The sequence below is a fragment of the Melozone crissalis genome, unplaced genomic scaffold (genome assembly GCF_028551555.1).
Source record: "Melozone crissalis strain CALT ecotype California unplaced genomic scaffold, PUWL_Pcris_2 ptg000035l_1, whole genome shotgun sequence".
Lineage (NCBI taxonomy): Eukaryota > Metazoa > Chordata > Aves > Passeriformes > Passerellidae > Melozone > Melozone crissalis.
In genome coordinates this window covers 10160794-10281518 of record NW_026535813.1, presented here as the reverse complement: position 1 = coordinate 10281518, position 120725 = coordinate 10160794, and the positions used below count along the sequence as shown (strand labels likewise).

The 120725-nt window shown below is 45.9% G+C and overlaps 1 protein-coding gene across 1 annotated transcript; it reads right to left on the bottom strand.

Moving 5' to 3' along the window:
• Positions 1-12463: 12463 nt before the first annotated feature.
• Positions 12464-95787, bottom strand: LOC128941407 (acetyl-coenzyme A thioesterase-like). Its single transcript, XM_054283156.1, has 12 exons — positions 95648-95787; positions 38486-38596; positions 35165-35225; positions 34094-34193; positions 31977-32111; positions 29698-29848; positions 18418-18537; positions 17658-17808; positions 16218-16273; positions 15796-15856; positions 14391-14474; positions 12464-12601 (listed from the first exon to the last, which is right to left on the bottom strand). Exons 1-12 carry the CDS (start codon positions 95785-95787, stop codon positions 12464-12466), a joined length of 1308 nt encoding a protein of 435 aa, XP_054139131.1.
• Between the last annotated feature and the right edge of the window lie 24938 nt (positions 95788-120725).

Genomic DNA, 120725 nt, shown 5'->3' with positions numbered 1-120725 from the left:
TCCTGAGCCCAAAGGCAAGTCACTTCTACAGGCCGTATTAAAGTGAAATTACACCAACAGTCTGATTCACTTAGGCTATCACAAACTTCCTGGTGTTTGTATACACCAGGAGAGGTTGCAACACTAATTTCGTTTGGTCTCTCATTAGCCGACCCATTTATCATCCGGCACCCTACCTCTACCTTGATTTCTTCTCCTCTGATCCCTTGAAGCGTCCACAGTTCCTGTTCCTGCCATTCCTGCTCCTCATATACCTGATCCCCGTGAATTACTACAGTGGATAGGTTTAAATCTTTTATCTCAGAAGGTTTTCCCATGGATCCAGTATACTGATTAAACGCTTGGGACCAAGGCCATTCAGCATTGCTTTGGATAGAGGTACTCTCTAGTTCTAAAACTTCAGTTATAACTACATACAAAACAATTCTGTAAACTAAAGTATGAACTACTCCCAACCGCAATATACTCATTTTGCCCGAATAAGTTTTAGTCTCAGTTCATTCTCTTCTGGTATCACTCTCCAAGGGACTTCTAGGGCTTTCTTCACTCCAGAGTGATGGATCCAGGCATTCTGCTCCTTGATTTTGATTGCAGTGAAGGTGGTGAGAAGTACTTGCAGTGGTCTCTCCCACTGTGGTTCGGAAGTCTTCTCTATAAGAGACTTAACATATACATCATCCCCAGGCTATCTAACTCCCTGCTCCGAGTTCCAGCCACATGTTTCTCAATTTCTCTGAGCTGTTTGCTTAAAGCCACCATGTAGGTGGACATTCTGGACATTCCCTTGGTATTCTATATGGGCTTCTATAAGGCATTTCAAAAGGATTCAGCGTTCCTTTAGCTCAAGGTTTAGTTCGAATTTGCAATAGTGCTAGTGGAAGAGCTTGGGGCTAGGGTAGATTAACTTCCTGCCCCAGTCTTATGATTTGCTGCTTAATCAAATGATTAATTTTCTCTACCTGGCTACTTGATTGGGGCAGTATGGAGTGTGAAGTTCTCGATCTATGCCCAGGTGGCCACTAATCTGTTGCACTGCTTTGGAAATGAAATATGATTCTTTATCTGAGGATATCGTGGCTGGAACTCTGAAGCGTGGTATTATTTCTTGTAAAAATAATCTGGTCACCTCTTGAGCTTTGACAGTTCTGGTGGGGAATGTTTCTGGCCACCCTGAAAATGTATCTATCAATACCAGTAAATGCTGATATCCCCCTTTCCTTGGGAGTTCTGAAAAGTTAATTTGTCACTGCTGTACAGGCCCATGGCCTCTCCCAGTCTGACCGAGTTTCGGCCAGGGGTATTTTGGGGTTAGTCTGGAGGCAAGGATCACATTGTCGGCTTACCTGAGTGATAGTGGCATGTAAATTTCTGACAACGATTCTTTCAATCAGATATATGTTCTAGAAAGCCTCTGGAAATTACTACTTCCAAGTCAACATTCGTTTCAATGCACACTGTATCACTGGCAGCCTTGGTCATTTTGAGAAAGGAGCCACACTCTATAAAAAGCTTTTAAGTAGTTAGGCCCTAGTGTGTTTTCTAGTGCTCTTCCTTCAATAGTAACCACGAAAATGGGAGGAGATTACTAGGTCTCTTTCAATGGTAGCCCACCCCTTGCAGTTGTACGACTCTTTTGATTAGTATTATTGTATTATGGCTTACCTTCAAGGAAAATCTGTCCATAATTACCTCACCCTTTGCTGCTTTCTTTGCCTCTCCATCCGCCAGCTCATTTCTTTCTTCCAATCTTAAGCTCACTCTCTGGCGTGCCTTAATATGCTTTTTCAGGAAGCTGAACTGCTTCCAGCAGCTGGATTGTCTCTTCTTTCCCTGTGAGACCAGCAGTCCCCTCTCCTTCCAGATGGCTCCATGTGCATGCACAACTCTGAATGCCTTTTTCTGTTTCTAAGGCATGGGTCAATGCATTTATCTCAGCCTTCTGTGCAGAGGTACCTATTGGTAAGGGTCAAGACTCTATTACTTCTCTGCAGGTAGTCACTGTTTACTTTTCATGTCGCTTTCCACTGGCAATGTAGCTACTCCTCTCAGTGAACCAGGTCTCCGCATCGTCCAAAGGAGTGTCCTTTAAGTCTGGGCGGCTGGAGTAGGTAGCTTCAATGGTCTCCAGGCAATCATGGTGTACTGCTTCTTCTTGATTCCACTGAGAAAAGAAGCTGGGTTGACAATATTAGTCACCATTATCTCTACATCATCTTGCTCTACCATGATGGCCTGGTATTTCAGAAACCTCTGTGGTGAAAGCCAGTGGCCACCCTTTACTTCTAAGTACTGCGGACACTGTGTGGGACACTAGCACAGTCATTTTTATCCTAAGGTAGACTTGGGTGCCTCTTGAATATTCAGCACAACTGCTGCTACACCTCTGAGGCAACCTGGCCGTCCTTTGGCTGTTGCATCTGGTTGCTTAGAGAAGTAAGCAACTGCCTTTCAGTATGGACCCAAGTCCTGAGCCAATATTCCCAGGGCAATTCCTTGCGTGGAAAAATAGAAAGAATGGTTTACTTACATCTGGAAGTTTCAAAGCTGGAGCCGACATGAGGGCACTCTCGAGCCGGTGCAAGGCCCGTGTGGCGTCTTTTGTCCACTGGAGGTCTCTGTTTCCAGCGGCAATAAGAGCATAGAGGGGTCTGAGGAGCAGTCCATATTATAAACCCACAGCTGGCACTACCCTGCCATGCCTAAGAGGGTTCGGAGTTCCTTCGTTGTCTGGGGTTTCAGGGTTTGGCATAGGGCTTCCCTGCCTTAAAGTCTGCTGCTCAGCACTCACTTCTTACCCCAGGTAGATGACCTTCTGTATCACTATCTGTGCCTTTTTCTTTGAGACTCTGCATCCTTGGAGTCCTAGGAATTTCAAAAGGCTTACCTGTCGGAGAATGACTTAAAGAAAAGGCCATGAGACATAAAATTGAGAGAAAAGTATAAGGGAAAAGTAAGGCAGTTTCTAACAGCTCTCAGCCTTCTGATTAGTGTAAACAATTAGACTCTCTCAGGCATCATTCTATAAACAATAAAGTTCTCAGCTTGTCTTCCCATGGCAAGCAGAACACCATCCTTGGGAAGGCCTGTTATCCTGAGAACAGATGTAGAAGTTTTGGGAATACTGGTTTCTGTTTTAGTTTCTAGTTTCTGGTTTTGGTTTCTGTCTTTAATAAACAATTGTAGGTATTCTAAAACAAAGGGAGTGGTTAGAAATTTCTCTGTTAGCCTATCATGACATTGGATTACAGAATATTCATGGCGTTCGTTAGCACTGTTATTTAAGGTGATTGATTGATCAATAAAGTTGGACTTCGATGCATTACCAGGATGGTCGTTCTCCCCTTCACTTCAATATATGGTGACCCCGACGTGATAGCGAACACCACGGGGAAGCGAACGCCACGCGAAGTGAAGACAGGTTCGGGTTCCGTAAGATCGAAACTGCAGCCGGAACGGCGAAGAAGCGCGGAGGACAAAGCGGAGGGTAACCCGCCGGCCCGCGCCGCGCTGCGAGCGACTATACAGATAGGCTCGTCCGATACATGCGGCCGCGACCTTGATTTGAAGAGCTGCAACGTGCGCACATAGGTATGGAAAGGCAAGCCGCATATGAACTTTTTATTACCCTTTTGCAAAAACGGCAAATTAAGGGAATAGATTTACAGAAAGAGTTACCAGGCCTTTTAGCGTATGGCCTAGAAAAGGGGATCTTTATAAATCCTCACACAGTTCACGAATTGTCTGAGTGGCGTAGATTTGGTGATTTATTGTGGCAGGCTACGTTAGATGATGATAAAACTGCTAAGAAGTGGGGTAAATTATGGCGGGTCGTTAACACCGAACTGTTGCGGATTCAAGCTGAAAAAAGGGCTGCTCACCAGGCTACTGCCGCTTACGATCGTAACAAAGAATGCCATCAAGATAGGGAATTTGATAAGAACGCGGGAATTCCTCTTGGTCCCGCGACGCGGACAGTTTTATTACCTGCTTCACCGCCTCCCTCGGAAAGCCAGGCTATGAGTCATACTATGAGCCAGGCGCAGTCCGCCTCGCTGCCCGCCGCGCAGCCCCCCCTAACGAGCCAAGCTCCGCGGGGTGCCCTGTTGTCTGCTTTGCCGCAGGCTACACAGAGCACCTCTGATTCTCCCGTACCTGCTGCGTCTCAGCAGCTGGGGCCAGATACGTGTACTCCATTCCCGACAAGCAATCAGCCGGTCCCTGGGTCTGAAAACGACTTGGTGGCGGCGGTTGCGAGGGAAAGACGGGACGCGTGGGCTGCCCTGGCCAAAGATGCAATTGACAGGGGAGATCAAGAGCTGATAAGTTCGGCTCGAGAATTGGCTTGTCCGGTTGTCTTTAACCCCCAGCCTGGAGGAGGTTTTCAAGCCACAATTAGCGCTCTTGACTGGAAGCTGTTATCTCAGTTGCGAGCTACTGTTAGTCAGTTTGGCTTTAAAAGTGAACCAGCTAAGCAAATGCTCGATTATATTTTTGACACCAGTATCCTTCTTGTTAATGATTGTCGTGGGATAGTTAAATTAATCTTTACCTACCATCAACAATTGCTGTTTAATGATCATTGGCGGATACTTGTCAGTGAGTGTGTGGTAGTTCAAAGACAGTCGGGTGACCCCTTGCATGGTATCACTATAAATGAGCTTATGGGGCTGGGGCCTTTTCTTCGTACTGATGCACAAGCTTTAATAGGTCAAGAAAAGTGCCGGGAAGCAATGCGGTTAGTCAGACTCGCGATAGATATGGTGAAGGAACCAGGAGGGATACCAGTGTATATGGGAATTAAGCAAGGCAAAGATGAGACATTTGATGCTTTTGTTGGTAGAGCTGCGGCTGCAATTAAGAGAGCAGGCGTGCCAGAATATTTGCGCGAGGTCCAACTCAGGCAGTGTGTCCTTCAAAATTGTAATTCTGCTACTAGAAACATACTTAATGCTTTAGGTGCGGATTGGACTGTAGAGGAAGCATTAAAGGGGATGGCTCTTATACCAACCAGACAACAGGCTCTCGTAGTAGACGCAATAAAACAGTTAGGAGTAGGCTTACAAGAACAAGCAAAGTCCTCTCAGACTCAGGTGTTAGCCGCTTTTGCACCTCTTCAAACGTCCGCTGCGTTTGCAACATCAAATAAAGAGGGCCGCACGAAATGCTGCGAAGGCACGGGCCGCTTGCGCCGGGAATGCCAAGCACCGAAGAAGCCGCCGCCGCAGGAGCCGAGCCGCGCCGCCCCGAGAGCGGAGCCGCCGCCGCAGAAACCAAGCCGTGCCGCGCCGGAAGTGATCAAAGAGCATCGCGGGGGGAGCGACCGGAGCCGCATCGCCCTCATGTGTGAACTGGGGGCCAGATGTCCACGGGCGGCCAGTTGCTGCTTGGGAACAGTGACTGGACATCAGAGAGCAGGTGATGGAGGAGCAATCATGCTGTGCATTGATAGTTTTCGTCCTGCTGTTTAGATCGACCAACATCTTTTCTGGGCTCTGATGAGTGTCCAGCGCCATCCATTTTCAGGGCTAGTTACACACTCCTTAGCGGATTCCGACTTCAGAGTGCTTTTTCGAGCGGGAGCGTTTCTCCCTCTGCCCCGTAGCCGGCAAAAGCTACAGTTTAAGATCTAACAGCCGTAATAACTGTGACTCTTGTCAACAAAAGAAAAGATTCCTATTGCAATTAAAAGACTAGTGAAACTAAACAAGCGACACCAAGGACTATTGCTGTCAGGATGTTTTTCACCTAAGTTAGTAAAGATCTTTTGTTCTCCCCAGCACAGACTGTAAAGCAGAAATCAGCGTAAATGAATGCGAGAGTCAAATTTCGGCCGATTTGGCTCGGCATTGGTTATGCTGTCTTGGAAACACCTGTATTGCCAGAGACTTTGAACATCAGAAGCCCGGATGGCTGGGCCGGTGGAACATTAGACTTTAAAGCTGTGCTTTGAAAAGTTTAAAAATGTTGAGATGTGTTGGATTGATTGGATGAGTGAGATGTTGTGAGTGTGTTTTTTGGTATAAATGCTGCAGCAAAAAACGTGAGAAAGGTTGTTTTGGTTGAGTGTTTTGGAATCGGGCCCGTGAGTGAGTTATAGTGAATGCCATATATTATTTCTATAGTAAGTTTTATCTGTTATTAAGTAGTTTAAGTTGGGTTATCAATTAAGTGCCATTAAATGTTAAGGTTAAGTTTGTTGAGCTTGTTTTCGGTTGGGTTCGAGGTCTTTTAAGTTTAAATTATATATAGGTTTGAGTTGTGTGGGATTTGAAGAAAATTAATTTTTGTTAAGTATTATTAAGTAAGTTAAGTTAGATTCTGTTAAGTTTGAATTAGATTTAAGTGATTTTACATGATTTGCAAATAAGTCTGTTAAGTTAAATATTTTAAGTGCCTTAAATGCATACTATCTTTTCACCACTCCAAATTAACAAAGGACTGAGAATCTCCCAGTTGATGCCATTTGAGCCAAATGACTAAAGGATTACAAACTGAAAACTGACTTTGAACATTTCTGGGAAGCTCATGAAAAAAGGTGGATGTGATAAATTCAAGGACAGAAAGAATCATTTTCAGGCTTGTTTACGTCTCTCCAGGTTGCATGAATGAAAACAGTTAAAAGCTTTCTTTTCTTAGTCCAATTACCACCTGTTGTGCAATGCCTGATAAGGCCTTAACACGCCGTTGCCGGACGACCAGAGAACTGATTGACATTATTGAATCATTATCATCTTTACATATACGAGGACTGGCAAAAGAGGACTGTTTTGAATATCACAGCCTAAATTGTGCTGCTTGGGTTGCACTGTTTTGTGGGAGTTGTGATCAGTTGTTACTTTTTCATTTATGGTGCCACACCTGTAATTATAGGCACATCTGGGAACATAATTGGGAGCAGGCACTACGGAATTAGACAAGGCTAAACACTGCTTCAGCTTCAGACCTTTATAAATCTCATGAGCAAAAATCTTAGCTTATTATCAGTGGGAGGTACAGTATTTTGAAAAGGGGTTAAAGCTCAAAGTACATCATATATAGCCTCAATAAGATGTAGAAAACTGGTGCCTTTAACACAACATTCTCTTGTAGGCCCTATAAGAAGAGATCCCAATCAAGCATTAGATAATTGCAGTTCAGCTTTGATTACTCTAAATTTCCAAAGGATGAGTCAGCATAAACAGACATGGGCTACTCTGAATTCATCTCTAAACCTGGAAATAGTGTCCAAACAGCTTTATAACCAGTGTAAAGGCTCTACTATTATGACACCTAGGAAATTACCCACAGGAATATTTCTAATTTGTGGAGATAGAGCCTGGAATGGAATACCAGCCCAAGTGCAGGGTGGATCTTGTTATTTAAGCAAGTTATCATTATTCCACCTCTGAGCACTGGTTCTGATCCTTCTCCACAGGATCACATTTCTGACACTGAGTGTCCTGTTTATCCTCAGGCCTTTGGTGCAGCTGAGCCCTGGCAGAGTGGGGTCTGCACTTCTCTTGACATCTGGTAATGCCTCCTCCACAAGAGTTTCTATGAGGAAAAACTTCACCATTATCTTACCTTGTTGCATTCAAAAAATAGTAAGATAATAGAAAAAACCTGCAAACTAACCTCCTTTCTTAAAAAGAAAAAACGGGGGAAATGTCGGAGAATGACTTAAAGAAAAGGCCATGAGACATAAAATTGAGAGAAAAGTATAAGGGAAAAGTAAGGCAGTTTCTAACAGCTCTCAGCCTTCTGATTAGTGTAAACAATTAGACTCTCTCAGGCATCATTCTATAAACAATAAAGTTCTCAGCTTGTCTTCCCATGGCAAGCAGAACACCATCCTTGGGAAGGCCTGTTATCCTGAGAACAGATGTAGAAGTTTTGGGAATACTGGTTTCTGTTTTAGTTTCTAGTTTCTGGTTTTGGTTTCTGTCTTTAATAAACAATTGTAGGTATTCTAAAACAAAGGGAGTGGTTAGAAATTTCTCTGTTAGCCTATCATGACATTGGATTACAGAATATTCATGGCGTTCGTTAGCACTGTTATTTAAGGTGATTGATTGATCAATAAAGTTGGACTTCGATGCATTACCAGGATGGTCGTTCTCCCCTTCACTTCAATACTTACCGTCCAGGCTTCTCTCGCTTTCCTCGTTTGAGTTGCTACTAGAAGATCATCCACGTACTGCAACAGCCTCCTTTCCTCTTGTGGAGCTTCCCGGGACTCTGGGTCTTTGCAAGCTGTTCCCCAGTCAGAGTGGGGAATTTAGAAGCCTTCAGGCACATGGACTATGTGAGCTTGTGTTTGAATGCAAAAATTTTCTGGCTGGCTTCGTGGATAGGGAGGCAAAAGAAGGCATCTCTTAGGCCTAAAACAGTGAACCAGGTTAGCTCAGGTGTTAAACAAGTTAGTAAAGTACATGGATTTGCTACCACAGGGTATAAATTCTGTGTTATCTTATTGACAGCCCTTAATCCAGTACTATCAATTATTTGGCTTATTCCTTCCTTATCTTCCTTTTGAGGGTACTATTCAACTCTCACTGGCTGTGTTCTTTCCTTAAGCTTGATAACCATGGGGGGGCATTTTTCACTCTCCCTGGTACAGCAGAGTCCCATACCCTCAAAAACACTTATTTACTTATTCTAATATCTCCTTACTAATGTCTTTCTTAATTTCAGTGTCTGTTAATGCTAAGCATGCTAAGCCTAACATCTTTATATCATTTGCCTCCAGAGTAACCTTTCTCATTTGAGAATGTTTAGCGAATTGAGCGAATTGTACAAAAGCTTCTAAGTACACATAGTACACATGTTACTTTAAAGGTTTGCAAAAGTATGCCTTCTCAGACTGGCCAGTTGTTCAGTTGTTCCCCACACTACAACATAAACATTCTCCACAGGTACTGAAGCTTTATTTAAAACTGAATATGTGGCCCTTGTGTTTACTAAAATTCTTCCCTTTTGGGGAGGTCATCTTTATCCTTCGTCCCTTACCTCGGGAGGAGCCTTTAACAAATCATATGTACTCAATTTGCGAACTGTAATCGCTTTGCATTTCAGCATGATAATCTTTGCTTGACTTCATACGTTTCTATCTTATGCTGTATGCTGAACAACACGTTTCATTTGCTTTCTCTTTGCCCTGCTTTCCTTTTCAAGGGCCAAGACCAGAGGGCGGTCTGATCTCACAGTCTCTTTGCCATTCTGGGTGATTTCTTAAAACAAAAAGCCATATCAGCATACAAAAACCCTATCCCATTTATCTTCCTATTTTAAAACAGTGCTGACTGCAATGAAGTATTATAAATCTTTTTATTTTCTGAGCTGCTCTTACTGGCAACCTTCTCCCAGCGAGCCCCTCCTAAAAGGGGCTAATTTAGGAACCTCTTTGCTCTGGTCAGTTCTCATTATCTCCTTCTCCCTGCCCTATCTCGCTTCCTCCCAAACTTTTTTTAAAGCTTCAGAGTAGTTTCTCAGTCTTCCTCCTACACACACACAGCTCTAGGTGGCAGGTATCAGATGTGATTTCCACACACGAGCCTTAAGATCGTAGGTTCTGAATCAGCTTGATCAGAAACCTTTGATTTACACTCGGGGCATGTGCCCTGACGCTTATTAGAACAGCAATACCAGCGTTTCTCACAAACACCACACTGCAATAATACCTGCACATCCAGCTTTTTCCCACAGGTCATTCCAGTGTTCCCTGGGGAGACAGGGCAGCCAGAGCTGTCCCTGTGCTCAGGGGACAGCCAGTGTCACCTCACGCAGTGTTCCAGCCTCTTGATGCACCAAAGGCTCCCCAAAATTGCCCTCAAAGGCAGGCTATTCTGTTTGTTACAGAGACCTCTAAATCCCTACAGCAGACTGTTCCCAGTCCAGACTTGCTATGGTACCAGCTGAACTCTCATTAACTAATTCATCTCATTCATCTCTTCTATCTAAACTCTTTTTTACAAAATATCAGTCTTTTCTAGTTCTCTTCTTCCACAATCTCATTAAGGACTGTGTCTACTTACACTTGTTTTACTGCCTTGCAAAAAAGGCTGGGCTCGTCACAGCCGAAACTCTGATATGCACACAGACACAGACGCACATGCACCCCCCCGCCCCCCCTTTATCTCAAATTCACTAGAGCCAAGGCTTGAATTGCTGTGAGGGGGAGAATTCTTGGAATTCCTTTAATTCGCTTTATCGTAGTTAAGCATAAATCACCATACCATAGTTCTTCTGTGTAAAATGCTACTCTTGTTGCAACAAAATCTTAAAATCTCCACAAACACTACTACACGATCTGAGAATCAGATTACCATAATGCAATGGAAGAAAATCACCACACAAAATCACTAGGAAAGGGCATATCTCTCAAAGTGCCCACTCTTCTCAACACAAAACAGCATACCATAATTCAGCATTTACTCACATCAGTTTTTCCTCGACGCAATCAAAATAACAGCATACAGTCTAGAGATCAAGTCCAAACATCCTGGGCAAAGGAACTCTCTGAGCTCATACTCACAGTTAAAATGTAGTAAATCTACACAAATCACTACATTTAAACACAATAAATACCATCAATGACATTCCTCCACTCGCTTCTCCGCGAGGCACTTCTCTCCTGCCCCCACAGCCTGCTGCAGCCGGTGCCTCAGGCCTCACTCGGCAGCTTCAAACACAGGCAGTACTCACCACCCCCCCGCACTGTAGAGCACTGTATATCTACTTTCTTTTTTACACCATACACTTAGACACTTGCACGATTAGAAACACAGTGCACTGACCACACAATGCATTGACCATACAGCGACACAGTGTCCGGACACCCCCCCCACAGACACACAAAAGCAAAATACACCCGGGTTCAGCAGTTCTGTTCCATCAGAACAATGAACCCCCAATACACACATACACGGGTTCACCCGACCCACCCCAAGCATCACTAGCGATCTGCCCTATCAGAACGATGAACCCCGTCTCTAATATAGCTGCTCCATCAGCTGGACCCAGATGTCTCTGAGTGATTTACTCCCTAGCTCTCTTTCCCGCCCGGGGGCCCCTCAGTACATACCATGTCTTCCTCCACAGGCCAGCAGGTCCTTGTCTGTCCTCGCAGGAGGCAAGCTGAGACGAGCGGAGCCCCACCAGGAAAAGAAATCCTAGGGTGCTCCTTGGAAGTCCGTCTATCCTCCCTGCCCCTGCAGGGACAGAGAACTCCTGGCTTGGCTCGCCATAATGTTTTGTGGTGAAAAGAAGAAACCTCACAACTTTATAAAAGTTGTAAAGCTCGGTATGTTTATTTACGGCGCCAGACACATGCGGAGAAAAGTCTCCTCAAAAGGCATGCGTACCTCTGAGAACTTCAGATCTCCTTTTATCCCCCTCTGAAATACATGTGCATACAGTTTCACAATAGGTTCATACATCTTCATTTTTATGGGTTTCGTGTGACTTTTACCACTAGTTCCTTTTTATCAGAAAGAATTCCGAGGTCAGGCTGACTTGCCTTAACAGCAGTCCCTGTCTCTCTCTATCATCTTCTGTCTCCTCCCGTTTATCTCTGTCCTTCATTGAAGTAACTTCACTGAGCTTAGGCCTTGCAGTCTGGCTAAATAACTACAATTTCTAACCCCAGACTCAACTCAAAAATGTACATTTCACTTAAAGTAAAATGGATTTCTATCCTGGAAAATTTTCACTTTCCTTCAAAAACCTGCCATGGCCAGGATCATCATTAAGCGAAAAGCCAACAGTACCTTTTGAAAGAGTCCAGCATGCTCTGGCCATCTGCACGGTGGCGAGCTTTCCAGCCATTCTCCTGGAGGCTTTTCAGAAGGTTCTCCTTGTGGTCAGCTTTGGCTGTGAACTCTGTCCAAAACAGGATCTTCAGTTCTTCAGCTCCTGGCTAGAATCCACTTCTGTGGTCACTTGTGAAGCAACCATCAATGCCACACATTCGGGGTTTACCCAGTGCAGCAATTGCTCCTCTGGGGTCTCATCAAGTGATGATTTGCTCTTCAGACAAGGGGTCACCAATTGATGGTTTTTCCTCCTCAGTCACTCGGGGTTCACCAATTGTGACAGTGGTCACAAGGGTTGCAGGTGAAGAGAGGAGACGAGAATGTTGACCTCATGTTCAGAAGTCTTGATTTATTATTTTATGATATATATTACATTATGACTATACTAAAAAGAAATAGAAGGAAAGGTTCTCAGAAGGCTAGCTAAGCTAAGAATAGAAAAGAATGAATAACAAAGGTCTGTGTCTCAGCTGAGAGCGAGACCCAGCTCTGCCGTGAGTGGTCAGTAAATCCAAACATCCACAGGAGACCAATCACGGATCCACCTGTTACATTCCACAGCTGCAGATAGCCATTGTTTACACTTTGTTGCTGAGGCCACAGCTTCTTAGAAGGGAGAAAAATCCCAAGAAGGGATTTTTCACAAAAGATGTCTGTGACAGGGCAGGGTCTCACAGGAAGTGTCTGTCCCAGCGCTGGCGGAGGCTGATGTCGGACAGAAGGGAGAAGGCCACGTGGGATGGAACCTTCACTTGCATCTCCACCTTGAATGACAGCACAGCACCCTCCTCGTGGGTCCAGATTTTCACCTGGGAAAAAATAAAAAAAAATAGGCAGCATGTATTTAAAACAAAGAATTATTAGTGTAAATGTTTAGATGCATAAATGTTACACATTTAGGACTTCAGGCAGATTTTCTCAGGAGTTCCCGGGAAATGCCACACGCCTTTGTCCAGGCAAATCAGCCACACCTTGGCTTAGCCCTCTTGGCCCTAGAGCAACCCAGCACTTCCCTTTCCAAAATATCATTTTTTTTCTCCCTTGCTCTCTTCTGTGAACCAGAGCATCCAGAACTAATGATACTCTGAATAACTACTTAAAATCACAGTTTTGCATCTCTTGTCCCCCACCTGTACTATCTTGCCTTGATTATTTTGGGTCTATTTCTATTCATAGGCCTAAACCCCAAAACAGAGAATTCAAAAGGAATAACCTGTACATAACAATGCACACACAAGAAGGATTTGTCAACTCCACGAAACCCCATAAATGGAAGAGGATGGGTACTGCAGAGTGTTTAGAATTAGCGAATTTTATTCCCCAATTCATGTGCTTTATTGCTTCTCAAATCCTGAGAAGTTCAACAGATTTTCATTTGCAAGTGATGCAAAATTCATAAGGTTCATCATCACTGTTGAGGTTTTGTTGTTTTGGTTTTCTTTTTCTGCATCAAAAAATGAGCAATCTTTTGGTTTTTTCTGCATTTCTGCAACAACACAGATTCTCTGTTTCTCTGTTTTGTACTATCTTGGAAGAGGAAATAAACCCCAACTTAATCCAGCAAGCACTTTGCTGAAGTAAAGTTTGGTGTAAAATTAAATGCTAAAGAGCTTTAAAAATCATCTACATGAGGTCTGCATCAATACTCCTCTATGGCACAGAACAGAAATAATGTTGTTCTAGGAGTCTTCTAGACTTGAGAAATCACAAAACAAAGCAGGAGGTGCAGCTGTCAAAACACCTCTCTGCTAAGTGAACATTGGCAAAGCTGGATTATCTCTGCAGCCTTACAAGCCTTGTGGTTTTGTGTCAAATACATCAAGAATGCCATTTTTTACCTTCAAAAACTGTCAAGTCAGCTTGGGGTCATTACAGTTGCAGGGAAAAGGGAACAAACCTGCACTTTAGGATCATTCCCCCTTGTGCAGTCCCTCTCCAGACTTCTTCTACTTCCCCCTTTAGGTACTGGGAGGTGCTTCAAGGTCTCCCCAAAGCTTTCTCTTCCCCAGGAGGAACAACCCCAGTTGTTGTCTCTGCCTGTTTCCAGGAGCTGGTTCAAGCTTGCTTTTCCCAGCACCTGAGTTGCCTGCTGTATATTTGGCACAGCAGTGTTTACTGAAATATTTAACCACTGGAACAACCTACACATGGCACTGGCAGCTTTGCCATCACTGCAATTCCTTATGATTTGTATCTGCCCTTACTTAAGTATCTTATTGTCTACATGCAGGAGTCACTAAGCAATGTTTCACAGCCTGCGATGCATAGGAGGTCAGACTAAAATACTGAAAAAGTCGTTTATTGTCCCAAAACACCTCTGGATTGACATGATCTGGAAGTAAACTGCCAGTCACTAACCACATTTCAGAAACTCAGCCTTGGCAGATGCCAGATGTCTCTCCATTTTCTGGAAAACATGCACTGCAACAGGGTTAACACCCTGTTTTCCCTTGACTTTCTTCTGCTTTTCCTAGCAGCATCTTCCTCTGCTAGAACTGGTTTACACAGGTGTCCTCACTGATTTTGGGTTTATAACACCACTTCGCAACAAGGAGGTGCTTTGCTTTCAGATATCTGTAATTTCTTTTCTACACTGACATTATCCAGAGTCTTGGTTATGTCCCACCCTGGTTTTCCTGCCAGGTGTGTCAGTGCAGCTATGTTGCTGTAACTCAAATATACCTGAAACACAAGACACGTGTCTGTAAATGGAGGGGTAAGGGTACATTTCACTGAACCTTGCAGAAATGAGGTGTTCTTTTTTCCCATCATTATACTTCAACTGCAAACAAATGTTTATTTTCCTTGTAAGTGAAAACACACTTCAGTAGTTTCTGAATTAAAACACTTCCAGTGGCTTCCTGATGCACTCATATGGCTGTTGGCACAACAATCTTAATTAAAGGACAACAAAACACTATTTTCAGCTTCTCCAGTTATAAAGCTGTGAAGAACAACTTTTACCACCAGGGAGACAGTACAGATAACCTCTCAGACCACTGAATTAATGGTTTTGTCCATCTTCCTCTTAAGCAATTAGATTCTACTCGAAAATTAATCTCTTCTTTGCTACCAAGCTGGGTCCATCTTGGAAATTGTTTTTCACAGTAGGCTCAGAAGCAAAGAAAATGCAAATATAGCCATTCTTTATGCTTGGCTACAGTGGATGGAGTTCTCATTTAACCACTCTATAAAGAGAATACAGCCTTAGAGTCTTTATTGACAGGTTTTGATTTCATAGGAAATAAATCTTAACCAAGCAATTTTTATCATTGTGTGCATATTTACATTTGTTGCTCTGCAGAAAAAAAAAAAAAGGGGAAAAAAAGCTGCTTTAGCCACAAAAACTGGACACAGAAACAACATTTAACTTATCTATAAATCCACCTAAATTCAGATTCAACACCATTCACTGCAGGACATGGACATAGTCAGTGGCCCAGCATGTCCAAACCAGAGACACTTGGCGCAGGGAATCTGGGAATGAACATGATTTCACCTCTCTTTCCGAAGATTTGTGCTATTCCAATGTTCATCTCTCTGGTGCTATCTCTCCTCCCACTTTTAGCACTTACTGAATGGTTTCCTCACTGCAATTTTTCAGACATTCTGTGGCTGGATAAAGACAAAAACCAAAACCCCAAACTACTTCCTCTACAGGAGAATTCAGCTTATTCTGAAGAATAATAAAATGAATTCAGAATTCATTTTATAACAGCTGGGGACATTGAGGGATAAATCTGCAGGAGACCTTAAGGGACCACTTGTATGCACGTGTTTTAAAGACAATTTTCTATCCTTTCTATTGAACTCACTCTTAGATCAGTAGTGAATCATCTACTCCCTCTTTTTAAAAGAGAAATTTCACTGTGTTACACACCCATCCATTCCTCACGACTACCACAAAACTTCAGAGGGTCCACCTGTACTGCCACAGCCTGAACAGCTGCTTCACACACTCAAAAGGTGCACAAATACAGCTTTTTATGCACCTACAGATTACCTGGTTGCTTGTCTCCCAGGCATCAGAAGGCTTATCTCCTTTAGCAGATAGCATGCATTTTCTAAAACATTATTAAAGAGAGACACAGTAGCATAAACTGGTTCTGTACGTGTCTGTGTATGCTAGGAAAAATCACTTTCTATAGGCTTAAGTGTCTTCTAAATACAGGTACTTTATCAATTTTTGGTTTGCAATGACTGCTTTTTCTTTCCAAGAAAGACAGTGAAACACAATAACCTCCAGAGCAAAGTAGTTTTGGGACAAGAAGCCTCTTAACAATTTCAGTGCCACTGAAACAAAATTATTTGTAAATGTAAGCCATATAACAGTCATATATATGTTAAGGGGAGTTCAATTACTTTATTTAGAGGATTATGAAATTAGGTTTTCAAAATCAAGACCTGCCAGTGACCCAGCTATACCTGGTGAGTAGAATCCTCCTCCTGGCAATAGCTCCGTGGTACCTCCTCACAGCATCCTGCATGAAAAGTGAACCAGAGAGCAACAAATCTCATTATTTTAGAACAAAGCCTGAAAAACGACAACTAAAAATTATTTATTCCAGATGGGCAAATGCCAGAGCAGAAATACACGCAAATAAAGAGTAATTGTGCAATGGCCTTTCTACAGGCTAACCCAAGAAAACTAGTGGTTTACTTTTTGCCTTAGCAATATTCTCTGAAATTTGAAAAAAACCAATGTGATAGAAGAGTTGTATTATTGTAGCATCCTCCAGGTGCTCTTTGGTCCTAAAGCAGTTGCAGCTGGGCAGTGCACCACACACATTCTGCTCTTTCTAAATGTGCCACCCACCAAATAAACTATTAACCTAATTTATCATCATCTGGTGTTCAAAGCACAAAGGGAAATTGTATTTTTCAAAGTCAGTTTCTCCTCTTGGGACAGCCTGCAATGGGCAGTAGTGAAACTCACTGCCCCAGTGAGCACATAAGACGTCTTGATTCATTTGTCCACTTCCCATCCTATAAAAAACAAGGTCTCTGATGTTAAAAAAAAAATTCATTTTTGCTTAGACTGGCTCTCTAAAATTCTTGTAACTGGAGCAGGAAGATTAGTGACAGGTGTTAACACAGCAAATAATTCAACAATAGCATTCAAACTGCTTCAAGTGCTTCATGAACCACTTTCAGGGAAACATGAACTGAGATCTCCATGTCAAAGCAACTGAAAAGCCCACCCACGTCATAGGATTCAATTCTCACAGACTTCTTTATGTAGTAGGAGTCCTTGTAAAATATTTGTATTGTGTAAGTGGCTGTGCCCCAATCCTAGTAGTTCTAAATGAGCTACAGCTGTGAAGTCCTTAATTGGGCAGCAGCTGTGGCTCGTGAAGGCAGCTAGGATAAAAGGGGGTGGGTTGAGAGCCCTGACCAAGCAGTCGGAACCACATTGCTGGGAAGAGGTGCTCATGAGAAAACCAGCCAGAAAGGTATGGGACTCTAGAAATATAATAACAACAATATGAATACGAGTACAATATCTTTATTCACTCATCTTATTCTCATCTTTTTAAGGGTTTATAAAAATAATTATTTACTGAATACGTATAAATTTCATCTACAGTCAGTGGAACTTGCACAAGACGCAGGCAAGTGGAAAAATCCCCAAACACAACAGATTTTTCTTCTCTGCCCATCAACCACAGAATCTCCAGTCATGAGGACCCTCCACAGAGCCTCTCACTTTTGGAAGACTAAAGCTAACAATAACAAACCTCTCACTTGAGGGCAAGCACTTCATTTGGAGCTTTTCTCTCCTGCAAGAAGATGCACTGCAGTGCCCTGTTTGGTTCTTGCTTCCCCAGGAAGGCTGTCGTGACCACCCCACTGCTTAGAGCTCACCTGAGTAGTGGGCTTGACCCTGGGAAAGGTGAGCAGCTCCCCTTTGTCATCCAAAGCACTGAAAATGAGGAATGCACTGGTGATGTGCCGCAGCTGGTCCTGGATCCACTCCTCACAATTGTAAGCCTCCACACGGACACCAACCTCTACACTGAAAGGACAGTTTAAATAAATCACTGAACTGCTGCCAGTGGTGCAGAAGCAGCCCTGAGACATTCTAGAGAGGACTGCAGTACCTGCAGGTGCACAGGAAGCCTGACTCAAATACCTCCTGTAGCATAGAAAATCAATTGCTCAATCTGGACAGGCACACCTTTGAAATAAAATAAACTATGTCAGTAGCTAAATAGCGTTACCAAAAATAAGCAATAAATAGAATGCAGTCTGTGAATAAATGCCAAGATGGGAAGATCCTGGCACGAAGCTGCAATCTTCTGAAGAGTCAATTCTCTGGGAGCAACTCAGCCCTTGAAAATCCCTGCATTTCTGAGGAATATTTATAGTCTGAATTTGCAGGAGTGGGATTTGGTGACAAATGATCCTTAAACTTAAAGTCAGAGAATAATTTTTTTAAAAAAACTTCCGGTGATAAAAGTGAAACAAAAAAGTGGACACATATAGGCAGTTACAGATACATGCCTCAAAGTCCCACCTAAAAAATAATTAATTGACTAATGAAATTCCTACTGATGAAACGTGAAACACACAGTGTAGGATAGCGCTGGAGATGCCCAGGGAGACAAGAGAGGAGGAGCTTTACCTGTTGTGGGAAGTGTTGTTGACAATGGCATTGAAGACCAGGCGGTCACCCACAAAGGACGGCCCCCAGAATTTGAACATGTTAATTGCCTTTAGGATGGGGTGTGAACGACACAGGGGGCTGAAACAAAAACACGAGACAGAGTAAAAATCCGTTTTGAATTTGGTAAAATGTCTAGGAGAGGTGAAAAGTCTGTGAGGCCAAAGCAGAAGGGAAAAACTGCTGGCCAGAGATAGTGAGGAGACAGAGAGAAAAAAACAAAAACGACCACGAGGTCGATCGGCCCTGACCTACAAATTCTTTTGATAAAGAGGAACTGGCGATAAATGTCATGCGGAATGAAAATGTATGAACATATTGTGAAACTGTATGCATATGTATTTGGAAGGGGAGATAAAAGGAGACCTGGAATCCTCAGAGGTACGCATGCCTTTTGAGGAGAGTATTCTCCGCATGTGTCTGGCACCGTAATAAACATACCGAGCATTACAACTTTTATAAAGTTGTGAGGTTTTCTTCTTTTCTCCGCAAAACATTATGGCAAGCCTAACCGGAATTTCTCTGTCCCTGCAGGGGCAGGGGGGGATAGAAGAAACTCCAAGGTGCGCCCTAGGATTTTTTTTCCTGGTGGGGCTCTGCTCGTCTCGACTTGCCTCCTGCGAGGACAGAAAAGGACCTGCTGGCTGCGGAGGAAGATACGGTATGTACTGAGGGGCCCCCAGGGGGGAAAGAGAGCTAGTGAGTAAATCACTCAGAGACGTCTGAGTACAGCTGATGGAGCAGCTATATTAGAGACAGGGTTCATCGTTCTGATAGGGCAGACTGCTAGTGATGCTGAGGGTGGGTCGGGTGAACCCATGTATGTGTGTATTGGGGGTTCAATGCTCTGATAGGACAGAACCGCTGAACCCATGTGTATTTTGTTTGTGTGTGTATTTTTGGTGTCCGGACACTGTGTCGCTGTATGGTCAATGCATTGTGTCGTCATGCACTGTGTTTCTAATCATGCAAGTGTATAAGTGTATGGTGTATAAAAGAGAGTAGATCTACAGTGCTCTGAAGCATGGGGGGGTGAGTACTGCCCGTGTTTGAAGCAGCCGGGTGAGGCCTGAGGCGCCGGATGCAGCAGGCTGTGGAGGCAGGGAGAGAAGTGCCCTGCGGAGAAGCGAGTGGAGGAAGATCAGTGATGCTATTTATTGTGCTTAAATGTAGTGATTTGTGTAGATTTGCTACATTTAAACCGTGAGTATGAGCTCAGAGAGTTCCTTTGCCCAGGATGTTTGGACTTGATCTCTAGACTGTGTGCTGTTATTTTGATTGTGTCCAGGAAAAACTGATGTGAGTAAATGCCGAATTATGGTATCCTGTGTTGTGTTGAGGAGAGTAGGCAGTCTGAGATATATGCATTTTCCCAGTGATTTTGTGTGCTTTTGTGTGGTGATTTTCTTCCATTGCATTATGGTAATCTGATTCTCAGATCGTGTAGTAGTGTTTGTGGAGATTTTAAGATTTTGTTGCAACAAGAGTAGCATTTTACACAGAAGAACTATGGTATGGTGATTTATGCTTAACTACGATAAAGCGAATTAAAGGAATTCCAAGAATTCTCCCCCTCACAGCAATTCAAGCCTTGGCTCTAGTGAATTTGAGATAAAGGGGGGGCGGGGGGGTGCATGTGCGTCTGTGTCTGTGTGCATATCAGAGTTTCGGCTGTGACGAGCCCAGCCTTTTTTGCAAGGCAGTAAAACAAGTGTAAGTAGACACAGTCCTTAATGAGATTGTGGAAGAAGAGAACTAGAAAAGACTGATATTTTGTAAAAAAGAGTTTAGATAGAAGAGATGAATGAGATGAATTAGTTAATGAGAGTTCAGCTGGTACCATAGCAAGTCTGGACTGGGAACAGTCTGCTGTAGGGATTTAGAGGTCTCTGTAACAAACAGAATAGCCTGCCTTTGAGGGCAATTTTGGGGAGCCTTTGGTGCATCAAGAGGCTGGAACACTGCGTGAGGTGACACTGGCTGTCCCCTGAGCACAGGGACAGCTCTGGCTGCCCTGTCTCCCCAGGGAACACTGGAATGACCTGTGGGAAAAAGCTGGATGTGCAGGTATTATTGCAGTGTGGTGTTTGTGAGAAACGCTGGTATTGCTGTTCTAATAAGCGTCAGGGCACATGCCCCGAGTGTAAATCAAAGGTTTCTGATCAAGCTGATTCAGAACCTACGATCTTAAGGCTCGTGTGTGGAAATCACATCTGATACCTGCCACCTAGAGCTGTGTGTGTGTAGGAGGAAGACTGAGAAACTACTCTGAAGCTTTAAAAAAAAGTTTGGGAGGAAGCGAGATAGGGCAAGGAGAAGGAGATAATGAGAACTGACCAGAGCAAAGAGGTTCCTAAATTAGCCCCTTTTAGGAGGGGCTCGCTGGGAGAAGGTTTCCAGTAAGAGCAGCTCAGAAAATAAAAAGATTTATAATACTTCATTGCAGTCAGCACTGTTTTAAAATAGGAAGATAAATGGGATAGGGTTTTTGTATGCTGATATGGCTTTTTGTTTTAAGAAATCACCCAGAATGGCAAAGAGACTGTGAGATCAGACCGCCCTCTGGTCTTGGCCCTTGAAAAGGAAAGCAGGGCAAAGAGAAAGCAAATGAAACGTGTTGTTCAGCATACAGCATAAGATAGAAACGTATGAAGTCAAGCAAAGATTATCATGCTGAAATGCAAAGCGATTACAGTTCGCAAATTGAGTACATATGATTTGTTAAAGGCTCCTCCCGAGGTAAGGGACGAAGGATAAAGATGACCTCCCCAAAAGGGAAGAATTTTAGTAAACACAAGGGCCACATATTCAGTTTTAAATAAAGCTTCAGTACCTGTGGAGAATGTTTATGTTGTAGTGTGGGGAACAACTGAACAACTGGCCAGTCTGAGAAGGCATACTTTTGCAAACCTTTAAAGTAACATGTGTACTATGTGTACTTAGAAGCTTTTGTACAATTCGCTCAATTCGCTAAACATTCTCAAATGAGAAAGGTTACTCTGGAGGCAAATGATATAAAGATGTTAGGCTTAGCATGCTTAGCATTAACAGACACTGAAATTAAGAAAGACATTAGTAAGGAGATATTAGAATAAGTAAATAAGTGTTTTTGAGGGTATGGGACTCTGCTGTACCAGGGAGAGTGAAAAATGCCCCCCCATGGTTATCAAGCTTAAGGAAAGAACACAGCCAGTGAGAGTTGAATAGTACCCTCAAAAGGAAGATAAGGAAGGAATAAGCCAAATAATTGATAGTACTGGATTAAGGGCTGTCAATAAGATAACACAGAATTTATACCCTGTGGTAGCAAATCCATGTACTTTACTAACTTGTTTAACACCTGAGCTAACCTGGTTCACTGTTTTAGGCCTAAGAGATGCCTTCTTTTGCCTCCCTATCCACGAAGCCAGCCAGAAAATTTTTGCATTCAAACACAAGCTCACATAGTCCATGTGCCTGAAGGCTTCTAAATTCCCCACTCTGACTGGGGAACAGCTTGCAAAGACCCAGAGTCCCGGGAAGCTCCACAAGAGGAAAGGAGGCTGTTGCAGTACGTGGATGATCTTCTAGTAGCAACTCAAACGAGGAAAGCGAGAGAAGCCTGGACGGTAAGCCTTTTGAAATTCCTAGGACTCCAAGGATGCAGAGTCTCAAAGAAAAAGGCACAGATAGTGATACAGAAGGTCATCTACCTGGGGTAAGAAGTGAGTGCTGAGCAGCAGACTTTAAGGCAGGGAAGCCCTATGCCAAACCCTGAAACCCCAGACAACGAAGGAACTCCGAACCCTCTTAGGCATGGCAGGGTAGTGCCAGCTGTGGGTTTATAATATGGACTGCTCCTCAGACCCCTCTATGCTCTTATTGCCGCTGGAAACAGAGACCTCCAGTGGACAAAAGACGCCACACGGGCCTTGCACCGGCTCGAGAGTGCCCTCATGTCGGCTCCAGCTTTGAAACTTCCAGATGTAAGTAAACCATTCTTTCTATTTTTCCACGCAAGGAATTGCCCTGGGAATATTGGCTCAGGACTTGGGTCCATACTGAAAGGCAGTTGCTTACTTCTCTAAGCAACCAGATGCAACAGCCAAAGGACGGCCAGGTTGCCTCAGAGGTGTAGCAGCAGTTGTGCTGAATATTCAAGAGGCACCCAAGTCTACCTTAGGATAAAAATGACTGTGCTAGTGTCCCACACAGTGTCCGCAGTACTTAGAAGTAAAGGGTGGCCACTGGCTTTCACCACAGAGGTTTCTGAAATACCAGGCCATCATGGTAGAGCAAGATGATGTAGAGATAATGGTGACTAATATTGTCAACCCAGCTTCTTTTCTCAGTGGAATCAAGAAGAAGCAGTACACCATGATTGCCTGGAGACCATTGAAGCTACCTACTCCAGCCGCCCAGACTTAAAGGACACTCCTTTGGACGATGCGGAGACCTGGTTCACTGAGAGGAGTAGCTACATTGCCAGTGGAAAGCGACATGAAAAGTAAACAGTGACTACCTGCAGAGAAGTAATAGAGTCTTGACCCTTACCAATAGGTACCTCTGCACAGAAGGCTGAGATAAATGCATTGACCCATGCCTTAGAAACAGAAAAAGGCATTCAGAGTTGTGCATGCACATGGAGCCATCTGGAAGGAGAGGGGACTGCTGGTCTCACAGGGAAAGAAGAGACAATCCAGCTGCTGGAAGCAGTTCAGCTTCCTGAAAAAGCATATTAAGGCACGCCAGAGAGTGAGCTTAAGATTGGAAGAAAGAAATGAGCTGGCGGATGGAGAGGCAAAGAAAGCAGCAAAGGGTGAGGTAATTATGGACAGATTTTCCTTGAAGGTAAGCCATAATACAATAATACTAATCAAAAGAGTCGTACAACTGCAAGGGGTGGGCTACCATTGAAAGAGACCTAGTAATCTCCTCCCATTTTCGTGGTTACTATTGAAGGAAGAGCACTAGAAAACACACTAGGGCCTAACTACTTAAAAGCTTTTTATAGAGTGTGGCTCCTTTCTCAAAATGACCAAGGCTGCCAGTGATACAGTGTGCATTGAAACGAATGTTGACTTGGAAGTAGTAATTTCCAGAGGCTTTCTAGAACATATATCTGATTGAAAGAATCGTTGTCAGAAATTTACATGCCACTATCACTCAGGTAAGCCGACAATGTGATCCTTGCCTCCAGACTAACCCCAAAATACCCCTGGCCGAAACTCGGTCAGACTGGGAGAGGCCATGGGCCTGTACAGCAGTGACAAATTAACTTTTCAGAACTCCCAAGGAAAGGGGGATATCAGCATTTACTGGTATTGATAGATACATTTTCAGGGTGGCCAGAAACATTCCCCACCAGAACTGTCAAAGCTCAAGAGGTGACCAGATTATTTTTACAAGAAATAATACCACGCTTCAGAGTTCCAGCCACGATATCCTCAGATAAAGAATCATATTTCATTTCCAAAGCAGTGCAACAGATTAGTGGCCACCTGGGCATAGATCGAGAACTTCACACTCCATACTGCCCCAATCAAGTAGCCAGGTAGAGAAAATTAATCATTTGATTAAGCAGCAAATCATAAGACTGGGGCAGGAAGTTAATCTACCCTAGCCCCAAGCTCTTCCACTAGCACTATTGCAAATTCGAACTAAACCTTGAGCTAAAGGAACGCTGAATCCTTTTGAAATGCCTTATAGAAGCCCATATAGAATACCAAGGGAATGTCCAGAATGTCCACCTACATGGTGGCTTTAAGCAAACAGCTCAGAGAAATTGAGAAACATGTGGCTGGAACTCGGAGCAGGGAGTTAGATAGCCTGGGGATGATGTATATGTTAAGTCTCTTATAGAGAAGACTTCCGAACCACAGTGGGAGAGACCACTGCAAGTACTTCTCACCACCTTCACTGCAATCAAAATCAAGGAGCAGAATGCCTGGATCCATCACTCTGGAGTGAAGAAAGCCCTAGAAGTCCCTTGGAGAGTGATACCAGAAGAGAATGAACTGAGACTAAAACTTATTCGGGCAAAATGAGTATATTGCGGTTGGGAGTAGTTCATACTTTAGTTTACAGAATTGTTTTGTATGTAGTTATAACTGAAGTTTTAGAACTAGAGAGTACCTCTATCCAAAGCAATGCTGAATGGCCTTGGTCCCAAGCGTTTAATCAGTATACTGGATCCATGGGAAAACCTTCTGAGATAAAAGATTTAAACCTATCCACTGTAGTAATTCACGGGGATCAGGTATATGAGGAGCAGGAATGGCAGGAACAGGAACTGTGGACGCTTCAAGGGATCAGAGGAGAAGAAATCAAGGTAGAGGTAGGGTGCCGGATGATAAATGGGTCGGCTAATGAGAGACCAAACGAAATTAGTGTTGCAACCTCTCCTGGTGTATACAAACACCAGGAAGTTTGTGATAGCCTAAGTGAATCAGACTGTTGGTGTAATTTCACTTTAATACGGCCTGTAGAAGTGACTTGCCTTTGGGCTCAGGATGCTATTGGACTTTCATTTAAGTTCAAAGTATACACTGCACTCTTTACCACAGCAGGACCTTATGCAACCCATACTAAGACTCAAATAGTTAGTTCAGACTCTACCCAAACTTGAACCTGAGGTGTATGAAATAGGCCCCTACGTAGCGAGGAATGTAGGTGAACAACAACTATTATTCAATCCAGAATGGTCTCTCAAACGTGTGGAGTTGATAATGCAAATTAACATCTCAAAAATCCAACCAGCCTGCTCCTCCTTCCTAAAAACATCCTTTGAGGGCTGGACAACATGGTTACAAAGACAGGCATATCTCAGGAGCAGAATAAGAAAGGATCTAACTGGCATATTAGGGACAGGATTAGGAGTTTTAAATGGAATTGATTCAGAAATACTGATGAATAAACTGGCCACTGCAGCAGGAAGCCTAACAAAATTGAAGCAGCCTTTACAGTCATCTCTATTGGCATCAGGAACTAGCCAGTGGCAGATTTCAAAAGTACTGCCAAAGAGGGAAACGGCCAGGGATCAAGACCACAAGTTAATAGTAGAAGCACTTAGTACAGTTCAAGATAATGTGTCTTTAGCTTTCAGTTGTATACAAGCACAGTTATGGATGCAGGCAACAGCAGCTCTGATCATACGGGAAGGGAGTGAAGGTAATTTTCCATCTTAAATTCGGAAAATTGTGTGGGATAATGCAACTGATTTTGAAAGGAAGTTTCAATCCTGGTGGACGATGGTGAATTTCACCTATGATCCTGCTTCTAATGTGGCCACTGCCTTTGTGATAACCATATGTAATGCCACTGTTTATGTTATCCATCCCATCATTGCCCTAGGACTAAACCATGAAAAAACAATACTCTACCCTTCAGAACATAGAGTGTGGGCACGAAAGATGAATGAAAAGTGGCAAACAGTAAACTTAGAATCCTGCATTACTAGAGAACAGATGGGATTCATTTGTGAAAGCAATACTATTAATGCCCAAGATGTGTATCTAGACACTGAACAGAGTATTTGCCACTTTGAAATTCATCCAGTCACTGACCAGAAAACTGTGCTCGTATATACTGGAAAAGGGTGTGTATGCCTGAGAACTGCTTGTGGTGCTGTAAAAATTGATAGCAATGATGTTATTCTGTCTAGTAGAAATCATTCTAATTTCTGTATTTGTAATTTTGTTAAGGTTATCGGGTGTGATTTTTCGTATTCGGTACCAGTGACATCCCACCAGCTGATCAAAACCAATTACACAATGTATCGCAGACTATCATCTACCCCTATTGGGATGAACCGTACATTAGTAAAACAATTAATTAAGCACCAAGACCTACTGGAGATCTTGAAGGAAATCCAAGCAAGTGGAAAGAAAACCTTAATTAGTGTCCAACATGATACAAAAGAAATAACCAGAGTTCTACAAAGAATAAAACAAAATGTGGATCATCACTGTTGGGATGTGATCTTTGGGTGGTCACCGACTGCAAATGGAATCTTTAATAAGTTGTGTCATCCCACTGTAGTTTTGTTAATATTAGTTGGGATAAGCTTGGGATCATCTATTATATTGTTAATTTGGAACTGGAGAATACTACAATGAATAGCTGTATTGACCTCTTTGTAAAATGTACATGGTAAAGCATTAAGAGACACTTATTGTCATAAGGGTTTGCATTAAGTAAAAGAATTGACTTATTTCCTAGGAAAGGGGGGAATGAGACAGAGCAAAAATCCATTTTGAATTAGGTAAAATGTCTAGGAGAGGTGAAAAGTCTGTGAGGCCAAAGCAGAAGGGAAAAACTGCAGGTCAGAGATAGTGAGGAGACAGAGAGAAAAAAACCAAAACGACCACAAGGTCGATCGGCCCTGACCTACAAATTCTTTTGATAAAGAGGAACTGGCGATAAATGTCATGCGGAATGAAGATGTATGAACCTATTGTGAAACTGTATGCATATGTATTTGGAAGGGGAGATAAAAGGAGACCTGGAATCCTCAGAGGTACGCATGCCTTTTGAGGAGAGTATTCTCCGCATGTGTCCGGCGCCGTAATAAACATACCGAGCTTTACAACTTTTATAAAGTTGTGAGGTTTCTTCTTTTCTCCGCAAAACACTCAGAGAGACAGACCAAAACACACAGTTGTGCTACAAGCACAGCCGCCGTGACTGACCACAGAAACAGGGTTTGCAGGACCTGGAAGGTCACTAAATTACACCGATCTACTCCATGCAACATGGTCAGCTCCAAGAGCATGTAACTCGAGCTTCAACCATCATAACACCACTTATGTCATGCTGTTTCATTTCCAGCACGTTTTACAAACACCAATTAATTCTCACTGCTTGAGACTGCCCTCTCTCAAAGCCAGACCATGAATCCCTTACCTACAGAGTAACCACTTACCTCACAGTTTCATTTATTTCTGTAGGACTGCACGGGGAGCAGGCTCCTGAGCAGCGAAAAAAATACCAGACCTTAAGGCCTTTAAACAATTAAAGGAAACCTGAGCAGAAAGGCTGAGCACCAGGGACAGTGTCCAATCAATGCCATGTCAAGGCCTCTAGTCTTAATATTTGTACTTTTTGCTTGGTTTAGATGGTTTCTGCTAGTATGAGAATTAAAAAACCCTCACATGGCTACCAGATGCAGTCTGAGTGAAAAGAATATTGTTTCCAAGCTCTCTGGAGCAGGCAAAAATCAGGTTTCTTCATCAGTTCTGCATGTATTCAAAGCCCCTCACTTTCTACTGGGATGTCTGTGCATCACAGGAAGAGGGGACAATACACAATATATGACATTTATTTTTAGCAACACACTGCTCTCAGTAAGGAGCCCATGTGCATATCTAGGATAGATTGTTCCATGGTGAAGTTTTCTAAATTTGAAAATACAGCTTTGTAGCACTTCAGGCTTTTAACTCAACTGCACTTTGAAAACTAATGTACCGGTATTTTTAAATGCACACAATTATCTGCAGCTAATTAACTGACTGGTACATCTCTTCAACAGTCTAATACATTTGAATTACTTTGTAATTAAATTAAAATAATTTGCTGCTCCTCTGATTTAAAATGCTAAGCGTTGATTTTATTTACAATGTTCACTCTAAAGATGCCAACACAATAATGATGAGGAGAGGAACAAACCAGAAATCAGGCTTAAATATTCATTTCTTTCCTGGAAAAGTACACCATGAATGCTTTTATTGCAAATGTAAGGAATAAGAAAGTATCCATCAAGTTCAAGCTAATATTACTGATATTCAAATGGTTTTACTGCTATCTGCAGGATTTTTATGTATTGACCAAAAAAAGGTGGTGGGGAAGTGAGAATGAGAGTGAGTAACATTTAAAATGCCCTTAGAAATTTATTTTTTCAGGCTTATCCCTCCTCTCCTGCTCCTCTATCACAGTCTGTGGCCATAGAAACTCTTAGAGGTGGGGTCTAACTCTGGCCTCACAAAAGGTTCATAGTGAGAGTAGTTACTTCTCAAGCAAAAACGACAACATCTCTGCTTTCAACCAGCCTCTGAGACCAGCTTTTATTCCTGAAATTCTCAACATGAGTAATCATGTTTGACATTAATTAGTTTGAAGAAAATTTGTCCAGTACTCTGTTTGCTGATGTCTCCCTTCCTTTTTAAAATCAATATGTGACTCCCACAAGGTAAAATTTATCAGCTGAAGACAGGTAAATATTCTGAGTCATATTATGGCAAAAATCTGCAACAGTCCCTTCAAGCCACTGGAATTGCACATGGGGGTAAGGTCAGTGCACTCTGTTGTTACTAAAACAAGTTGTTTATCCAACCACTACAGAAAATCTGTTGTTATCAGTACAACCACTGTCTACAAATCAAAACCATATGAATAATGAATGGAGAAGTCATTTAATTATTAAAGATAAAAAGAGAAAACATATCTAATGTCCCTGCAGTGAATTAGGTCGCTCGGTATGCAAGGAGAATTTAGACTGAAACTTGAGTGCTGCTTACAAAGAAGCTTTGTGCGGTGTCCAGGAACAGGAAGGGAGATAAACAACGGTTTGACTCCAGGGAAGAGGAAATAAGTGATTAAGTGCCTGGGTCACACTGGCAGGCAGCGTCACAAAACATATTTTGTTCTCTTTACCTGAAGATGCCCGAGCTCTTTAAACTGCTAAAATTGTTGCAAGCCATAGGATGTGCAACTCAGAGGGACTGAAAGGTCAAGTGACTTGCTGAGGGTTATGCATCCATTCTGTGCACACACCAAAAAACAGGGGCTGTTTATGTGGATCCTTTTTCTCTGATTTATTTTTCTTCTGGCATCACGAGGATCTGCAGACTTAAGTTCTAGCAGGCTGTTCCTTTTTGGATGTCACTTGATACAGGGTGAGTATTGGTCTGATCCTGGTTAAACAACTAACTTTGTTTCTAAAACACTGCACCAAGCACAAGGAGAGCAGGTTTCTGTTCCTGTATCCAATGTTAGTTTTCTGCAAAGATTCCCAGGAAGGTAACACAGCCTCTTTTGCCTTAGGCTCTGTATGTGTAACGGAATAATGTCTGAGTCTCAGCGGCATGGCATGCTGTGGGAGATGTACCACTTAAATAGTTCAAAGGCCTCCTGTAATGTGAGGAGGAAGACAAGTCACAAAGGCCTGGGTCTGTATTCTTCATAAAATAAATCCCTTTGAAACCTTTAACATTAAAAGCACATCCACTTAGAACCACATGCCGAGACAATACTGTAGGAAAGTACCTTGCTGAAATGCTTGCCACTGTCTGCATCCAAGGCATGATCTGGCCACCAAAAGTGTTTCCATGATGGTTTGCATGAGGAGGCAGGACAAGCTCAGTGCTCTGTACGTGGGTATGCTCAGTTGAAACTGCATCTTTGTCTTCACAAGTATCTGAAACAGAGCAGCAATGCATCAATGAATGCTTTCAGAAGAAAGCACACCCGGTAAAGAGAGCAGCTTGTTCAGACTCAGCAAAAAGAAGACAAACAGAAAGGCACAGAAGAGCCTTGTGGTTTGCAAGGGAAGCAATAAGAAGCTGAACATTTTCTCTGTTCTCCCAGGAGCTGCTGCTGTCAGCCCTCAGTGCATCCCCACATCCCTGTGGCAAGGGCAGTTCCTGTGTCCCTCTGTCAGGGGCAGTTCCTGTGTCAGGGGCAGTTCTGTGTCCCTGTGTCAGGGGAAGTTCTGTGTCCCTGTGTCAGGGCAGTTCTGTGTCATTTTGTCAGAGGCAATTCCTCTGTCAGGGGCAGTTCTGTGTTCCTGTGTCAGGGGCAGTTCTGTGTCAGGGGACGTTCTGTGTCATTTTGTCAGGGGCAGTTCCTGTCCCTCTGTCAGGATGGTTCTGTGTCACTCTGTTAGGGGCAGTTCTGCGTCATTTTGTCAGGGGCAGTTCTGTGTCCCTGTGGCAGGAGCAGTTTCTGTGGCAGGAGCAGTTTTGTGTCCCTTTGCCAGGGGCAGGTCCTGCAGGGGAGCAGCAGCTGAAGCCCCAGCGTGTGCTGGCTTTCAGGGGCTGTCAGAGCAGTTCAGCACCACCTCAAATGTCTGTCAAAGACTCTGCACTGTGTGTGATGGGCACCTGTACAGGTGTGTTGGATTAAGATTAGAGCAGGACTTGATTATTTCACCTTCTTACAAATTTTGTAATTGCCTGAGACAACACCTGCGTGAAATGACTGAAATGAGGATCTGAACTACCTTGTATTACCTGAGCATTTCTGATGTCATTTTCAAGTGTTTAGCCTTGCATCCTCACTCTAATCTCAATTCTTTTCAGTGGTGTTTTTCAGGAAGATTTATGCATGAGATTACATCAAGCAATTTTAAAAGTGCCTATCTGTGCTAGGAGCTGCTTGACCTGAATTGTACTTTTGACTTGTGGCATAATTAGCTAACTTTGTGATTATGTAAGTGTGTGGAAACATATGACTAACTTGTACTTTGGACCTACTCAAGGTGTTCCCTAAGATCCACTCGTCAAATAAACCTCACTTTCAGGGTATGATTTGTACATATGCTGCTACCTCGCAGCCTTTACACACAATGTTCTCTCCTCTCTTTTCCCACTCTGCTTGTTCTGTCTCCTTAAGGAGGTGAATTAGTGCTACAATAATATCCTTCAAAGAAGTTTCCAGGAAAGGCAGTGGAGACAAAACCCATCGACCTCTGATTTGTCACTCAGGTTATTAAACTGTACCCTGTGAGACAGTTACCATGAAGACAAATAGCTTGTTTTCTTGTACCAAACATGACTCTGCAGTTCTACGAAGTCTTACTACGGTTAGATCTTTGTTTATAACAGGTTTAATCTCTCCTCAGTAAAACCACATAATGCCTGTTATTTATACATGGAGCTACAGCTCAGATTTTCTAAATACCAGCATATTTTCCTAACTGCTCTGAGTAATTTCTTTTGTGAGGGAACACAACAACTTACAAGCACAACTTTCTTTAAGAACAGAAATTACTACCATGAATAAAGAAGAACCTGTGTCTTCATTCAGTTCTTCTAACTTTTTTACCTTTTTTGACCTCCACATAATGAAACTTCTGCTTGTTGGGAATCATCTCAGGGCATAAACACAGTTCTTACTTTCCTTTCTGGCAAAGACATGGCCATAAGCCTGAGTGAATGCCATGCTTCTGTCTACATCACAACTAGTGTCACAGAAGTTTATTGCTGTGTTTATTGCTGAGTTCTGTGTGACCTGTGAAACCCCACACACAGAACCACATGAAGATCTGCATTTCACATCTATTTAATGCACACCTGGCCTTCAACCCTGTGTTTTTACATCTGGAATTTCTGAGAGACAAAGAAACTGAATAATTGCCTAACACACCTCTAGCACCTCTATCCACTAATGTGGCACAGACTCTTCTACCTGACACCCCAACCCCAAGGAGATGTTTTGCCTGCTTTTTTCCTTCCTTCCTTCCTTCCTTCCTTCCTTCCTTCCTTCCTTCCTTCCTTCCGCCCATAAGTGTTTGTTTTACCTTCTGTGCTGAGTAGAAAAATCACCTTCCTTATTGCTCTCCTGCATCAGCTTCTGAAAGACCTGGACATAGCCCAGATGGATTATTCTCCTCTCAATAGCCAGGATGTGCTCCAGGTGGTCTTCTGCAGACAGAAGCTGTACAGGTTTTAACTCAACCTGTGCAAATGGAGAGGGAAAAAAAATACAGCAATTCCGAATTTCACAATCGTAACAAAGCGCACTTTGAACTTAAAATGGCATCAGCATTTTCTACAACTTCTTCCTATCAGCTGTCCAAGATGACAAGTTTAATAATACAACTAACATGGGGTATAAAGTTCAAGAGATTCTGCATTATCCTTTCAGAATCATTCATTAAAACTCAATGACAAAGTGCTTTTAGCTTTTAAATACAAGCATCCATGAGAGTACACAGTGTTTAAGACAGTTCTCGTTTAAGAAAAAAAAAATAAATGAAAAGGACAGGAAAATATGAACTTAATATGAAGGTTTGAGGATAGAAATTTTGAACCAGAAAATAAATTCAGTTGCACCGGTCAGTGGTGTCAGTGCAAATTCCTATGTATTTCAGTTCAATTACAAACTGCATCCAAAACAAATGTAGTAATTTTAAGAAAATTACTACATTTGGATAATTACATCACAGGTGAATAATCTGAACAATCACTTGTGAGATTTGTCTAGAAGGCCTAGCCTCAGAAGCATTAAAATAATGCACAAAGCAGCGCACCACAGACAAATTCAACATTTTGTGTCTTGCAGTGCAGCCACTAATGTTTCTCAGCCTTTGACTCTTGCCTCTAACCCTCTTCCAGATTCATTGCCTCCTTTCCAGCCCTTTTCAAGAGCTTCCTAGATTTTCCCATGTGGCCAAGTTAAAAAATTAAGATGGTGGTTATATTGACATTCTCTCTGTACAACCTTAGAAACAGTTGTTCAGAAAAGTGGATTTGAAAAAAATATTCTTCAATCTCTCTGAGATTTTAGTTTGTCATGGAATTTGAACTGAACTCTCAAACTCCCTCTGGGACATTCCTGTCTTAAGCCTAATCTTAATTAATCATCTCCAATTTAATCCTGAATTAATCTCCCCAGAAATTTGGGCAAAAGGTAAACAGGTTTATGGTTTGAGTACGATATCAAACTAGTAACAAACAATTCTTGATAATATTTTTGTGCTATCAGGGTAGAAATTTAGCCATTAGCCCTTCAGAGAAAAGAGCTGGGCTTTATTTTTAGTAAAACTGCTCTAGTCTGTTTCTTCTCCAAACTGTGGCACATCCTCACAGAAGAGAGAGCTGTAGTGATTGGATGTATTAATTGCTCATGGGATGACTCTGCCAATCTCCAATGGATGTTTAACAGCCAGATGTGCTGTCATAACACATGCAGTGAGACAGGAAAGTCAGATCCATGATGTGACATTCAAGAAAGCAGAATTTTACATGCAAAGGGAGTTTGTTAAGAGAGTCTGAGGAGTGTCTGGCCTTCCCTACAAGAAAATTCTAAAAAGACTGTGCCTGTCTGGCACAGTGATGTGAAGGCAAATGGTACCATGACTGATTTCCAAACACTGAGGAGAAAAACAGCCCTGGCGTGAAAACCAATCAACATAAATGGCAAAGAACCAATTTAGATTGGAAGTGAGCTTAAAAATAATGATGTCTTCTGTCTGAGCAGTGATGTCTGAACAACCTCCCCAAGAGGGGAAGTAAAGGATAAAAAAGCCCACCCTGCAATCAACTTCTGAAAAGGAGAGAGACTCACAAGGATCTCCCTTTCACTGCTTGCCTCTGTCAATACCGTAGCCCTCACAAAGACCTCACTTGTATAATGAACAAATGTGCAAAAGGACGTGGAAATAGAAATGGAAATAATAATAATAATAATAATAATAATAATAATAATAATAATAATAATAGTAGTAGTAGTAGTAGTAATAGCAACAACCTAAGCATTTCAGAGAAGTAAATTAGAAATAAACCCCCAGACTCTATCTTATAAAGTCTGAACTTCATGCTTTTTTCCTATCACTGATCAGAATAAACATTGTTTCTGCTGTGTTTCACAACCAGAAAAGTTGGGTTATTTCACAGAAACTCAGTCGCTCCAAGCTTAGGAGAAAACAGGAAAAATATTTTTCCACCACCAACTGGTTTGGCCTCATATGTTGCATATGCCACACTCACAATCTTTTCAGCATTAGTCAAAACATCCTGTACTGTCACCTTGATGCCAACCTACAAGGAAGAAGGTGATGGAGGAAGGAGACAAAAAAGGTATTTACATCATAGTCAGTTGATTTGAGACAATACAGTGCAGTTTTTATCAGTCCCTTACACCTAAAGCATAAAGGTAAAAAACCTGCTCTAATCACTGATACATCTCTGGTCATCACAATATTCAGTCAGCTCTGAAAGGTTTTTTAGTAGCACAAATTTTATGTTTGCTTAGCATCACTTGTAGGGTAGAATTATAAAAACAGGAAAGACAGTTAGATGTAGTGTTATGGATATTTTCTTCCATTTTCTTCTGTGGCATTTGGAATCCCCATCTGAATGAGTTCCTAAGATCTGTACATGCAAAAAAAGTGTGTTTAGGGGTGCAAAGCAAAATTAAACACTTGAATATGAAACACTGGATTTGATCCTGTGGCATAGGCCTGACACACATCAAAATTAGGTTTTTTCTAATTTTTAGAAACTTTTGGAATACATTACCTGTGAGATGCATCACTCCCATTAATAATAATGGGATTTGGACACAGGCACAATGCACAAAAAGCATCCCCAAAGTTCAGTTCTGATTTGAAGTGATCAGGCAAGGCATTGCACACTGACTGCAGTATGAAGATTAGGATCATGTGTACACCTGACATATGTACATTTGTATCAAAAGTTTCTAAAATGATTTGAACTTCACCTGTTCTGTGGATCTGGCCTGGACCAACACCACCTCTCCCAACCTGCCCACTACACCTGCCAAAGGCTTCAATTCTTCAGGGCCCAGTTGCTACTCTGACATGGATTATTTCACAGGAAACACACAACTGCAACACTCTGAAAGGAGTGCCATTAGGCAGTTGTTATTGTTCAGATATCTGCAAATATCTGGAGCAAATAAACCTGGAGCCACGCTGTGCTCCTCTGCTGCTCCCACCTCTGCTCTATTCCTTCGACACCTTCAGAAGAAAAGTGTGCTGATCTCTTACCTCCATGCTGGTTTTGAATGCTCTGTTCACCTTTGTTCTGATGGCAATAATTTGTCCAACCCTGTTAAGAAGAGTAAGACCTTATAGAAGGCAAGCATGCAGCTTTATAAGGGCTTGAACCTGCCTCTCTGTGTACTCCTAAAAGTGGTAAAGAACATCTCATTAATCAGTCTGTATCTGCCACACTGCACTGAGAATTCACTGAAAAAAAGTGAATTTTCCACTGTGTTCAATTCAACACTGTTATTCTCCAGTCAGACTTGGTCAATAAAATTAGAGCCACTGCACAGCCTTAATGGCAACATTCCTTCTCTCTGCTGGTGTCTGAATGGCAGCAGGTGTGCTCAGGTACACCCAGGAATTCTGGCTTTGCTCACAAGCACATCCTGCAGAAATCACGGAGTACATACAGCTGCAGGAGCACTCAGATACACTCCACAAGCACCTCTGGCACACAGGTATGTGCACACGAGGAGATAACCCCAGGGAAAAAGTGCTCTTGGATGGGGAGAGAGTTTGTGTTCCAAGTCTTGGCCAAGAACAGGACTGCTTGTCCCTTCTGTGCTAACATCATCCCTCTGAAAACCACTCTTCCCCATTTACCTACATAAAACAACTAAACAGAATTTTTACTTTATTATCTGGTAAAAATTCTAGAGATTCTGGATTATTAGACAATTATCAAATGTGATTTCATTATATTATCTATATTTAAATTTTTATTATATTATTTACTTTATTTTATATTACCTGTTAAATTCTCCTTATTATGTCATCAAAAAAAATTTAAATGAGGAGGTATTTTCTTTCCTTCTGGAATTCCTAAAGCACCTGCTCCATGTTGAAAACAGGAGCAAGCCTTTTTTCCGAAGCCCTCAAATCCCAGCCCTAAGCAGTGCTGAGAGGGTGGCAGGAAGGCAGTTTGCCCTCAAGTTTTCCCAGTGAGCAGGAAGTAAAAGGACACAGTGTGCAGGGTAAGCCAGAGCCACGGCCAAAACAGAAGGGTGTCAGGCCACTGCCTCCAGGAAATTCAAACTGAGCTACAAATGCTGAAGAGCAGCCCTGGGGCAGGAAAAGTGGAGCTAATTACAGCCAAGACTGAAGTAAAATGTAACTCAGAGCACTTGGGTACTGACAAAACATTCACAGCAAAGGATTTTGCACATTTGCTACCCCAGTTTATTTAAAAATAATAATAATAACAACAACAATAAAAATAGCTGCTTACTAATTTAAATGAATGAAGTTGGGACATTTAAAGGTAAAGGCTTACTTAAATTGCTTGTTCCACTGCAGAAGTAGAATGGGAAATAGGAAACCTGCTCCTGCAGAGGACCTGACAGGAACAACAAACTACGCAGCAATTTTTTACACAGCAAATTTCTTTCTTGTACTCACCCAAGAACACAGGTGGAATCCTTTGGGTGGATAGGGCAGGGGAAATGGTCAGTGCAAAGAACCAAGACCATCTGCAGGTGCACAGCCCTCATTAGCTTCTGCAGGAGATGCTCAAAATCATCTCAGAAGTTTTTGCATTATTTATTGCAAAGAAAAAGCAGAACTGTTAAGGCAATTGTTCCCAACTGCACAGCTGAGGGAGCCACCAGCTCCCTCCCAGAAAGGAGAGTGGTCAGAGCTACAGATTTGCAGGGGCAGAAGTCACACAGCACCACACTTCCACTTAAAACTGTCAGAAATTTACCAGAATGAAGTGACTATCATTCACAGACAGAAAACTAACAAAATTTAAATAAATGGAATTTAAAATCAGATGTGTCAACTGAACTGCTGTGTATTGCAAGAAAAGGAAGAGGTTATCATGGTATAAGGCTAAGTTTTGAACTATATAGATGTGTGGCAATTTCTCTTTACATAATAAACACAGAAGACTTAATCCCTGCATAAGATTTAGCCACCTGGTTTAGGTAAATAAACCTTACAGTAAGCCACTCTTTTAAAAAACTATCTTATTAATTTACCAGAGAGAGAAGCAAGAACTCTTTTATTTATGCAAAATGTTTGTATAATGAACTAGATCTGGCAAAATTTAGGAAATTGCACAGTAAGCTACAAGAAGGATGTTAGGGATGACCTGGCAGAGAAAAATAATTTCTTAAATAATTTCTTTCACAGTTACAAGATCGGTACCTGAAATTCTTGTTACAAATGGAACATCGGTATTACAAGGGAGAAAAAAAAAGAGAAATATTCAGAAACAAATTTGGAAGGAAACGTATTTTCATCACATTCCAGCAGCTCTGTTCTGATCTCATGAAACAAGACAGAAAAGGGCTCTGAAGCTACCAACCCTGAACTATTACACCTGAAAGGGAAACATTACCCTAACTTTGATCAGTTTTCACAAACAGGATTTTTTCCTAAAGACAAAATTAAAAACACAGAGCAATTCCAGGCAGTACGAACATTTCAATATTGTGAAACAGACCAAGAAATTCTCTCTTGAGTTCCAGAATTGGTATGATTGTGTTGTCTTTTGTCACTGGCGTTAGTTCTTGCTCTAATGGGCACTGCCCTAACAGTCTCAAGTCTGAGTGGATGCTTATTTTACACTTATGAACAGTTTTTAACTGCCATCAGCTGTACCTCTGGCAGCCAGTGTTGCTGTGTTCACAGCCACAAAAACTGCATGTGCACTGCTCTATGCAACCAGGTCTATCCCATCTAACCACTCCCTAATTCCCAGATTGCTCTGTGTGAAACCACACAAAACCCACAAAGAAACCTTTAGGTTTCTGTAAAGGTGTGGTTTAGGAATAAAGGCCCCATTTCCTCTTACAGTGTCTTTTATCCCACTGAAAACCATGAGAAATGGTAAAACAAGTTCAGTCCTGTGTTATCTTGTAGACTCAGTTAATTCAGTGCTCAGTGAATGTAAAACATTTATCTTTTTTATAAAATAGCTGAAAGACAAAGATGTTAAGAAATGAACCGAAAGAGACCTTGCAGCAATAAAAACACTGATAACAGTAAGTTTTATAGGTAATATTGCTTATTCAACAGAGATAAGCAGTGGCCTGCAGCCATTCCCCAGAGCCAGAGACCACTGGGCCATCATTTTCTCACCAGGCATCTCAACTGCCAAGTTAAGTTAACAAGAGTTTATTTCTGCCCTGTGAGATGGATCTGCTCTCTGGATGGGTCAGGCTATCACAGGTAGAAAAGAGCAGTTTTGAGACTCAGCCCTGTGGCTGTGGTGAGTTCACAGGTCTGCTCTCTCCCATTTTATAATGCCTCAGTTTATCTCTGCCAAATAAGAGTCTGCAGAACGGAAACATCTGACTGTTGTCAGTTGGTTTGTACCTGGCAGCCTCTTCAAACTGAATGTCATCCATGGATGCTGTCACGCAGGACACCCCAGCATGTTTCTCAGCTTCAAAAGAGACACAGGGGCACACAGTTACCACTCCGCACCTGCAGGCAGCTACTCACCCGTGGGCTGGTGCCTGACAGGCAGGAACTGCATGCAGCAGGTCCCTCTTCTTCCTGTGAGCACCAAAATGCAACTCTGCAGTGCGCCTCTTAGGAAAAAAGAGAAGCTAAATAAGATTAAAGTCTACATTTTTTGGTAATGATTCTGTTGTAAAGGGTGTTTGTATTTATGGGCAACCTCAGGAGACGAGACTAGATGATAGTGACTAACTTACTCAGTTTGAAAACTTACACCTAAGGTCTTTTTCTAAAAATGAACATTCTGGTAAGAGAGCCTTAACAAGCATTTTGAATGACAGAAAGAGTCACAAAGTATTACCAAGCTCACAGAAAGCTCATCATTCTCCCTCAAAACAATATGTCAAGAGCATCAGCTAGGGCAATCCATGGGATAGTTTTATGTCAGCAGAGGATTCTGAGGTACAGGAGAAAAACCTGCTTATTAGTAGGTAAAAAACGTAGCTTATAAGTGCAGTCACAACAGTGGAAAGCAGCTAAGCACATGTCCTTAGTGCTGCAACAAAAATGCAGGAATTAAATAAAAAACAAAGACAAACAAGATTTAGAAAATTCAAAACCAGAATTCACCTACTGTAAAATATTTTCACCTAAATTTGAACTGTTAGTCATCTCCCTGGGGTACATTTGGCTGTGAAAAAGAGGTAAACATCTTATTTACTGTTAATATTTAATCACCTGGTAGTTAACTTTTTCAGCAAGTTAATGAGATATATTATTTATTTGACCATAGCACCTAGAGCTTCCAGTCAAAAGGTAGATCTGCAATGTACTAGGAGCTGTATAAAGACAGAGAACCTCTGCTCCAAAGTCCTGAGTGTCAGAGGCAAGAGAGGGGACCAGCAGGAAGCCTGGAAAACAGCACTGCACAACAGGCAAGAGCTCTCACTCCCAAGCAGCCCCGTAGGGTTAGAGAGAAAGTGGGGCTAGAGAGAGAGTGGAAAAACCCTGTTTTGACTGCATTTTGGTTGCTATTAGTCTGTGTTCATTTAAATCAGCTAATAGCCATGCTTTTTGAATTCATAATGTCTATTGGGGTGAAGGTTTGCATGCATTTCTGGTCCCTAGGGTTTTTTGAGATTTTAATACCTCTCTGGTCCCTAGGTTTATTTTCTTATCCAGAAATAGCTTTAGTATTGCCCCTAATATGTAGTTTTTACATCAGAGAGGCAGTGACCAGAGTAGCTATCCTGCTGGGCTTGGTGGCAATAATGTGCAAGAAGTTTATAAACATGCTAGGGTCTGCTCCAGGTATGAATGGTTCATGGCTATGGTTATGCATCCAGTTTGTTGCAGGAGGAGCAGGAGGGAATGAGGTTTTTCAGCCTCTGCTTTCCTCCTTCTCCTATGAATCAGTTGCATCACTAGCAAAGGATGTTCAGTTTCCCCTCAATGTTAAAGAAACCATCTTCCTGGTATTCAGTCTGGTAACCTTCCTCTATACAGCCTGCTGCTTCTCTAGAATGAGGGCTGAGATTTCTAGACGGGCTGATGAGACCCCTGACTCAGGAGTTGGCCCAGGTGTGGAAAATCCTAAGTGGTGTGGGAAATGGGAGGATATGGGCCAAATCCTGAAGGAATTCTCTGACCCTATAGTCTGGGATTTTCCCCATGAACAAATTCAGAACCCAGCTGAGGTGGGGAAATATCTGAAAGAGAAGTACCAGGATGAGCCTAAGGAGAGGAAGGTCATTGCAGTGAGCTGGGCCCTGGCATATGCTTATCGCACACTGCTAGATACTGTCGGGCAGCAGACAGAGGCAGGGGGGCAGGGAGATAAATCAATGTCGTGGTTTGACCGGAAATGGGACATCTGGGATATGTTGTTTTTGCTGTGGTTACCAATGGGTGGTCGGATTTTAAGATGAGCACCTGGTTTGACCAGTGGGGCATTTGGATCCGCCTCTTGAGACTACAAACCCAAGGAGTTAAAAGCAGGGCTCTTGTCCTTCAGAGTTCTCTTGGGATTTCCGGCGCGAAGGAGTGTGGCCTCTCCCCCGGCCCAGTTGCTGGCTGGGCTGGGGGAGGGGAAAGCCACGTGGCCCATCTACGGTAGGCCCGGATTCGGCGGAAGGGTGGGGGAGCATCGAGCGACCTGTTTATTCCCCCCCCCCCCCCCCCTTTTTTTGAGACGGAGAGAATGCAGCCTGTGCGTGAACTGTTACCAACTGTTACCTTGAAACTTGATATCATGTGCTGGCAGCACGGCTGAGAGGAGAAGAGGGGGGGCAGCGAGCAGCCCGGCCGCCTGGGAGAGCTTTTAACCCTTGTGGATAGTGAGAACTTCACGGAACATTACCTTTCCTGGGAAAGGGATAAGAGTGGAAGATGAAGGAAGAAACGGGCCAGTAAGGAGGGTCTGGCAAAGGGAAAGAGAGATGTTGAAGGAATGGAGGAAGATGGAGTGGCAATCTTGCTGGACTCTTTTGTTGTAGATCCATGGACTGTTTCCTGGTGATACAGAGGCTGCATTGCAGGGGGAAGCGGAGGCTCGGAGTCAAGAGAGTTTGGTTTTGAGACCCCTCGGCCCCAGGGGGTATAGAAGAAATGGAGGGGACAAAGGTCCCAGAGTGTCGGATTCTCGGCTGTTTAGATGGCCTGGAAAGGCCCGGGGTGGCCTTGGACAGCCCGCGCTTCAAAGGACGAGAAGGGACTTCAGATCTTTTCTCGGTCTCGGTGTTTATTAATTGTTTATCTAAAAGATTTTCTCTTGGCCCGACAGAGGTCTGCTCAGCAGTCAGCCATGAGCACACTGCGAGCCCCTGGGGCGGTCACCTATCTTTATACTCGAAGTTACGTATACAATATTTATCATTTTTCCCCAATACCTTCTATCCTTATTAACCAGTGCACTTTTAGTAATAACCAATCCCAAAGTGCCAACATCACCACAGAAGATGGAGGCCAAGAAGAAGAAGAAGAAGAAGAACAGGACACGCCCCAATTCCTTCATCTTACTTCTTTAGACCCCCCTGTACAGAAATCTTAAACCCTGTGTTTCACTCTAACTAACTTATCCCTTCACCATTCACCCCAGTGAAATCCTCCCATCCTCATACAGATGTCGTCTCCTGTGTAGGATCAAAGTCCAGCCACCAGACACTTCTGGCAACATTCCAGGACTCCCGAGCCCCCCAAGGGCGGTCTCAGCCACTCTGCACCTCAGTCCTGAGGGGCTGAGATCCCACATCTCCCCCTTCTGTTTGCACCAAGAAGACCTCTTTTGCTATCCGATTCATCGCACGTTTTAAACATGCAAATATGCATGGGACGACAAGTATGAGGACTAGGAGAACTATTAAAACATAGAATCCTATCTTTAAAATTCCTCTCCAAATGGGAGAGATGTCAAAGAATTCTACCAGCTGATCGATCCATGATCCTGTGATCTCGCCAAGCTTATTTATGCTGTCCTTTATATTTTTAATACTTTCATGAATTGACTTTGAATGATCTGAGAGATTCATGCAGCGCATCCCTTCAAACTCTTCACACCCATGTCCATGAGTGAGCAATAGATAATCGATCGCCGCTCTGTTTTGAAGAGTCGCCTGTCTTACGCCACTGATGTCTTTTAACATGTCATCCAATGCGACAGACACAGACCGCGCATGTTTGCTCAACCAACAACCCATGCGGTCGATTTGAGTCAAGGCCACCCCTGATGCTGCTTGAGGTGAGAAGATTGCTGTAGCAATTCTCGCTTTCTTGTCCCAAGAAAATATTTCATCATTGCAATCTGCCGCATATTGTTCTATTGATCTTTTTTCTTTGTGCTTTTTCTCTCTTAACATGCTCAAATCAGGCAATAGCATTGAAATTTCCCCAATGCTGCATGGACCTCCCGTGGCATTAGCAGGAATGCCGTGCCAAATTCTGTCCCCGCAAATTAAGAACAAACCCCGTGGCAATTGCACTGGGACTTGGATCGATCCTTTGGTAGTTTTCTCTGTATATTTACACCAAGCTGATGCATTCTTATAGAATTCATGAATGGGAGTCAAATCGATAGTTTTTGCCTTTGTGACACCTGGAGTTTCAAACTGCATGCAGAGTTCCATTGTCATGGACCCAAAAATCTCCAATTCCTGAGGTTCTGTAGAAGCCACAGGAAGTAGACGTGTCCAAGCACACCACTCTTTCACAGGATCTTTAATGACCTGTGAAATATTAACTGCGGAGTGCCCTGGAACTGGCCATTCGTCCACTGGCAATCCAACCATGCATGCTGAAAATGGTTTCCCTGGCCTCAAATATGTCAGGCAAATACTATCTAAATTCGCTGCCTGAGCTAAAATCTCCCATACATTTTGCCTTGGTTGACTAACAGGCAAATTTCCTCCATTGCTTACTGCAATGAATGAAAGAATGATGCACATAAGCATCATGAAACTCATTACTTCGCTTTTAAGTGAAAATCCCCAAAGTCCTTAGTTTCTTTTTATTTCTCTTCTGAATCGTTCTTTCCAGTCTGAGTCTCGACTCCTGTCTGAGTACTCGTCTCTTTGTTTCTTGGATCAGCGTTCTCGTGTTCTCGCGTTCGGAATGGCTTCACGTGCCGCGCCGACACCCACTTCAGACCTCGATGTGTGGAGATACAAGCGAAACCCTTGCCCCAAGTGATTAGTTTGAAAGGACCCTCTATTTGTCCAGTTTCTGGGTTTCTGATCAAAACTAAAGGATTTTCTCTTAGCTTTGCCTGTGTGTTGTTTAGAAAATGCCTCACGATTGGTGGATTGGGTTCTGAGGATGAGCTATTTAAGTAATTCAACACATACAGTGCCTTATTTAATTTCATGTGAGGTGTTGCCTCCGGCTCACCCCTTCTCTGTCTGTCCAGAAGGGATTTCAGGGTGTGATGTGTTCTCTCAATGATCGCCTGACCTGTGGGCGAATGTGGAATACCAAACACGTGTCTGACACCCCATCTTTTCAGGAATCTGTCAAGCACCCTGCCTGTATACGTTGGACCATTATCTGTTTTTATCTCCTGAGGCACACCTAATGCTGCAAATGCCTGCAGAAAATGTCGGCAAGCATGGTCTGCTGTTTCCCCAGCATGTGCTGAAGCAAAGACTGCACCTGAGAATGTATCTACAGAAACATGAGCATTTTTGAGCCTCCCAAAAGATGGATATTTCGTGACATCAGCTTGCCACAACTGAAGACTTTGCAGCCCCCGCGGATTGATGGCTCCGGTAGAAGAAGGTGGCTGCACAAGCTGACAGTCTGGACAAGCACTAATGATCTCCCTCGCCTGACTCTTTGTGAGACGAAAGGACTCCATTAGCGCTTGTGCATTCTGATGAAAGAACGCATGACTTAATCTTGCCTGCTCAAAAATGTCCGGCAGTGTTTGCGAAATGGGCATTGTCAACCTGTCCGCCCGAGCATTCCCTTCCGCTAAAAATCCCGGAAGTGTCGTGTGCGCTCTAATGTGTGTGATAAAATACTCTCTTTCCCTGCTCTCTAGCAGTGTTTTCAAGCTTGTCAGATATGAGTATAAAACCTCATTACGGACTTCTTTCAAGAGAGAACCCTCCAATCTCTTGACCACACCCGCAACGTATGCGGAATCTGTCACCAGATTGAGAGGCTGTTTGAACAACTGAAATGCTCGGACAACGGCTGCCAACTCCACAATTTGTGGAGAGCCCTGAACCATCCTCACGTCTGAATCCCAATCTCCTGTCGTTGAGTTTCTCCACGTGATCACTGACTTGTGTGTCTTCCCTGAGCCATCTGAGAACACTGTGATCCCGTCCAAAGGTTCTTCACTTATTCTTGGTTTTGCTCTATAGCATATTTGCGATTGCAGTATTCTATGCTGTGGAAAGTGGACTGTGCAAGTTCCTGGGAACGCTAACAACGCAATTAACAAGTCTTTCGATTGTTGCATTGCCCAATCGAAATAGTCTCGTTTCAGAGGTAATCTGATGACTGAGAATTCTCTTCCTGCCATTGTCAGCAACCTTGTTCTCGCCTTTATGATGATTTGTGCTGCCATCTCTAAATCTGTGAGAATTGTTTTTGCGGGCCTGTGTGGTAGGAAAATCCACTCTATGATTATCAAAGAGTCCTTTTGTGATTCATCCCATTGGAAGATCAAACCATGGAACTGCGTTTTCTTCCCCAGCACTGCCAACTGAAAAGGCAACGTTGGAACAAATCGATGTGCCTGCCTTTTCTGTATCGCGTTCGTGATTTTCTCCAACTCTTTTCTCGCTTCTGGCGTGAGTGTCCTGGGAGAACGAATGTCTGTGTCCCCTCTCAAAAGATCGAGCAGCGCTGGAATGTCGCTGTTTGTGATTCCCAAAACTGGCCTCATCCAGTTGATTTCTCCCAAAAGCTGTTGTAAATCATGCAAATTGTTGACCTTAGTGCTGATCTCCACTTTTTGAGGCTTTATTGTTTTCTCTGAAATTTTCCACCCCAGATATTTCCAAGGTGCAACCTCCTGAATCTTCGAAATGCTGATTTCCAGACCTGCCTTTCGCACCTCTTCAATCACACAGCCACAAGCTTCTTGCAGCTCCTCTTGTGTTGATGCTGCAATGAGCAAATCATCCATGTAATGAATGATCTTCGCCTTCGGAAATTTCTTCCGTGCTGGTGCCAAAGCTCGTGCCACGTACCATTGACAGATCGTCGGAGAATTTTTTAGGCCTTGTGGAAGAACGACCCAATGGTACCACTGCAGAGGTGTTTCCTTGTTGATACTCGGAACTGAAAAGGCAAATCTCGGAGCATCATCTGGATGGAGTGGAATACTGAAAAAACAGTCCTTGAGGTCAATGACCACAAGTGGCCATTCTCTGAGAATCATTGAGACGGATGGAAGTCCCAGTTGAAGTGGTCCCATGTCTTCTATAACTTCGTTGATCTTCCTGAGATCGTGTAACAACCTCCATTTGCCCGATAGCTTTTTCTTGATGACAAACACTGGAGAATTCCAAGGGCTGTCTGTCGGCTTGATGTGTCCCTTCCGCAATTATTCTTGGACCAGGTCTTTCAAAGCACTCAATTTTTTCCGCTCAAGGGGCCACTGATCCACCCAAACTGGATCATCTGTTTTCCATGTCAGCTTCAGTGTGGCGAGTGCTGCAGTGACCCCTATTAAAAATCCACTTCGATCTTCGCGCCCCATTGTGCCAAAAGGTCTCGACCCCAGACTGTGATCGGCTTTTGGACGGCAAAAGGACGAATGATCGCCGTCTTGTCTCCTGGTCCCGTGACAACGACGGAATTCTCACTTTGCAGACACAGAGATGCTCCCCCGATGCCTGAGAGAGAACCCAATGGCGCGACCAAGCTCCAACTGCGTGGCCAAAAGATGTACGATATTACCGTTCCATCCGCCCCTGTGTCGAGCATACCTCTGATTGCTATTGTCCTGTCCCCACATGTCAATTGGCACGTGAGCGTGGGTCGGTCTCGACCTATGTGCTTCACCCATGTTGTGTGTACTTCAACATGTTCCTTCATAGGGAAACCTTCTTCGTCGAAGATTGACATGACCTCTCCAACTGCGTGTGGCGGCAATGCGAAAGCTCTCGCAACCACAGTATTTTCCGGTACAGTCAATGGTGGACGAAGCGCTCTTGCCAAAACTGTTAACTCTGTATTTTTGTCCGCTGAGACAACTGTTGGATAAACAATGAGTCCAAGAATACTGCACTTGTCTTGTCCAATTATCAAGAAATCTTGTTTCTTGTATGAGTCCCCGCGGATACCCGTTGGTATCTCCGCATGACTTTCATCTAGAAAGCATACTAGTTTTGAAGCTGCCAATGCACACTGTGCCCCTGGTGGGAGGAGGTCTGGGTCACTGTGGAATCGACTAAGGGTTTTGCTGAGGGCATCTGCCTGTCGCTCACTGATGATTGCCCTGTTTGTTCCTGTGACACCGCCAGTACTTGTGTCTGAGCGCGCTGGCGATTTACGGCAGCGCTGCGTTTTCCGTTTCCCGGATGCGGCAATGGATTTCCTTCCACATCAGTCTGGGAATAACATTCTTTCACAGAGTGTCTTCCTCTTCCGCACCGCGCACAAATTGGCCTTTCCGCTTTCTGTGCTGGCGTTGGTGTATGTGTCCGTGGGCAATTCCTTTTCATGTGCCCAAACTCCCCACATTTGTAGCACCGTCCTCCTTGGGGATTGTTCTTTTTCTGCATCGTTGCAAGAACTTTGTTGACGTTCTTGTTCTGTTGATGGAGTAATTTTTCGAACATCTTCTCCAATGTCTTGTCCTCTGATTGCCTTTCTGAGTGTCCCTTTAGCTGTTCTTCCCATTCCTCTCTTAATTCATTCTTCACAATCGCTGCGACATGCTGAGGTGTCCCCACCTTGCTGCATGCCTCCACCATCTCTGCCAAGGATGGTCGTCCTGGCATGGTGCTAATCACCCGTTGACAATCCGGGTTGGCATTGCCGAAAGCTAAGCTCTCCAAGAGAGGCCTCTTCGCTTCTTCTATCGTCACCTGTCGATCCACGGCTTGCGTGAGTCGATCGATGAACGACATGAATGGTTCTGTGGGACCTTGCCTGATGCAAGAGAACGGAAATTCCGGAGCTCCTGTCGGTGTAATTTGCATGATTGCCAATCGCGCTGCTTCTTTGATGTCGTTTAACACTCTTCGTGGAAGCCGCACTGCTTGTTCCCCTGGGTTGTCATCTGGAGGATCCCCTGCTAACTGCCCTTCCGTGAGGTTCGCATTTGGCCCACCTTGATATCTGTTCCGCAACTCAGCAAGATATTTTCTCCACCTTTTTTCCCAGATGAGATTCTGTGTGTCAGTGAGGATCATTGCCACAATACTTCAAATATCATATGGCGTGAGATCATACGTAGTGAATGTCCCTCTTAGTAGCTGTTTGAAGTATTGTGAATTCAGCCCAAAAGTTTGAGCCGCCTTCCCTAAGTCTTTGAGTGTCTCATGACCCATCCTTTCCCACCTTGGATTCTGTCCCTGGGCATCATATGTCACCGGCATTGTCAGATCTCCTGATCCCGGAAATAAATGCTTTTCCTTTGCCAATGCTTTTCTGATTCGCTTCCAATCCATCGTCTTCACCGGCTCTTGAAATTCCTCTTCTTGAGACTCCATTGGGATTTGCATGAATAATGGTGTTGTGCATGTCATCGGTGATTCATCGTGTCTCATTTCTCGCCTTGAGGTTTTTGGCCTCGCTCCTAAATCCGAAAAGGAAACTCGAGGATCCTGTTGATATTTCTTTTTTGCTGTATCAAATGAATGCAAGAAGCTTTTTGCTGCTTCTGCTGCTGACAGCATCCATGTCGGAACACCTTCCGATGCTGTGATCCTTATGACATCTTCTCCTTGTAGCTGTTCTTCATCTGAGCTTTCATCATCTTCATGAAATCCCGAAGTCGATGGATAATCCCTTTGTTGTGTTAACATTGTCTTCTTTAAAATGCTTTTCTTTTTGTATAATGTTGGAAAAAATTGCTGCATTGTTGCAGTCTCGCCACGAGATGGCGCTGTGGCTCCGCCGAACCAATCCGGCCTGTCCTGCACTTCTGTCCTCCTGCCACTAGGTGGCGCTGTCACCGGCCTCCCTGGCTCGGATGACGGAATGAGCTCGACTGCCCCGTTTCCTCTTCCGGTCGACTGCTGTGTCGGCGATCTCATTTGAGACCGTGTTTGCTTGGCTTTTAATTCAGCTGGAAATGGAGCTTGAACACCAGACCGTCTCCCTTGAAGGGAAGGGACTGGAACTCCGAGGGTTTCAACCAAAGGCACCGAGTCTGGAGAGGGTGTGGAGCCTCGAGATGCGGAATCCCTAACACGGCCCCTCCTCACCCGAGACGTCACAGGGGATCGGGCCCGCCCCCGCCCGCGCTCTACTCTCTGCGCATGCGTGCTCTCCGAGCCGCTCCCTGTCTCTCCTGAGCTGACGTCACTCTCTCCCCCTCGTTCCACCTCCGAGGTCTCCTCCCCTCGGTCTGTCCCTGACTCTGTCTCCTCCTCCTCTGACGCTGCGTCCACTCCTCCCACCGGTGTGTACAGCCCGCCTCCCGCCGGCACCCGGGCCCGCTCCGCGATCCGAGCCGACCTCCGCACTAGGTCTGACGTCACAACCGCGCGCCTCCTGCGTCTCCCTACGGTGGCCCTTTGGAGCTCCGCAGCTTCCCCCAATTCGCCGCCCGTGTTTACCGCCCCCGCGCTGGTATGTGACTCCCCCCCCGGGTTCTTGCGAGTTTTGCCCGCCGCGCGCGTCTCTTCTACCCTGCCGGCCGGGGCGGCCGCTGCCCCCGGCCTTGCGCTGACCAAAGCCGCACCGGAACCCGTGTCTCCCGTTATCTCTTCACCCGCGCTCCCTGCCTGCACCGCCGCAGCCTGGCCGCCTTGCCTGCCACGAGTAAGCGCCCCCCCAATCCCTTCTCTCCCCCCTGCTTCCCCCCTTCCGATCCTGACTCCCCTGTACTCTCTGGGGTTTCAGGACGCTTTAGGAGTTTCCTGGGGTTTCTGGGTTTTGGGACCGGGGGTTTTAATATTATTTCCTTCTCTCTTTTCTCGAGAGCCCTTTCCCCCTGGCTTCTTGAGGCCAGAGCTAATTTTTTCCCGGAGCTTTGCTCCCCCCCTCTTTCTGAGGGTGCCGCAGCTTTTCGCTGCTTTTCCCGTCTTTTCGACTGCACCGAAATGCCTTCTAGCATAATTCTTGCCGGCGAGAGCAGCTTTAACGCTGTCTCATCTTTTTTCGTTGCTAAGAAATATAAATGTCTGTTAATTTCCTGCCAAAACCCCACTTCGAATAGCAGGCATGTTTCTGCAAGTGGGTAGTTGAGCCTTGCCCACAACAATAACTGTTTTAATTCTTTCTTTGGGATCCCTTCTGTATATGATTCAGCCACGCCTTGTAAGGCGGATAAAATTTCCCGCTGTTCCTGGGAGAGGGTGCCCCCCATATTCTTATTTTTGACCTTATTACCGAATCTGTCGTCAGAGCGGTCCGAAGGCTCCCGATCTCCGTCCAGCGGGTCACGAGGGATGGATCCAGAGGCGCCTTTCTGGTCCCGGTCCAGGCCGCTCTGCTACGAACTGTCTTCAGCAGAAGCTGAGAGATGGAATTCTCAGTGACTGCTGTTTTTTGCAGACTCTCCTGGCCGTTTTGTTTTTTTTTCCTTCTTCTTTCTTCAGGCTTCTCTCCTCAGGAGTTATCAACGCTGTCCTCTTGGCTCTTTAGCTCTTCAGCTCTTCAGGGCTTATCCCTCCCCCCCGAAAGGTTTGGTGGGGAGTAGCCCACGCAACGAACGCCACTTGTCGGATTCTCGGCTGTTTAGATGGCCTGGAAAGGCCCGGGGTGGCCTTGGACAGCCCACGCTTCAAAGGACGAGAAGGGACTTCAGATCTTTTCTCGGTCTCGGTGTTTATTAATTGTTTATCTAAAAGATTCTAAAAGATTTTCTCTTGGCCCGACAGAGGTCTGCTCAGCAGTCAGCCATGAGCACACTGCGAGCCCCTGGGGCGGTCACCTATCTTTATACTCGAAGTTACGTATACAATATTTATCATTTTTCCCCAATACCTTCTATCCTTATTAACCAGTGCACTTTTAGTAATAACCAATCCCAAAGTGCCAACATCACCACAGAAGATGGAGGCCAAGAAGAAGAAGAAGAAGAAGAACAGGACACGCCCCAATTCCTTCATCTTACTTCTTTAGACCCCCCTGTACAGAAATCTTAAACCCTGTGTTTCACTCTAACTAACTTATCCCTTCACCATTCACCCCAGTGAAATCCTCCCATCCTCATACAGATGTCGTCTCCTGTGTAGGATCAAAGTCCAGCCACCAGACACTTCTGGCAACATTCCAGGACTCCTGAGCCCCCCAAGGGCGGTCTCGGTCACTCTGCACCTCAGTCCTGAGGGGCTGAGATCCCACACCAGAGATGACACTGTGCTCTGCTTGGAACGAGACGAGGCATCCTTAAAAGGCCCTGAAGGCAGGCCCCTGCCCCATCCCATGCCTGGTGGTGAGAGCACCTTGGCATGGAAAGGAGATGTCACGAGATAGCAGGACTCCGGGCGGTTGCTGATTGTGACAAGAAGTCCGTGGTACAAGGAAGGACTCCGTCTACCCCTCATGAGCAACAGCCAAAGGATGGCCAGGTGTCCTCAGAGGTGTAGCAGCAGTTGTGCTGAATATTCAAGAAGCACCCAAGTCTACCCTAAGACAAAAATGACTGTGCTAGTGTCCCACACAGTGTCCGCAGTACTAGAAGTAAAGAGTGGCCCCTGGCTTTCACCACAGAGATTTCTGAAATACCAGGCCATCATAGTAGAGCAAGATAATGTAGAGATAGTGGTGACTAATATTGTCAACCCAGCTTCTTTTCTCAGTGGAATCAAAGAGAAGCAGTACACCATGATTGCCTAGAAACCATTGAAGCTACCTACACCAGCCGCCCAGACTTAAAAGCCACTCCTTTGGACGATGCAGCGACCTAGTTCACTGACAGGAGTAGCTACATTGCCAGTAGAAAGCGACATGCAAAGTACACAGTGACTACCTGCAGAGAAATAATAGAGTCTAGACCCTTACCAACAAGTGCCTCTGCACAAAAGGCTGAGATAAATGCATTGACCCATGCCTTAGAAACAGCAAAAAGCATTCAGAGTCGTGCATACACATAGAGCCATCTGGAAGGAGAGGGGACTGCTAACCTCACAAGAGAAGAAGAGACAATCCAGCTGCTAGAAGCAGTTCAGCTACCTGAAAAAGCATATTAGGGCACGCCAAAAAGTGAGTTTAAAATTGGAACAAAGAAATGAGCTGGCAGATGGAGAAGCAAAGAAAGCAGCAAAGAGTAAGGTACAGATTTTCCTCGAAGGTAAGCCATAATACAATAGTACTAATAAAAAGAGATGTACTACTACAAGGGGTGGCCTACCATTGAAAGAGAGCTAGTATTCCCTTCCTTATTTCGTAGTTACTAGTGAAAGAAGAACTCTAGAAAATACACTAGAGCCTAACTACTTAAAAGCTTTTATAGAGTGTAGCTCCTTTCCAAAAATGACAGTCTGCCAGTGATACAGAGTGCATTGAAATGAAGTGTTGACTTTGAAGTAGTAATTTCCACAAGCTTTCTAAAACATGCATCTGATTGAAATAATCTTTGCCAAAAATTTATATGCCACTATCACTCAGGCAAGCCGACAATGTGATCCTTGCCTCCAAACTAACCCCAAAATACCCCTGGCCGAAACTCGGTCAGACTGGGAGAGGCCATGGGCCTGTACAGCAGTAGCAAATTAACTTTTCAGAACTCCCAAGGAAAGGAGGGTATCAGTATTTACTATTATTAATAAGTACATTTTCAGAGTAGCCTGAAACATTCCCCACCAGAAGTGTCAAAGCTCAAGAAGTAACCCAAGTATTATTACAAGAAATAATACCACGCTTCATAGTTCCAGCCACAATATCCTCAGATAAAGAATCATATTTCATTTCCACAGCAGTACAGCAGATTAGTAGCCACCTGAGCATAAATTAAGAACTTCACACTCCATACTGCCCCAATCAAGTAAAAGAGTGTGTGTGCCTAAGAACTGCTTGTTCTGCTGTAAAAATTTTGTCTAGTAGAAATAATTCTAATTTCTGTGTTTGTAATTTTCTTAAGATTATCGAGTGTGATTTTGCGTACTTAGACTAAATGACATCTCACCAGCTAGTAAAAACCAATTACATAATGTATCACAGACTATCACCTACCCCTATTGAGATGGACCTTACATTAGTAAAACAATTAATAAAGCACCAAGACCTACTAAAGATCTTAAAGAAAAACTCAAAGAAGCAGAAATAACTGTCCAGTGTGATACAAAAAGAAATACCAAGAATTCTGCAAAGATTAGAACGAAATGCAGATCATCACTAGTGAGATGTAATCTTTAAGTAGTCACCAACTGCAAATAGAATCTTTAATAAGTTGTGTCATCCCATTGTAGTTTTGTTAATATTAGTCAAAATAGGCTTAAGATTATCTGTTATGCTGCTAATTTAGAATTAGAGAATACTACAACGAATAGCTCTATTACCCTCTTTATCAAACTTACATAGTAAAGCACTAAAGTACACTTGTTGTCATAAGAATTTGTACGAAGTAAAAGGATTTACTTCCTCCTTTTAAGAAAGGGTGGAATGAGGCAAAGTGAAAATTTTCCAAAATAGAAATCCATGTTAATTTAGGTGAAATGTACATTTTTGAGTTGAGATCTGGTTAGGAACCATAGTTATTTAGCCAGACTGCAAAGCCTAAACTCAGTGAAGTTACTTCAGCGAAGAACAGAGATAAAGGAGGGGAGACAGAAGATGATAGAAAGAGACAGGGACTGCTGTAAGGGTAAGTAAACCTGACCTCAGAATTCGTTCTGATAAAAAGGAACTTGTAGTAAAAGTCACACGAAACCCATAAAAATGAATATGTATGAACCTATTGTGAAACTGTATGCATATGTATTTGGAGGGGGGATAAAAAGAGACCTGAAGTTCTCAGAAGTACGCATACCTTTTTTGAAGAGAGCAATCTCTGCATGCATCGAGCGCTGTAATAAACATACCAAGCTTTAAAATTTTTAAAAAGTTGTGAGGTTTCTTAATTTCTCCGCAAAACAATGGTTCCCAGACCCAAGCTGGCACCAGTGCCAAGTCGGGCTGGTTTCACAGTGCCAAGGGGCTCCTGCAATCTGCCATCAAGAACCAGGGAAGGTGAGTTTTGTTTGACAGGATAAAAGAGGGAGATTTTTATTCGAGGGCTTGTGGCTGTGAGGGGCCGACTGGCTCCTGAAATTCCACAATACGCAGGATGACTCCCAGACCCAAGCTGGCACCAGCACCGATTCTGACCAATTAGACAGTGAAAAGTGGCTCCTGGAATCTGCGATCATGAAATGGGGATGATGAGTTTAGTTTTCCAGGGAAAAGATCAGAGTTTTGTGTTCAGAGCATATGGCTGGAGTGGCCAGGTGGTTCATGAAATTCTGAAATACGCAGGATGGTTCCCAGTCCGCAGCTCGCATGAGTGCCCAGTTAGAAAGATTTGACAGTGCCAAGTGGCTCCTGCAATCTGCCATCAAGAACCGGGGAAGGTGAGTTTGGTTTGCCAGGAAAAACAAGCAAGGTTTTTATTCAGCAGCCAGTGGCCTAGTATGGTGAGCTGGCTCCTGAAATTCCACAATACACAGGAGGGTTCCCAGACCCAAGCTGGAACCAGTGCCAATTCCGGCTGGTTTTACAGTGACAAGTAGCTCCTGCAATGGGCCATCAACAATTGGGGCAGCTGAGTTTAGTTTGAAAGGAATAAGGAGCGAGGTTTTTATTTACGGGCCTGTGGCTGAGAGTGGCCGGCTGGCTCCTGAAATTCCACAATACGCAGGGTGGTTCCCAGACCCAAGCTGGCAACAGTGCCAAGTCAGGCTGCTTTGACACTGCCAAGTGGCTCCTGCAATCTGCCATCATGAAAAGGGGCAGGTGATGTTGGAGATGAGGGGGAGACGACCATCCTTTAATGCATCGAACTCCAACTTTATTGATCAATCAATCACCTTAAATAACAAAGTTAACGAACTTCATGCATATTCTGTAATCCAATCTCATGATAGGCTAACAGAGAAACTTCTAACCACTCCTCTTGTTTTAGAATACCTACAATTGTTTATTAAAAACAGAACCAGAGTTCCCAAAACTTCTTAATCAGTTCTCAGGGTGCCAGCTTTTCCCAGAGACGGTGTTCTTCTTGTTATGGGAAGACAGCCTGAGAACTTTATTGTTTATAAAGAGAGTCTAATTGTTTATACAAATCAGAAGGCTGAGAGCTGTTAGAAACTGCTTTTACTTTTCCCCTATACTTTTCTCTCAATTGTATGTCTCATGGCCTTTTCTTTAAGTCATTCTTGAAAAACTCTCCAACAAGGTGAGTTTAGTTTAAAAGGAGGAAGAGCCGAGGTTTGTGTTCGGGACCTAAGGCTGGAGTGGCCGACTGGCTCCTGAAATTCCGCAATACGCAAAAGGGTTCCCAGACCAAGCTGGTACTTGTGATCCAATTCGGGCTGGTTTGACAGTGCCAAGTGGCTCCTGCAATCTGCCATCATGAAACGGGGCAGGTGAGTTTAATTTTAAAAGGGAAAAGATACGAGGTTTGTTTTCGGGGCCTATGGGTTGGGTGGCTGGCTGACTCCTGAAATTCCACAAGGCGCAGGATGGTTCCCAGACCCAAGCTGGCACGAGTGCCAAGTCAGACTGGTTTGACAGTGCGATGTGGCTCCTGCAATCTGCCATCCTGAAACGGGGAGGGGGAGTTTAGTTTTGAAGCGGAAAGAGCCAAGGTTTGTGTCTGGGCCCTATGGCTGGAGTGGCAGGCTTACTTATGAAAATCCACAATATGCAGGACGGTTCCCAGACCCAAGCTGGCACTTGTGCCAATTAAGGCTGCTTTGACAGTGCCAATTGTCTCCTGCAATCTGCCATTAGAACCGGGGCAATGAGTTTTGTTTGCCAGGGAAAAGAGCCGAGGTTTCCGTATAAGGGTCTGATGCCTGGAGAGGCCGGCTGGCTCCAGAAATTCCACAATACGCAGGAAGGTACCCAGAGCCATGCTGGCACCAGTGCAATTCAGGCTGGTTTCACAGTGCCAGGTGACTCCTGCAATCTGCCATCAAGAACCACGGTAGGTGAGTTTTGTTTGCCAGTAAAAAGGAGGGAGGTTTCTGTTTGCGTCCTATGGCTGGAGTGGCCGGCTGGCTCCTGAAATTCCGCTATACGCAGGATGATTCCGAGACCCAAGGTGGCACCAGTGCCAAGTCGGGCTGGTTTGACAGGGCCAAGTGGCTCCTGCAATCTGCCTTCAAGAAACGGGGCAGGTGAGTTTTGCTTGCCAGGAGAAGGAGCGAGGTTTCTGTTTCAGGGCCTGATGCCTGGAGAGGCTGGCTGGCTCCAGAAATTCCAGTATACGCAGGAAGGTACCCAGAGCCATGCTGGCACCAGTGCAATTCCGGCTGGGTTCACAGGGCCAAGTAGCTCCTGCAATCTGCCATCAAGAACCACGGTAGGTGAGTTTTTTTTGCCAGTAAAAGCGAGCGAGATTTCTGTTTGCGTCCTATGGCAGGAGTTGCCGGCTGGCTCCTGAAATTCCTCAATAGGCAAGATGGATCCCAGACCCAAGCTGGATCCAGTGCCAAGTCGTGCTGCTTTTACAGCGCCAATTGGCTCCTGCAATCTGCCATCATGAAACGGGGATGGTGAGTTTAGTTTTAAAGGGGAATGCACCAAGGTTTGTATTCAGGGCCAGTGGCTGGAGTGGGTGGCTGGCTCCTGAAATTCCGCAAAACGCAGGATGATTCCCAGACCCAAGCTGGCCATCAAGAACCAGAGTAGGTGCGTTTTGCTTGCCCGGAAAAAAAGAAGCGAGGTTTCTGTTCGGGAGCCTGGGCATGGAGTGGCCGGATGGCTCCTGAAATTCCGCTATACGTAGGATGATTCCCAGACCCAAGGTGGCACCAGTGCCAAGTCATACAGGTTTGACAGTGCCCCGTGGCTGCTGCAATCTTCCATCAAGAACCAGGGCAGGTCCGTTTTGTTTGCCAGGAAAAAGGAGCAAGGTTTCTCTTTGGGGGCCTGTTACTGGAGTGGCCGGCTGGCTCCTGAAATTCCACAAGGCGCAGGATGGTTCCCAGACCCAATCTGGCACCAGTGCGAAGTAGGGCTGCTTTTACAGTGCCAAGTGGCTCCTGCAATCTGCCATCAAGAAACAGGGCTGGTCAGTTTTGTTTGAATGGAATGCGGAGCGAGGTTTTTACTCCGGGGCCTGTGGCTGAGAGTTGCCGGCAGGCTCCCGAAATTCCACAATACGCCGGATGGTTACTAGACCCAAGCTGGCACCAGTGCCAAGTCGGGCTGGTTTGGCAGTGCCAAGTGGCTCCTGCAATCTGCTGTTAAGTATCGGGGAAGGTGAATTTTGTTTGCCAGGAAAAAGGAGCGAGGTTTCCGTACTGGGGCCTGTGCCTGACGTTGCCGGCGGCCTCCTGAAATTCCGCAATACCCAGGATGGTTCCCAGACATAAGCTGGATCTGGTGCCAAGGCAGAGAGGTTTGACAGTGCCAAGTGGCTCTTGCAATCTTCCATCAAGAAACGGGGAAGATGAGTTTTGTTTGAAGGGAATAAGGAACAAGGTTTTTATTCGGGGGCTTGTGGCTGAGAGTGGCCAGCAGGCTCCTTAAATTCCACAATACGCAGGAGGGTTCCCAGACCTATGCTGGCACCAGTGCCAAATCAGAGTGGTTTGCCAGTGACAAGTGGCTCCTGCAATCTGCCATCAAGAACAGGGGCAGGGGCGAGTTTTGTTTGCAAGATAAATAGAGCAAGGTTTTTATTCGGGGGCCTGTTACTGGATTGGCCGGCTGGCTCCTGGAATTCTGCAATACGCAGGATGGTTCCACGACGCAAGCTGCCGCCAGTGCCAGATTGGGCTGGTTTGACAGTGCCAAGTGTCCCCTGCAATCTGCCATCAAGAGCCAGGACAGGGAAGCTGGTTTTTCCAGGAAGATAAGCCGAGGTTTGGGTTCAGGCCTATGGCTGGAGTGCCCCGCTGATTCCTGAAATTCCGCAATACCCAGGATAATTCTCAGAGCCAAGCTGGGAATCAAGATCTGGGGCAGGTGAGTTTTGTTTGCCAGGACAAAGGAGCAAGATTTGTATTCGGGGGCCCGTGCCTGGTATGGCTGGCTGGCTCCTGAAATTCCACAATACGCAGGAGGGTTCCCAGACCAAATCTGGAACCAGTACCAAGTGAGAGTGTTTTGAAAGTGTCAAGTGGCTCCTGCAATCTGCCATCATGAAACGGAAAATGGTGAGTTATGTTTTAAAGGGAAAAGGACCGAGGTTTCTCTTTGGGGCCTATGGCTGAGAGTGGCCGGCTGGTTCCTGAAATTCTGCAATACGCAGGATGACTCCCAGACCCAAGCTGGCACCAATGCCATGTCAGGCTGGTTTGACAGGCCCAAGTCGCTCCTGAATTCTGCCATCGAAAACCGGGGTAGGGGAGTTTATTTTTCCAGGGGAAAGAGCCGAGGTTTCTGTTCGGGAGCCTGTACCTGGAGAGGCTGGCTTGATCCTAAAATTCCACAATAAGCAGGATGGTTCCCAGATAAAAGCTGCCACCAGTGCCAAGTCAGAGTGGTTTGACAGAGGCAAGTGACTCCTGCAATCTGCCATCCAGAACCGGGGCAGGTGAGTTTTGTTTGCTAGGAAAAAGGAGCGAGGTTTCTGTTCGGGGGCCTGTGCCTGGAGTGGCGGCATTGCTCCTGAAATTCCACATTATGCAGGAGGGTTCCCAGACCCAAGCTTGCACCAGTGCCAAGTTGGGCTGGTTTACAGTGCCAAGTGAATCCATCAATCTGCCGTCAAGAACCGGGGCTGAGGAGTTTAGTTTTACAGGGGAAAGAGCCGAGGTTCGTGTGGGGGCCTATGGCTGGAGTGGCCGGCTTGCTCCTAAAATTCCACAATACGCAGGATGGTTCCCAGATAAAAGCGGCCTCCAGTGCCAAGTCAGACTGGTTTGACAGTGCCAAGAGGCTCCTGCAATCTGTCATCAAGAACCGGGGCAGGTGAGTTTTGTTTCCCAGGAAGAAGGAGCGAGGTTTTTATTTGGGGGCCTCTGCGTGGAGTGGCCGGCTGCCTCCTGAAATTCCACAATATACAGGAGTGTTCCCAGTCCAAAGCTGGTACCACTGCCAAGTCGTACTGGATTGACAGCGCCAAGTGGCTCCTGCAATCTGCCATCAAGACCCGGGGCAGGAGAGTTTAGTTTTCTCAGGGGAAAGAGCCGAAGTTTGTGTTCGGGGCCAGTGGCTGGAGTGGCTGGCTGCTTCCTCAAATTCCACAATACGCAGGATGATTCCCGTTCCCAAGCTGGCCTTCAAGAACGCGGGCAGGTGAGTTTTGTTTGCCAGGAAAAATGGGCGTGGTTTTTGTTTGGGGGCCTGTGGCAAAAAGTGGCCGGCTTGCTAATTAAATTCCATAATACGCAGGAGGTTTTCCAGACTCAAGCGGGCACCAGCGCCACGTCAGGCTGGTTTCACAGCGCCACGTGGCTCCATTATCTCCCCTCATGAAACGGGCAGAGTGACTTTAATTTTAAAGGGGAAAGAGCCGAGGTTTATATTTGGGGCCAGTGGCTGGAGTGGCCGGCTGGCTCTTGAAATTCCACTATACGCAGGATGATTCCCAGACCCAAGCTGGCACCAGTGCCAAGTCGGGCTGGTTTGACAGGGCCAAGTGGCTCCTGCAATCTGCCTTCAAGAAACGAGGAAGGTGAGTTTTGCTTGCCAGGAGAAGGAGCGAGGTTTCCGTTTAAGGGCCTGATGCCTAGAGAGGCCGGCTGGCTCTGGAAATTCCACAATATGCAGGAGGGTTCCTAGACCCAAGCTGGCACCAGTACCAAGTCAGGCTTTTTTGACAGTGCCAAGTAGCTCCTGCAATCTGCCATCATGAAACAGGGCTGATCAGTTTTGTTTGAATGGAATAAGGAGCGAGGTTTTCACGCGGGGGCCTGTGGCTGAGAGTTGCCGGCAGGCTCCTGAAATTCCACAATATGCAGGATGGTTCCCCGACCCAAGCTGGGCCCAGTGCCAAGTTGGGCTGGTTTGACAATGCCAAGTGGCTGCTGCAATCTGCCATCAAGAAACGGGGATGGTGAGGATTTTTTGCCAGGAAAAAGGAGCGAGGTTTCTATACGGGAGGTATGCCTGGAGTTGCTTGCTGGCTCCTGAAATTCCACAATATGCTGGAGGGTTCCCAGACCCAAGCTTGCACCAGTTCCAAGTCATGCTGGCTTGAAAATGCGAAGTGGCTCCTTCAATCTGCCATCATGAAATGGGGATAGTAAGTTTAGTTTCAAAGGGGAAAGAGCCGAGGATTGTGTTCGGGGACTATGGCTGAAGTGGCCGGGTATCTCCTGAAATTTCACAATATGCAGGATGGTTCCAAGACGCAAGCTGCCACCAGTACCAAGTCAGGCTGGTTTGACTGAGCCAAGTGGCCCCTGCAATCTACCATCACGAACTGGGGCAGGTCCGTTTTGTTTGCCAGGAAAAAGGAGCGAGGTTTCTGTTCGGGGGCCTGTTACTGGAGTGGCCGGCTGGCTCCTGAAATTCTGCTATACGCTGGATAATTTCCAGACCCAAGCTGGCCATGAAGAAACGGGGCAGGTAAGTTTTGCTTGCCAGGAAAAAGGAGCTAGGTTTTTGCATGTCGGCCTGTTGCCAAAAGTGGCCGGATGGCTCCTGAAATTCCGCTATACGTAGGATGATTCCCAGACCAAAGCTGGCACCAGTGCCAACTCAGAATGGTTTGACAATTCTAAGTGGCTCCTGCAATCTGCCATGATGATACGGGGATAGTGAGTTTAGTTTTAAAAAGGAAAAGCTGTGGTTTTTTCAGGGCCTATGGCTGTAGTTGCCGGCTGGCTCGTGGAATTCAGCAATATGCAGGATGGTGCCCAGACCCAAGCTGAAACCAGAGCCAAGTAGGGCTGCTTTGACAGTGCCAAGTGGCTCCTGCAATCTGCCATCAAGAAACAGAGCAAGTGAGTTTTGTTTCCCAGGATAAGGGAGGGAGGTTTTTGTTTTGGGGCCTGTGGCTGAGAGTGTCTGGCTGGCTGCTGAAATTCCACTATATGCAGGATGGTTCCCAGACCCAAGATCAGGCTGGTTTCACAGTGCCAGGTGACTCCTGCAATCTGCAGTCAAGAAACCAGGTAGGTCAGTTTTGTTTGCCAGGAAAAAGGTGCGAGGATTTTATTCGGGGGCCTGTCGCTGGCAGTTGCCCGTTTGCTCCTGAAATTCCACATAACGAATGATGTTTCCCACACTCATGAGGGCACCAGTGCCAAGTCAGGCTGGTTTTACAGTGCCAATTGGCTCCTGCAATCGGCCATCATGAAACGGGGATGGTGCGTTTAGTTTAAAAGGGGACACTGCCGTGGTTTGTGTTCAGGGACGATGGTTGGAGTGGCCGGCCGGCTCCTGGAATTCTGCAATACACAGGATGGTTCCCAGACCCAAGCTGGCACCAGTACCAAGTCAGAGTCGTTTGGCAGTGCCAAGCGGCCCCTGTAAACTTCCATCAAGAAGCAGGGCAGGTGAGTTTTGTTTGCCAGGAAAAAGGAGCAAAGTTTCTTTTTGGGGGCCTGTGGCTGGAGTGGCTGGCGGGCTCCTGAAATTCCGATATACGCAGGATGATTCCCAGACCCAAGCTGGCACCAGTGCCAAGTCATACGGGTTTGACAGTGCCACGTGGCTGCTGCAATCTTCCATCAAGAACCGGGGCAGGTCGGTTTTGTTTGCCAGGAAAAAGGAGCGAGGTTTTTGTTTGGGGGCCTGTGCCTGGAGTAGCCGGCTGACTCCTGAAATTCTGCGATACGCAGGATGGTTCCCAGACCCAAGCTGGCACCAGTACCAAGCCGGCGGGTTTGACAGGGCCAACTGGCTCCTGCAATCTGCCATTAAGAACCGGGACAGGTGAGGTTTTTTTGCCAGGAAAAAGGAGCTAGGTTTTTGCTTGCCGGCCTGTGGCCAAAAATAGCCAGCTAGCTCCTGAAATTCCACAATACACAGGATGGTTTCCTGGCCAAAGCTGGCACCAGTGCCAAGTTGGAATGGTTTGACAGTGCCAAGTGGCTCCTGCAATCTGCCATGATGAAACGGGGAGAGTGAGTTTAGTTTTAAATAGGAAAAGCCATAGTTTTCTTCAGGGCCTATGACTGTAGTTGCCGGCTGGCTCGTGGAATTCAGCAATATGCAGGACGGTGCCCAGACCCAAGCTGAAACCAGTGCCAAGTAGGGCTGCTTTGACAGTGCCAAGTGGCTCCTGCAATCTGCCATCAAGAAACGGGGATGGTGAGTTTTGTTTGCCAGAAAAAAGGAGCGAGATTTCTGTACAGGAGCTATATCTGGAGTTGCTTGCTGGCTCCTGAAATTCCACAATACGCAGGAGGGTTCCCAGACCCAAGCTTGCACCAGTTCCACGTCATGCTGGCTTGAAAATGCAAAGTGGCTCCTTCAATCTGCCATCATGAAATGGGGATAGTAAGTTTAGTTTCAAAGGGGAAAGAGCCAAGGATTGTGTTCGGGGACTATGGCTGAAGTGGCCGGGTATCTCCTGAAATTCCGCAATATGCAGGATGGTTCCAAGACGCAAGCTGCCACCAGTACCAAGTCAGGCTGGTTTGACTGAGCCAAGTGGCCCCTGCAATCTACCATCACGAACCGGGGCAGGTGAGTGTTGATTGCCAGGAAAATAGAGCGAGGTTTTTATTCGGGGGCCTGTGGCTGAGAGTGGCCGGCAGGGTCCTGGAATTCCACATAACGCGAGATGGTTGCCAGACCCAAGCTGGCACCAGTGCTAAGGCGGGCTGCTTTGGCAGTGCCAATTGGCTTCTGCAATCTGCCATGATGAAATGGGGATGGTGAGTTTAGTTTTAAAAAGGAAAGAGCCGAGATTTGTGTTCGGGGGCTATGGCCACATGTGGCCGGCTGGCTCCTGAAATTCCACAATACGCAGGAGGGTTCCCAGACCCAAGCTGGCACCATTACCATGTCAGCTGGTTTGACAGGGCCAACTAGCTCCTTCAATCTGCAATCAGGAAACCAAGTAGGTCAGTTTTGTTTGCCAGGAAAAAAGAAGCGAGGTTTTAATTCGGGGGCCTGTGGCTTTGAGGGGCTGGCTTGCACCTGAAATTCCTCATTACACAGGATGATTCCCAGACCAAAGCTGGAATCAGTGCCAAGTCGGGCGGGTTTGACAGCGCCACGTGGCTCCTACAATCTGCCATAATGAAATGGTGATGGTGAGTTTAGTTTTAAAGGGGAAAGAGCCGAGGTTTGTGTTAGGGGCCTGTGGCTGGAGTGGCCGGCTGGCTCCCGAAATTCCACAATACGCCGGATGGTTACTAGACCAAAGCTGGCACCAGTGCCAAGTCGGGCTGGTTTTACAGTGCCAATTGGCTCCTGCAATCTGACATCAGGAACCAGGGCAGGTGAGTTTTGTTTGCCAGAAAAAAGGAGCGATATTTTTGTTTGGGGGCCTGTGGCCGAGAGTGTCTGGCTGGCTCCTGAAATTCCACAATACACAAGATGGTTCCCAGACCCAAGCAGGCACCAGTGGCAACATCGGGCTGGTTTTACAGTGCCAAGTGGCTCCTGGAATCTGCCATCATGAAACGGGGATACTTAGATTTGTTTTAACGGGTAACGAGCCGAGGTTTGTGTTTGGGGCCTATGGCTGGAGTGGCCAGCTGGCTCCTGAAACTCGGCTATACGCAGGATGATTTCCAGACCCAAGCTGGTCATTAGGAACCGGGGCAGGTGAGTTCTGTTTGCCAGAAAAAAGGAGCTCGTTTTTATTTTTGGGCACCTGTGGCTGAGAGTGGCCTTCTCGCTCCTGAAATTCCTCAATACACAGGAGCATTCCTAGACCCAAGCCGACACCAGTGCCAAGTCAGAGTGGTTTTACTGTGCCAAGTGGCTCCTGCAATCTGCCATCATGAAACGGTGATGGTGAGTATAGTTTTAAAGGGGAAAGAGCCGAGGTTTGTGTTCGAGGCCTAAGGCTGGAGTGGCCGGCTGGCTGCTGAAATTCCACTATACGCAGGATGGTTCCCAGACCCAAGGTGGCACCAGTGGCAAGTCCGGCTGCTTTGATGGTGCCAAGTGGCTCCTGCAATCTGCCATCATGAAACAGGGTGGTGAGTTTAGTTTTTTAAGGGAAAGTGCCGTGGTTTGTGTTCGGGGCCAATGGTTGGGGTGGCCGGCCGGCTCCTGGAATTCTGCAATACGCAGGATGGTTCCCAGACCCAAGCTGGAACCAGTACCAAGTCAGAGTCGTTTGGCAGTGCCAAGCGGCTCCTGTAAACTGCCATCAAGAAGCAGGGAAGGTGAGTTTTGTTTGCCAGGAAAAAGGAGCGAGGTTTCTGTTCGGGGGCCTGATGCCAGAGTGTCCGGCTTGCTACTAAAAGTCGGCAAAACAAAGGATGGTTCCCAGAGTGAAGCTGGCACCAGTGCCAAGTCAGGCTGGTTTTTCATGGCCAAGTGGCTCCTGCAATCTGCCATCAAAACCAGGGAAGGTAAATTTTCTTTGCCAGGAAAAAGGAGCGAGGTTTCTATTCAGGGGCCTGTGGCTGTGAGCAGTCGGCTGGCTCCTGAAATTCCACATTGCGCAGGATGGTTTCCAGACCCAAGCTGTCAAGAGTCCCAAGTCGGGCTAGTTTTGGCAGTGCCAAGTAACTCTTGCAATCTGCAATCAAGAACCGGGGCAGGCGAGTTATGCTTCCCAGGGTAAAGAGCCGCGGTTTTTGTTTGGCGACCTGTGCCTCGAGTGGCCGGCTGTCTCCTGAAAATACGCAATACACAGGATGGTTCCCGGACCCAAGCTGGACACAGTACCAAGTCGGGTGGCTGTTACTGTGCCAAGTAACTATTGCAATCGCCCATCTAAACCGGGCAAGGTGCGGTTTTTTTGCCAGTAAAATGGAGCGAGGTTTTTGTTTTGGGGCCTGTGGCCAAGGTTGGCTGGCTGGTTCCTGAAATTCCACATTACGTGGGATTGTTCCCAGACAAAAGCTGGACAGTGAACAGTCAGACTTGTTTGACAGTGCCAAGTGGCTCCTGGAATCTGCCATCATGAAACGGGGATACTTAGATTTGTTTTAACGGGTAACGAGCCGAGGTTTGTGTTTGGGGCCTATGGCTGGAGTGGCCAGCTGGCTCCTGAAACTCGGCTATACGCAGGATGATTTCCAGACCCAAGCTGGTCATTAGGAACCGGGGCAGGTGAGTTCTGTTTGCCAGAAAAAAGGAGCTCGTTTTTATTTTTGGGCACCTGTGGCTGAGAGTGGCCTTCTCGCTCCTGAAATTCCTCAATACACAGGAGCATTCCTAGACCCAAGCCGACACCAGTGCCAAGTCAGAGTGGTTTTACTGTGCCAAGTGGCTCCTGCAATCTGCCATCATGAAACGGTGATGGTGAGTATAGTTTTAAAGGGGAAAGAGCCGAGGTTTGTGTTCGAGGCCTAAGGCTGGAGTGGCCGGCTGGCTGCTGAAATTCCACTATACGCAGGATGGTTCCCAGACCCAAGGTGGCACCAGTGGCAAGTCCGGCTGCTTTGATGGTGCCAAGTGGCTCCTGCAATCTGCCATCATGAAACAGGGTGGTGAGTTTAGTTTTTTAAGGGAAAGTGCCGTGGTTTGTGTTCGGGGCCAATGGTTGGGGTGGCCGGCCGGCTCCTGGAATTCTGCAATACGCAGGATGGTTCCCAGACCCAAGCTGGAACCAGTACCAAGTCAGAGTCGTTTGGCAGTGCCAAGCGGCTCCTGTAAACTGCCATCAAGAAGCAGGGCAGGTGAGTTTTGTTTGCCAGGAAAAAGGAGCGAGGTTTCTGTTCGGGGGCCTGATGCCAGAGTGTCCGGCTTGCTACTAAAAGTCGGCAAAACAAAGGATGGTTCCCAGAGTGAAGCTGGCACCAGTGCCAAGTCAGGCTGGTTTTTCATGGCCAAGTGGCTCCTGCAATCTGCCATCAAAACCAGGGCAGGTGAATTTTCTTTGCCAGGAAAAAGGAGCGAGGTTTCTATTCAGGGGCCTGTGGCTGTGAGCAGTCGGCTGGCTCCTGAAATTCCACATTGCGCAGGATGGTTTCCAGACCCAAGCTGTCAAGAGTCCCAAGTCGGGCTAGTTTTGGCAGTGCCAAGTAACTCTTGCAATCTGCAATCAAGAACCGGGGCAGGCGAGTTATGCTTCCCAGGGTAAAGAGCCGCGGTTTTTGTTTGGCGACCTGTGCCTCGAGTGGCCGGCTGTCTCCTGAAAATACGCAATACACAGGATGGTTCCCGGACCCAAGCTGGACACAGTACCAAGTCGGGTGGCTGTTACTGTGCCAAGTAACTATTGCAATCGCCCATCTAAACCGGGCAAGGTGCGGTTTTTTTGCCAGTAAAATGGAGCGAGGTTTTTGTTTTGGGGCCTGTGGCCAAGGTTGGCTGGCTGGTTCCTGAAATTCCACATTACGTGGGATTGTTCCCAGACAAAAGCTGGACAGTGAACAGTCAGACTTGTTTGACAGTGCCAAGTGGCTCCTGGAATCTGCCATCATGAAACGGGGATACTTAGATTTGTTTTAACGGGTAACGAGCCGAGGTTTGTGTTTGGGGCCTATGGCTGGAGTGGCCAGCTGGCTCCTGAAACTCGGCTATACGCAGGATGATTTCCAGACCCAAGCTGGTCATTAGGAACCGGGGCAGGTGAGTTCTGTTTGCCAGAAAAAAGGAGCTCGTTTTTATTTTTGGGCACCTGTGGCTGAGAGTGGCCTTCTCGCTCCTGAAATTCCTCAATACACAGGAGCATTCCTAGACCCAAGCCGACACCAGTGCCAAGTCAGAGTGGTTTTACTGTGCCAAGTGGCTCCTGCAATCTGCCATCATGAAACGGTGATGGTGAGTATAGTTTTAAAGGGGAAAGAGCCGAGGTTTGTGTTCGAGGCCTAAGGCTGGAGTGGCCGGCTGGCTGCTGAAATTCCACTATACGCAGGATGGTTCCCAGACCCAAGGTGGCACCAGTGGCAAGTCCGGCTGCTTTGATGGTGCCAAGTGGCTCCTGCAATCTGCCATCATGAAACAGGGTGGTGAGTTTAGTTTTTTAAGGGAAAGTGCCGTGGTTTGTGTTCGGGGCCAATGGTTGGGGTGGCCGGCCGGCTCCTGGAATTCTGCAATACGCAGGATGGTTCCCAGACCCAAGCTGGAACCAGTACCAAGTCAGAGTCGTTTGGCAGTGCCAAGCGGCTCCTGTAAACTGCCATCAAGAAGCAGGGCAGGTGAGTTTTGTTTGCCAGGAAAAAGGAGCGAGGTTTCTGTTCGGGGGCCTGATGCCAGAGTGTCCGGCTTGCTACTAAAAGTCGGCAAAACAAAGGATGGTTCCCAGAGTGAAGCTGGCACCAGTGCCAAGTCAGGCTGGTTTTTCATGGCCAAGTGGCTCCTGCAATCTGCCATCAAAACCAGGGCAGGTGAATTTTCTTTGCCAGGAAAAAGGAGCGAGGTTTCTATTCAGGGGCCTGTGGCTGTGAGCAGTCGGCTGGCTCCTGAAATTCCACATTGCGCAGGATGGTTTCCAGACCCAAGCTGTCAAGAGTCCCAAGTCGGGCTAGTTTTGGCAGTGCCAAGTAACTCTTGCAATCTGCAATCAAGAACCGGGGCAGGCGAGTTATGCTTCCCAGGGTAAAGAGCCGCGGTTTTTGTTTGGCGACCTGTGCCTCGAGTGGCCGGCTGTCTCCTGAAAATACGCAATACACAGGATGGTTCCCGGACCCAAGCTGGACACAGTACCAAGTCGGGTGGCTGTTACTGTGCCAAGTAACTATTGCAATCGCCCATCTAAACCGGGCAAGGTGCGGTTTTTTTGCCAGTAAAATGGAGCGAGGTTTTTGTTTTGGGGCCTGTGGCCAAGGTTGGCTGGCTGGTTCCTGAAATTCCACATTACGTGGGATTGTTCCCAGACAAAAGCTGGACAGTGAACAGTCAGACTTGTTTGACAGTGCCAAGTCACTCCTGGAATCTGCCATCAAGAAACGGGGATACTTAGATTTGTTTTAACGGGTAAAGAGCCGAGGTTTGTGTTTGGGGCCTATGGCTGGAGTGGCCAGCTGGCTCTTGAAATTCCGCTCTACGCAGGATGATTTCCAGACCCAAGCTGGTCATAACGAACCGGGGCAGGTGAGTTCTGTTTGCCAGAAAAAAGGAGCTCGTTTTTTGTTTTGTGCGCCTGTGGCTGAGAGTGGCCTTCTGGCTCCTGAAATTCCTCAATACACAGGAGGGTTCCCAGACCCAAGCCGACACCAGTGCCAAGTCAGAGTGGTTTTACTGTGCCATGTGGCTCCTGCAATCTGCCATCGTGAAACGGTGATGGTGAGTATAGTTTTAAAGGGGAAAGAGCTGAGGTTTGTGTTCGAGGCCTAAGGCTGGAGTGGCCGGCTGGCTGCTGAAATTCCACTATACGCAGGATGGTTCCCAGACCCAAGGTGGAACCAGTACCAAGTCAGAGTTGTTTGGCAGTGCCAAGTGGCCCCTGTAAGCTGCCATCAAGAAGCAGGGCAGGTGAGTTTTGTTTGCCAGGTAAAAGGAGCAAAGTTTCTTTTTGGGGGCCTGTGGCTGGAGTGGCCGGCAGGCTCCTGAAATTCCGCTATACGTAGGATGATTCCCAGACCCAAGGTGGCAACAGTGCCAAGTCAGGCTGCTTTGACACTGCCAAGTGGCTCCTGCAATCTGCCATCATGAAACGGGGCAGGTGAGTTTAGTTTAAAAGGAGGAAGAGCCGAGGTTTGTGTTCGGGACCTAAGGCTGGAGTGGCCGACTGGCTCCTGAAATTCCGCAATACGCAAAAGGGTTCCCAGACCAAGCTGGTACTTGTGATCCACTTCAGGCTGGTTTGATAGTGCCAAGTGGCTCCTGCAATTTTCCATCATGAAACGGGGAAGGTGAGTTTAATTTTAAAAGGGAAAAGATACGAGGTTTGTTTTCGGGGCCTATGGGTTGGGTGGCTGGCTGACTCCTGAAATTCCACAAGGCGCAGGATGGTTCCCAGACCCAAGCTGGCACGAGTGCCAAGTCAGACTGGTTTGACAGTGCCAATTGTCTCCTGCAATCTGCCATTAGAACCGGGGCAATGAGTTTTGTTTTCCAGGGAAAAGAGCCGAGGTTTCCGTATAAGGACCTGATGCCTGGAGAGGCCGGCTGGCTCCAGAAATTCCACAATACGCAGGAAGGTACCCAGAGCCATGCTGGCACCAGAGCAAGTCAGGCTGGTTTCACAGTGCCAGGTGACGCCTGCAATCTGCCATCAAGAACCACGGTAGGTGAGTTTTGTTTGCCAGTAAAAAGGAGGGAGGTTTCTGTTTGCGTCCTATGGCTGGAGTGGCCGGCTGGCTCCTGAAATTCCGCTATACGCAGGATGATTCCGAGACCCAAGGTGGCACCAGTGCCAAGTCGGGCTGGTTTGACAGGGCCAAGTGGCTCCTGCAATCTGCCTTCAAGAAACGGGGCAGGTGAGTTTTGCTTGCCAGGAGAAGGAGCGAGGTTTCTGTTTCAGGGCCTGATGCCTGGAGAGGCTGGCTGGCTCCAGAAATTCCAGTATACGCAGGAAGGTACCCAGAGCCATGCTGGCACCAGTGCAATTCCGGCTGGGTTCACAGGGCCAAGTAGCTCCTGCAATCTGCCATCAAGAACCACGGTAGGTGAGTTTTTTTTGCCAGTAAAAGCGAGCGAGATTTCTGTTTGCGTCCTATGGCAGGAGTTGCCGGCTGGCTCCTGAAATTCCTCAATAGGCAAGATGGATCCCAGACCCAAGCTGGATCCAGTGCCAAGTCGTGCTGCTTTTACAGCGCCAATTGGCTCCTGCAATCTGCCATCATGAAACGGGGATGGTGAGTTTAGTTTTAAAGGGGAATGCACCGAGGTTTGTATTCAGGGCCAGTGGCTGGAGTGGGTGGCTGGCTCCTGAAATTCCGCAAAACGCAGGATGATTCCCAGACCCAAGCTGGCCATCAAGAACCAGAGTAGGTGCGTTTTGCTTGCCCGGAAAAAAAGAAGCGAGGTTTCTGTTCGGGAGCCTGGGCATGGAGTGGCCGGATGGCTCCTGAAATTCCGCTATACGTAGGATGATTCCCAGACCCAAGGTGGCACCAGTGCCAAGTCATACAGGTTTGACAGTGCCCCGTGGCTGCTGCAATCTTCCATCAAGAACCAGGGCAGGTCAGTTTTGTTTGCCAGGAAAAAGGAGCAAGGTTTCTCTTTGGGTGCCTGTTACTGGAGTGGCCGGCTGGCTCCTGGAATTCTGCAATACGCAGGATGGTTTCACGACGCAAGCTGCCGCCAGTGCCAGAATTGGCTGGTTTGACAGTGCCAAGTGTCCCCTGCAATCTGCCATCAAGAAACAGGGCTGGTCAGTTTTGTTTTAATGGAATGAGGAGCGAGGTTTTTACTCCGGGGCCTGTGGCTGAGAGTTGTCGGCAGGCTCCCGAAATTCCACAATACGCCGGATGGTTACTAGACCCAAGCTGGAACCAGTGCCAAGTTGGGCTGGTTTGGCAGTGCCAAGTGGCTGCTGCAATCTGCCATCAGGAACCGGAGAAGGTGAGTTTTGTTTGCCAGAAAATGGGGTGAGGTTTTTGTTTGGCGACCTGTGCCTCGAGTGGCCGGCTGGCTCCTGAAATTCCTCAATACACAGGATGGTTTCCTGGTCAAAGCTGGCACCAGTGCCAAGTCGGGCTGATTTTACAGTGCCAAGTGGGTCTTGCAATCTGCCTCAAGATATGGGGATGCTGTGGTTTTTTGCCAGGAAAAAGGAGAGAGGTTTCTGCTCGGGGCCCTGATGCCGGAGTGTCAGGCTGGCTCCTCAAAGTCCACAATACGCAGGATGGTTCCCAGACCCAAGCTGGTGCCAGTACCAAGTCAGGCTGGTTTGACAGTCCCAAGTGGCTCGTGCAATCTGCCATCAAACCAGGGCAGGTGAGTTTTGTTTTCCAGAAAAAAGGGCGAGGTTTCTGTTCCGAGGCCTGTGGCTCCGAGTGGCTGGCTGGCTCCTGAATTTCCACAATACGCAGGATGGTTCCCAGACCCAAGCTGGAACCAGTACCAAGTCAGAGTCGTTTGGCAGTGCCAAGCAACTCCTGTACACTGCCATTAAGTACCGGGACAGGTGAGGTTTTTTTGCCAGGAAAAAGGAGAAAAGTTTTTTTTGGGGGGCCATTGGTTGGAGTGGCTGGCGGGCTCCTTAAATTCCGCTATACGCAGGATGATTCCAAGACCCAAGCTGGCACCAGTGCCAAGTCGGGCTGGTTTGACAGTGCCACGTGGCTGCTGACATCTTCCATCAAGAACCGAGGTAGGTCAGTTTTTTTGCCAGGAAAAAGGAGCGAGGTTTTTGTTTGGGGGCCTGTGCCTCGAGTGGCCAGCTAGCTCCTGAAATTCCGCAATACACAGGATGGTTTCCTAGTCAAAGCTGGAACCAGTGCCAAGTCGGAATGGTTTGACAGTGACAAGTGGCTCCTGCAATCTGCCATGATGAAACGGGGATCGTGAGTTTAATTTTAAAAAGGAAAAGCCGTGGTTTTTTTCAGGGCCTATGGCTGTAGTTGCCGGCTGGCTCGTGGAATTCAGCAATATGCAGGACGGTGCCCAGACTCAAGCAGGCACCAGTGCCAAGTCAGGCTGGTTTGACAGTGCCAAGTGGCTCCTGCAATCTGCCATCAAGAAACAGGGCTGATCAGTTTTGTTTGAATGGAATAAGGAGCGAGGTTTTTACTCGGGGGCCTGTGGCTGAGAGTTGCCGGCTGGCTCCCGAATTTCCACAATACGCCGGATGGTTACTAGACCCAAGCTGGCACCAGTGCCACGTCGGGCTGGTTTGGCAGTGCCAAGCGGCTCCTGCAATCTGCCATCAGGAACCGGGACAGGTAAGTTTTGTTTGCCAGAAAAAAGGAGCGAGATTTTTGTTTGGGGGCCTGTGGCCAAGAGTTTCCGGCTGGCTCCAGAAATTCCACAATACGCAGGAAGGTGCCCAGTCCCATGCTGGCATCAGTGCAATTCGGGCTGGTTTCACAGTGCCAGGTGACTCCTGCAATCTGCAGTCAAGAAACCAGGTAGGTCAGTTTTGTTTGCCAGGAAAAAGGTGCGAGGATTTTCTTCAGGGGCCTGTCGCTGGCAGTTGCCCGTTTGCTCCTGAAATTCCACATAACGAATGATGTTTCCCAAGCTCATGAGGGCACCAGTGCCAAGTCAGGCTGGTTTTACAGTGCAAATTGGCTCCTGCAATCGGCCATCGTGAAACGGGGATCGTGAGTATAGTTTTAAAGGGGAAAGAGCCGAGGTTTGTGTTTTGTGCCTATGGCTGGACTGGCCGGCTGGCTGCTGAAATTCCACTATACGCAGGATGGTTACTAGTCCCAAGATGGCACCAGTGCAAATTCTGGCTGGTTTGACAGTGCCAAGTGGCTCCTGGAATCTGCCATCATGAAACGGGGATAGTGAGATTTGTTTTAACGGGTAAAGAGGCGAGGTTTGTGTTTGGGGCCTATGGCTGGAGTGGCCAGCTGGCTCCTGAAATTCTGCTATACGCAGGATGATTTCCAGACCCAAGCTGGTCATAACGAACCGGGGCAGGTCGGTTTTGTTTGCCAGAAAAAAGGAGCTCGTTTTTTGTTTTGTGCGCCTGTGGCTGAGAGTGGCCTTCTGGCTCCCGAAATTCCTCAATACACAGGAGGGTTCCCAGACCCAAGCCGACACCAGTGCCAAGTAAGAGTGGTTTTACTGTGCCATGTGGCTCCTGCCATCTGCCATTGTGAAACGGTGATGGTGAGTATAGTTTTAAAGGGGAAAGAGCCGAGGTTTGTGTTCGAGGCCTAAGACTGGAGTGGCCGGCTGGCTGCTGAAATTCCACTATACGCAGGATGGTTCCCAGACCCAAGGTGGCACCAGTGCCCAGTCCAGCTGCTTAGATGGTGCCAAGTGGCTCCTGCAATCTGCCATCATGAAACAGGGGTGGAGAGTTTAGTTTTTTTAAGGAAAGTGCCGTGGTTTGTGTTCGGGGCCGATGGTTGGAGTAGCCGGCTGGCTCCTGGAATTCTGCAATACTCAGGATGGTTCCCAGACCCAAGCTTGCACCAGTGCCAATTCATACGGGTTTGACAGTGCCACGTGGCTGCTGCAATCTTCCATCAAGAACCGGGGCAGGTCAGTTTTTTTTTTCCAGGAAAAAGGAGCAAACTTTCTTTGTGGGGGCCTGTGGCTGGAGTGGCCGGCTGACTCCTGAAATTCCACTATACGCTGGATAGTTTCCAGACCCAAGCTGGCCATGAAGAACCGGGGCAGGTAAGTTTTGCTTGCTAGGAAAAAGGAGCGAGGTCTTTGTTTTGGGGCCTGTGCCTGGAGTGGCCGGCTGGCTCCTGAAATTCCACAAGGCGCAGGATGGTTCCCAGACCCAAGCTACCACCAGTACCAAGCCGGCGGGTTTGACAGGGCCAACTGGCTCCTGCAATCTGCCATTAAGAACCGGGACAGGTGAGTTTTGTTTGCCAGGAACAAGGAGCTAGGTTTTTGCTTGTCGACTTGTGGCCAAAAGTGGATGGCTAGCTCCTGAAATTCCACAATACACAGGATGGTTTACTGATTAAAACTGGCACCAGTGCCAAGTCGGCATGGATTGACAATTCTAAGTGGCTCCTGCAATCTGCCATGATGAAACGGGGATAGTGAGTTTAGTTTTAAAAAGGAAAAGCCGTGGTTTTTTTCAGGGCCTATGGCTGTAGTTGCCGGCTGGCTCGTGGAATTCAGCAATATGCAGGACGGTGCCCAGACCCAAGCTGAAACCAGTGCCAAGTAGGGCTGCTTAGACAGTGACAAGTGGCTCCTGCAATCTGCCATCAAGAACTGGGGCAGGTTAGTTTTGTTTGAATGGAATAAGGAGCGAGGTTTTTACTCGGGGGCCTGTGGCTGAGAGTTGCTGGCAGGCTCCTGAAATTCCACAATACGCCGGATGGTTACTAGACCCAAGCTGGCACCAGTGCCAAGTCGGGCTGGTTTGACAGTGCCAAGTGGCTCCTGCAATCTGCCATCAGGAACCGGGGTAGGTGAATTTTGTTTGCCAGAAAAAAGGAGCGAGATTTCTGTACGGGAGCTATGCCTGGAGTTGCTTGCTGGCTCCTGAAATTCCACAATGAGACTGAGTGAAGATCTATTCTGTATTAAGTGAACTGTCTAAAAGAGGTGAAGAGTCTGTAGAGCCAAAGCTGAAAGAAAAGCCGCATTCCAGAGACAGCAAAGAGACAGAGAAAGAAAAACAGAAATTACCACAAAGTCAATCTGCCCCAGACCTAAGAATTCCTTAGATAAAAAAGAACTAGTGCTAATTGTCTCGCAGAATAAATATGTATGAACTTCTTGTGAAACTGTATGCATATGCATTTGGAAGGGGGATAAAAGAAGACCCGAGGTCTTCAAAAGTACGCTTGCCTATTGGAGAAGCTTGCGTCCAGCGCGCGTCGTAATAAAAGCATACCGAGCTTTACAACTTTTACGAAGTTGTGAAGTTTCTTCTTTTCTCTGCAAAACTTTCTTGGCGAGCCAGGCAGGAGAAGGAGATACTTTCGGTCTCCATCTCTGTCCCCGCAGGGGCAGGGGGGAGACCGACGGACTCCTAGGCGCGCCCCGGGGTTTTCCTGGTGGCGCTCCGCTCTTCTCGGCTTGCCTCCTGCTGGGACAGACAAGAACCTGCTGGCCTGTGGAGGAAGATACGGTATGTACTGAGGGGCCCCCGGGGGGGGAGGAAGGAGAGCAAGAGAGTGAATCACCCAGAGACGTCTGGGTTCAGCTGATAGAGCAGCTGTATTAAAGACAGAATTCATCATTCTGATAGAGCAGAACCGCCAGCAGCTCTGGGGTGAGCTGGGTGAACCCGTGTATGCGTGTATTGGAGTTCATTGTTCTGATAGGGCAGAGCTGAACCCGCGTATGTTTTCTTTTTTTGTGTGTGTGTGAGTGGTGTCCGGACACTGTGTTGCTATATGTTGCATTGAGTGATCAGCACGCTGTATTTGTAATTGTGCAAGTGTATGAAGTGTATGTTGTATAAAAGAGAGTAGTGCCATAGTGCTCTCCTGCGCGGGGGGGGAGGTCCTACCCGCCGCTGGAGAGGCTGAGTAAACACCAGCCGAAACAGGCTGCGCGGGGGGGGAATCCTACCCGCCGCTGGAGAGGCTGAGTAAACACCGGCCGGGGCAAGCTGTGGGGGCGGGGAGCGCCCGACAGAGAAAACAGAGTAAACTGTGGAAAAGTGTAGGTGAAGACGTTTATTGAATAAAGGTGGTAAATTGTAGTGTAGGTTGTGCATGCTTTCACCGTGGCTAGACAAACCCAAGGGGTTCCTCTGCCTCAGTAGTTTAGACTCAACCTCTGGGAGTTTGTTAATCCGGTAGATTATTAGATAGATAGGAGAGACAAACGAGTTCATTTAGAGGGGCTCTACCAGACTTCAGCTGGCACTCTTGTAAGTCTAGACTGAGAACAGCTTGCCGTAGAAGATTTAGAGCTCCCTGTAATAAATAGAATAGCTTGCCTTTGTGAGAAATTTCGAGTAGCCTTTAGTACATCAAAAGGCTGGCACGCTGCGTGAGTATTATTACAGTGCATAGTTTGTGAGAAACGCTAGTATTGCTGTTCTAGCAGGCGGCGGGGCACGTGCCCCAAGTGTAGATTAGAAGTTTCTGATCAAGCTAATTCAGAGTCTAAGATCTTAAAGCTTCTGTGTGAGAAATCGCATCTGGTACCTACCACTTGGAGTGTGTGGGAAGAAGACTGAGAAGCTACTGTGAAGTCCTGTGAAAAGAAGTTTAAGTAGAAGTGAGATAAAGCAAGAAAGAAATAATGGGAACTAACCAGAGCAAGGAAGTTCCACGGGCCAGCCCCTTAGAGTGCATCTTAGCCCACTAGAAAGAAGTCACTAGCCGAGGGGGCTCTGAGAATAAAAAAGATCTAATCCAGTATTGCACACGCTAGTGGCCCTTATACAAGTTAGGGGACAGAGCAAGGTAGCCACCCACTAGAACCCTAGACTATAATACTTTACTGCAGTTAATGTTGTTTTTAAGACAAGAAAGTAAATGAAATGAGGTCTCGTATGCTGATATGTTTTTTGTTTTAAGAAATCACCAAGAGTGGCAAAAAAACTGAGATTAAATCACCCTCAGACCCACTAGTCTTAGCCCTTGAAAAAGGTAACAAAGCAAAGAGAGAGCAAATCAAACGCTGTTGTTCAGCATGCAGTATAAGACAACAGTGTATGAAATCAGATAAAGTCTATCGTTCTGAAGAGCAGGAACGAGACACATTTGAGTGAGTAAAAGCTCCTCCAGCTCCTCCCCGAGGGGGGGAAGCTGGGGAGGTTGAGGCTGAAACTGAAGATGAAAAAAAAGTTAACTTCCCCAAAAAAGAAGAAGACTCAGGTGGAGAAGGCACATCTACTAGAACCCGCCCGCCCTACCCGTGGGAGTCCAGTTGCATCTAGAACTAAGAGTCAAGTAGTGCTACAAGCCCCTCTGCGACAGGCAGTGAGACCAGAAGAGGCCAAATTAATGATTAAAGTGCCATTTACCACCCTTGATTTAGAAGCATGAGAAAAGATTGCGAAGAATTATCGTGTTGACCCAATACTCACTGCCAAACGCCTACAATATGTTATCAAACAACACAATCCAGACTGAGCTGACATCCAGCTACTACTAGATGCTTTCACTGAAACAGAGAAACAGCTGATCTTAAAGACAGCAGAGAATTTAGCAAAAGATTACTGTAAAGCCACACAGCTAGATGTAAAAGAACATTTCCCCCTCCGAGACCCAGAATGAGATCCTAATGTGTCAGCAGAAGTAAAGAAATTAACAGAGTATCGAAAGTAGATAGCAACAAAGGTAGAAAGAGCTATTCCAAAAACCATAAACTAGTCTGCCTTATATTCCCTTAAGCAGGGGCCTTCTGAGACTCCATCTAAATTTCTAGAGCGTTTAAGAGATGCTATGCGTCGTCATACATCATTAGATCCAGAGTCTGAGATAGGGATAAATCAACTAGTTAATTCATTTTTAAAGCAGTCTGCTAAAGATATCAGGCGTAAACTTCAGAAAATTCAGAGACCAGATAAGAAGAATCTTGAAGCCTTGTTAGAAGAAGCCTAGAGAGTATTTAGTAACCGAAAAGAAAAATATAAACAAAAAATGAAAAAGTTAGTGGCAGTAGTACAAGAAGAAAAGCAGAAGAAATGCAACCAAAGACCGCCGAGACAAAGACCACCTCGGCTGGGCAGGAACCAGTGTGCAATCTGCAAAAGAATTGGTCACTAGAAAAGCCAATGCCCAGAACGAAGAAAGAGTGACCAACAGATGGCTGCACACGTACAAGACAACTGAAGCAGATCCACTGGTTATAAGAATGAGGCTGAAAAAAGAAAAGAAAAGTGTAGAATTTTTTGTTGACACAAGATCTACATATTCAGTCTTAAATAAAGCTTTAGTACCTGTAGAAAATGATTATGTTGTAGTGCAGAAGGCAACAGTAAGCCTTTTGAATTTCCTAAGACTCCAAAGATACAGGGTATCAAAGAAAAAGGCACAAGTAGTGAAACAGAAAGTAATCTACCTGAAGTACGAAGTAAGTGCTAAGCAACAGACTCTAAGGCAAGCTCGCAAAGAAGCCATATGCCAAACCCCAAAACCCCAGACCATAAAAGAGCTCCAAGCCTTCTTAGGCATGGCAGGATAGTGCCAGCTATGAGTTTATAATTATAGACTGCTTGTCAGACCCCTCTATACCCTGATTGCCGATAGAAGCAGAGATCTCCAGTAGACAAAAGAAGCAACACGAGCCTTTCACCAGCTGAAGAATGCTCTCATGTCAGCTCCAGCTTTGAGACTTCCAGATGTGAGTAAACCATTCTTCCTATTTTCCCATGAAAAACAAAGAATTGCCCTGAGAATACTAGCTCGAGACTTGAGCCCATACCAGAAAGCAGTTGCTTACCTCTCTAAGCATCTAGATGCAACAGCCAAAGAATAGCCAGGTTGCCTCAGAGCTGTAGCAGCAGTTGTGCTGAACATTCAAGAAGCACACAAGTTTACCCTAGTACAAAAATTGACTGTACTAGTGTCCCACACAGTATCTGCAGTACTAAAAGTAAAGAGTAGCCACTAGCTTTCACCACAGAAATTTCTAAAATACCAAGCCATCATAGTAGAGTAAGATGATGTAGAAATCGTCGTGACTAATATTGTCAACCCAACTTCCTTTCTCAGTAGAAACCAAAGAGAAGCAGTACACCATGACTGCCTAGAGACCATTGAAGCTACCTACTCCAGCTGCCCAGACTTAAAAAATACCCCTCTAGATGATGCAGAGACCTAATTCACTGACAAGAGCAGCTATGTTACCAATGAGAAGCAACATGCTAAGTATGCAGTGACCACCTGCAGAGAAGTAATCGAGTCTAGACCCTTACCAACAAGTACCTCCGCGCGGAAAGCTAAAATAATTGCCCTGACCCAAGCCCTAAAAAGAGCAAAAAAAAAAAAAGAGAATAAACATCTACGCAAACTCAAAGTACGCATTCAAAGTTGTCCATCCACATGAAGCCATCTAAAAAGAGAAGAGACTGCTTACCTCACAAAAAAAGAGCATCAAACATGCACAAGAGATAATCCAGCTACTAAAAGCAGTTCAGCTGCCTGAAAAAGTAACAATTATGTACATTAAAGCACACCAAAAAGTGAGCTCAGAATTAGAAGAAAGAAATGAGCTATCAAATAGAGAGGCAAAAGAAGCAGCAAAAAGTGAAGTAGCTACTGAAAGAGTCCTTATTCCAGATAGACAAATCTCCCTTGAAAGTAAGACAAAATACAACAAAAGAGATAAGAAATTAATTGAAGATCAAAAAAAGACGTATAACCAAAAAGAGTGAGCTACCATTGAAAAGAAACTAGTAATCCCTTCCCATCTATTGTAGGCACTAGTAAGAAAAGAACGCCAAAAAACGCACTAGAGAATAAATGCCCTATACACATACCTAATTGAAAGAATTGTTGCTAAAAATTTATATGCCACTATTACTCAAGTGACCCAACAGTGTGATCTTTGCCTCCAGACTAACCCCAAAAATACCCCCAGACCAAAACTCAGTCAAATTAAGAGAAGCCATAAGCCTAGACAACAGTAGCAAATTGACTTTTCAGAACTCCCAAGGAAAGGGGGGTATCAATATTTGCTAATATTGACAGACACATTTTCAGAGTAGCCAGAAGCGTTCCCCACCAGAACTGTCAAAGCTAGAGAAGTGACCAGAGTATTATTACTAGAAATAATACCACGCTTCAGAGTTCCAGCCACAATATCCTCAGATAGAAGATCACATTTCATTTCCAAAATAGTGCAACAGATTAGTAGCCACCTGAGCATAGACTGAGAACTTCACACCCCATACCGCCCCCAATCAAGCGACCAAGTAAAGAAAATGAATCATTTGATTAAACAGCAAATCATAAGACTAGAGCAAAAAGCTAATCTACCTTAGCCCCAAGCTCTTCCACTAGCACTATTGAGAATTCGAACAAAACCTCGAGCTAAAGAAAAGTTAAGCCCTTTTGAAATACTCTATAGAAGACCATATAGAATACAAAAAAGAGTGTCCACCCATATTAGAGAAGTAACACTAGCCACCTACATAGTGGCCTTAAACAAACAGCTCAAAGAAATTGAGAAACATGTAGCTAAAACTCAGAGCCAAAAATTAGATGAGCCAGTACATAACATACAACCTAAAAATTATGTATATGTTAAGTCTCTTACAGAAAAGACCTTAGAACCACAGTGAGAGAGACCGTTCCAAGTGCTTCTCACCACCTTCACTGCAATCAAAATCAAAGAGCAGAACGCCTAAATTCTTCACTCTCAAGTGAAAAAGACCCAAAACCCCCTTGAAGAGTGACGCCAAGAGACAATGAACTGAGACTAAAACTTACTCAAGCAAAATGAGTATATTGCATTTAATCAGCATACTAAATCCATGAGAAAACCTTCTGAGATAAAAGACTTAAACCTATCCACTGTAGTAATTCATAAAGATCAAGTATATAGAGAACAAAAATAACAAAAACAAAAGCTGTAGACACTTCAAGAGATTAGAAGAAAAGAAATCAGAGTGCCAAATGATAAATAAGACAGCTTATGAGAGACCAAATTAAATTAGTGTCTCAACCTCTCCTAGTGTACATGAACGCCAAAAAATCTGTAATAACCCAAATGAATCAAACTGCTAGTGTAATTTCACCTTAAGACAACCTGTAAAAATAACTTGCCTTTAAGCACAAGAAGATATCAGGCTTTCATTTAAATTCAAAATAGACACTACACCTTTTACCACAGCAAGACCCTATACAGCCCACACCAAGACTCAAATAGTTCAGACTCAACCCAAACTTGAACCTGAAGTGTATAGAGTAAGCCCCTATGTAGTAAAGAATGTGAGTAAGCAACAGCTATTATTCAATCCAGAATAGTCTCTCAAACGTGTAGAGTTGATAATGCAAATTAACATCTCAAAAAATCAACCAGCCTGCTCGCCCTTCCTAAAAACTTCTTTTAAGAGCTAAACAACATAGTTACAAAAACAAGCATACCTCAAAAACAAAACAAGAAAAGATCTAACTAGCATATTAGAGACAAAATTAAGTTTTAAATAAAATTAATTCAAAAATACTAATGAATAAACTAGCCACTGCAACAAGTAGCCTAACAAAATTGAAGCAACCCTTACAGTCATCTCTATTAGCATTAAGAACTAGCCAGTAGCAAATTTCAAAAGTTCTGTCAAAATAAGAAACAGCCAAAGACCAAGACCACAAGCTGATAGTAGAAGCACTTAGTACAGTTCAAGATAATGTATCTTTAACTTTCAGTTGTATACAAGCACAGTTATAGATGCAAGCAACAGCAACTCTGATCGTACAAGAAAAGAGTGAAAGTAATTTTCCAACTAAAATTCAGAAAATTGTGTGAAATAATGCAATTAATTTTAAAAAGAAGTTTCAATCCTAGTAGACTATAATGAATTTCACCTATGATCCTGTTTCTAATGTAACAACTGCCTTTGTGCTTACCATACGTAATGCCACTGTTTATGTTATCCATCCCATCATCGCCCTAAAATTAAACCATAAAAAAACAATACTCTATCCTTCAGAACATAGAGTGTAAACACGAAAGATGAATAGAAAGTAGCAAAGAGTAAACTTAAAATCCTGCATTACTAAAGAACAAATAAAATTCATTTGTGAAAGCAATACTATTAATACTCAAGATGTGTGTTTAAACACTGAACAGAGTACTTGTCACTTTAAAGTTCATCCAGTCACTGACCAGAAAACTGTACTCGTATATACTAAAAAAAAGTGTGTGTATCTGAAGACTGCCTGTACTGCAGTAAATATTAATAGAAATGATGTCATTCTGTCTAGTAGAAATCATTCCAACTTCTGTATTTATAATTTTGTTAAAATTATCGAGTGTAATTTTTCGTACTTAGCCCCAGTGACATCCCACCAGCTAATTAAAACTAATTACACGATGTATCACAGACTATCACCTACCCCTATTGAAATGAACCTTACATTAGTGAAACAATTAATTGAGCACCAAAACTTATTAAAAATCCTGAAAGAAATCCAAAAAAGTAGAAAGAAAACCTTAATTACTGTCCAACACAATACAAAAAAATAACCAAAGTTCTACAAAAAATAAAAAAAAATATAGCTCATCACTAGTGAGATGTAATCTTTGAGTAGTCACCAACTGCGAATAGAATATTTAATAAGTTGTGTCACCCCATTGCAGTTTTACTAATATTAATTGAAATAAGTTTAAAATTATCTATTACCTTATTAATCTAAAACTGTAAAATGCTACAACAAATAGCTGTACTAACCTCTTTGTCAAATGCACATAGTGAAGCATTAAAAAAAACTTACTGTCATAAGAGTTTTCCTTAAGTAAAAGGATTTACTTATTTCCTAAAAAAAGAAAGAATGAGACAGAGTGAAGATCTATTCTGAATTAAGTGAAGTGTCTAAAAGAGGTGAAGAGTTTGTAGAGCCAAAGCTGAAAGAAAAGCCCCATTCCAGAGACAGCAAAGAGACAGAGAAAGAAAAACAGAAATTACCACAAAGCCAATCTGCCCCAGACCTAAGAATTCCTTAGATAAAAAAGAACTAGTGCTAAATGTCATGCAGAATAAATATGTATGAACTTCTTGTGAAACTGTATGCATATGCATTTGGAAGGGGGATAAAAGAAGACCCGAGGTCTTCAAAAGTACGCTTGCCTATTGGAGAAGCTTGCGTCCAGCGCGCGTCGTAATAAAAGCATACCAAGCTTAACAACTCTTACAAAGTTGTAAAGTTTCTTCTTTTCTCCACAAAACAATACGCAGGAGGGTTCCCAGACCCAAGCTTGCACCAGTTCCAAGTCATGCTGGCTTGAAAATGCGAAGTGGCTCCTTCAATCTGCCATCATGAAATGGGGATAGTAAGTTTAAAGGGGAAAGAGGCGAGGATTGTGTTCGGGGACTATGGCTGAAGTGGCCGGGTCTCTCCTGAAATTCCGCAATATGCAGGATGGTTCCAAGACGCAAGCTGCCACCAGTACCAAGTCAGGCTGGTTTGACTGAGCCAAGTGGCCCCTGCAATCTACCATCATGAACCGGGGCAGGTGAGTGTTGATTGCCAGGAAAATAGAGCGAGGTTTTTATTTGGGGGCCTGTGGCTGAGAGTGGCCAGCAGGCTCCTGGAATTCCACATTATGCGAGATGGTTGCCAGCCCCAAGCTGGCACCAGTGCTAAGGCGGGCTGCTTTGACAGTGCCACGTGGCTTCTGCAATCTGCCATCATGAAATGGTGATGGTGAGTTTAGTTTTGAAGGGGAAAGAGCCAAGGTTTGTGTTAGGGGCCTGTGGCTGGAGTGGCCGGCTGGCTCCCAAAATTCCACAATATGCCGGATGGCCACTAGACCCAAGCTGGCACCAGTGCAACGTCGGGCTGGTTTGACAGTGCCAAGTGGCTCCTGGAATCTGCCATCATGAAACGGGGATAGTCAGATTTGTTTTAACGGGTAAAGAGCCGATGTTTGTGTTTGGGGCCTATGGCTGGAGTGGCCAGCTGGCTCCTGAAATTCCGCTATACGCAGGATGATTTCCAGACCCAAGCTGGTCATAACGAACCGGGGCAGGTGAGTTCTGTTTGCCAGAAAAAAAGGAGCTCCTTTTTTGTTTTGGGCGCCTGTGGCTGAGAGTGACCTTCTGGCTCCTGAAATTCCTCAATACACAGGAGGGTTCCCAGACCCAGGCCGACACCAGTGCCAAGTCAGAGTGGTTTTACTGTGCCAAGTGGCTCCTGCAATCTGCCATCGTGAAACGGTGATGGTGAGTATAGTTTTAAAGGGGAAAGAGCCGAGGTTTGTGTTCGAGGCCTAAGGCTGGAGTGGCCGGCTGGCTGCTGAAATTCCACTATACGCAGGATGGTTCCCAGACCCAAGGTGGCACCAGTGCCAAGTCCTACTGCTTTGATGGTGCCAAGTGGCTCCTGCAATCTGCCATCATGAAACAGGGATAGTGAGTTTAGTTTTTTAAAGGAAAGTGCCGTGGTTTGCGTTCGGGACCGATGGTTGGAGTGCCCGACCGGCTCCTGGAATTCGGCGATATGCAGGATGATTTCCAGACCCAAGCTGGCACCAGTACAAAGTCAGAGTCGTTTGGCAGTGCCAAGCGGCTCCTGTAAACTGCCATCAAGAAGCAGGGCAGGTGAGTTTTGTTTGCCAGAAAAAAGGAGCAAAGTTTCTTTTTGGGGGCCTGTGGCTGGAGTGGCCGGCTGACTCCTGAAATTCCACAAGACGCAGGATGGTTTCCAGACCCAAGCTGTCAAGAGTCCCAAGTCGGGCTAGTTTTGGCAGTGCCAAGTAACTCTTGCAATCTGCAATCAAGAACCGGGGCAGGTGAGTTATGCTTCCCAGGGTAAAGAGCCGCGGTTTTTGTTTGGCGACCTGTGCCTCGAGTGGCCGGCTGTCTCCTGAAAATACGCAATACACAGGATGGTTCCCAGACCCAAGCTGGACACAGTACCAAGTCGGGCGGCTGTTACTGTGCCAAGTAACTATTGCAATCACCCATCTAAACCGGGCAAGGTGCGGTTTTTTTGCCAGTAAAATGGAGCGAGGTTTTTGTTTTGGGGCCTGTGGCCAAGGTTGGCTGGCTGGTTCCTGAAATTCCACATTACGTGGGATGGTTCCCAGACAAAAGCTGGACAGTGCACAGTCCGGCTTGTTTGACAGTGCCAAGTCACTCCTGGAATCTGCCATCAAGAAATGGGGCAGGTGAGTTTTGTTTGCCATGAAAAAGGGGCGAGGTTTTTGTTTGGCCACCTGTGCCTCGAGTGGCCGGCTGGCTCCTGAAGTTCCTCAATACGCAGGAGGGTTCCCAGGCCCAAGCTGGCACCAGTGCCAAGTTTTGCTGGTTTGACCAAACAAGTGGTTCCTGCAATCTGCCATAACAAACAAGGGCAGGTCAGCTTTGTTTGCCAGAAAAAAGGGGCAAGGTTTCTATTCAGGGGCTCAGGCTGAGAGTGGCTGGCTGGCTCCTGAAATTCCGCAGTACGCAGGATGGTTCCCACACCCAAGCTGGCACCAGTACCAACTCAGGCTGGTTTGACAGTGCCAATTGTCTCCTGCAATCTGCCATCAAGAAACGGGGATGGTGAGTTTAGTTTTCCGGGGGAAAGAGCCGAAATTTGTGTTCGGGGCCTATGGCTAGTCTGGCTAGTAGACAGTGCCAAGTGGCTCTTGCAATCTGCCATAAAGAACCGCAGAACGTGAGTTTTGTTTGCCAGGAAAAAGGATACAGATTTTTGTTTGGGGGCCTGATGCAAGACTGTCCGGCTGGCTCATGAAAATCCACAATACGCAGGATGGTTCCCAGACCCAAGCTGGTGCCAGTACCAAGTCGGGCTGGTTTGACAGTGCCAAGTGGCTCCAAGAATCTGCCATCAAAACCAGGGCAGGTGAGTTTTCTTTGCCAGAAAAATGGGGTGATATTTCTGTTCAGGGGCCTGTGGCTGAGAGTGGCTGAGCGGCTCCTGAATTTCCGCAATACGTAGGATGGTTCCCAGATCCAAGTTGGCACCAGTGCCAAGTCGGGCTGGTTTTGGCCGTGCCAAGTGGCTCTTGCAATTTGCTATCACGAATCAGGGCAGGTGAGTTTTGTTTGCCAGGAAAAAGGGGTGAGGTTCCTGTTCAGGGGCCTGTGGCTGAGAGTGGCCGGCTGGCTCCTCAAAGTCCACAATACACAGGATGGTTCCCAGAGCGAAGCTGGCACCTGTGCCCAGTTAGGCTGGTTTGACAGGGCCAAGTCGCTCCTGCAATCTGCCATCAAGTACCAAGGCAAGTTAGTTTTGTTTGCCAGGAAAAAGTGGCGAGGTTTCTGTTCAGGGGCCTGTGGCTGAGAGTGGCTGAGTGGCTCCTGAAATTCCGCATTACGCAGGATGGTTTCCAGACCCAAGCTGTCAAGAGTCCCAAGTCGGACTGATTTTGCAGTGCCAAGTGGCTCTTGCAATCTGCCTCAAGAAACGGGGATGGTGAGGTTTTTGTTTCTAGGAAAAAGGAGTGAGGTTTTGTTTGTGGGTCTGTGGCCGAGAGTGGCTGGCTGCCTCCTGAAATTCCACAATATGCAGGATGTTTCCCAGACACAAGCTGGCACCAGTGACAAGTGAGACTTGTTTTACAGTGCCAAGTGGCTCCTTCAATCTGCAATCAAGAAACAAGGCAGGTGAGTTTAGTTTTCCAGGTAAAAAAAGCCGAGGTTTGTGTTCGGGATCTATGGCTGGAGTGGCCGGCTGGCTCCTGAAATTCCGTAAAACGCAGGATGGTTCCCAGACCCAAGCTTGTGCCAGTGCTAAGTCTGGCTAATTTGACAGTGTCAAGTGGCTCCTGCAATCTGCCATCAAGAAATGGGGCAGGTGAGTTTCATTTTCCAGGAAAATGAGTGAGGTTTCTGTTTGTGGGCCTGATGCCAGAGTGTCTGGCTGGCTCCTGAAATTCTGCAATACACAGGATGGTTCCCAGACCCAAGCTGGCAGCCCTGACAACTCAGGCTGGTTTGACTGAGCCAAGTGGCTCCTGCAATCTACCATCACGAACTGGGGAAGGTGAGTGTTGTTTGCCATGAAAAAGGAGCGAGGTTTTTGTTTTTGGGCCTGCGGCTGACAGTGGCCGGAAGATTCCTGAAAATCCACAATACCCAGGACGGTTCCCAGACCTAGGCTGGCACCAGTGCCAGGTCAGGCTGGTTTGACAGTGCCAAGTGGCTCCTGCCATCCGCCATCAAGAACCGCGCCAGGTGAGTTATGTTTGGCAGGATAAAGGAGCGAGGTTTTTATTCAGGGGTCTATGGCTGAGAGTGGCCGGCAGGCTCCTGAAATTCCGCTTTACTCAGGATGGTTCCCGACCCAAGCTGGAACCAGTGCCAAGTCAGGCTTGTTTGACAGTGCCAAGTTGCTCCTGCAGTGTGCCATCAAGAAAGAGGAATGGTGTGTTTAATTTTCCTGGGGAAAGAGCCAAGGTTTGTGTTCGGGGCCTATGGCCGGAGTGGTCGGCAGGCTCCTGAAATTCCACATTACGCAGGATGGTTGCCAGACCCAAGCTATCGCCAGTACCAACTCAGGCTGGTTTGACAGGGCCAATAGGCTCCTGAAATCTGCCATCAAAAACAAGGGCAGGTTAGTTTTGTTTGCCAGAAAAAAGGGAGCGCGGTTTCTCTTAGGGGGCCTGATGCCTGTCGCAGTCAAGGCGGTCACGACATAAAGCAGAGACCACAAGCAGTCTCAGTTGGCAACACTTGGCAGCGGTTTATTAGTGAAAATGGCTGATCTTTTATGCACTTTCCAGTTGTTTACCCTTCTTCTACCTTAGCTATTGGCCGCAATTATTCAATACCATGCCATTGGTGAAAAGTTACTCTGACTCCACCTAACTTTTTAAAAATGCTTCATCCAGCTGAAGAATGCTCTTATCTTCCTTCTCTCGATCTCCTTGGTTACGGCCTTGGAGAAAGCTCCTTATCAGCTTCTTCTTCTTCTTACTTCTCGCTCCTTTAGCTAACAGGCCTGCTGCTAACCACTTCCACAATTCTCCCTTTTTTTTTTTTTTTGAACTGTAAATACAGCTGCTATGGATTTTTGCAGGGCCCTTTGCAAAAACCCAAGCAGAGAGGGGACACACAAAATCACAATCACAACCATCAACAAAATTTCCCATTCTTAATACAATCGTTTCTGTCCTTCATCCATCTTTAAGTTCTGATATATGGTCTTAGCCAGTGTCATCCGCACGTTCTGCTTCAGCTCCGGAACCATCAATCGTGTCCTTTCCCGCACGCTCTAGGTAAGGTTTGATACAGTGAGCAGGAACCCATCGAGGACCATTATCTGTCAAAACACAAGCAGAACCCCTCCCCCAGGTTATTAGTTCCACTGGTCCAGACCATATACCAGTAATGAAATCCTTGACCCATACCTTGACATTTCTATGGAAATTTGGTTGCTTAGAATTCAAAGAAGAAAAATGGCAAAAGATTGGAGGTAACTGTGAGTCAGGTAGGGGACGCAAGAAGTTTAACACATAAACAGCTTTATCTAATCTGACTTGAGGTGACTCCTGTTGCATTTCCCCTTTTTGTTTTTGAACCTGATGTTTAAGAAGTCCGTGAGCTCTTTCAATAATTGCTTGGCCCGTGGGGACATGTGGAATACCTGTTGAATGCTCAATGCCCCAAGCACGAAAGAATGCTTGCATTTTCTGCGAAGCATATGCTGGGCCGTTATCTGTTTTTACGTGACACAGAACACCCAGAATAGAAAAGGCATCATAAAAATGACGAATAGCATCTCGAGTTTTTTCTCCTGTGAATGCTGAAGCAGCCATTGCATGAAAAAAAGTATCAACTGTAACATGAACATACCTAGAGCGACCAAATTCTGGCATTTTTGTAACATCAGTTTGCCATTCTTCCAACGCAGAAAGACCTCTAGGGTTGGTACCATAATACTAAGTGACATGAGTCATATGACAGTCGGGACAAGAGGAAAGAATAGATTTTGCTTTGGCAGTAGATAATTTGAATTGCTGCTGTAGAGCTTGAGCACTCTGATGAAAAAATTGATGGGATAAAATTGCCTGCTGCAACACATTGGGTACAGTTTTGATTGCAGCAGCAGCTACTAAAGAGTCTACATAGGCATTGCCTTCAGCAAAAAATCCTGGCAATGATGTATGGCCTTGATCTAAATGCTTAACCAAATTGGCAACATAAACTGAATCAGTAACTATGTTTACAAAACCAGGAAACAAAGTAAAAGCCAAAAGAACAGCAGAAAGTTCAACCAGTTGAGAAGATCCCTGCTGAATCACTGTCTGATATTCCCAGTGATCATCCTTTCTCCAAGCCACAGCTGCTTTTCTGGTTTTCCCGGACCCATCTGTAAAAACTGTTATACCTTCCACTGGAACAGGAGAACAAATTTGCTTGCCTTCAAAAGGAATCTCTTTAGTCAGTGTTAGAACAGGATAAAAAGGCAAATGATATAAGATTTAGCCTGTAACACCAACAGAGGGATCTATCCTGTTAACAAATTTGTGTGCTAGGGCTAATTCAACTTCTTCTAGGGTCTTTTTTGCCGCTGAGGTCAATTGCCTCTCATCAGTGGAGGAAGTGATGCCTGAGAGCAAATCAAACAATGGCTGCATCTGATGATTAGTTATGCCTAAATATGATCGAATCCAACCTATTAAACCAACCAATTCCTGTACATCAGTAGCAGTTTTAGCATCAATGTCTAACTTTACAGGTTGAGGCATAACTTGAGTGTTGGTCACCAACATACCTAGGTATTTCCAAGGCATGTGTTCCTGCACTTTCTCTGGAGCAATGATCAGACCAAAAGCTTTCAAATTTGTCACAGCACATTGTTTAAGAGCTGACAACTGTTGTTTGTTGTCAGATGCCAACAAGATGTCATCCATGTAATGATAGCCGTAGCAGTTTTTAAATTGCTCCTGGACTTTTGACAAGGCCTGTGCCACAAACCATTGACAAATAGTTGGCGAATTTTTCATGCCTATTGGGAGTACCTTCCATTGATATCTTTTATCAGGTTCAGCATGATTTATAGAAGGCACCGTAAAAGCCAATTTTTCTTTGTCCTGCTCAGCCAATGGAATAGTGAAGAAACAATCTTTCAGATCAATGACAACTATTTGCCATTCCTGTGGAATCATCATAGGTGTAGGAAGGCCTGGTTGCAAAGCTCCCATTGTTGCCATTACAGCATTTATCTGCCGTAAATCATGTAAGAGTCTCCATTTTCCCAATTTCTTTTTTATTACAAAAACAGGGGTGTTCCAGGGACTGAATGATTCCTCAATGTGTCCTGCTTGCAATTGTTCTGTAACTAATTCTTGCAGGGCAGTAAGCTTTTCAGTAGTCAGGGGCCACTGGCGAACCTGGACAGGCTTATCTGTCAACCATGTCAGGGGTACAACTGGACGTTCATTGCCCTGCAACACAGTGGCCCCCATTAAAAATCCGTAGTAATTTTGACACCCCATTAAGATAAACAATCTCGTCCCCACAAACTTTGAGGAACATCGGCAACATGGGGTCTGATGTTAGCTTGTTGGCCATCAGGATGTTTTACATTAATTACAATGGCTGACAGGCCACCTGTTGTAGCACCACCCAACCCCAGGAGTCCAAAACTTGCACGAGTGAGAGGCCACGATTGAGGTCAGCAAAGTCGGGAGAGTATTGTGACATCTGCTCCAGTGTCAATCAAACCTGTTACTGATATAGTTCCTGGATGACATCCACTGGCCATGAGAGTGCATGTCTTTTCTGGACGGCTCTCTGTTACTTTCTCAGTCCAAAATACTTGAGGTACTCCTGTCGATCCAAAACTTCCTGTGCCGCGACTTCGGTCCACTGTATTTGGAACAGAACTCACAAAAGGTACAAGTTGAGCAATGCAAGTTCCTTTCTGAATAGTGACAGGAGGGTCATCCATGGATACCATAGCATGAATCTGCCCTAAATAATCAGCATCAATAAGCCCTAGATGCACATGAATACCTCTAAGTGTAGTACTTGATCTCCCTATCAAAAACGCACTCAATCCCCGTCCTATCGGACCATAGGCATCAAGAGGCACTTTACATATTTCTTTTGTTAAAATGGTTACTGTGTCAGCGGTGGGTATATCAATCCCTGCGGACCCGCTTGCTGCCCCTGAGTATTGTTCGCAAATGGGTAGCTTTGCAGGGCTGGGAAGGCCCGCATTTGCTGTTGTGGTTGTTGGGGTATTTGTTTCCCCACACGCCCCCTCGCACTCCTCTTTGGGTTTCCCGGCAATAGCTGACCATTTGCATGATATTTACTCCTGCATTGCTTAGCATAGTGCCCAGGTTTAGCACAACGATTGCATACAACATCACTGCTTGCACTTGGCCTAAATGTTGTTTTCCAGACAGTACACTGTGACTTTACGTGCCCCTGTTGTCCACAATTATAACACTTCGCTGAAGGTCTTAGCACTGCAGCAAGAGCTGCCATTTTATGTTCAACTGAACCAACTTTCGAGCAAGCAGTAACCATTTCAGACAAGGTGGGTTCCCCAGGCAAAGTGTCAATAATCTTTCTGCAGTCTGGGTTTGCATTTTCTTTAGCCAATTGTACGCACAATTTGTCTCGCAAAGTTTCATCATCTACCTGTTTCTCAATAGCGGCAGCAAGTTTTTCTGCAAACTGCAAAAATGGTTCTCTCGTCCCTTGTTGTATAGTGACATATTTCTGTTTTGGAGCTGCCATTTCCATTGTTTTAGTTAAGGCACTCATGCCAATTTGCTGAGCTTGTGCCAAAATCGAAGGATCCCACCTTGCCTGTAAATCTGGATTAGCAAAAGGCCCAGTGCCCAGTAGGGCATCAACACCCACAGCATGACGAGGGTCGTGTTGAGGCAACTGCATATTTGTTAAAGCGGTGCGCTCAGCCACTCGCCTCCAAGTTTCTTGAAATACACCATATTGTACTGGCTGGAATAGAATTGTAGCAAGATGAGTGATGTCATAAGGTGCAAGCAAATCTGCATTAATCACACATATTAATTGCATTACCTCTGAGGAATTAATACCATACTGAGCTACTTTCGATTGGAGGTCTTGTACCACCCTCCAGGCGTAGACGTGATGACTGTCATTCTGTCCTGTTCCAGGAACTGCTTTGAAAACTGGAAAAGCCATAGGGTTATCACAAGCAACATTTGCAATGGCACTGTTCTCCTGAGGTACTCTTGGAGCACCTAACCTTTCTATGATGTCCCAATTCTTTTCTTCAACTGCTTTCCTCCTAACAAATTCCCAAAACTCCTGAGGGTGTTGAGGAAGCACAGTGACTTGGCATGGAGGCAAAGTCCATGGGGCAGTAAGGCTAGAGCTCTTAGGAGATGAAGGGACCAGAGCTCCTTGCCCCAACTCAGGTGTTACTGCGGGCGACTCATCACTTGATTTGCTGTTGCTGTCACTGTCAGGTAAAGGAGGTTACGGCCTTGCAGGTTGTTCAAGCCGCTCAGAGGGGAGCGGGGGGGCAGATGGGTGGACCAGAGAGGAGGGAAGGGGGGGGGCAGATGGCTGGGTTTCTCTCTCTGCTAGAGACATTTCAGCTAACTGGCGTAGCGGTGTAGTATATACAGGCACCATCGTGAGCTGCTGCACAGGTGTGAGGTAAGGAGGCTTAGGGGTCTGATAAGAAGAGGCTAGGGCAGGTTGCCCAGAAATTTTGGCAGCTTTCCCAGAAGCCTTGGCAGCTTTCCCAGAAGCTTTGGCAGCGTGCCAGGTAACTCCCATGGCATCCGAACTTTCTTCACTAAGTTCCCCATCACAGCCCCCTTCTACCACAGAGGCCCCCCCGTCAGGTTCTGTATCAGCCCTGACTCTTCGTCCGCATCTTGCTCCGTTTCTTTCTCTATTTTACATTCCTTTAAAGCCTCAAAGAGCGAGTTCCAGGTTGCTGCTAAATCAATAGCTGTTTTACCTCCCGCTCGAATGACTTGCCAAAGTCTGTCCCCGACCTTTTGCCATGCCGTAACACTAAATGCTGTGTGGGGATCAGTGCCAAAATTCTGTGATTTAGCCCACAGCAATATATTATGAAGCGCATAGTCTGGCGTATTAATTCCCTTATTTCTTAACAAAACTTTAAAAGCAGAAAGAACATTTTCTTCCTCTTTAGATAAATTTTGTCCCATTATTACTAGTTGGTGGCTCGCCTACTTCCAGGTGTCTTGATTGGAGGGAATCAGGTCCGGACCTCCCTGTGGCTTCCACCTGCCACTCTCAGCTGCACCAACGCCGCCTCCCCCACTACATCCCAGTGAGTCATGGTTGCCAATTGCTAGGACCCCGTATGGGCCCCTACCGACTATGTTCTTATCACGTCAGGGATCACCAAAATGTCGCAGTCGAGGCTGTCACGACATAAAGCAGAGAACACAAGCAGTCTCAGTTGGCAAAACTTGGAAACAGTTTATTAGTGAAAATGGCTGATCTTTTATACACTTTCCAGTTGTTTACCCTTCTTCTACCTTAGCTATTGGCCGCAATTATTCAATACACCATGCCATTGGTGAAAAGTTACTCTGACTCCACCTAACTTTTTAAAAATGCTTCATCCAGCTGAAGAATGCTCTTATCTTCCTTCTCCCTATCTCCTTGGTTACGGCCTTGGAGAAAGCTCCTTATCAGCTTCTTCTTCTTCTTACTTCTCGCTCCTTTAGCTAACAGGTCCTCTGCTAGCCCCTTCCACAGATGCCAAAGCGCCTGGCTGACTCCTGAAATTCCGCAATACCCATGATGGTTCCCACACCCAAGCTGGCACCAGTGCCAAGTCAGACTTGTTTGACCGTGCCAAGTGACTATTGCAATCTGCCATCAAGAAACAGGGCAGGTGAGTATTTTTTCCAGGAAAAAGGAGGGAGGTTTTTGTTTGGGGGCCTGTTGCCGAAAGTGGCCAGCTGGATGCTGAAATTCCACTTTACGCTGGATGGTTCCCAGACCAAAGCCAGCATCAGTGCCAAGTAAGACTTGTTTGATGGTGCCAAGTTGCTCCTGCAATCTGCGATCAAGAACCAGGGCAGGTGAGTTTTGTTTGCCAGGAAAAAGGAGCGAGGTTTTTATTCGGGGGTCTATGGTTGAGAGTGGACGGCAGGCTCCTGAAAATCCAAATTACGCGGGATGGTTCCCAGACCCAAGCTCGGCCCAGTGACAAGTCAGACTTGTTTACAGTCCCAAGTTGCTCCTGCAATCTTCCATCAAGAAACAGGGATGGTGAATTAAGTTTTCCAGGGCAAATAGCCATGGTTTTTGTTCGGGGCCTATGGCTGGAGTGGCCGCCTGGCTCCTAAAATTCCAAAATACGCAGGATGGTTCTCAGACCCAAGCTGGCACCAGTGCCAAGTCGGGCTGGTTTGACAGTGCCAAGTGGGTCTTGCAATCTACCATCAAGAACCGGGACAGGTGAGTTTTTTTTGCCAGCAAAAAGGAGCGAGGTTTTTGTTTGGGGGCCTGTGCCTGGAGTGGCCGGCTGACTCCTAAAATTCCAAAATACGCAGGATGGTTCTCAGACCCAAGCTTGCACCAGTGCCAAGTCGGGCTGGTTTGACAGTGCCAAGTGGCTCTTGCAATCTACCATCAAGAACCGGGACAGGTGAGTTTTGTTTTCCAGCAAAAACGAGCGAAGTTTTGTTTGGGGGCCTGTGGCCTAGAGTAGCCGATTGGCTCCTGAAATTTTCCAATACCCAGGATGGTTCCCGGACCCAAGTGCGCACCAGTGCCAAATCGGGCTGGTTTGACAGTGCCAATTGGCCCCTGCAATCTGCCATTCAGAACCAGGGAAGGTGAGTTTTGTTTGCCAGGAAAAAGGGGCGAGGTTTGTGTTCAGGGGCCTGTTGCTGCGAGTGGTCGGCAGGCTCCTAAAATTCTGCAATACGCAGGATGGTTCCCAGACCCAAGCTGGTACCATTGCCAAGTCGGGCTGATTTGACAGTGCCAAGTGGCTCCTGAAATCTGCCATAAAAACCGGGGCAGGTGAGTTTTGTTTGTAATGGAGAAGGAGCCGAGGATTTTATTAGGGGGCCTGTGGCCCGAGTGGCCGGCTGGCTCCTAAAATTCTGCAATACATAGGATGGTTACTAGACCCAAGCTGAAACCAGTGCCAAGACAGACTGGTTTGACAGTTCCAAGTGGTCCTGCAATCTGCCATCAAGTACCGGGACAGGTCATTTTTGTTTGCCAGGAAAAAGGAGCATGGTTTCTGTTCGGGGGCTTGTGGCCTAGAGTGGGCTTTTGGCTCCTGAAACTCCGAAATACGCAAGATGGTTCCCAGGCCCAAGCCGACACCAGTGCCAAGTCGGGCTAGTTTTACAGTGTGAAGTGGCTCGTGCAATCTGCCATCAAGAGTCGGGGCAGGTGACTTTTGTTTGCCAGGAAAAAGGAACGAGGTTTCTGTTCGGCAGCCTGGGGCTGAAAGTTGCCGTCAGGCTCCTGAAATTCCACTTTACGCAGGGTGGTTTCCAGGCCCAAGCTGGCACCCTTCCCAAGTCAAGCTGCTTTGCCCGTTCCAAGTGGCTCCTGCCATCTGCCATCCAGGTCCCGGGAAGCTGTGTTTTGTTTGCCAGGAAAAAGGAGCGAGGTTTTTGTTCGGGCATCTTTCCATGAAGTGGCCCCCCGTCTCATGAAATTCTACATTACTCAGGATGGTTCCCAGACCCAAGCTGGCACCAGTGCCAAGTCGAGCTGGCATGACAGTGCCAAGCGTCTCCTGCAATCTACCATCAAAAACCAGTGAAATCTAAGTTTTGTTTGCCAGGAAAAAGAAGCGAGGTTAGTGTTCCAGGGCCGATGGTTGGTGTGGCCGGCTGGGTCCTGAAATTCTGCAATACATAGCATGGTTCCCAGACTCAAGCTGGCACCAATGCCAAGTCAGGCTGATTTGACATTGCCAAGTGGCTCCTTCAATCTACCACCAAGAACTGGGGCAGGTGAATTTTGTTTGCCAGGAAACAGAAGCAGGGTTTTTTTTCGGGGGCCTGGGGCTGAGAGTGGTCAGCAGGATCCTGAAATTCCACAATACACAGGATGATTTCCAGACCCAAGCTGACACCAGTGCCAAGTCAGGCTGGTTTGACAGTGCCAAGTAGTTCCTGCAATCTTCCATCAAGAACCGGGGCAGGTGAGTTATGTTTGCCATGAAAAAAGGAGAGAGGTTTTTTTTCTGGAGCCTGTGGCCGAGCATGGGCTTTTGGCTCCTGAAACTCCAAAATACGCAGGATGGTTCCCAGACTCATGCTGGCAGCAGTGCCAAGTCGGGCTGGTTTGAAAGTGCTAAGTGGCTCCTGCAATCTGCCATCAAGAACCAGGGCAGGTGAGTTTTTTCTGCCATGATAAGGGAGCGAAGTTTTTGCTCGAGGGCCTGTGCCCGGAGTGGCCAGCTTGCTCCTGAAACTCCACAATACGCAGGAGGGTTCCCAGATCTAAGCTGGCACCAGTGACAAGTCAGACTGGTCTCACAGTGCGAAGTGCCTCCGGCAATCTGCCATCAAGAACCGGTGATGGTGAGTTTTTGCCGGGAAAAACGAGTGAGGTTTTTGTTTGGGGGCCTTTGGCTGAGAGTGGCCGGCTGGCTCCTGAAGCTCCACAATATGCAGGATGGTTCCCAGACCAGAGCTGGCACCAGTGCCAGGTCGTGCCGGTTTGACAGTGCCAAGTGGCTCCTGCAATCTGCCATCAAGAACTGGGGCGGTGAGTTTAGTCTTCCAGAGGAAAGAGCCGAGGTTTGTTTCCGGGGCCTATGGCTGAGAGTGGCCGTCTGGCTCCTTAAATTCTTGAAAAATGCAGGATGGTTCCCAGACTCAAGCTGGCACCAGTCCCTGTTCTTCCACGAGGGCGTTTAGGGGGCGCAGCTTGGCTTTCTTTAGGGGCCACTGCTCTGTCCAGATAGTCTTGTGGCTTTTACAGGTGAGACGGGGTATTTCTGGCAGCACGCTCAACTCAGTGGCCCCAGTCAGAAATCCTGAAGGGGAATACGTAGGGAAGCACCCCACTGGGATAAAACGTCTCTGCCCCAAAGGGTGATGGGGGCCCTTACCACAAATGGACAGATGGTTGCCAGCTTGCCTTCTGGCCCTTCTACCAGGATGTTGTTCTTGCTCCTCATGGATACTGTAGTTCCACCAATCCCGGAAATCATGCCTGCAACAGGTTGTAGATCCCACTGTGCTGGCCAATCTGAACGGGCGATGATGGTCACATCTGCTCCGGTGTCCAGCATCCCTGGCACGTGGGTCTTCTCTCCTTTGCAGGAGAGGCCGCACTCGATGGTAGGCTTGGATGGTCCCATGACTTGTGCCCACATAGCTGTAGGGTTGAGAGGAATCTATTCCCTGTGATTCTTTGGGAGTAAAAATGCCTGAGCTATTGGAGTTCCCGTAGAAAGAAAAAATGCTAAGTCCATGCAGTATACCTGCACGAGGATCTCTTGTCCTGGCTGCACTGTCAGCACTTCTGGAACAATGAAGATCTCCTTTGGAGTATTAAGCGAGTCACCTGTAATTAGAATGTCTGAAGGACTCCCTTTAGGTCCATATTTTCCTGTGGGAAGACGGTGAACATTCTTATCATTAAAGTCTATGAGCAAAGCAGTTACCAGTTGCCGGCGGGTACCCCTCTGGGTTGTCCCGTGGGTTGGGGCTTCTCCTTTGGGTCTCGAGCAGGCTGGGTTTGTGCGTGATTGGGTCTTGGTGGCCTTTGATTTGTATTCTGCGCCCGAAGGTCAAACGGGCGCCTCAAGGAGTTTAAAGGACGCAGTTGATAGCGTTGCTGATGTTGGGGTCTTTGATAATAATTACGATGGTATCGGGGAGGTGATCTCTCCGGGCAGTCCTTTATATAATGTCTTAGCTCTCCACAGTGATAGCATTTAGCTTGTTCTTTAGAGGTTATGACTGCATATGCACCCGAAACTCCTTCAGCAATACCCTTAGCAACTGCTTGGGCCCCTGTATTTTCAGTGGACATGTGACGTGTACAGCATTCTAGCATTTGCTCTATAGTAGGGTCTGAATCCACCGGTAGAGACCTCAAAATGGCCTTACATTTCTCATGTGAGTTGCTGAAAGCAAGCTTACATAAGAGTTCCTTTCTTGCCTCAGCACTCTCTATTTGTTTCTCCAAAGCATCTCTAAGTCTGTCCACAAATTTTATAAAGCTTTCTTCAATGCCTTGTTTTATAGTAGAAAAATGTATTGTTGGCATTGACTCATCCTGCATTAGAAGCAAGGAGGTTTTTGCTCAATTGCTACATCCTGCAGCGCTTCTTTATTCTGTGTTTCCATTTGTACAGCTGGCTTTTCAAAGTCTCCTCCACCGGCACTCGGTTCTACTGTGAAGTTGGTCTTAGTAGCATCAGCAGTATATGAATCTGATAATGTGTTTCTTCCAATGCCTATCCCATAACAAATATTCTGCCGGTGACAGAAGGCATTGTGAAATATTTTTTACATCGTGAGGAAGCAAGACATGTGCAGAGAACATGGCTTCTAGGAAATTTCTAAAGATATGTGAACTACATCCATGTTCCTTAGCTATATTTCTCAATTGCACTAGTTCCTTATTAGAAATTGGTTTCCATGTCTTGATATTAGATTCCCCACCATTCCTTCCTTGCCTGTACTCGACTGGAAAGGCTGTGATTTTCTGTGCTAGGTCCCAGTTCCCAGACTTTGTAGCTTTTATCTCAATAAGAGCCCATGGGTCTATATTAATCGTATCAAAATCAGATTTATCAGAAGAACTCTCATCGTCTGAGGAACGCTGTGAGGGATATGCTACCCGTGAATTCCTTTTTTGTCGTTTAGAAGTGTTTTTCAAGGTTTTCAGTGACTGGCCCGAAGTTGGCACTATTGGGTAAGGGGTTGCAGCACAGCAGGGACAGGATTGGGTGGGGGGGTGACGCTGCTGGTAGTCTCTGATCCGTTCGGGTGGCAGGAGGGTTGGGTGGGGGGTTGGAGGGACGTGTGGGGGCAGGGGGGGTGGGCAGGCTGGGGATGCACGCCTGGGGGGTATAGGGGTGCGCAAACAGTGCTGCTGGTTTGGGGTACTGCACATGTGTGCGGCTCGGCGCGGGGGGACAGGGTGTGGACATGGCTCGGGAAAGAAGTGGGAGGGGCCGGGGCGGTCTCGGGAGGGGCGGGAGCGGGGGCGGTGACGGCAGGGAGGGCCGTCGCAGGGACGGGGGGTAGCAGCGTGGGGTTGTGGGGGGCGGCAGCGATAACAGGGCCGGGGAACGCGGCAGGCGTGGCAGGGAGAGCGGGGGGCAGGGTGGGGGCAGCAGCGGGAGTGGGGGATACCACGATGGAGCAAGCGGGGGCGGGGAACAGCGGCACAGGGGTAGGGAGGACCGGGATCGCGGCGACGGGAGGCGGCAACGGCAGCACGGGCGCGGGGGGAGGGAGGAGGGGGTAGAGCGGCGCAGGGGGAGGGGTGGTCGCAGCGGAGGCTAAGGTGGTAGGGGCAGGGAACGAGGCCCCCGGGGCCGGACGCGGGAAGGAAGCGGAGCCGGGGAGATGGGGGGCTACAGGAAACGGGGAGTTGGGCAGCGCGGGTCCCGCGAGGGGGGGAAATGTGGGGGGGGACTGCTTGGCTTCTGCCTGCGAGGTGGTATCTGCAGGAAGCTCTTCAGAGCCCTGTGGCTCTCTGGCCTGCAAGACACATTCCTCTGTTATCTTATCAGCGCAATTGGCATAAGAGGAGGAAAGATCTGTTAGTTTGGAACTTTTTTCAGAATTCGATTTTTCAATCGTTTTTGTTATTATATGAAATAAAGGTAAGAAGTTAGTAACAGAAATGTCCTGTTTTGTTTGAGACATATAAATGGTGTTTCCAACTGTATCCCAGAAAGAATTTTCAGTAATTGTGGTCTTATCAGTTTCAGGGAAATGCAGCACAATCCAAGTTACAAATTTTTTAAGAGTCTTTTTTTGACAGACTACCTTTAGAAAAAGTGAAATTGTTAACAGATAAGGTTTCTACAATAGTTAAATATAACTCTCTCTCAAGTGTGGTTAGTCTTAGGGTGCTTAAACAAGTACCCATGATTTTCAAGCCCTTTCCACAGAAAAACGAGAAAAAAAAGAAAAAAAGTTTTTTAGACCACCCAAAGGTATGCGCACGATCTTAATTAATACTTATGTCCTTTGGGGTCAGGGGTCTGTGGAAGGGTGTCTGCTCCTCAATTCTCCTCAGACTTTATCTCGTCCAGATGTATTGTTGAGGGTCGAATTGAGCCTTCCGCAGAAAGGATTTTCTAAAACGAAAAGTCCTTTCGCAGAAGGAGAGGCTTCCCGAACAGGCAATAACAGGAGGCCCTGAAAGGCTCCGATGCTCCGGTGACGCTTTGCTCCTGGGGGCCAGGGTCCAATGACACGTTTGGGCCGCCACTTAAATGAGCCTTACTTGGTCTTATCCTAGGCAAGCTATTACAGCTCCAGAGCTCAGTCCCCAAGGGGACTGGGTGCTAGAAGCCAGCTCGCTCTCAGACCAAGGCCACAGGTCAGCCCCTAGCAAGCAGGGAATATTCAGCTCTTAGTGATTAGGCAGCTCTTGTGATTTCAGCATTGCTTGCTAGGTAGCTTTTTCCCTTGGCCTAAGGCTCCAGCATATGGTAGAGAGAGGAGAAGCAGAAGACACTGGCTGTTCCACGAGTATGGCTTTATTGTAGGGTTCCGTGAAGGGTCTCAGCTCTTCTTCTTCCAAGTTAGTAGGGGTACAGTATGCTACTTTTATACCCTTGGCCCGGATCCAATCCTGACCAATGGAAAAGGTGTTAGAGTGACCATAAGTGACCAATAGTAGGGTTAACAAGATATTGTCTTACATGGCTATAGGAATAGGATATAGGGTGGATGTCCCTGGAGTCAGGAAGCTTCTCTGCTGCTGTGTCAGCATTCAGATTCTCCAAGGGGCCCTGGCTAAACCTGAGGGGTTTACTACAAGTGCCAAGTGAGGCTGGTTTGACAGTACCAAGTGGCTCCTGCAATCTGCCATCAAGAACCAGGGCAGGTGAGTTTTGTTTGCCAGGAAGAAGGAGCGAGGTTTCTATTAGGGGGCCTGTGGCCGAGAGTGGCCAGCTGGCTCCTGAAATTCCACAATATGCAGGATAGTTCCCAGATCCAAGCTGGCAACAGTAAAAACTTGGGCTGGTTTGAAAGGGCCAAGTGGCCTCTTCAATCAATCATCACAGACCGGGGCAGGTGAGTGTTGTTTGCCAAGAAAAAGGAGCAAGGTTTTTTTCGAGCACCTGTGTCTGAGAGTGGCCAGCTGGCTCCTGAAATTCCACAATATGCAGGATGGTTCCCAGACCCAAGCTGACACCAGTGCCAAGTCGGGCTGGTTAGACAGTGCCAAGTGGCTCCTGCAATCTGCCATCAAGAACCAGGAAAGGTGATTTTTTTTTTTTTTTGCCAGGAAAAAGGACCAAGGTTTTTGTTCGGGGGCTTGGGGCTGCGAGTTGCTAGCTGGCTCCTGAAATTCTTCATTACGCAGGATGGTTCCCAGACCCAAGCTGGCACCAGTGCCAAATTGGGCTGGTGTGACGGTGCCAAGTGGCACCGGCATTTTGCCATCAAGAACTGGGGCAGGTGAGTTTTGTTTGCCAGGGAATAGTTGCTAGGTTTCTGTTGTGGGGCTGTCCTGTGTTGGCTGTATGATGCTTTTATCCCCAATCGTCTTTTTCTGTTTATGCTGAATCGTAAGTTTTGCACCTTTAAGACCTATTGCAGAGAGTGAAGGGGAGAGAGAAGTGCAGGTTTTTTTCCTCCAGTCACTGCTGTCCCTCTCCCACATTCCTCCTCCTGGACTGTTGTCTGCGGACAGACAGCGGGACAGAGCTCTTCTTTTGCTTTTTAGTTAGTGTTAGGTATCTGAGGCAAAGAAGTTCCCTGGGCTGTGTTTTTTTCTTTTGTATGGACCTCTTGAAACCTGCTCTGGACTGAACACCCAGGGGAGCACCGGCAGCTCACATCTCTGTCCCACCGGGCCGGGTCTGGCCTGCAACAATTCCAGCACCGGAGGGACTGATCAGAGACTGAGTGAGCTGCGACCCGGAGGCGGGGTTTTCTCAGTTTGTCATCTCTTTTAGAGTGGCAAGGGGTCTCATTGTTTAATATTGTTTTGGTTTTATTGTTTAATAAACATTTTTTTTTCCACCTTTCTTCAAGGAGGTATTTTTTCCTCCTGGACCACCTGGGGGGAGGGGCTGATTGGATCTGCTTTTCCCACCAGAGCTCCTTTGGGGGATTATTCCCCAAATTTGCTCTAAACCTGGACAACATCTTAATAAATAAGTGCTTGAACAGCTCCAATGAGAGATAAATTGTCCTGCCAGACAGGTAAAAGTGAAGGACCATAGAGTGATTTCTGATGAGGAATAACAACTTGCAGGACTTTGTGCTGTGTGTTAGTTGCATGCATGCATTTTTCCTGGTATTATACTTCATCAAAATGCTCTCACAGTGCTTCTCATTGACTAACTCAGATATACTTTCTGAGTTAATTTCTGAGTTCATTCATGCCTGTTAAAAGGACCGTAGAACAGAACAGAATTTTACTTACTTGATGAGGATGATAGAACACAACAGCACAGCTTTGGAGAAATAAAGCATGTAACTTAGGCAAACAGAAGTCATGCAAAACACAAGTAGGATGCCTGCTCAGCTCTGTAAGGCTGACAAAGTAGAAGTTATGCAAAACAACGGTATTGTGTGCACTCAAAAGCAGGGGTCTAGGAACTGCCACCTAAAAAGGACACTGGATGCTGAAGACAGACCCCAAAGAACCATATTAGGACTTCCAATAAGGGGTGTGACTATGTCAAATAAAGTCAAGGAAGTGGGGATAGCTAATGAGTATGCAACCCGTGTGTATGATTGTGGAAGTTTGCAGGGGTTCCAGGACGAGGGAAGAGACGAGAATCTTGACTCCGTGTTTCAGAAGACTGATTTATTATTTTATGATATATTTTATATTAAAATGATATATTAAAACTTTACTAAAAGAATAAAAGAAAGGATTTCATCAGAAGGCTAGCAGACAAGAGAATGAAATGATAACAGAAGCTCATGACTCACAGAGAGTCCAAGCCAGCTGACTGTGATTGGCTATTAATTAGAAACAACCAACATGGACCAATCAAAGATGCACCTGTTGCATTCCACAGCAGCAGATAACTATCATTTACATTTTGTTTCTGAGGCCTCTCAGATTCTCAGGAGAAAAAATCCTAACAAAAGGATTTTTCATAAAATGTGTCTGTGACATATGATAAAATCTCTATTCACCCAACACTCAAGGCTCTCAAATGGAGGAAGGATCCCCCAAGTGCTCAGCAGTGCAATAAAGAATGCCTGATTTCTGATACTCAAAACTGTGTTAGAAAGTTTCTATCTGGTTTATTTCAGTATCATCTGTATGTCAGCAATTGACAACCAGTGTCCTTTTGCTCAAGAGAAAGTATATAGAAGGTATACACCACAGGGTACCCGGTGGTTTTACCTGTAGGACCAGAGAGATTACATGAGGAAGTGGGATGGAAAACTGTCTTGGTTTGAAAGACAAGTGTCTGCTAAAGAAGGTGGGAACCTCCCTTGGAATGGAAAATATGACCTCCTCCCTCTTATTATAACTTTGAAATTATGGAGCTTTCAGGCAAAGATATGGGAAAAGGAATAACAGTTCTTTAGTAGTATGTGTATATATAACAAGGTAAACAAAAACAATGGCAGCAACAACAAACAAAAAAACCCCAGAAACCTGATAACAGCCTCCTCTCAGCTGTCAAGCACTTTCCATTTTGGTCTAGTTATGGTCACAACTGGCAGGAGTGGTGCAATGATTCCCCTGCGACTGTAGGGGTGCGCTGTGGTGAGAGGTCAGCCACACCTCTCCACGTGGTAATGGCGGGAAAGCTGGCAAGAGAGATAGAAAAGGTGCTTCCATTACAAACCCACAGGGCCAGCTAGTCTCAGTGCCCATCTGGATAGTAAAATGGACTGTAGCAGGAACCTTGGAGCAGTGGTTGGAACAGCAGAGGTAGACATACCTGTCGCAGACATTTTTTCATAGAAATCCTTTCTTTGGGATTTGTTCATCTTCTGGGAAGCTGAGGCCCCAGAAGAAGAATGTAAACAATTGTTATCAGCTGGTGTGGAATGTAACAGGTGCAGCGGTGATTGGGCTTCTATGAGTGTTTGCATTTGCTAACCACTCACAGGAGAGTTTTGTCCTTGCTTTCTGCTGGACACAGAACTTTGTTATTCATTCTTTCCTATGCTATTCTTAGCTTAGCAGCCTCTGCAACTTCTCTCCTTATTCTTTTTAGTATAGTTATAATGTATTATATATCATATATCAATAAATCCAGCCTTCTGATCATGAAACAAGATTCTTGTCCTTCTCTCACCCCGGAGACCTCATCAGGTCGCTGTAATATTTGGTGACCCCTTGTGTCAGAGCAAAATTAATTTGATAAGACCAGAGGAGCAAATTGCTGCACTGGGTAAAATCCTGTATGTGTAGCATGTGATGGTTGCTTTGAAGTGACCACAGAAGTGGATTCAAGCTAGGAGCTGAAGAACTGAAGATCCTGATTTGGACAGAGTTCACAGCCAAGGCTGACCACAAGTGAACCTTCTTCTGAAAACCTTCAGGAAAGATGGTAGACAAGAGCAGCATAACTGTGGAGCTGGCCAGAGCAAGCTGGACTCTTTCAAAAGGTACTATTGGCTTTTCTATCCCTGAGGGTTCAGCCGTGAGAAAATTGTGGCTGTTTATATGGGGGACACACCCCTTGGAGAACGTGGTTCATTTTTCTCCTTCAGAGGAGAAACTTATTGCCCGCTGGCAAGAATGTTGTAAAGAAGATGTTTTTTTTCTGTCAGCAACAGATCTCTATGAGTTTTTTTGATAGGCAAAGCTTTTTGGGTTCTTTACTAATGTCCTATATGCTTTGGATGTTTTTGTCTGGGAATGCATGGATTCCATTTTCCAATTCGTTTGGGGTCAGGGGTGCGACTTCCCTCCCATCTACCCAGCATTTAGAAAGCTCTTCCCAGTTTTGAAACGGAGAGCAGCTGTTTTTCCATGGATTTCTAACTGCTATGGGCAGGCCCCATTTCCACTGTCCCCAGCAGGAAAAGACCCGGTGGGGGATGAGTTGGGGCTTCCCAGCCCCCCCTGCTTCGCGGCGGGGGGGGTGAAACTGCCCCACGCCAAGAAGTTTTTTTACTCTTTCTCCGGAGCCTGCGCAGATGGAACTGTCTCTTCCCCCCCCTTCTCCCCCGCAGGGGGGATGGGAGTGGACGGGCCTGCCACAGCCGGCCTCTCGGACCCCGCCCCGCTCAGAGATGGGGGTGGCACCGGTCCCTAAGGCCCCCCCGCCTCTGCTAGCGCTGCGTCTGCCTCCAAGACCCGCCTCGCCGGCGCGGCCACCTCTCCGCACGATCCCGTCTCCGCCTCTCCAGGTGGTCCCGCCCGCGGCTTCACCGGCTTCCCCGCCTGCGTCTGAGAATGCAGAAACAGCGCTTCCTGTGGCTGCTGAGTTGCTAGGCGATGATGACACGTCTCCAGCTTCCGGCTCAGCGGAGGAGTTGTTCTCTCCAGCCCCTTCGGCCCCCCCGCCGCTTCCACCGGGCCCCCCGCCGCCTCAAGCCGAGACAGTCCCTGTTCAGGATGGTGCTGGAGACGGCGATGAACCTGCGGGACCCTCGGAGTAGCCCGCGGCCGCTCCTACATCCAGCGTGATTCCCTCCCCGGTTCTGGACCCCCCGCTGCTTCCACCGGCTGCCCCAGCAATTCTGCCGCTATCAGAGACTCTGTCCTCCGTGTCGGTGTCAGACACTGCCCTGGAACCGGTGGCTTGTTCGAGCTCGGACCATCCCGGGCCGGTTGCCTCTGTAGCAGCGGCCCCGGCGGCTGGCCTCCCCTTCCATGGAGCAGGGGGTGCCCGCCAGCTGACTGTGGGGGCAGTGCATCTGCCTGCGTTCAGGATCAGCATTCTCCGCGGATTGGGGGGTGTTTTTTCGGGGATTGTCCCATGGAGGCTGCCATCTCTGCCGCCTCTCTTGCGCCCTAGTGGCATGGGGCAGGTGCATCCCGAGAGTTCCGCCTTTGGTCCCCAGCCCAGTAGGGATGGGGCCATGGGGCGGATGGAAGATACACCTGATGCATTTGCAATGCAGGGGAAGAGGGCACAAATGGAGGAGACCATAGCTGGTTTGCTGTGGGAAACAAACATCTCCAGACCCCAGATGGGATTTCTGGGGAAGGCTTCTATTTCCCTGCTGCTGGCATGCCTCAGTGGTTTTGGGAAAAGGAAGCGTCTCACCACCCGTGCTGCCATTGTACTGGCAGCAGGGTGCAGGCCTGTGGGAATGCAGACCCTGCCTCATGGGTTTGGGCCAGAGCCATCACTTGGCCTCCTGATGTTTCTGGGAGTTGTGGTTTCTCCTACCGGTCCTGGCCCCCCTTTGTGGGCCAGTTTTGGGGTTCATGGTCCATCATGAGCCAGGGCCCCCAGGGTCTTTTCCTTTGCTGGCACTGCTCTCCTCGGCTGCTGCTCTTTTCCTTTTCGATCAAAAAAAAAAAAAAATTGAAAATAGCGGGCAGCAGCTCTGAAGCATTGAAGGGCCAGAAAAGGACATTCTAAAAGTTGTTCAAATTGTTTGAAATTGTTTGAAATTGTTGTAAGACCGTCAATGGTTTGTGATAACTATTGATGGGACTTTTGCAGAAGTCTGTTTCAGGACCAAAAAGGATTCTCAGATATTCCAAGAGAAACAACTTCAGCTCATGGACTGTTCCTGAAACTCAGCTGCTTGGACTTGAATTTTCTTTGCATTGTTTTTTGCATTTTCTTAGATTGTAGGATTGTTTTAGTGATTTGTTAGTATTGTATATTTTACAGGTGAAGAAATTTCCCGTTCATTTCACATCAGCATTTTTCTTTTTAATTTATACAATTTAGAAAGGTGAGATGTCGCAGACATTTTTTCATAGAAATCCTTTCTTTGGGATTTGTTAATCTTCTGGGAAGCTGAGGCCCCCGAAGAAGAATGTAAACAATTGTTATCGGCTGGTGTGGAATGTAACAGGTGCAGCGGTGATTGGGCTTCTGTGAGTGTTTGCATTTGCTAACAACTCACAGGAGAGTTTTGTCCTTGCTTTCTGCTGGACACAGAACTTTGTTATTCATTCTTTCCTATGCTATTCTTAGCTTAGCAGCCTCTGCAACTTCTCTCCTTATTCTTTTTAGTATAGTTATAATGTATTATATATCATATATCAATAAATCCAGCCTTCTGATCATGAAACAAGATTCTCGTCCTTCTCTCACCCTGGAGACCTCATCAGGTTGCTGTAATACATATCCAAGGTGACAAACACAATGTAGCAGAAACTCTGCAGCCATTGCTAAAGCTGCGGGGTGTCCCAGCAGGCAGGGGGTGTTATAGTGCAGCAAAAAAGCCCGAAGCAGTGGCAAAAAACAGCACAGCTGTGTGCAGCAGCCAGATTTCTGCAAGCAGCAGCTGCGCACAGCCGTGAGATGTGCGCTCAGGAAGGAGGAGGGGTTCAGGGTCCCGGGTTTTCCCCTGAGGCACCTGAGTCGATGGTGTGAAAAATGCCAATCACTTGTTTTTAATTTTTTAAAAGATTAATAGGAATAAAATGGTTATACATATAGTAATATAATTGGAGTAATCAAAATTTGGACAATTACGGTTAGTGAAATAAACAGGGCAGGAGACTTTTTCTCCTTTTAATGCCTTTACTAAAAGTTTTCAGCGCAGGATTGGGCAGCTCGGACGGGTCTGCAGTTTCCCGTCATCTCTCCCAGGGCAACGAGGAGGAGGAGGAGGAGGATATTCAAAGCTTTTTCCAGTAGGGGCAGAGCTGGGTGTCCGGGCCTCGTGGGAGCCTTTATGGCGTGGTGACCCCTTCCGATGTTACTCCTGCCGCATCTCTCGCTCCCGGCGTCGGTACGACTCCCATGCTAAGGGTGAGAGGGACTTCGAAGGTGTTCAGCATCTCTGCAGGCTCAGCACTCCATTCCTGACGTCCAGACATCACTCCAATCTCTCAACTCTTAGTTGACTCGTTGTTTTGGTGTCTCTTTTAGCAAGCTAGAAGCAGTAGCTTCTCATGGCATGCTGGTCCTGGAGTTATTTTGCATATCCCCCCCCCCCTCAAGTCTCTTCTCCTCACTCTTCCGGAGGTCCTCACCCTTTACTGTCCCAGAAAAGGGCCATTAACTCGGCCCCAGCTAGGGCTTTTACTGATACAAAAACAACTATTAACAACAACGACCCGTAATTACTATAACACACAAGCAGCACCCCAGCAGCAACAGTGGTAACCTTTTTCTCACAGAAAAAAACCGACTGAATTTTTGTTCATAACAGTCCCCCCTCTTTTTCTTTGATCGAGCTTTAATTTTAAGCTCGCATCAACTTACAATTTTTGACTCATGAGCTTCATATTTAATTTTTTGAATTTACTATAAATTTCTTGAGCAATTTGGTAATCACGGTTACTTAACCTTGTTACTTTCTTTGGTTTCTTTAGGTTGGTCTGCACGGCAAATACTATTTCAATGAAACAGATAAATGAGCGTAGTAAAAAGAGAAATCCTCCAAGTATACACACAGTGAGAAAAACTAGTTTTTCCCACACATCCTTTTTGAAAATCTCCAGGTTCTCCCACCAACTGGAATCAAGTGTAGGAGTTTGATCTTGATTATTTACACGTGCTAATTTTTTTATTTCATTTGAAATGTTTCTAATAATTGCATTCTTTATTTTTAATACTGCCTGGAGCCTGATGACTTTCTTTAACATAGATATTGGGGTCTGAACTTGGCTTTTAAAATTTTGAATTTTCTCAATTTCTATTTCACTTTGCTTGTTATGTTTAGTTCCTCCCAAATCATTATATATAGGAACTCCTAAACTTGATCCAGTTTCTTTGGGTTATATAAGAAGAAAGTTGGTTTTATCATTCTAGCGGTACAGCTGCCAGACCAGTCTCCTGAAAATTTGGTGTGTGCTGCGGTATCAGAGATCAAACCTAGGGGTTTAGAGCTCCCCTGAAATTTGTTTTCAGCTTCTGTTGGGCATTCCCAACATTTAGACAGTTCTTTCATTTTCCAAAAGGGGTTTATCTCTTTTTCAATACACTCATAACATTCATAAACTTCATGGTGAGTACACTTGTCTCTTTCTTTCTTCTCAACAGACTCTAATTTGTTTGGATCTCTTGGGATCCACTGGGTAGCTGAATACTTCAATGCTAAATAATTGTTACAAACAATTTTTCTTACCGTTTTTACCATTTCTTCTCTTTTTACTAGATCTACTGAGCTTGTTTCAGCAGCATCACATTTAAAGCACAACCAGGCTTCCCCTATAGGGTACACTCTCCTAGGAGTGGCTGCCTAAAAGTGGCAGTATTGTGTGCTATCCAATACATTCTCCTATTTTTCTGATAAAGGACCAATTGGGACAGGTTAACACAATTAGGGTTAGAGTTGATGTGGTCTCTAGATCAGGAGCTCACTTCTTCCTCCTCATAGAGGGGTTGGTAGCACTCACTGCATGGCTCTCCTGGGCTCCCCAGAGCACCACCAGCAATCAGAGCCATCATTACTACCCTTCCCAAGAGTCGGGTATGGGTCATCTTGTACAGCCTGCCCACCCGACCTTGCCTCTTGGGGAATTTTACTGAGAAGAAGCTTCCAAGCTCTTTAGAGTCCCTTCTACCTGCTTCCCTGGTTAAACCTCTCTTGGTCTATTCTTTACCAATTTTGGTTTCTCCTAGGGGAGTGCTCTGTAGAGGATAAACCTGGAGTCTTTAGAATTAAATTGGGGAACTTAACCAGAATTACTTATTTACAGTCTTAAACTTTTTACCGACATAGTTTACACAGAACAGTTTTGAAACATTTTAAGCAATATTAGAACTCTTGATACCAATTTTTTCCCACACAGTTCAGTCTATTTGACTCTTCCTTCTGAGAGTCAACTTTAAATCACAGTATACTCAGGTGAATTAACTTGTGAAGTAGATGAATCTTTATCCAGTGCCCGGAGGTGAGAGTGGTGTGGACTCTGGCCCAATGCCAGAGGGAAAAACTGGGACTCTGGCCCAATGCCAGAGGGAGAATGAGGTGGAGTTCGGTCCAGTGCCAGAGGGAGAATGGGGTGGAGTCCGGTCCAATGCAAGAATGCCAGAGGGAAAAAAAGTGATGTTGAATCCTGGTCCAATGCCAGGGGGTGAGAGTGATGTGGGTCCAAACTTTTTCTTTTGGTCTACACAGTGGAATTAGTAATGAAGAGTACCTGAAACAGGCTTTCAAACATAGGCATTAATGGTCTGCTATTTTATGATTTTATCAAAACTCAGTTTCTCTGTTTAATGTTATTTGTTAATTTCTCTTTTTCCATAGCTTGCATGTTTCTCTCATCAACTTCTGCATACTCTGTATTTTGCAAGGAGTTGTATTTCTGTTAGCTAACTTAACTCCCAAAGTGCTTTTATTCTCCTCTTTTTCTGTGTATTTAATTTACTGGTTTTTTGTTCTTTTTTCAAGATATTATCTATCTCTTGCTTCTGTTTCTTACTTTCACTTACAGCTTAAATACTACTTTTCTTTCAACCTCTTACACTTAAAACAAATTTTTTTTTTTTCTCACACCATTCTTCTACATGTACACTTCCCTCCAAGGAGATGTGTTAAAACTTGTAATGCACAATCTACATTACCTCTATTCTAATTCATCTACGTTCACTCTCTTTTATTTCTCATTCACTTTCACACATTCCTTCACACCCTCAAGACATAAACTGGATCATTATTGCTAGAAAATCACGGGTCCCTGTGGCCCCCCTCACCTTGGGGTTGGCCCACAGGTCTCAGTATCTCTGGGCCTCTTGGAAGGGCCCTGACTCTGGTTGCCTCTGGTGCTCATTCACCTGTGAGGCTGTCTGTGTGTCACTCACGCTCTTACAGCTACGGCTCCCTCACACATCTGGGGAGCACTAGTGTGGTTTGCAGGTCACACACACTCTTTGGCCACAGCCCCCACCTGCCCGGGGGACACAAGCCTGGTTTGCAGGTCACACACACTCTTTCCACTGTCCCCTTCCCACCTGCCCAGGAAGTTGAGGCTGACTTTGCTTGTGGCTTACTCTCACACACACAACAAGACAACAATAAGGTACCTTTTATTTTCACATCACTTATTACAAGTTTAGTGTTACTGGCCAGTTTTGTTGCTATTGGATATCCTTTCTACCTAGCTGTTTTTGTCTAAATTCAGATGTTTTTTCACTATACTCTCTGGTACTTTGTTGAGACAGGACTCATCTGTTCCTGTATCTACTCAAAAATTCTGGTTCTTCATTTAGGGGTCCCACCTCAAAGTTAATCAAGGGCACTTCTAGATGTTGCATTGGGTCCCCTATAGTAAAAAGCCCTTGACCCTCTAATCGTCATCTTTAAGTATCTTCCCTAAATTATCTTGTTCCCTGGCTAATACCTCATCAAGACTGAGCTTTCTACAAAACCTCCTGATGTGTCTTGCCTTTCCACAGTAATAGCAATGTCGTTCTCTCAAAGGGACTTGAGGTCTCTCCATCCCTCTTGTACCTGAAAATACTGGCCTATACTTGCTCCTCCTGGTGGTGGACCTGCTCACCCCACACTTTCTCTAGCTACTGCAACCATGATCCTAGCCTTGGCCTTTGCTTTTTCTTCATCCCTCCTTACATGCACTTTCAATGCTTCTCTTAATAACTCATTGATATCCTTCTCTTGCCAATCTTCAATCTTTTCCAATTTTCTCCGTATATCAGGCCAAGATTTGGTAACTAATTGGACTTTTAGTAGCACTTGACCTTCTAGGGTGTCTGGGTCTATTCTGGAGTACAACTGGAAGTTCCGCTTTAGGTGGTTAAGCCAGGCAGCAGGAGCTTCATACTTCTCTTGTGCACCCTCAAATGCCAATTGGGTGTTAGTTCCTTTGGGTACTGACTCTTTGATCCCCCGTATTATCAAAGACCTATATTCCATCATGGCCTTCCTCCCCTCCTCCTGGTTAGGGTTCCAGCTGAGATCCGTTAGTGGCAATTTCTGTTCACCTCTTGGTACCTGGGGTCCTGGATGGTTATTTTTCTCCCAAAATCTTATGCCAGCCACCCTAATCATCTGGATTTCTTCTGGGGAAAATAATATACTCAGGACAGAATTTATCTTCCCCCAAGTGTAGATATTTGGACCTAGGAATTGATCCACTTGGTTGGCTATGCCCACTGGGTCCTCGACTAAATGCCCCAACTCTTTCTTGAATCCTCTCACCTCAGAAGCAGTTAGGGGAGTATTCACAAAGCCAACACCTCCCGCTACCCTTCCCATAGGAACTTCTATGAGGGGAAAGAGTCTCTCTGCCTTGGAGGTCTTGGATCTGGTACTAAAGTACGGCCCATCTTCAGATGCCAAACTAGTTTGAGGGATATCTGGGTTACCCTGAACTTCCTGCACATCATCAGGTGTATTTGGTGACAGCTGTTTACTGGGCAAGGAGGCATTTGTGTACCAACTAGGAGGAGGTAAAGGGACAGCAATAGGAGGGGGAGAAGAGCCTGAGTGGATATTAAGTGGAGCTGGAGAAGGGTTGGAGAATGCAGCAGGTGTAGCAGACACTTGTGGTGATGCAGAAGGAACTGGAGGAGCTGAAGGGGGTGGTGAGGGAGTGGTTACTGGAGGAGATACTGGGTTTATCATAGGGGAAGCTGAAGAGGTAGAAGGAGGAGTTTGAGCAGGTGTTAATGAGATGGCACCCGGGAAAGAACCGGAACTGCCATTTGAGGTGCTTGAAGAAGAGGATTATAAAGTGGAGGGGCAGAAGGAGGCAAATAATCCAGGGGGTCCCATCTTTTACTAGTCCTATAATCCCCTCCTTCATTTCCCTCTTTCTTCTTCTGCACCTTACAAATTCGCACCCCTTCATCCCCAATAGCGTTCTTTAACCAGCAAGATACATACAGTAATTGCTCAGGATCGGTATCTCCTCGAGCTGTCAAATAATTATTTAGTTGTTGGCACATCCACTTATCCTTTGTCCCACACCAAGGCCATCCTCCTTGGACCTCTAATTCCGGCCAGACTTCTACACAATAGTGGATCATTTTCACTTTATCTAATCCCTCTGTGGCCTCTATAGAATCCCATTTTACTAACAGTTCTCCTAAGAGACCATTGGGAGGTATATTCCTCAGTCTCTTGCTGGTCTTTTTACTACTACACCCTCCCATTTTTCAGGTCTCAACAGTAAAAAATCCCAAAGGTGCCTTTACTGACAGGTAATTTCAAGAAAAATCTTATTTGAGGAGCTTCAGCCTCCTCCACCGAACTTTAAATTTTTGCCTGATTCTCCGTACTTTATACTGAAACAACTGCCCAATCTCTTGATTGCCCAACTTTCTAACGTCAGGTCTTACATCTATCAGGACTTGAACACACTAAACCTCGGCCTAAGAATCCGGGTCGTGCCTGACTCCCTCAGTCAGGAAAAACAACTGCCTGATTTTTAGTTTGCCTAACCCTCCAATTTTTAGGCTTCACCGTATAAGGACTTAAAAACAAACCGCAGGCTTCTTCGCTGGGATTTGTGCCTGACCCCTTTGTCAGGAATTACTTTGCCTGCAGGGCTTGTGAGCTTTCCCGAATCCTTCTTGGGACTGACAAATCTTCCTGACTTCCCTCTGTCAGGACTTTTGGGGGTGCGTGCCACTCATACAACTATTCCCTCTGCACGCCCGGGGGGGGGGGGGCCCTTTTTCCCCCTTAGGAGACGACTCACTCACACTAATTCCATGCGCTTCCCCCTGTTCCCAGCTGGCCCCTTCGCAGGGGTACGGAAACACGGTACTGAGAGGTCCACTCTCGCTCCGAAAGTCCGGCTACCGGCCTTCGTCTCAGTCACACACACCTCCACACATCTCCCACTCCCGCCACCGGATTTCTCACCAGTCCGGTGCTCCGGTGCTCCACTGCGTCGCTGGTCCTGAGCCGATCCTTCTGGTCCTGATAGCCAGCTGTCCTGGAGGTCCAAGATGGCCAGTCCTGGTGTCCTCTTCTGGCGTGGCTATCCCGGACGAGTGCCCCAGCTGAAATAAACAGGGCAGGAGACTTTTTCTCCTTTTAATGCCTTTATTAAAAGTGAGCAGCTCAGGATTGGGCAGCTCGGACGGGTCTGCAGTCTCCCGTCGTGTCTCCCAGGGTGACGAGGAGGAGGATATTCGCAGCTTTGTCCAGTAGGGGCAGAGCTGGGGGTCCAGTCCTTGTGGGAGCCTTTAGGGCAGGGTGACCCCTTCAGATGTTGCTCCTGCCGCATCTCTCGGTCCGCTCCCGGCATCAGGATGACTCCCATGCTAAGGGTGAGAGGGACTTCGAAGGTGTTCAGCATCTCTGCAGGCTCAGCACTCCATTCCTGACGTCCAGACATCACTCCAACCTCTCAACTCTTAGTTGGCTCGTCGTTTTGGTGTCTTTTTTGGCAAGCTAGAAGCAGTAGCTTCTCATGGCATGCTGGTCCTGGAGTTATTTTGCATATCCCCCCCCCCCCTCAAGTCTCTTCTCCTCACTCTTCCGGAGGTCCCCACCCTTTACTGTCCCAGAGAAGGGCCATTAACTCGGCCCCAGCTAGGCTTTTACTGATACAAAAACAACTATTAATGACAACGACCCGTAATTACTATAACACAGAAGCAGCACCCCAGCAGCAACAGTGGTAACCTTTTTCTCACAGAAAAAATAGGCAGAATTTTTGTTCATAACAGTTAGGACAATACAGGACAATAAAAACAAAGAGTTACAGGCAGACCAGGTATCTTTTTCTGGGCAAAACAAGCCCAAAAAAGGACCCCCATTAACAGAGGATTAACCCTTAAAAACAATAGCCTGTTGCATATTCATACATCTTATACATGATGCATAAACTCCACTCAAACAAAGGATTTTGTCTGGTCTGTGTCAACTTCTTCCTCTGAATCCTGACAGCATCTTCATGACTGAGCAAGGCAGGAAGAAGTTCGTTTCTTCTGATAGAGGAGCAATAAATTATTTTTTCTGAATGATTTAGGTGTCCTGTGGCTGCTATCTTGGTGCAAGTACCTTATTCGTCTCTTTTTAAAAAGTATCTTACATAGCATAGTTTCTATTTTAACATTACGTTATAACCTAAAACTAAATTTAACACACTACTTAAGAAAATTAGCACAGCCTAACTTTCTAGCATAACATGTATAATGAAATAAACAAAAAGGGCTAGGAGACTTCTTCTCCTTTTTAATGCCTTTATTAAAAGTGATCAGCTCAGGATTGGGTGGCTCGACGGGTCTGCAGTCTCCGTCGTCTCTCCCAAAGCGACTCAGAGGAGGAGGATATGCGCAGCTCTGTCCACAAGGGGCAGAGCTGGGGATCAGGTCCTCGTGGGAGCCTTTAGGGCTTGCTGATCCCGTCAGATGGTACCTTTGCCGGCTCAGTCAGCCTGGTCTCACCGCCGGGGTCGTCTCTCTTGGTCAGGGCGAGAGGCTCTGAAGGTGTTTTGCATCTCTGCAGGTTCAGCATTCGGCTCTTCACGTCTAGACATCACTCTAGTCTCTCAACTCTTAGGTGGCTTGTCGTTTTGGGGTCTTCTCTGTACACCGGGGGACCCATGCTGCATTGTGGTCTTGGAGTCACTTTGCATAGCCCCCCCCACCTTCTACTGTTCGGGAAGGTTCCCACCCTTCTGGGAAAGGTACAACTTAGCCTCGGGCGAGGCTCTGCTGATACAAAAGGAGCGATTAGCCACAACGACTCGTGATTACAATAACAAAACACGAAGAACTTCGGCAGCTACCCGTGGTCTGGCTGCTTTTTGTAACTTTTTCTCACAAAAAAAATATTACCCGAATTTTGTTCATAACATATAATATTCATTTTAATATTTTCAAAAAGCCAGACATAAAATACACGTTTTCACAATAGTGAGGGTCCTTTCCACTACAATCACATGTTAATAAGGTCCCAGTTCAATGGCTGCTCTTACAAGCAAAGACTCACAGTAAGGAAGAAATAGTACAGGGGCTGGACTCTGTGGTGGCAGTGAATTCTCCCTGCGGTAGTAGCAACTCGACCATTCCCCTCTGATCCAAGAGCGAGAGAGGAGCTGAGCCCAGTCCCTCATCCCCCAGCCAAAATCTCATGGTATCCCTGCCCTTCCCAAGAGAAAATCTCCCAGCTAAGAGAGTAGCCAGCACCCTTTTCCTCACCTTGGCCACTTCTTTTGTCTCTTAGGTACAGCACTTTATCATCTCTTAGGCAACAAAGGAGACAAAATTTCCTGAGAGAAAGGAAAAAAAAAAGGAGAAATCCTAACCTCCAACAAAACCCTACCTTGATCCTAGAGACACGGGTGCAGAAATTGCAGGGTAAAAGTCATAAATGGGGCATCTTCCAGGAAAGTTTCTGCTCCAGTCTCCAGTGGACAGCTTCCCAGGCCAAATGGAAGAGCCGATTATGCTACTGACTCCATGGAAAGAAGTTCTAGTCCATTTCTTCAGGATTTAAGTGAGGAATCTTTTTATCAGTATTCACAGGGGCCCTGCCTCCAGCCAGGTGGAGGAGAGGGATAACTAGGTTTACTGGACTGTGTGGATCCTATGGCCTGGCACAGCAGCCCCACAGGAGTACAAGGCTTTAGTAGACACTGGTGCACAGTGTACCCTAATTCCATCAAGTTATGCAGGGGCAGAATCCATCTGTATTTCTGGAGTGACAAGGGGATCCTATCAGTTGACTATACTGGAGGCTGATCTTAGCCTGACTCGTAATGAGTGGCAAAAGCACCCCACTGTGACTGGCCCAGAGGCTCTGTGCATCCTTGGCATAGACTATCTCAGGAGAGGATATTTCAAGGATCCAAAAGGGAACCAGGGGACTTTTGGTATAGTTGCCCAGGAAATGTTGGAAATTAAGTGGCTGCCTACCTTGCTCGGTCTCTCAGTGGACACTTCTAGTGTGGGGTTGTTGAAGGTTGAAGAACAGCAGGTACCAAATGCTACTGATAGGAAAGATATGTGCTAATGTTTTTAAATTAATTTGGTGGGTGAAAGTATGGGTGTTAACATCTGTGAAATGTGTCATAATGGCAGTGAGAAATTAAGCCCCCTCTTTGGTTGAATTTTTAAAAAAAAATCATAAAGGACAACAGGGGATAAAATCAATAAAGCAAAACTAACAGTGCTGGGTGCGTAGCCATAGCCAGAGGCACACCGACTAACCATAGCAACTCTTCTTAAATACCCTTTCTATTGCATTGGTCAAATACATAAATGATGATACATATTCAAACATTTTTTAAACTCATTTACATGTTCCAGGAAGTTTTTAGAATGGTCCCTCCTCTAATCCACCTTCTTAGAGCATGTGCAGTAATCTTGTATGTCGTTTTCAAGGTCATGTGTCACCTCCTCACAACAGCCCCCTGTTCCATGGCTTCAGCAGGTGACAGTTGTTGATAGTCAGTGTCAGCAGCAGGGGTCCTCATCACGCCCGTTCCTCAAACGATCTGACCATGCAGATGGTTTAGTTATTTCAGTTTTTGCAAGTTAACTACAAGTACTCTAAATGAACATCAACTACTTTACAAATATGTCTGAGTAATTTTAATTATTGCCAGTTAGCTACAAAAATAAAAGCATTAGTTATCATTTCACAACTATGGCTACTTCTGCAAAAGTTAACATTATATTAAAATGCACAACACTTAGCATCCACTTTAATATTTGCAAATGCCAAAACTATAACATGCAGTTATCACAATGTTTCTACATACTTGGGGCAGCAAGTTTCTTGCAGAGCCCAGACAGGTTGGCTCCTGAGATAGACAAAGGTCTGCACAAGCCTAAACTTCTGAACTTTGGGGTAAAATGACAGATTCAAGGGGGCATATGGAGTAGGCAGAAGGCTGTAACTTCCTAGTACCTCAGCCAATGGGGAAAGGAAGAAGTCAACATGCGGACTGGAGTTCAGGATAAAAGGGAGGCTGCACTCTCTGAAAATCTGAGAGAGAAAAGCCCATGGGTGTGTGCCCCAGTGCCCTGGGGTGACTTCATGATGCAGGTATCCTGATCATCAACCTTGTTGCTCAGAAATGGGTCTTCTAACTTTAAGCTAGACCCAGAGAAAGAGAAAGTAGGGGCTAATGGTGGAATTTTTTTGCTCTGTATTCAAAACACAGAGATGAGAGTTTAGCTCTCTCCGAGCTGGTGGCAGTTCTCTCTGAGTTCTCAGCTTCTGCAGAGAGAGAGAGGGCGTTTTTCTTTGTTCTTTTCACTGTTTTTCCTGGTTAGCTATGGCAGGAAAAGTTTTCCCTGGTTTGTGCCTTCTTTTTCTGGGACTGTTCAGCTTCTAGACAGTCCAGGACATCAGGAGAATCACCCGGGGGGGCCCCCAATTTGCATGCCAGACCTGGCACACTGGGCCTGAGCCACAGAGAAACTGAGACACTGAGCCACACCCACAGAAGGACTCTTTTTGAATTTGCCATCTCTTCAGAACAGCGAGAGGATTTATTGTTTATAATTACTCATTTTTCCATGCTTGTGAGTACTTTGCTTGTTACATAAACAGTTTTTTCCACTTTTTTGAAGGAGATTTTATCCCAAACTGGTAGGGGGAGGGGCTGCTGAAATCTGCTTTTCTAGAAAAGACCCCTTCAGAGGTTTCCTCCAAAATTTGCCCTAAATCAGGACACATGGTGACTTCTCTTCCTTTATTTGAATAAAGTTATAAGACTCCTCTGTCTCCTTTTTATACATAAGCCTCTGGTGTTTGTGGATTTTCCTGACAATTGGGGGCTCGGTCCCATGTCCTTCTACTGTCTAGGTCCGGCTTGCAGCAAGAGGAGCAAGAGGTGTACCTCACCCAGATTTGGTGATCAGCTCCCTTCAGCACTGGCTGGCACCAGACTATTGATTGGGTACCCGAGACTGTCCAGGAGACAGATGAGAGGTGGACCACAGACATCCGTGAAGAGTCTATAGGAAAGAGTCCACTGGACATGGATGCCCAGAGGGGGCAGTAAGGGAAAGTCAGGAAGGGTCTTGGCAAATCTCACTGGTAAGTACAACTTCAGGGAGTAAAACATGGCAGGATGTCCAGGGTGGGCAACAAAAGAAAGTCAGAAAAAGGGTCGGTGGGCAACAAAAGAAAGTCAGAAAAAGGGTCTCGACTATATGGATGACAGTCCCAAAATACCTCCGAAGGGTCCTTTAGGAGAATGTTGGGATAGTTTGCACATTCTCCCAGAGGTAGTTACAAGGACATGGACATCCAGAGTGGGCAATATGGTTGTAAAAACACCATTCACTTTTGTTAAAATTTTAGAAGTTTAATAGTAATGAATATAGTAATGAAAATAGTAATAAAAATTAGGACAATAAAAGACAATGAAAAGCAAAGAATTATGGATGTCCAGGTGCCTGGCACTGCCACAAAGCACACCTTGCTAACAAAGGATTACCCCTTAAAAGCAATAGCCTTTTGCATATTCATATATCATATACATGATTCAAACATTCCTTTCACACTAGGGTGTTTCTACTTAATTTTAGCTTCCCCCCTCATCTTGTAAATCAGTCTTCTTGGTTCCTCAAAGTCTGAGCTTTCCCAAAAAGGAAGCAATAAATCTTCTCTTGGGATCTTGTTGTCTGTTGCTGTTATCTCTATCCAGATAGGATAATGTGAAGAATTTCTTGATTGTCTTTTCCATTCCTTGAGCTAGTTACAAAAAGTATCTTACATCACATAGTTTCTAATTTAATATTATGCTATAGTCTAAAAACTATATTTACCACACTACTTAAAAGAGATTAATACAGCATAACTTTCCAACATAACAGATATAGGATTCATTTTAATATTTGGAAAGAGCCAATCATATAATATGCATTTTTCACAATGGTGTATGCCCAGAGAGGGCAATATGGGGAACATGGACGCTTAGAGGGGGCAATAAGAGGTACCGAGAAAGGGTCTTGGCAACCCATTCCCAGAGAGGGCAATATGGTGTTGTTTAGGAAAGGATTGGTAGAAGGGGAGTGTGGAGAAATATGGTTAAAGGAAATAGCAGCAGGAGGCTATGTGATAAGGGAAGATTGGGAAGGTCTCTGCCTTCTCTTCAAAATCTGCAGTCTAATACAGGGCCAGCTGCAAGTCTTTTGTATTCCTGGCTTCCAGGATAGGGAAAAACAGGGAAGTATTGTTCCTACACCCCTTATTTGGGGTTAAAATTAACTCTTTCAGCCTCATTTTCTGCTGCATCTTTAGCTTCTTGATCTGCCAAATTATTTCCTCTTATTTCTGATGTCTTTCCCTTTTGATGTCCCTTAATATGTACTATAGCTATCTTTTTCAGGTAATTTTAATGCCTCTAAAACCTCTAAAATGAGTCCTTCATGTACTAATCCCTTTCCTCTTAAATTAAGTAATCCCCTTTCTTCCCAAATTTTTTTAAAGGTATGTACTACTCCAAAGGCACACCTTGAATCAGTATTTACATAGATCCTTTCTTGTGTGCTAAATATTCCAGTATTCTTTTTAGAGCATATAATTCACAAGTTTAAGCTTACCAGTTTAAGGTTAATTTCCCTTTTTTTCAATAGTTTGCATGTTTTTCCCATCAACCACTGCATACCCTGTCTTTTCTCCTTGTACAAGGATTCGTATCCCTGTTAGCTAACATAACTCCCAAAGGGCTATGTTGGGGTATTTCTGCTGGTACACTTTTATTCCCCTTTTTTCCTGTACCTAACTTACTGGTTTTCTGTTCCATTTTTCAAGATCTTATGTATTCGTCTCCTGCCTCCGTTTCCCACTGTCTCTAGCAATCTGAATACCACCTTCCGACTGCGCACACAAAAAAAGCTTTTTCTCACAATACAATTTAATACAATACTCCTCCCTCCAAGTAGATATAGTGAAGCTTGAAGTAAACAATCTACATTGCATACTTTCATTCATCTACATTTACTCACTTTTATTTCTCACTCATTCTCACATATTTATTCGCATCCTCGGACCTGTTCATTCATACTTCTCGACTTCTGCTTAGCCGAGTTTTTGGTCCTTGGCGCCTCCCTCACACAGACTACGTAAGGTACTTTTTCTCGACACCCCAGAACTTTAAGTACTGACACTCCTAAGTTTCCCTACTGACCTAGGTTCAGCAGTCCCGTTAATTTCCCGTTTATTTTATTGGACAGAGGAAGGAAACATTAGCAAGCCTCTTAGACTCACACGAAGTGGACTGCTGTTGCCAGAGAATCACAGGTCGGTGTGAGTCCCCCACCCTGACCCCTTCCACCTCCCCTGAGGTTTGGCTATCCCTCTTCCCTAGAGATAGCCTCAGAGTCAGGGGTTCGGACCTCTGCACCTTGACTGAGCTGGACTTCTCACCCCCCATACCCTGAGGAATAGGCCACATGACTACTCCTTGCAGTCACGGTGCTAAAAAGGTCCTATGATACTGTAGCCTCCCCTCACCTTGGAGTTGTCCACTGGGCTTCAGTATCACTGGGCCTCCAGGAAGGGCCCTGAATCTGGTTGCCTCTGGTGCCAGTTCATCTGTGAGGCTATCTGTGTGTCACTCTCTCTCTCTCTCTCCACAGTCCCCACATGCCTGGAGAACAATGGCCTGTTTGCAGGTCACATACACCTTTTGCCACAGCCCCCCCACACGCCCAGGAAGCTGAAGCTGATTTTGTGTGTGATTCACTCTCACGCACAACAAGACAACAATAAGGTACCTTTTACTTTCAAATCACTTGTTACAATTTCAAATGTTACTGGCCAGCCCCGGATGTTCTTGGGATCCCTCAATCCAGCTGTGTTGTCCAACCCTCGATGTTCTTGGGCATTTTTATCCTTCAATCCAGCTGTGTTGTCCAACTCCGGATGCTCTTGGGCATATCCTCAATCCGGCAGAATTTTGCTTAACCCTGGATGCTCTTGGGCATTTTATACCTCAACCCAGCAGAATTTTTAGGGGCCCCTCCATTTTGTCCCATTTCCTAGTGGACTGTGCTAGGAAACGCCTCTGCTCCTGTCCTCCAAGGGGTCCAACCCCTCCCTGAGACCCAGTCTCAGTTACTCCGGAGGATTCTCTCACTCCTTTTATCTCTGGCTTCATCTTTTT

Coding starts and splice junctions, on each gene's coding strand:
- LOC128941407 (XM_054283156.1), bottom strand. CDS start 95,787: ATGTGGGCACAAGTCATGGGACCATCCAAGCCTACCATCGAGTGCGGC. Junction 29,849..31,976: donor GCAGGAGAGCAATAAGGAAG/GTGATTTTTCTA, acceptor GCTCTGTTTCAG/ATACTTGTGAAGACAAAGAT. Junction 16,274..17,657: donor GGGTCAAGCCCACTACTCAG/GTGAGCTCTAAG, acceptor CTTTTCATGCAG/GATGCTGTGAGGAGGTACCA.